The following is a 116,033-nucleotide window of genomic DNA, read 5'->3' as shown; positions in this document are numbered from 1 at the left end:
TTTCTCCATCTCCACCAATCCGACGCGAAAATCACCAAATCCGACGCTATCCTCATCAAATCCGACGCCGACCTCGACACCTCCGACGCCCACCACCAACTCCGACGCCGACCCCGACCTCCATCAACCTCCATAGCTACCTCAAAATGACAAAAAAGGTATGTTTTTTAATGGTTTTTTTAATGGTTTTTCATGGTTTCTTAGTGTACCATAGATAAGAAATAAGATTAGAGTGGTTTCATAGTGATTTTTTTTTTTTTTTAAAATCTGGAAATGTTTGGATTTTTTTTTTTTTTTTTAAATCCTGATGGAGACGGTCGGATCCCGTCAGATCCCATCGGAATCGGTCGGATTCCGACCGAATCCGATGGGATCCGACGGGATCCGACCGTCTCCGACTTCAAAGTTATTTTTTTTTTTTAAATTTCGTCGGATCCCGTCGGATCCCATCGGATTCCGACCGATTCCGATGGGATCCGACGGGATCCATCAGGATTTAAAAAAAAAAAAAATCCAAACATTGAATCCCGTCGGCTTCAAAGTGAATTTTTTTTGTTTTTTTTTTCTAACGAGAGATGGGTTTAGATTTGAATGATATGTAATTGTGTTTTTAGTTGTGTTTTGAATGATATTTAATTTTAGTTGTGTTTTGAATGATATTTGTTTTGTTTTAAAATTTATTAGTGATTGAACTTGTTATAACTCGTGTTTTAGGAGAATGTAACGTGGTTGCTATGTGATTAAACTTGTTACAATTTTTTTTTTTTTTTTTTTTTTCAGATTTTAGTTGTGTTTATTGTTGGATTGTTTTGAATGATATGTAATTGTGTTTTTAGTTGTGTTTTGAATGATATTTAGTTTTAGTTGTGTTTTGAATGATATTTGTTTTGTTTTAAAATTTATTAGTGATTAAACTTGTTATAACTCGTGTTTTAGGAGAATGTAACGTGGTTGCTATGTGATTAAACTTGTTATAATTTTTTTTTTTTTTTCAGATTTTAGTTGTGTTTATTGTTGGATTGTTTTGAATGATATGTAATTGTGTTTTTAGTTGTGTTTTGAATGATATTTAGTTTTAGTTGTGTTTTGAATGATATTTGTTTTGTTTTAAAATTTATTAGTGATTAAACTTGTTATAACTCGTGTTTTAGGAGAATGTAACGTGGTTGCTATGTGATTAAACTTGTTATAATTTTTTATTTTTTTTTTCAGATTTTAGTTGTGTTTATTGTTGGATTGTTTTGAATGATATTTAGTTGTGTTTGTAGTTGTGTTTTGAATGATATGTAATTGTGTTTTTAGTTGTGTTTTGAATGATATTTAATTTTAGTTGTGTTTTGAATGATATTTATAATTTATTAGTGATTAAACTTGTTATAACTCGTGTTGTAGGAGAATTTGACGTTGCTATGTGAGAGTAATTTTCCGGGTCGAATCACGTATAGTGGTTCGGGAATGTTGAAGCTTGTGAAAGAAAAATTCACAGCTCTGGATCTACTTCATAGGATAGCAGAGACTCCGTTCGCTCAATTCTTCGAGGCGACGACGTTAAATTTCTCTTCAGTACTTTTACACTCTCTGCTTCTTCGAAAGGTGGAGTCCACGAAAAGGGGTGAGATTCACTTCGGTATCGGAAATAAACGCGTGAGATTCGGTAAACTCGAATACGCGTTGATCACCGGATTCAGTATGGAAGACGGTCCGACGGCGGAGGAGCAGAACGAGCGAAGAAGTAATAGGTTCGTGACCGATCACTTAAACGGCGTGCGAAACGCCAAGTTCGAAGTCTTGACGAACGCGTTCAAGACATGTCAAGATCCGGAGGACGCGTACAAGCTCGGATTGTGCGTGTTTGTCATTGGGTATCTCCTCGGAGTAGAACACAACCGAGTCATTAACGACAAGTATCTCTACATGGTTGAGGACTTGCCATTCTTCTTTTCTCTGCCGTGGGGGAACATCACGTGGACAGAGACGTTCTCCGCCCTCTCTGTGGACATGAAACGCTACTGTCTAAAACAAAAGGACAAATCCGCCAACGAGAACATTCTTCAGAAGGAGGCAAAGTATTCCTTACCGGGGAATTTGCACGCCGTGCAATATTGGGCGTTCGAGGCTATTCCGGAGATTGGTCAGCAGTTCGGGAATAATATCGGTGTTCGAGTACCGAGGATGCTTTCGTGGTCAAGCGTTCGAGTGGTGACACGCAAGGACGTCGAGAAGGTTTTCCTTAAAAAAACGGTAATTTATAATTTATATCTTTTATACATAATTTATACACTTATCTAGATGTTAAGTACTTACATTTTTTTTTCCTCTTGTAGCTCGGTGTTCTTCAGATGTTGAGACCAAGGACCGGTGAGCGCGAGTTCTTTCAGCAACTAGAAACGCAACTCAGTCAATCGCTCTATCCGACTGAAGACGAAAACGTGGTTGAGCCACGTAATATCGAGGAAGAGATTGATTTAGTACAATCAATCGCGAAAGAAGCCGACGGACTCAGAGAAGCGGAAAAGGACGAAGAGGAGAACTTGTGGAGTGATGAAGACGATGATGATGATCATGTTTCAGATACACCGCGAGAACCTCGTCAGGTAAATTTTATTTAGTAATTACTAGTTTTAGAGTAGTTATTAGTTTCAATCATGTGAAGTAGTTATTAGTTTCAATCATTTCAGCCCACACTTCGCGCACCTCTCAGTCGTCCCGATCATCCCGCTCGTCCCGATCGTCCCGGTCGTCCCGATCATCCGGCTCGTCCCGATCATCTCCCTATGTGGTCTTTGACGGAGGATATGTGGAATAATATGATCGAGACTCAAATCAACTTCTAAAATCTAATAATGAACTTCGAAAATCTCAGAGTCAGTTGGTACGATCTCAGGCAACCGTCTTGAAGGCTCTAAGTACAAACGGTCGGAGGCTAGAGAGAATGAGGCGATCTCAGGTTAGTTTTTTTTATTTTTTTAAATAAATTAGTCATTTCTATAAAAATTTAGTTTCTTATTCAGTATTTTGTGTCATCAACTTTCAGCTTGACATGTTCGAGAAGATAAACTACATTTTCTCGGACGTGACGGGTTTATGTCCCGGGCCGTTACCAACTACACAAGCATGTAAACCTCGTCCACCTCAACCTAGTCCTCCGGCCCCTCCTAATCCTCCGGCCCCTCCTAGTCCTCCTGCCCCTCCTAGTCCTCGTTCACATGCGGCGTCACAGCCGTCGTCTTCGCATCCTTCGTGTACGACGAGGAAGCCGGTTTCACCTAGTAAAAAACGTCTCCGGCGGAACGATGCATCAGATAAGACGCTCCCGTTGTCCACCCTAGCACAGAAGAAGGCGAAAGAGAAGGTACGAACACCATCTCAAAAGCGTATTCGAAAAGATACTTTCTCCGCCGATTTCACGGATCCGACGCGGCCGAAGTATGGAACAAATAAGCGGGTGTCGCCGTTCAAACCGTTGAAGGAGCCAATACTTAAAGATTGGGAAGCCGTCGTGAAGTGGAGTAAAACGCGAAAACTTGATGGTCATTTTATGCCGAGGATTTATGTGAAGATTGCTAGCGTGGAAGAAAAATTTTTCAAGCTCCTTCTCGAGAACGGAAAATGGCTAGACGACACGGTATGTATAACTACTTTACGTTTAATATGTTTTTTCATCTAAAAGTTAATTATTATGACTTAAATATATTTGTTAATCCAAATACGTTGACAGCATATTGATGCTATTATACATATGCTACGGAGACGCCAACGATCGTCAAGACGTCTGCATCATGGATACCCAATGGGTCCAACATGTATATGGGCGTTATACGAAAGAACAAGAGTTCAAGAAGATTGCCGACGAAACAGGCAATGAGGCGGAGATCGTAGACTGGGATCAACGACTCGTGTTTGATCCTATGACTGGATATAGGAACTCTCAAGTCTTGCCGTGGAATTGTGCCGTGGAGATTTTTTTCGTCGTGAACTTCAAACAGATGCATTGGTTCACGTTCCGAGTCGACCTCAAAGAGCTGACCATAACCGTCTTGGACTGCCAAAATGATATTGTGAAGATGAGAGAACATGCCAACAACTTCAGAACGATGATGGATGTTAGTAAACTTTAAAGTTTATAGTAAATCATATATTTATTTTCTTACATTCTCATGTTAACGTAGGATTGGTGTCAAGCGATATCGAAGGTTATGGCAATGTCGAGATTATTCAACGAGCATCCGAAGGCGGAGCGAGAGCTAGATGGCGGGGAAATTCGACTTCCACCGTTCGGATGGGTAGTTGACGATACCATCCCACAATGTGTGACAAGGTATGTAAAAAAAATTATGAAGTTTTATTTAAGAGTTATGTTATTTGTGTATAACATTTTTTGATATTGTCTTTCAGTGGTGATTGTGGGATGTTCGCAATCAAATACATGGAGCATATCCTTGTCAACGCCAGTTTTGATACACTACGAAGCGAGAACATGAAGACGTTCAGGAGAAATGGTCTACGGACCTATTTTTCCAATTAGAAGAGCGATGATATTTATTAATTATTAGGATATCTCTATTTTTATTTCATTAAATATTTTTGATATTTCTACTTTGATGACATTAAATATATTGGATATCTTTAGTTTCATTTTATGTTATAGTTTCATGTCATTAAAATTATATTTAATTATTTTAAAGTAATAAATAAAAATATAAACATAAACATAAACATAACCACAAACATGTTCAACTCAAACTTAAACGTCAATTTTTCAACAAAATAAGTTTAAAAAAAAAAATAATGATCAACTTAATGAAAATAAACAAGTTTTCACTCTCTCCATGTGCATGTCTTCCTATTATGTCCCATACCACCACATTTACCACATTTCCGATGGATAACAAATTTTTCTCCTTGAGATGGGTATCGATTGACTCTTCGCCTTCCTTGTTTACTTTTCTTCGGCCGACCGGCTTGTTTCTTTTCAACTGGTGCCAACACCTTCATGTTTTTTATGTCATCCGGAACGTTCCACTGTTCTTCATTCCCAACAGGATATATAGACTCCTTGTACATCTCAATCCATATCTCTTTCGAATAGAAAGGACTGCACAACGAATAAATGTCCACACTCCTGTGTTGTGCGGATGCGATGGCATGCTCGCACGGGATTCCAAGTAGTTGTGGTAGTCCACAAGTGCATGTGTTATTCATCAAATGCACATCAAAGTCACCTCTCTCGTCTCTAACATTACATTCAAACATCCCGAGTCCGTAGGTATTCACGTATTGTGCTTTGCCGTTCAGATGTTCGAGATTATCTTGAAACTTCGGGGACAGTCTTGTATCACATTTTCTAGCAATTTCTTCTCGATTAAAAAACCATGTTTGAAGTGTGAATCTAATGAACTCAAGCAAAGTGGTGATGGGAAACGTTCTAGCATTCCTCGTCTTATTGTTGAAGCTTTCTACATTATTGCTTGTCATTATATCATACCTATAGAAACAGTTACATATTAGCGACGTTTTGGTTAAAACACTTGTAATGATAAAGGGAAAGGTTTTAGTCTTACCGTTTTCCAGGAAAAAATGCTCTTGCCCACCGATCAAAACCGACTTCCTCGAGATACTTAGCCATCTCGACATCTTTTCTCCTCAACTGCTGAAAATGAGCTTCGAAAGCCCGCTTATTGAAGGCATAAGCGGCATCATACAGTTCATTTCCACAATGATCAGTCTTGAATTTGTGTTGGACATTTAGTTTGAGATGATGGAAGCATGCTCCATGAGAGATACCGGGAAACACCACTTCGACGCCATGTATGATGCTAACATGTCGATCGGATATGAACACCAACTCTTCAACGTCTTCACCGATAGCTTCTCTCAACTTTCTCAAAAACCAAATCCACGAAGCGTGACACTCGCTATCTACTACCCCGAATGCAAGTGGATACAACTGAGAATTAGCATCCATCGCAATTGCGCATAGCAACAGTCCACCGTATTTTGTCTTCAAAAATGCACCGTCTAATGATATGACGGGTCGACAAGACTTGAACCCTCTACGACACACCCCAATAGAAAAGAACGCGTATATGAATCTATCGCCATCTTTCACAAACGCCGTAAGAGTCCCTGGATTCTTTTGCTCCAACATGTATAACCAAGATGGTAACTTCTGATAAGATTCTTCTGGCGTACCCCTTACGTAAGAAATTGCTTTCTCCCTTGTTCTCCACGCTTTCAAGTACGATATGCCAACACCCCATCTTGTCTTGACTTCCTCTCTTACGTTATGCGCTGAATATTCAGCCATAGAGCTAATGTTGTACTTATCTTTGAAGACGTGCCCAATAACCCAAGGTGCAGCTCCTCTATGACCTTCTGTTCGAACAACACGCGCGCAAGAATGTCTACTCTCATACGACGTTATCTGCCACATGTCAGACCACTGCACAACACCCCTCAGCTTCCAAGTGCACATCTCATTTTTGCATATGACATACCATCTCTTTTTCGAAGACGATTTCACTCTAAACTCAAAATTATTTTTTAGAGCAAAAACATGAATCTGTTGCTTCATCTGTTTCTTTGACTCAAACTCTTTCCCAAGGTATATATATTCTGTGCTACCTATTGCATGTAATCAATGGTTATAAAATATATAACATAACATTTTCCATATATAAGTAGATATCATTGTTTTTATTACCTGTGGAAGAATGTGACAATAGAGTTGGACCTTCATTACGTTCTTCTTTGACAACATCAGCCGCTGTGAAGTCAGGGGCTTCCCATGAATAACGCACAAAATCCGTTTGTGAAACATCTTTACGAGGGTCACGTGACGGTTCACCTTGTTTTGATTGTTCACCGTGTCCTGATGGTACTGCAAAATGTTTAACAAAATCTTTATATTCTTCATGATTTACAAACTCTTCGAATTCTGTTTCTTTGTCACTGTTGAGTCCATCTTCTCCCTTGTCACTTTTATCTTCGTCAACTTTGTTATTTTGTTCTTCATCATCTTCTTCCTCGTTGTTGTGATAATTATCTCTATCATGCACGTATACTTCATCATCTCGATCGGTGATTATCAAATTCTTTCGTCTCTTGTTGAGTTCAACACGAGGCAACTCTTCATTGATAACATTTTTTCCTTTATCTACTTTGTTTGCACTGAACGCTGTGATTTCTTTCGATATCAAAGTTACACAAAGTGCATATTTTCTACGACTTTTGCACTTCGTGTAATACTTAACATCAATATCGTCCTTCAACAAAGCAGGCTCAATCGGCATATTACCCGCTTCATATGGAACTTCTAACTTTAAGTCATACTTTGATCTGTCTATATCGACTCTATTGTACACCTTGTCGACTAACCCCGTGTATGTCGTCTCTTTCGAAACTTCAAGCGGAAATGTTCTTGCATTTTTGAACACGTATAAGTGTCCATTTCTCTCCCATATGCCGTTAACCATCAACAAAACTGCAACAAATATAACATAAAATACATTAAATAAAAAAAAACAAAGTTTTTTTTTATTATTTTTTCTACATACACTACCGGATCTGGCCGGATCCGGTCGGATCCTGCCAGATCCGGTCGGATCCTGACCATGCCAGATCTGGTCGGATCTTGCCAGATCCGGTCGGATCTTGCCAGATCCGGTCCGAATTTTATCTTAAATTTCATCGGAAATCGTACTTAAATTTCATCATAAATTATCGGATTTCATCGGAAATAACGTTAAATTCCCGGATATTTGACCTAAATCTACTAACTTCTTTTTTTCTACACAAACTATATCAACATAACTATAAAAGATGAATGAATGAGCATACTAACCCATTTCGACGGGATTGATTGAAGTGGATACTCAAAAATGATGAAACGAGAGGAATTGAGAGAGGATGAGAGATGAAAAGAAGTATAGAATGAAGTGAAGATGGTTATATTACCTTGAAATGGTATTTTTGTCCGAAATTGGTACAAAAGTCTAATTTTAGATATTTATGAACTAATGAGTCTAACTGAGATATTTTCATAACTTCGAGGTCTAGAAAATGAAATTTCTCATAGAGAACTACTCACGATAAATAAAAGAAAACAAAAATAGAAGAATAAAACAGGCTCAGAATCACCAAGACCAGTCCGTGACACGATTTCACGAGCGACGTCATGACAGAATTTACTACACATTACATATTAATTCAACAAAGCATACAAATATTGAGAGAACCAAGTAGCAGATAGAGCCTAGAGGACGTGAATCATTAATAACTCGTCAACTTTTTATGGCATATATAGATTTTTGACCTCGTTGAAAATGATGGCTCAGTTATGGTAAGTGACTTTCTCTTTTTTTCTTCTTTTTTTTTTACTGATTGTTTCAGCAAAACGACCGCGTTTTCTTTCTTTGACGACGTAGACTTTATGAACATTATTCTGATGCTTAATTTGTCGTACTCTGTTTTTCTTCAAGACTTGTCGTTTTTCCCATCTTCTTTCTCTGCTCTTTATTCTTTCAATATTCCTATTGAATATGAAATCAAACGTCATTTTCCTTTGCCCGGGATTTCAATTCAATAAGCTATGAACTGTCGCTGTTTTGCTTATACGTATAATTCTAATTGCAAAACTTTTATTTATTGAAGAATTAAAGATTATTCTTCCGAGCCATTATAATTATTCAGCTATATATTTAGAATAGTGTAATGTCCTCTAACCAAAATGAAAAGTGTGTGGACGACGACTAACCTTTGATTTTAATTGGGTATAAAAAAATCCTTTTTTTTACAAGCTTAAATGCAGATTTAAATGTTATAATTACAAAAATTAATGTTAGAATAATTTTTTTAATAGAAACTTGAAGTTAGTATATTTTCATGTTAAGAATATACTGCTTTTTCCTTTATGATCAGCATAGTTTCAGGTTATCCAATAACGTTTTATGAATATTCCTTGCTTATCCTTGCCTGTATATGTTCTTTGAGTTATTGATACAAGAATCAACCCATGATGTGAACTTGGAATAAAGACACATTTTAATGCAAAACACTTCCATAAAGAGAAAGATCTGGATATATGAGAAGAAAAAAATTGTTTATATTTTTTCTCATAAAGGGAGAAATAAATTTTCGATGTACTTGTTGATTCTAATAAACGTAATTCAAATATAAAAAAAATTGTTTATATTTTTTCTCATAAAGGGAGAAATAAATTTTCGATGTACTTGTTGATTCTAATAAACGTAATTCAAATATATTAGTCACAGTTCTCATATATATAGACACACTTACATGCATATTATTATTATTACTATATATAGACACACTTACATGCATATTATTATATATTATTGAAATTATTATTATTATTCTTTTTTTTTCTGTGTTACATGATATATTCATGATAAAAAGGAAATTAGTGATAGAATCTTAGATCTAGATCTAGAGAGTAAAAGAATGATGAGAGAAACAAAAGAATATTCTCATTACTGAATTCGATGATTACATCAGGTATTTATATGCTCAAGTAAGCGTAACTAACTTCATAACAAACTGACAGAAGGTGCCACATGGCATCACACGACTGGAGACCTAGAGCAACTAATGTAGGCCTTAGTACACGTCAGTGAGTTGCAAACACTCTGCAGTACTCTGCAGTAGCTCTGCCTTGCGCTACACGGCATTCACATCGCTGCCTTGTTACACACGTACTCTATCACTCCCCTTCAATTTGAGCGCGGTCAAATCTTCCACACGAAGCTTGTCGCGCCAAGTGAGGAAATGGCTGCTGGCAACTGGTTTCGTGAGCACATCAGCGACCTGAGCCGTGGCAGGGATGTGACGCACGTCAATTTCCCGGCGAGCAACTTTTTCGCGTACAAAGAAGAGATCCAGCTCAATATGCTTTGTCCGAGCATGAAGAACTGGGTTTGCCGAGAGTAAGACAGTGCTCAGGTTATCACACCAGACGACGGGAGCCTGGGGTTGAGGAACCTGAAGTTCAGATAGGAGAGACTTGAGCCACGTAAGTTCAGCAACCACACAAGCTAGGCTGCGATACTCTGCCTCAGCACTTGACCTTGACACAGTTTGTTGTTTCTTGGACTGCCAAGTAATCAGATTGTTCCCCAGATACACACAAAGTCCAGAGGTAGATCGGCGATCATCAGGATCTGACGCCCAGTCAGCATCACAGAAGGCTGTCAAGGCAAGGTTGTTGCTTCTACGAAGATGAAGACCAAACCTTGATGTGCCCTTGAGATATCTGAGAATCCGTTTCACTGCCTTCCAGTGCACGTCAGTTGGAGCTTGCATGAACTGACAGACTTTGTTGACTGAGTAAGCTAGGTCAGGGCGTGTAATGGTGACATATTGGAGTGCTCCCACAACACTTCTGTAGAAGCTAGGATCCTCAATAGGTTGACCACCAAATTTAGACAGTTTCTGACCACTGACCATAGGAGTGTGCATACCCTTTGCAGGTGTCATATTTGTCTTGCGAAGAAGATCATGAATGTACTTTGTCTGTGTGAGTAAGAGCCCATCAGATGTCTTGGTGACTTGAATGCCAAGGAAGAAATCAAGCTCACCAAGGTCTTTAAGTGCAAACATAGCATTCAGTTTGCCAATAATGGACTTCACTTGTGCAGGTTTAGTCCCAGTTATGAGTATATCATCCACGTACACCAGGATATACATTGTGTCTTGGCCATGTCTCCAGATGAACAGAGACTTATCTGACTTGGAGCTGTGGAAGCCAAATGAGTGCAGAGCTGAGTGGAGGGTATCAAACCAGGCCCGTGGAGCTTGCTTGAGACCATAAATAGCCTTATGAAGCCTGCACACCTTGTGACCTGAACCAGCAGCTTCAAAGCCTTGTGGTTGCATCATGTAAACTTCCTCAGTCAACTCACCATTAAGGAATGCATTGTTCACATCCAGTTGAGCAACAGGCCAGCCATGAGAGAGAGCAAGAGTGAGGATGACACGGACAGTGGCTGGTTTCACAACAGGACTGAACGTCTCCGAGAAATCAAATCCAGGGGTTTGGTGAAAACCCTTAGCTACTAGTCTTGCCTTGAGCTTGTTTAGAGTACCATCAGCATTTTCTTTGACACGAAAGACCCACTTGCACCCTATTGCACGTCTGTCAGGTGGAAGATCAACCAGGGACCACGTTCCATTCTTCATCAGGGCTCCATATTCAGCCTCCATGGCCTTAGTCCAGTCAGGGTCAGCAAGAGCATCAGTTACAGACTGAGGCTCGTCCATGGTAACTAGGAATGCCTTTGGCTTGTGAATGCCAGCTTTTGACCTCGTGCACATAGGATGGGCATTGGAAAGGAGTGTAGGCTGTTGGTGATGAGTAGGCTGTTGGTCATGAGTAGGGACAGGCTGAGGAGGTTGAGTTGGATGGTTGATATGGTGTGATTCTGAGCTGGGAGTGGGAATGGGATGTGATAAAGTCAAGGAAGGCAGGTGTGTGGAAGGAGGGTGAGGAGAGGTAGGCATATCAGGTGGTGGAGCTGGTGTGAGAGATTTGTGGTTTACTGGCTTGATGTGTGGTATGGAAGCTGAAGGATTGTGCAGTAAGATATGATCTGGGGAGGAGGGTGTTGTGAAAATAGATTGGTAAGGGTATGTGGATTCATCAAACAGGACATTTCTGGATATGATAATCTTGCCTTCAGGGTCAAGGCACTTATAGCCTTTGTGATTTATGCTGTAGCCGAGAAAGACACATAACTTGGATCTGAAGTCAAGCTTGTACCTGTTGAATGGTCTCAAATTTGGGAAGCAAGCACAGCCAAAACACCTTAGAGTAGTGTAGTCTGGTTTGGCATTGTAAATGACCTGGAGTGGACATTTGTTGTTGAGGACAGGTGTAGGCAACCTGTTGATAAGGTACACAGCTGTTCTGAAAGCTTCATCCCATAGAGTAAGTGGCATAGACGCCCGGGCAAGTAACGTTAGTCCTGTCTCCACAATGTGTCTGTGCTTACGTTCAGCCAAGCCATTCTGCTGATGGGCGTGGGGACACGACACTCTGTGCTCTATGCCATGGTCAGTCAGATAGTTTGTGAAAGCTCTGAACTCACCACCCCAATCAGACTGGAGAGCCTTAATCTTGCAGCCAGTTTGCAGCTCTACTCTTGTCTTAAAATTCACAAAGGTTTGAAAGGCTTGAGACTTGTTGTGAAGTAGGTAGATCCATGTAAACCGAGAGTGGTGATCTACAAAGTGGATATAGTATCTATAGCCACTCATTGATTCAGAGGGTGATGGTCCCCAAAGATCAGAGTGTATAAGCTCAAGAGGATTAGCATAAGTGGTTGTAGAGTTAGGGTAAGGCAAATTGTGAATTTTGCCCTGACAACAAGCTTTGCAAACAGATAAGTCATCTTTATTCATGCTCTCAGTAAATTTGTTACAGCTTTTCAATACAGATTTGACAATAGGAAGAGCAGGATGCCCTAGTCTATTGTGCCACAACGACAAAGTGGTCTTCACAGCATTGTTTTGCTGAAAATCTGTAGAAGTAGTTGACATAGCTGAACCTTGGTTTCCACAACGAGCAGTATAGACGACTGACTGAGGTAGCTGTGACTTCCCAAAACCACTAGTAGGAAGAGTATACAATCCATTCCTGAGCTGGCCTTCAAGTAGAACCTGGTTGGTTACTTGGTCCTTCACATAGCATTTATCAGAGTGAAACTCAAAAATCACAGAATTGTCATTTGTGAAACGAGAAACACTGAGCAGATTCTTCTTAATGAGAGGCACATGTAAGATATCATCTAGTCTCAGCTTTTTATCTGGTTTTAGTGATTGTAATTGAGAGTTTCCAGTAACAGATATAGAGAGAGCAGTACCATTACCAACAATGACTTTGTCCTTGCCTGTGTAGGTGGTGTGAGTGCTGAGATTCGATGCATCAGGAGTGATATGCGCAGTAGCACCTGAGTCAGGGTACCACAGCGGATCATAGATCATCTCCGGAGTAGCAAGGTATGACTGATGATAGTTTGACGAAGTTACAGCATCACCAGGTGCAGCTGAGGGTTGAACTTGACCATAGTACGCCTGAGGAGTGTGGCTTGGTCCGCTGAAGGATTGAGTTTGGCCATAGTAGGCTTGAGACGGTATACCTCGACCAGCAGATGTTGGAGCACCAGGTGTTTGTGGAAAGGACTGTGAGACACCTGAGAACGCCTGATCAAATCGATGCCAGCACTGAGGTGCCAGATGACCAAGTTTGCCACAGAGTTGGCATTGAGGACGATTGCTGGAGTTCCAGCCACGACCACGACCACGTCCATTGCGTCCTCGACCTCTAGTAGAGCCTGAGAAGTTTTGCTGAGGAGTGTTTGGCCGCGGATTGTGTGAGTTGTGAGCCGAGTTGCCAGTGGAGGTGAGATTTGCCATTTGATTGATAGTTGAGTCAAGTTGACTGTGGTGTTTGGCTATCCGTCGCTCTTGACTGAGAAGTAAGGACTCAACCTCAGCAACATTATACAGTTCTTTTCTGGTCTCCATCGATGTCACGAACGAGTCATAATCAGGTCCTAGACCTTCAAAAATGGCATCAACATGGTTATCCTCTTTGATCTCTTCACCAATTGAAGCGAGAAGATCAATTGTCGTCTTGATCTGGAGAAGATAGTCATTCATTGACTTAGATCCTTTCTTAATTGCAGCAAGATCACCTCGGAGTTGCTTGACTCGCGCTTTTGTTGTTACAGTGAAGTATTGCTCCAATTTTGACCAGATCTTGTGTGATTCATTGCATCCAATCATTCTCGTAAGAAGATTCTCAGACATCGATGAAAGAAGCCATGACAATAGTAATTGGTCTTGTTGTTCATAATCCAAATACTCAGGATTCATAATTCCATTCTGCTTATCAGCATCAGACAAATACTGCAACGGTTTCACAGAACTTTTGATGAAATGAAGAAGTTTGTGACCTTTTATGGCAGCAAGAACTTGATGACTCCATAGCAGAAAATTGTCTTGATTCAGCTTGATTGATAGCGCGTGTGTGAACGACACTGGTCCTGATCTCGTTGATGAAGATCCGATCGTTGCCGACGAGGAATTTTCCATAGTCGGTTCAGAAAGCTCTGATACCATGATAGAATCTTAGATCTAGATCTAGAGAGTAAAAGAATGATGAGAGAAACAAAAGAATATTCTCATTACTGAATTCGATGATTACATCAGGTATTTATATGCTCAAGTAAGCGTAACTAACTTCATAACAAACTGACAGAAGGTGCCACATGGCATCACACGACTGGAGACCTAGAGCAACTAATGTATGCCTTAGTACACGTCAGTGAGTTGCAAACACTCTGCAGTACTCTGCAGTAGCTCTGCCTTGCGCTACACGGCATTCACATCGCTGCCTTGTTACACACGTACTCTATCAATTAGAAAAGAAAAGAAATTTGACGAATATGTGTAATATATGGGTGGAAGTTGTACACTAGATAGATTCCGTTGTTCTTTACATAAAATAGCAGCAAAAGAAAATAGTAAGTGAAACATAAAGAATCTCGAATGAGAGGTCTATATCATCTTTTCAAATTTTTGCTTCTGAATATTCATTGACAAAACCTAACTTACACATTCGACTTTTATGGACCTATGGTCATGAGTCTCATGACTATGAGTGTCTACCACTTATTAATTATAAACTTCACCCGGGAAATACTTTATTTGAAGTTATACATGTTGTATATGCATATTTGAATTTTATATGTTTAATACGTATTTAAATGTCACCATATATGATATGTACTATACACAATGGAATATTAAATAAAAAAGGGGTTGGTAAGTGATTAGTTTATTTCCAAAGATATAATTAAAATTATAGTAAAATTATCATATAATGAAAAAAAAATATCAATCAGTCTTTCTATTGTCGAAGATTCAAAATCGTAGAATGTTATAATCTTGGAGTGGTCTCTTTGCTCCATAAATTTGATATCAGAGGATTCGAATTCTAATATTTTTTTTGTTGTTTATATCTTTTTTTAGTGATATTTAGGGGAGGTTCTCTAGGTTTATGACTTAATTCTCTCAATTTCTACACCTCTTGTTGTTCCATTGTTAATCTTTGGTTTTTCATTATTTATCAATTACTTTGAAGAACACGCCTTTTATGGATGAGTTTATATTATATAATCAAATTCAGAATCAACCAGCTTCATGTGTTTTTTTTTTTTTTTTTTTTTTTTTTAATTTTATTTTACGAACAGTAAATATTATTAACCTTTTTATACATACACAATAAGTATTTATTAACCATATAAGTTTAAGTAATTATTCGTGGCTATTAACATCAATTGTTGGAAGCGGGAATGTCGATTGTCGGAGGCGAGAACATCCGTCGTTTCATGAGATTCAGACGATGACGGATTGACTGTGGACATTTCGAGCAAATTAAAGAGCTTTTATAGATGGAATTTTTTTTTTTTTTTTTAGCTGTTTGGATATTTGATGCTAGAGTATTGTAAAACTATTGACATATTTTATTTTAAATTGCCTATTTTTTTTTTTTTTTAATAAAACGGAGTTTCCATTAAAATTGGGTAAAAAAACCCATAAATACAGGATAAAGACACCTTAGCTCATGGATCACCAAGACCTAAGTCGAAGTGGATCTAACACTAAGTTCCGGTAAAAGCACGTATGTGCAAACTTCCGACAACAGGAAGGATTACAAGCACGAATAGAGCACATAAGAGGCTCGTTCAAAAACCCAAGGATTGGCGATGGAAAAATCCAACCAACCTCGGTCCGATAGCCACGAACAAGATGGCTCTTCAACCTGCATAAATCAAAACCTAACAGGAAATCCACTACGGGAAAAAAAGATGCGGCTACCCCGACTCCAAAGCAAAACATAACATAACAATACCAATTAAACTTCCTACAAGCAAAGAAAGGATAAGCAAGACAATGGAAAAGCAAATAACAAAAACAAACGCTTAAACCGAGGAAGCCATCCACAAAAAAGACCCAACTCAGATCTGCTGGATCTGCCACCACACGCAATCCAGGCTCCCCGCAAAGCCTCAGAAGGCGAGGACCACCCGAGAGAGAGAACCAACGCCGGTGGAAACAGCCAGGCGCCAAGAGCCGCCGCTTCCGTGAGCCCGACGCAGTCAGCGGTCGCAGAGCAGGAGCCCGCCGCCGCGCAGCGTCGACGAGATGGCAGAGACGTCCTGAGACCCGGCGAGAGACGCTCGTTGTGACGAATCCGAGGATGAAGAATCTCGACTTCCTCGTCGGAGCGGATAACCTCCGGATCTTGGTCCTTCGCGGCTGCGGTGACGTGCTCGAGAACATCGACACCGTGGCTGAGCTCGACTCGTTGATCGTTCTAGAAGTCTCCGGAGCGACGCGCCTGAGAAGATTCCCCGTCGGTTTTTTCGAGAAGACGACTCGGATCCGGAGCCTGAACCTCGCCGGGTCTCGGGTTGAGTGGCTTCCTTCCCTGTCGTTCGAGAAGCTGATCTTGCGGGGCGAGAGCCGGGGTCGAGAAACGAGGCGGCGTGAGGACTCACCGGCGGATCTGGAACGGTGGAGGCGTGTGAGCTCGGCGGGCTGAGAAACCAGAGAGATGGAGATACACGAGAGCAACGCCAACTCCCGTGAGGAATCGCCCTCCCCCCCGGACCGGAGCCGTGACAGTGACGGCGTCCGAAATCCAGAGGGGCGGCGGCAAGGAGAAGCTAGGGTTTTCAGAAGAAAAACTTTTCGGGAGGAGAGAGGCAAATTGTCTATTTTATTAAATAAATAGATAATTAGGCTAAAATTCGAAAGAAGAATTATTTGACCTGCCTGTATACTTAATCCCTGCAATAAAAAACTAATGATGAAGCAATATATATATATTTTATCCGCAAAATGATGAAGCAAGTTTATTAAATAATAATGCGTGAAATACAGAGAGTTCAACAATTGCTGGAACGTTACAGTGGTTAGGTTGACTAAGAGGACTCAGACATCTGACCACCATTAAAACCCAATTTAATGAGTCACTCTAGTTTTGCACCTCTCAGCTCTGACTAAATAAATTCATTGTTACTTCACTTGTGTGGTAACTTCAAGAGTGAAAGATAGTTTGTTTAAAAAAAAAAAAGGGGGTAAAGAATGGTAACAAATATGATATATGAAATTATTAATTAATAAGCATACAACTAATGCACACACGATTCAAGGAATTTACGGTTTGAATTTTTTTAGGCTCACTTTTGATCCAAAACGCGCTGAAATGATATTTTTATTCGATTTTAGGTAAAAAAAAATTCAATTTTAGATATTTTGTAATTATGAAGGCTAAGTTTGATATTTTTCTAATTATGAAGCCCAAATAAAATTTATCTAGCTAAATTACCTTAAAGTAAACAGGTATTGGTTCGAAATTTGAGGAAGGCTCGAGAAATAAAATAAGCAACGAACTTTTATTAGCTAAATTACCTTAGTAAACAGGTATTGGTTCGAAATTTGAGGAAGGCTCGAGAAATAAAATAAGCAACGAACCTTTATTATCGCAATCACGCTTTGGAATATACAATTCTGATCAAGCGACAAAATAGGCAAAGAGCTAAAGCCCCTCCTGAACTGATAAAAGCTAATAAAGAAAGATATCAATTTTGTAAAGTAAATAAAAGTTAAAAACACCCTCTTAACCCTCTCTTACCTTACCTCAACTCTTTGTCTCTCTGTTTTTTCTTCCGTTCTCTAGAGAGACTTCGTTATCCGAGTTTACTTTATATTTACCAAAACGCCATTCACTCACTAGAAGAAATTCAAAAGTAGACAAAATTAAATTAGAAAACCTTACATTTTTTTTTTTTTTTTTATAAATATTCATTTAATTTTTCACTTTGAATCCCCACCCCACTGTGTAGCCTCTGTAGTCTCTGTACCTTCCTACTCAACTTTATTGAATTAAATCAAAATTAATTAACCCGTGTTTCTCTCTCTATCTCCTCTCTCTTCTTTGCCATCCCAGACCATTTCTTTTTAAATTGGCTCTAAACCCACGCTCGTTACAAACACCAAGAAAAGAAAGAACAAAAAAAAAAGACACGAGTGAGTGAGAGAGAAAACAGTTCTAAAAAGCAAAACAAACCCTCTCTCTTTGAGTTGTTCAGCAAGTTCAGTCTCGTTTCCAATTCTCCAATGGAAGTAAGTCCTAGCTTGATCAATATCTCACTTCTCAGTTTCTTCTTCTTATATATATTATTAATTTATTTTTGGTGTTTGTTTGAAATATAATGAAGGATTATAGAAGAGGTCATCATCAAGTACCGGCGTTTGGGAGCTGGGATTGGAACGACGACGTTCCGTTCACAGAATGCTTTGAGACAGCGAGGCAAGTTGGGCTTCTTCGCTACAGTTACTCTGAAGAACGTGACTTGTATGTCACCGGTGATTTATATGAAAATAATGTCGTCACACCTGCCATGATTGTCGTTCCTCGCAGAAGAGTAAGCCTCTAAATCTAATATTTCAACTCAATTTTATTACCCGTCATATATATATATATATATATATATATATATATATATATATATAGCACTAATTTAATCAGCTCGTCGTCTCAATAATTAAGATAATTGCTAGTGATGGAATCCGGATATGAGACTGAAAAAACTAATGATATTTATTTTTATTTTTGCACCGAAGAAAAAAGATCCATCGAGAAATGGAAAAGTGCTTTTTTTTCCTTTTTGTTTTTGTTTTATGAATCCAGTGCGTTTTTTTAGCTTAATGGCTGGATAATGGTAATATATATTCAATTGCACATGTTTACGTAGATCTCCTTGTCGTATGGTTAAGCTTTTTTTATTTATTTATTTAAGAAATTGAAAATAATAATATTCATTTCATTTTTAGCGATTGCTTGGCCAGTGAGTCAAACAGTGTAAAAAGCAGAGGAAAGAAAGAAGAGTAAAAGAAAAAGGAAAACAAAAGAAAAGGCTACCCTAAAAATAGTGAAGAAAGCCAGGAAGAGGAAAGGGTAAAAGCAGAAATAGGGAAAGTGACCTAATAAGTATGCCTTAGTTTTTTAAGAGTTTTTGTTTTTGTTTTCACGTGACTGGAAATTTTGAAGAGAAGCTTATAGGATTGATTGAGATGAATATTTGTTTTAGCTGAGGATCATATATAATTGATGGTGTATATATATATATACAGACAAAAGTGCGTGACGAGTGTGATAATGGGAAGGAAGGTAAACATCATCAAAACTGGGTCACGGAATTGAAGGAACCTTCTTCAATGCATAGACCGACACCAAAACCTGTTGATGAAGATCTCTACAAGATCTCTCCTGAGCTTCTCTTTGTCAAACACAAAAAGGTACGTTTAGATTTTCGTTTATAAAAAAAAAAATATTAAGTATCAACAAAACAAATACGATTTAATGAAATCTGTAACGCTGACTTTGACCTAATGGAGGTCACATGTTCAAGTCGAAATACGTGCATGTTTGTCTCGTAACGGTTTAATTGACTGGTTTTTGCCTAGATTTCATCACTGTTTTAAAAAGTATCAAGCAATTAAGGATTATTTATTAAGCGCTTACTATTAAATATTAAGAAAAAATTTGTAAAAATGTTTGTGATTTGACGCGTGTAATCATTAGTCATTATTTTTTTTTTGTTTTGTTTGGACAGAAGAGAGGGCTGAACTTCTTTTCAAGCTGCTTGTCGCCAACTTGTATCGCGTGATGAAGATTATTATTATATGATTACTACAAGTTAATGTAGTAATATCATTTATAGGGGGCTACGTAAGTACATAAGTATAATAAAGAGTATATTTATATTACATGTGATGTTTTTAATGTGTATGAATGAAATATGCGCTCCATGCGGCTTGGTGGTCCCCCAAAAAAAAAAAAAAACTTGAAATAGTTCTTCTATCTCACGTCAATTTTATTATATATCGAGTTTTTGGTTTATTGAGTGAGAGGTGAGAATAGATAGAGGGTCTGACAAGTTTAGTCAAGCTTTTGTACTCGGAGCATATATGATAAATCTGTGTTTCTATTGGTTTGGTGGTTTTGGTGTATTGTGTCCTTAAGATCTTTTCATGCGACAATGGAGTAGAGAGACAGTGCTTTGATGTAAAAGTCTTTAGTGATAAAATATATATATTTATATATAAAAGGAAAGGGTTCTTTTCCTTTGAATTCCAATTACATGTCTTGTGCCCAAAAAAAAAATATTACATGCATGTTGATGGTTTCGTTTGAATATTCTTTTCTTTTTCAATTCCTAAAGAAAAAAAATGCACTGATAAAAAAAAAAAAAATTGGTTGGAAATTAACTGTGGTTAAGAACTTTTGAGTTTTAGGCAAGATTATTTATTTATTTATTTATATAAGGAGTTATGTTTGGATTGTAAATTAAAGAACTTGAGTAGCCAATCATAAACTTAATTTTAGCACTTTAGAATTATTTTTTGAAATAGTCAATAAATTACATTAATCCACCTGATCAGACTATTATACTTTTCATTAAATAGACAAGATATTGAATTAAATAAACGAAAAAATTTAAAATCAACCAGCTTTCGCATACCCATATATACACGGCAAGTCTATTCAATGTGAAATCAAATGGAAAAAAAAAGAAAAAAAAAATTACCTTTGAATTCTTCAAACCTTGTTCAGAAAAAAAAAAAATTATATGTAAACTTGTTAGATGACACACATAAAAACTTCATATATATTGATATAAACATAAATACACCGACCGAATTAATACTGAATGAAGTAACACTAATTAACAAATTAACACTGAACGTCCTACCACGGATTAACACGAATTTCTCCTCCTCTTCATCCGTTTCGGAGGCTGAAATCGCACCATTATCTCAACGAAGTTCGTCCCCCTTCCTTGCGGCTCTTAGTTACGCCGCCCGCTTGAGTGCTCGCCCGATCAATGGCAGATATGATCACACTACTTCGGGTGAATGTTTAACGATCAAGCTCTTCCAAGATGAACGACAACGCGCCTCTGAAGAGAATCACGATTCTCTCTCCTGATGTGGTGCGCCTCTCATCCGCCGTGTGTCTCTTGATGGTTCTCTCTTCACGAGTGGTGGATCAGGTAAGTCGTCATAGCGATCCTCGCAGCCTTGCCGGTGCTTTGGATTAGCTCTATTCACTACCAATTCTCTCAGTCAATCGGCGGTCCTACCCGCCGTCACAACCTCGCTGCTGGTCGTGGATCTCTCTCCATTGACCGAAGCTCCTCCACCACTCTTCTCCGACTCTTCCATCGAACAAGGAATTTGATTTGAGATATGAAATCATGTGTGTGCGAGAGAGAGAGAGAGAGAGAGAGAGAGAGAGAGAGAGAGAGAGAGAGAGAGAGAGAGAGAGAGAGAGAGAGAGGGCGTGTATATAGAGATTTGATTTTTCATTAATTAATTTTGTATTTCGAGAATAGAAATAAAAGGGAAAAATCGGAAGTAAATATTTGATTTAATTGCCACATCATCATAATTGGTTATTTAAATAAAAAATATTGAAACGTTAGTTATTTAGCAATTTTAACGTTTTAAATGGGTTAGAGTATTTTTTTATTTAAGTCGTGTGAAAAAAAATTATAAATATAGAAAAAGGAAGAGGGTTTTCCTTTAAATTCTAATGACGTGTTGTTATGTGGATATGCCCATGTAGTTTCATTTTGAATATTCTTTTTCTTTTTTTAATATTCTTTTCCAGTAAAAAAAAAAAAAAAAAAAGTCATACAGAAAATAGACACGCACGCAATATATGAAAAATTGGTTGGAAATGGGTTAAGTACTTTAAGTTTTAGGTCAGGTTGATTTAATTTATTTAAGGAGTTATGCTTGTGTTGTACATTACAATGAATAAGGTGGGTGGGTCTAAGAACAACTTTTTTTGTAATTTGCAAGTCCTTTGCATAAAGTGAAAGTGGGTGGGTCTAATGAGTGTAGTAGCGATGGGAATAAATTTTCTTCCACCAAACAAGAAAAAAAAAACGACAAAAGAAGATATACGAAAGAGAATAAAAAGGAAGTAATAACTTTGCTTCTTTACCTATTTTTAAATCAAATAATAACACAATTCAGTCTCATTTACAGCATCACAATAAATAGTATTGCAAGAATGGTGGATATTTTTTTTTTAAGGAAAAAATACATTTTGCCCCCTTGAATTGGGGTGGTCACGAGAATACACTACTCGTACTATAAAATCGATTATTTATCTTTTAATATCAATTTTTATAACATTTTGGCCCTTTCGTATATTTTGAGTATGAATCCTAGTTGAATATGACATACTCGTGATAAGTAAAGAGAGGAAATTTCGTAAATGTCCTTACCATTTTTTTGTTTTATTGATTTTAAAATGTTTAAATTTACAAATAAAAATTTGAAAAAAGCTCTCTCTCTCTCTCTCTCTTTTTGCAACTTGTCTGAAAACTATATGGAACACCGAAAAATATGGTGACCGTTCGGAGTCGTTCAAAAACCAGAAAAAAATATCTTATACATCAAAGCATTCTAAACAATTTTAGAGAATATATTTTTTTTCAAAATTAAATATAAAAAACAACGAAATCAAGAAATGAAAAAGCTGGATATAAAAACTTCTAATTGAACTGGTCTAGTAAAAACTCATAATCGATCTAAGTTCGCCTTGTTCGCGTTGGTCTTCTTTGCGTTTCGGTGAGATTTGAAACCCTTGTAAAAAACAACGAAATCAAGAAATGAAAAAGCTGGATATAAAAACTTCTAATTGAACTGGTCTAGTAAAAACTCATAATCGATCTAAGTTCGCCTTGTTCGCGTTGGTCTTCTTTGCGTTTCGGTGAGATTTGAAACCCTTGTAAAAAACAACGAAATCAAGAAATGAAAAAGCTGGATATAAAAACTTCTAATTGAACTGGTTTAGTAAAAACTCATAATCGATCTAAGTTCGCCTTGTTCGCGTTGGTCTTCTTTGCGTTTCGGTGAGATTTGAAACCCTTGTTGTCATCTCCATGACTTTCTTTACTCGCGGCTGCCTCACCGTCGCCCGATGTTGTTGCGTGAAATTTTCATTTGAGATAGAGTTTCATTTTTCGCTAGTCATTGAACCCAATCTCGCCCAGTTTGATTATTAGGAGAGAGAGGGGACACTATAGACATTCTCGACGAGGTGGCGGCTAGTCCTCTATCGGCAGCATAGCGGGCTCCTCGGCTGTTTTGGAGAAGGCTGAGATTTCTAATTCGAAGACGAATTTGAAGAAGAATATGAGATTTGTGTGTGCTATTGGAATTGGTTCTTCTTCTTCCTTGATCTGTCTCTGTTTCGGTCAATGTTCACTGCGGTGCTGACGGTGGTCGATGATGCCATGAAATCTCTCTCTCCCTCAATTTGATTCTCAGATGAACATAAACAAAGTTGAATTTGTAGAGATAAAGAGAGGAAACTGGATAAACGTGACATAGTTTTGTCGAGTTTGTTTTGGTGGTGAAGGGAGGGGGATTAATCTGATAGTTTGTTTTTTTTTTGTTGGAAAGATAATATTGGATTTAATCAAAATACCCTTATTTTGAGTGTCACATGAGAGCCACGTGGTTATTTAACTGGCGTTTTTTCAAAAAAATTAACGGAAAGACTAAACTGAAAAAAAAAACTTTAAAGTACGAGGAGTGAATTCTCATGACCGCCACAATTCAGGGGGCAAAGATGTCTTTTTACCTTTTTTTTAATGGAGCTACAAATGTAAATGAGTTACGAGTAATGAGTAATATACAAAAAGAAAAGTAATAAAAGGCTACGAATGAAGCAAGGGATAAAATGTCTCGTAAAGCACTCACTTTTTTTTTTTTTTTTTTTTTTTGCGAGCTATTTATAAGTCATTTTTTTTGTTTAATTTTGTTGTCGAATAAAATTTGGCAAGTATTGTTTCGGAGTTGGATGAAATCCGATAAAATTTAGGTGCACAATTTGAAAACTGAGGGTTTATGAAGTTTAGCCAAATCAAAGCAGTCTCTTACTCAAGTTACTAAAAGAGCTCTCTAGATATATAACCATATGAAAACTCAAATTTTGCCATGTAGCCACAATATTTTATTAATAAAACCAAAAATACATTAATAATTGTAAATATTCGTTAATAATTGTAAATAACCACCAGACTTTAAAGACATAAATGGATGCTAAAAACGTCCAAACAATATCACATCATCATAATGGTTATCTAATTAAAATTTACAAAAGATGTTATTTAACAGATCTTTAAATTTTTGTGGCTTAGTTACTCAATTAATTGTTATTGAAAAGCGTACCAATTATCTCTCGTGGAGCTTACTTGCCTTGTCCGAGACTTAGGCATCATGCATACTATTGTTGACATTCAAAGGGTTAGACTATATTTATGACATTCGTATAAAATTTTTTTTTATTGCATTTATAGTATATTACAATCGAGGAGCCAAAGCGCTTCACAATGATTTCCTTTAATGAGGAATCAAAATGATGTCGAGGAAGCTCTTTGGATAGTCCATCTTCTTGGAGACGGCAACGAGGCCTCTTGTTCAGAAGGAATAAGGCTTTGAATTCACTAGATTATGAATATTGATATAATTATTGAATACGTAAAACGGATTAATGGGCTTTGACAACAAATTGATAAGAGCTTAAGCGGTATCAGGTCTCCAAGTGGATCTTGTGCCCCTGCACTACTAGATTTTTATTTTTTTTTATTTTATAATACTGCACTACTAGAAATTAATCATGACGTGATACTAGTAAGTTGATTTTAGTTCAAGATTAAAATATCATAAAAGAACCTAAATCTAAACATAGTGAAACTAAGTTGTAAAAGGTTGCTTATATTCACCTCATGGATTTATATAATAAAATTAATATATCTAGCTAGGAAATGAATCTTGTAGATCTAATCGTTACAACCAGGACAATTAAAACTCAATAATACGCTTAGATATATTGATGTTTTGGGAATTAAAAAATATGATTTGTGCGGAAAAGGGACTCACAAATACGAAATCCAACTCTTGATAGAGAGTCAATTTTTCACCTTAGAGTTTAATTGATAATCAATTGTTACATAGGACTTATATGTAACTCAAATGGTATAAATGTGATATACACTCTTCTCGTCAAGAACGCGAGTAAATATAATTATGATAATATCGAGAGTTTCGTTATGGGGTTTTAATAACAATCTAACTAATTAATTTATCTAATTGAAACAAAATGCTTACATATCTATTTAAAAAAATATTTTAAATTTTTATGTGCATAGTTTCTAGGTAGGTTGTGAAAAGGCGGACTAATAAACATCCTAATAATACTGATTTAGCTACGATCTCACTTTATAAAATTTTGATTGCAACGTGTTTTTTGATTCATAAAAAGAGTTTTGACAAATAAAGATTAAATGTTAACATAATTATGTAAATTTAATTAGGCTTGATATAGAACACTTAAATTAATCCACAGAGCGTGTGAAAGGAGCTATCAAAAGTGACAGAATAAAACATACCCAATCGAAGCTGTTTTCATTCGTTTAGGAGCTAGAAAAAAAATATAATCAACATTGAGTATATTGTTTCTTGCGAGAACTTATCAATTTTTCCTGACAAAAACGCTCTACGACTTTCAAAACTACATAGTACATACTAAACCACAGGATTTTATGCGAGGAAGAGTGGTAGCAGTTTTTTTTTTTTTTTTTTTTTTTTTTTTTTTTTTTTTTTTTTTTTTAAAGAGTGGTAGATTTGCGTGAATGTACCTTTTTTTCTTTTATTATGATTTTCAATTAAGTTTTCTCACTAGTCAACTGATAACATATATAGAAAATGACCAATATATTAAGTCGTATTAATTGTTCTAGGAATTTTGATTTTATTTTTGTCCATTTTTGCCTTCGGTATTATATCCATTTTTTACCAATATATCTTTCTGTTTTTTTTCTAACTTACACCTGATTTTTTTTTCTTTCAAATTTGTCCATCCTGTTTAGCTTTTGTCACTAGAGATTAATCCAGAACCGGCTTAACGTAGTGCCAGAGGTCTTAGTCAGACGAAATTTGTAATAAGTGATATTTAGTTTTGTAATAAGAATAAAAAATAAATTTTTATATAAATTTCAGATATAAATACCAGTTTAAAAAAAATAGGATCTTAACCATCTTACATCTTGACCGTGGTAATCAGTTGTGGTCGTAGAAATAGTAAATGACTTAATTAATTATATCACAATTAATAATACTTCTGTATCATTTGACCCGCTACCTCTCACATGCGATGCGACTCGCTATATAAGCAGTTTGTGATTCTTTTTCGTTTTGCTTTATAAAATTAAAAAGCATTTTCCAAATGATTACAAGTGTTGCGTCCCAAGGCGTTGCATGCACGTACGTGGTGCGTTTTAACACGCCCGAACTTCACTCTCTTTTTTTTTTTTTTTACTTTTTTCCTAGTCAGTTTGTGACGCCTAATAATATTAGAAATTCATCTCATTTAAGTTTAACAAACATAGAAAATATCTCCTCTAATCAAATCACTGACCGATTTGTTTGTCTGTCTTAATATATAATACTCTCTCTCCGTCTCTCTCACACGCACAAACAAACACATCACATCTTCGTAATATAGTTCATATTCTGTTCTATAGTTTATATTTCTGTTTTGTCAGTTCTGATGAAGAGAGTGTACATCTTCCAGAATCAATAGCTTATCTATACATAGTTCGTTTCCTAATCCTCTAAATATTTAATTCTATTTACACAGATCCTGTAAATTCCGAAAAACCCGAATCTGAAATCCACTCGAAGAATGATTTTTCCGGAGATAAAGAACCTTCACAAGAGTGACTTCTTACGGTAAAGACTGAATATTCTGAATTTGATTTTTTAATATTATCGGACTTGAAGATCGATGAACAACATATGTTCTCGAAGAGATAATTAATAATAATAATTATTATTTTCAGCTCCTGCTGATTTCTAGCCTTATATATATACAATACATGTATACAGGCATGAAGAGAAGCACAAGGCAAGCAAAGAAGGAGACGCATCGACGAGGTCAATAATACAGAACAAGATCGCAAGGAAAGCACTGGAAAAAAGCACCAACAAAGAAGAAAGTTCATCAAAAAGCGACAACAACAATAATACTAAAAAAGCATGCCTATGCTCTCCGACAACACACGTTGGGTCGTTCAGATGTAGATTTCACCGAACGAGCTCTTCACAAAAGCGGCCATCGTTTTCACTCGGAAATCACGAGCAGGGAAAAGACGACAATAATAAGAGCATGGATTGTGAGAGTGTCCGTACAGTGTCTTCTGGGAGCCTCGGCGTTATTTCTAGGTTTGGAAAGACCGCTTGTGACAACAAAGTACCGCTCACAATGGCCTCATCCAAGTTTGAGCAAGTCAAGTGATAATCATAATCACTTTTTTTTTTTTTTTTTTTTTTTTTTTTTAAATTAGGGGGTTTACATTTGTGAATACAAATAAGTCTTTCTTAATTCCGTGTTTTTTTTTTGGTAGAAGCATCTTATATTCGGTGCAATAATATCAAGTTCTGTTTTATGCAACAAAATACAAATCATCCAATACGCTACCTATCATTGACTAGCCCGGCTTGATCTTTTTCCCACTATGTATACTAACAGTCAAAGCACATACTTTTCTTTTTTACTTGGCATTCATTACATTAAATTTCTTGTCAACATTTCGTTTTTCTAAAGTTATTATCACAACATAATCAATCGACGTTGATAGTTTATCTAGAATGCATAGATACATATACACACGCTGAGGGTTAATAAGCAGACAAGTTGTCTTTCTTCTTTTTTTTTTCTTCCCTTTTTTTGGCTTTACATAATGAAATGGTTCAGCAAAATAAATAAAAAATAAAAATAAAAATAAAAAATAGACGGTCGTATAGTTTAGGAAACTTGCATCGCTCTGACTCTCGCAGTTAGCTCTCTGACTTGACTTCTCAGCCGTTCCGGATTGCAAAAGAAATCTACGAAAACCCGTCGCTGAAGCGAGACTTCTTGAGAATGGTGTTTTACGATCTGCACCAGAAGGGACAAAAAAATGATTATCTCGGTGCAATATAATGTTCTATTCTTTGTTTGTAAGAGTAATTATACCACGTGGCCTAAAAGATGTAATGAACGCGATGGATTTTATTACCTCGTTCTTCTTGCAGTGCTCAAGTGTCACCTCTTCGACCGCCGCGGAGAGTTTTGCGTTTATCTTTTCCATTTCGTCCAGTTCTTTCATCAATGGCTATGGAGAATCAGTAAACAAATATCGTATCAAAATGAGGACAACATTGGTTTGGCGCTGATTAAATGGCCTTAATGATCCAGTATACTAATACGCTGAACCATCTCCACAGTTATTTGAACAATTTTCTGTGCATTTTAGACAAGTAAAATAATAAAATGAAATAAAAAAAATCCAAGGTGTTAATTGAATAATGTTTATACCCGAGGCGTCAGGATCGGCTGCGCGGTGGTTGAAGAAGCAAAAAGTAATTGCTGCAAACTTTGAATTAAAATGCACCTGAGAAAACAAAGCCAGTTTTAAAATAATTTCCGAAACACGATTATTACCACGCTATTGTTTACGGGTCAGATAACTTACAGCTCGTTAATGCATCTACTTCTATCCTCAGGAAGAGAATTCTCGAGGTCAGATTGAAGGGTCATTAAATCAGACTGCAGACTGGAAATCTGCTGAACAATTCCTGGAGCCGAGACGTATGTTGATAATCCAGCTTGAACATCTAGGAAAAAAAATGGTTTAAAATAATTGAAATCTAGATTTTTATTGCGGATTTGGTTTAAAATAATGGTAATTGACGCTGGTACTACGTACTTGAATGTAAGCTTAGGAGATCTCGAACACCATGCATAAAGTGGTCTTGATCGTCAACTCCGCCTTGTTCTTGACCATCAGATGCAGCTTGTATAAGTGCCATGCAACGACCCTATAAGATTTTTACAACGTCCTCGCATATAAATACAAATAAATAAAGAAAATTTCGAAATAAGAATATGCTTTGGAGAGAAACATCGACAGAAAGAAATACAAAATACAGCAGAAGATAAATGAAGATTAATCATGAATAGACACAGTTACAAAGCAAACAAGACAGAGTAACAAAGAAAGACTGCATGAAAATGAATTACCACGCGGCCTTTCGTAGCCGACAGATAGGATTGAAGCTCCGACTCGATAACCTTAAGCAAAGAATACGCTCCAAGCATGCTCTTCTTCTCCAACTGGCAAGCTATCTTTAAGAACTGATGTCTTGCAAGCTGATTGACAAGATGGTTTATGAACTGACAAAAAGGATAAAAGGTGTCACGCTTTAGACGGAAATTAGTAAGAATGGTAAGGTAAACATGAACCCTTAATCAAATTAATAGAGATAATAGGATAGTAATAAAAAGGCAACAATCTGTTCAACAAATAGTACCGCTTTCTGCCGGTTGATATAGTACTCTTGGCGCATAACCTTCAAGTCATAATCACCTAAACATGTATTTAGTTTGTAAATATGTAGTTAGCCAAATTGAAATCATAGTGCTATTCTGTAAAGAGAAAGCTATTAAACAACAATACCTTGTAAGATGTAAGTGTCTTGGAGTTGAGCTAGCTCCCAACAAAGATCCGGAATAGTCTTCAAAAAGTATATCAATTAGGACAAACATATATGGTAACATTAATAGGATACAGATAAATAAAATTCTTCCTGCCCATGAAGAACAATAAAATCATACTATAGAAAAGCGAGCAAAAGGAAAAGAAAGAAGAAAGTAGGTTGAATCAAGGCAAAAAAATTAGCTAAGATTGGGTTACAGACACTAAAGATTACGTATTGCAAAATAATAATTACTAGAAACTTACAAAAAAAAAAAAACATAATCCTAGTTATCTCTTAAGATGGATAATGCTCATGAAGTAGTACAAAAATGCTCAAGCTACAGTTATCGAAACACAGAGGGTAACCAAAAAACTGATTTAGCTTCTTCATATAATTAGAGTTGATTAGCTTTATCCAACCATATCAAGACAAAAAAACACATAAGTTAGTCAAATCCAGGCAAACGCTCACTGGCTGTAATGAAAGGATTTGCTAGAAGTACAAACCTCAGACAGTAATTTCTGTTCCTTGTGATAAAAATTTGATAATTCTCCTACCAACTCTGAGTGTTTTCTCCTGCACAAACGCACACAATTTAATACAGATAGTAATGTGCAATAACGTTGAACTGAAAGAAAGGGTAGAACAGGCATTGTCTACCGAACAGGGCTACCTGTACTACCAAACAATGCTATGTTAGCGTTAAGATATCCATTCTAGCATCCTCACACTTCATTTTGAACACAACTTATCTGAAAACAGCCTGGCATTTTTTTTCATGCATTTTATCTTTTGGATTGGAAGATGATAGGGGTTGGTACCATCTATCTGATGAAGATATGATGAAAGATTTTATGAAGATGTGTTTTTTTTTTCTCAGTAAAATATGAAGCTTGTACCTGAGAGTATGAAGATCAAGGTGAATGTGTGCTTCATCTGAAGTTACTTGAGACTTGAGTGCCATTAAAGTAGCTTGTTGTTTAGCATTCTCAACTTGGGCTTCAACCCATTGTCTCTCACTTGTGCCGAAGCTTCATTCATGTAAAATTAATTATTTGCTAAACCAATAACACATAATCTTTTTTTTCTTTATATTACAAAAGCATGCACCATTCACAAGAAAAGAAAAGAAAAATGCACATGGCACCTTTCTTCAATTCGAGTTTCTATAATAAATATAAATTCTATATTACGAGACACTCAAAGATTAAGTCAGTTAGCTCAAACTAACATCATGAAGTGCCAAAAAGTTGGAAAAAAAAATCAAATAGGACCCGGGATAATTGTTGTGATGTTCAAGAACAGCACCTGTCTTACTGCTAAAACGAATTACTCATATCACAAACAATAATGACAAATCTATTGACTTATGTTTATACTACAGCATGATTAGTTAATTGAAATTATTAACTTATCATTTCCTAATTCTACAAGGAATCTAATACCCATTCTAATCCTACAAGGTGTCTAAAATTACTCCCCTCTCGAAACTACACCTTGTTCACGAGGTGCATAAACAAAACAAAATACATATAAAAAAAGTGCAATTGAAGATGCTTTGATGCGGTGTCGCACACAAATAGCCCTGTTGCTTAGTTGAGGTAGTGTCGGTCTTCATTCCCGACCTCAACCCAAAAAAAAAAAAAAAAAAATCCATGCCGCTCCAATGTGCCATATAGTGGTAAATAACTTCACACACGCAAGTAGTAAATTCAACAGGACAGGAAAACATACATTGATCGAAGGCGTTGCAGTTCCGATACACGTTGATGATGGGATGTTTCTAGATCTGCTGAAAAAAAACAGACCAATTGGGGAAGGAAAGTAAGTGGGATAGACCCAACAAATAGAAGGTACAAATTTGCAGCATGTGATTGTTTTCCCAACAATTTCTGGAATAAAAGCATTCCAAAATAAAAATAAAGCGTAAAGATGTTATGCAACAGAGAGAAGCAGAAAAAAAAATGTTCGTCAAGAGACAGATAGAGGAATAAGCTACAAAAGAAGTGCAAAGATGTTTATTTATACATGCTTACACAAGTTTGTAGAATGGAATTTGTAGGACAATCAAATCCATGGATAAGGAACAAAAAACACAATACCAATGAGCTTGTAGAAAGAGAAAGGGGAGAAGGGGTTGAAAAAATCACCTCGTATAATGATATTTGAGATATCATCAAGATTAACCCATGAACATTTAGATTTTCCCTCCTCAGCAACTAGCCGGAATGGACCCTGATAATAAATATATTTAAGAAAACACAAATTTAGCACTTCGATGAAGTCAAGAAAACAAACACGTTCATTACTCGGAGTATTGAAATTTGATTTCATGCTTGCATACCGTGTCCAACTGCTTAGAGAACCACTGATTTAGATCCTTGATACACATTGAATCTCCGACCAAGTAATGATGAAAGTCGGAGTAAGCTAAGTAGATGTCATCTTCTGAAAAGTTAAATAATAAAAATTTCAACAAGCATCATTCCACTGTAGCATAGTAAGAAGCTAGTCAATCTAATATTATGAATGCTTTTTTAGCTTTTAAATAAATAAATAAAAGTACCATCCCCTGAATGATAGTGAGCCAACTCTTGTGATGTAGACGCAATCTTCCCAAGAACCGTGTTCATCTACATCACAACAAAACAAACATAGAAAAACTTAGATATCATCTATCTAGAAAAAAATGGAAACAAGTAAACCTATCTACTGGCTAAAAGAACCAAAATCCTTTCGGGACAATGGACTGTTTTCACTCAAAGACACCTGTAAATTTCTAGCAGAGAGGCTATCGTCAACAGCGGTGAGGTGGCCGCTGACAGTCGACGTGGCCGCGACCCTCGCTCGCCTTCCTTGAATCAAAGTCGATGCCTGACCAGACAGCATGTCGAACTGAGACTGAAGCTTCCTGAGCTGTCTCTGAAGCTCTGAAGCTTCGGCTCTGTACGCCGAAGTCGCATCTCTGAATTTCCAAACAACAAACAAAGGACAAAATCTCTGAAAATTCCCTTTTAACCATACAACTTCTTCACCAATGCGATAATGCACTTTGAGACAAGTGTAGTTGAGAGATTACCGAATGTCTTTCAGGCTTTCTTCGGCGCCGAAAACTGCCTCCTGGTTGTCTCTCCGGGAGGCAAACGCCGAAATGCTGTCGTAAGCGAAGTCCAAATCTTCTCCCTGATAAAAAAAAAAAAAAAAAAAATGTATTCAACTTGCGTACCAAAAGATCGGAGACCGAACTTTGAGATTATTGTTTCGGTTTACCTCAAGAAGCTTTCCATCTTGGAGGAATTGCTCGTACCTAACGACACAAACACTCGAGAATCACCGTCCGTTCGAATTTCGAAAGAAAACACACACACATTACACATATATACATATATATATAGAGAGAGAGAGAGAGAGAGTAACTGAGAGAGGTCGGAGAGAGACAGGACGTTGGAGGGACGTAGGCTCGAGCAGATCCAATCGAGGATGGGACGAGCGTCGTCGTACTGGAAAGGCCATTCGAAGCTGTCAGGGTCCAGTGAATCCGCGCCTTCGTACCCTAGCTCCGACACGACCGAGCACAGTCTCGCTCCGCTCATATTTTTTTTTCCCGATCTGAGCAATTCCTCTTCGTTTTCTTCTTTGGATTCAAAATATTCTACCGGGATTGTTTGGGCGTCTTTTGGCGCCGGCTGGGCAAACAAAAAAAAAAAAAAAAAGAGGGACAAAGTATATAATTTTTTAATAAAAGACAGAATTGCCCCATAAACTACGGTGGTGACGAGAATACACTACCTGTAATATAAAATCGACTGTGTTACTCCTCAATATCACAGTTTGTAATAGTTTTGGGTCTTCCGTGTATTTTAACTCCCAAACTTCAGTCAAGTCATCACGTTTTGATCACGTGATATTCATTTTACGTTTTTACCCTTATTTTAGTCTAATACTCGTGTGAATGTCGAAATTGGTTTGAAAATAGGGATAAGAAAATTCTAAGAATATCGTTCGTCATTCCTAAATCGTTTTCAGAACTCTAGGGTTTGGTTTGAATCGATTACCCAGAGAGCTGTCCGATCGATCCTCCGCTCGAAATAGCTTTGCCTTTGAATCGATTACCCAAATCGTGTCTTAGTGTCCGACTCGTGATGGATACTCACAGCAGCAGCCCAAGTCGCAAAAAATCACCTGTCAATGATGACATGCGACAGCGAAGATGTTTTTGTGGTCGGAGTAGTGTCGAATGGACGTCGTGGACAAAAGATAATCCCGGACGGCGATTTTTTGGATGTCCTCTGTATAAGGTTTGTGATTGTGGATTTTTATCTGCCATTAAGGTTGTTAATTTCTTTCTAAATCGTTGGTTTATTGTTTTTGCAGAATAAGAACCTGAAATGTGTGTTTTTTGAATGGTTGGATCCTCCAATGTGTTCACGATCGAAGCAAATCATCCCTGTGTTGTTGAAGAAAATCAACAGACTTGAAAACGATACCGAGTCTTTGTCGATTGAAGGCTCTGAAGATTATGGAGAAAATGGTCAATATTCAGATGTTGAGACTAGTGTTGTAATAAAATTGATAGCTAATGAATGTAAAAAATTGAAGTTGTTACTTGTTCTCATCGTTTTGCTTGTGGTAGTGATTTTGTTCAAGTAAATTGATAGCTACTGAGTGTAAATTGAAGTCCTGTTGTGTCTTTTTTGGAGTCTGTTTTAGTATGGCTAATTTCCTTGTTTTGTAACAACTTATTTTGAATTCTGTAATGTTGCACTGGCAGATTGAGTAAGTAATCAAGTTACCATGTTTCCATGTTTCATGAAGGACTTTATTTCTATACAAAAAAAGTTGCACAAAGCTGTAATAATTAATAAAAGAATTCAAAGCATAAAAGTGTAGATAGAAGATTGATAAAGCATAAGAGACTTCTATTAACAACTTCAAAATACAGGCCAAAACAGCCTTGAAACATGTTTAAAATGCAGGTGAAAATGCTTCCCAAAATTAGTTGCACATTACAAAGTACACATAAAGACAATACACCTACATAAATTCAGAACAAAGTTTATAGGATTACACTTGTGCTTAAATAACCCTAACCAAAAAGACTACAAAATAACACGTCGTTCTAATCCCTGAATAAACCGCGGGGCTCCATTTGTCCTCCTTTAATGCAGGTGTGAAGTCGGAATCGAGGGCTTCGCTGTAAATAATGTATAAAACACATGAATCAGATACATGTAAGAAAATGAAAAGAGATGATCATTGGTTCTTTACCCTAAGCATCGGTTGTTGAACTTGACTCGTCTGAGTAGACTGTGTCGGTTCTGTGGCTCCTTGACCTCGACTCGTCTGAGTAGACTGTGTCGGTTCTTTGGCTCCTTGACCTTGACTCGTCTGAGTTGACTGCGTCGGTTGTGTAGCTCCTTGCCTTGTACGTCTTGTGTTTGCTCTTTCATGTCTCTGTAAGAGTTACAATTTCAAAACCTATGAAGATAAATAACTTCATATTATTTGGTACAATTTAAAAACCTATGAAAATAAATAACTTCATGAAAATAAACCTTTTGTTCTTGCTCTCTTCTAAAGCATGTTGTCTTGTTGTGTCCCTGTTTACCACAGTTTGAGCATGTTGTGGTAACATACTTCCGAGTCAATTTTGTGCCTCTAAGAGGAACGACCTCGTCGTGTTCAACACGTCTTAATTTCTTGGGTCTGCCAGGCTTAGATCTATTTGGTGGCATTGACATAGGATTGAATCCTGTTTTTGGCCATTGATCTACATGATTGATTGGATTGATCTTGTTCATGTATGTCTTCTTGTAGCAGTCTTTTTTATACCAATCTGATGTGTAGTTAAGTGGTTCTTGATGTTGCTGCCATATGCAACTAATGGCGTGCGAACAAGGAATACCTGCCATAATTGATAAATTACACATTTAAGTAAAGAATTCTTAAGTAAATACGCTATTAAGGTACCTGTCACAATTAAGCAGTTACCTGATACGTCCCAACGACGACATGAACATGTTCGTTCTGCCAGATTGACCCTGTAGAAGGAACCATACATGTTTGACACTTGAAACTCAGAATCGCCAGCCCAATAGGCTATATTCTCTGCACTGAGGACCTTATTCGTCTCAAGAATTTTGTGAATGCGTGGTCCAAGTTCACCGGACCATTTTTGAGCAGCAAGACGTTGTTTTGTGAAGCGCTGCAGTAGATACATTCGTATACGCTCAAGCATTGACATGATTGGCTTTTGTCTTGCCATTAGTATTGCTCGTGTACCATTGAAGCTTTCGCAGAGGTTGTTCAAAAGTATCTCACATTTAGGACCAGTCCTAAAATGACATCTAGCCCAGTTTTGAAGGCCTTTGCTAACTAGCCAGCCATAGGCATCCTGGTTTTCACTTTTAATACTATCCATCTATGCTTCAAACCTAGAGCTCGAGTAAGCCATCGCAGCCGCCATCATCCTGGTTTTCAGCGACTGTCCTTTGAAAACCTGAAACCATCAAGACAATTCTCAATGAGTATCTACTAAAAACAGAAGTGAAATTTCAATAACTCGATGACAATTCTCTCTCTCTCTCTCTCTCTCTCTGGATAAGGAATGGTCAAGTTTTTTTTTATCTTATTTGCACAAAAACAAATCTGAATTATTCTCTCTTGTATCTCTCAATATTACATGTTTTTGGATTTGAGTCAAAGTACATGAAAAATAGTTATGATTTGAGTCAATATTACATGCATTGGATACCTTTCATTATTTCTTATCTTTAACTTCAAATAAGTCTGTGTACCTTAGTGAAATTGCCTTGAAGATGTCTAGCATTGGTCTATGTTCTGCTTGAACTGATCCTTCCTCCCACATTTCTGTCAATGCCTCTTGAAGACCTTTTTGTTTATCAGATATGAAAGTCCAGTGATGACCATTGACAATACTAATATCTTCTTTCAACAAATTTAGAAACCACGTCCATGAAGACTTGCATTCGGACTCAACGACTGCATAGGCTATCGGAAAAATGCCATTATTCCCATCGATACCTACTGCAGTTAATAGCTGACCGGTGTGGTGACCTTTAATGTGGCAACCATCAAGGCCAACCACAGGTCTACAATGTCTAACTCCATATTTGTAACCTTGGAAACAGACATACATTCTTTTGAATATTGGATTACCACTTAAGTCTGGCTCGGTTTCAAACTGAATAGTGGAACCTGGATTAGAGCGTTTCAATTCAGCACCGTAGTCCCAAAGCGTAGAATATTGTTCTTTATAAGAACCCTCAATAACTTCTGCAGCAAGTTTCTTAGCTCGATAAGCCTTCACACGTGAACACTCGAGCACAAAGTCTTTTTGGACCTGATTCATAAAATCAGCTGCCGACCACGATTCACTGTCCTCGAACTACTGCATATACGTCTTAGATAGCCACTTTGACGTGGCAAACCTGTTGCGGTTAACCCTGGCGCAAGTATGTTCAGGTCGCTACGTTTTAATAATGAACGTACCAGTGTTGCCCAATAATGACGCGAAACATGTCCATTTGCAAGTAGGATCTTTGCATTATGCGCGAACACGTTGTGGATCATTTTTTTTGAAGTGGATATCTTTACCGGCTCTGATTGCGTACTCTCTGATGGCATCTTTGAATAGTTTTGCGCTCCTGAAAACCAGTCCCAACTTCAAGCTTGGATTCTTCATGTCTGCATCTTTAAACTCCGTGAAGTTTGGGAGTTTTTTCTTCAGGTCTCTAAATTTATTTGGACTTGAAGTTTCCCCAATATCTGCATCTTCTTCTTCTGATGACTCATATCCCACACCCATGTCTGCATCGATGTCATAGTCACTGTATGTGTCGCTCAAAATACATTTCCTTTTATCACGCAATCCCGACAGACCAATATCAACAGCGTCTCCGTCAACTTGCACGCCATCGTCGCTGAACTCAAACCCTATGTCTTGCTGCACTTCTTCATGCTCAACTTCCTTTTCTTTTTCAATGTCTTCGTCTTTTAAGTCAGAGTGCTCTTCGGGTTGCTCTTCTACTTTAGCTTGCTCTCCAGGTTTCTCTTCAACATCAGCTTGCTCTTCGGGTTGCTCTTCTACTTCAGCTTGCTCTTCATGTTTCTCTTCAACATCAACTTGGTCTGTCGGGATCAACTTGCACTTGCTCTTCAGCTTGCAGTTCTGGATCAGGTATGTTTTGTATGCCTTGTATGTCTTGTGTGTCTTGTGTTTGGTCTCCCATGTTTTGAGGGTGATCTTCGACGTCAACTTCATCTGCAACATTCGTTGGAACCACGACAATCTGCCTCTCGTTATCAATGAGCACATCAGGCCATACATTCATAGGGTGATCGCAGAATATATCCACGTGCCACTTTGTTTTCAGTGTGGCCGCCATATATTCAAGCAAATCCTCGTCGTCTTCAACATACACCAACTTCTTACTCGTTGGATCTCTCATGTAATATAATGGGACTTGAAGATAGCCTAGCCTCTGCTTCACAATAGCATTCAGTACAACAAGTGATATCCTGTCCAAATCCACACACTCCAGATGTGCTGCACTACCACCGATGTACTTGCACCCACCAGACTCAAAAACCATCGACCCTCCATAGTAAATATTGAGTACAAAGTTGTTGACCAAAGCATCTGCAGAAATAAACAAAGAATGGAATATGAAATATATTATTATCACTCCACAACCAACCAACCCCAAAGCAGGTGAATAATATTATGGACATTATAATATTAAACAAACTGATATTAAACAAACTGGACCCACAGTTCTTCAAAATTTCCGACAACAAATAAGCAACAAAACAAATAAGGGGACAAAAATAAAGGAAAGAAACAAAACCAAGAATCTTTAATGTGTGGTCCCCAAAATCAAACCCTATTTAGACTTTAATGTTTGTATTGACATACCAAAAACTTCTTCTGTATGAGGCTGCGTAAAACCCTTTTTTGGAGTCGATTTTTTCTTCTTCGTCAACTGTCTAGTCTCTGGGGATTTTCTCTTCGCCGGGGATTTCGAGGTGGCCGGCGATTTCGACGGAGTCTTTGCCGGGGATGACGATGTTGCAGCAGAAGTTGTCTTCGTCAGTCGTGGCGATGACCGCGTCGGAGACTCCACCGGGAACTTTCGAGGGGATTTACTCTTGGCCGGCGATTTCAAGGGAGTCTTTGTCGATGTTGAAGCAGAAGTTTTCATCTTCAGTCGTTGAGACGACCGCTTCTCTGGGGATTTTCTCTTCCCAGGGGATTTCGCCATTTCTACTCGTTTAGGTTTTTTCAAAATTCTTTTATTTTTCCCTTCTTTATTTGGAATGATATAAAAATTAAAATTAATAAAAAGAAGAATTCCAAAAAGAATGAAGAGAAAGAAATTGAAATTACACATAACACCCTGGACTGGTTTGATTTAACTGACGTCCGGACTACATAATAGACGGAAGGACATTAGTGATACCAACACAAAGACTGAGGAGAAAACATCGAGTTTTAAAACTTTGAGGGGTTTATTTCGATAACCACCATAGTTTAGGGGGCAATTATGTCTTTTATCCATAATTTTTTTGACGATTGTATCCTTCGTTTTTTTTTTTTTTTTTTTTTTTGTAGAAAATCAAAATTAGTAAAAGTATCTATATTTTGAATAGCTTAAATATTTAAGCCAATTCGAAATGGTAAAAATTGTTTTGAAACTTCATGGCTACCTCTACCAAATGTGAAATGGGGTAGCTCAACGCTGAGCACTTCTACTCATCCTAAGATGCGAATTTGAGATCGTAGTTTCGGGTAATAACTGGATATGATCACAAATGTAAAATCGTGAATTGTATGTACGCTATGTGTAAGCATTTTGTAGAAATAGTATGTGAACCGTCTTGACATAATTCAAAAGATGTGCAATATAAGAAATTGTTATAACACATATGGAAGTCACTATGGTATGGTAGTCATATAAGATGAGATGTGATCTTAATCCTAATTTCTGCTGGTTAATCAATTGTATGTAGGACTTGGTAAAATATATCAATAGACTCTTAAACAGAGTAAATTATTGTAGTAAATCAAGAGCTCGGGTTTTTAGTGAAAAAAGAACAAGTTTAATAAAACATTTAAAAAATAAAGGTCATACAATTAAATGCCACAGCCCACAAGCTAAAATTTGGAAGGGGAAAAAAATTAAAAAAGCGCATTCCTCTATATAATAATGACAAAAGTGACATTGGAGTCGGGGACAATGAGATATATATATTTTTTTTCCTTCTATTTATTTCAAGTCTCAAGTCTCAACTAGAAATACAAGCAATTACCTGAACCTCTTTGAAAAAAAACCAAATACCTGGCCGCTAAACCTATCCACTCTTAAGTGATCAAACAACCACTATAATCTAACCAGGCAAGGCAATACAACTACAACCGAAAACAGGAGAAGAACAGCGATGAAACTCCGCGGTAGCTTCTGAAAGAACCTGCTACACCGGGGAAACCCGTAATTCACGCACAACATCGAAGGTTCTGATTTGATCTTGTTTAATCACGGGGAAAGTATCGCTCGACATCAAACTGCTGGTATTGATCCTGCTGATTACGATTCTGCTGCTGGTTATGATACGAGCCCCGAGCGGCCGAAGCAGGTCCTCCTCCGTGCATGGGCGCGAAAGCTGAGGCACAATAATTTTACTTTTTTAATTAATCGAAATTGTTAATGGCGACATTCCCAATAGCATTTTCGATACAAGCTGTGTTCTTGATTGCTAATCAAGATTTTTTTTTTTTTTTTACTTTGACTAACCTATTTCCCTCATTCTTTTCTCCCTGTCAAACTCAAATTTATCTCGTATCGGATTGGGCTGTTGCCAGGTGTCACCTTGCTGGGGCATGAAACTCTGGTTCTGCAGTTGAATACAAGTTATACGAGGTTTAAGCCTGATAGAGAAATTTGTCACATAGCACAAAGAGAAACCAACCATCCAGAAGGCAAGCAAGTGAAGGTTCATATATTATTTAAGCTACGTTTGGCCTACGAAGTAAAAATTAAAAGGAGGGCTCAAAACTTCCATTTAGAAATCATTATAGCGAACTTTGATCCCTCGTAGTTACACATTCAAAGAAATCGATGAACGTTTCCAGGCATGTAATTTTTTACACATTAAAGCATATACACCAACATAAACTTAAAATCAATAATATCACTAGTAATTTTGGCTATATAAATAAGAACAAATTCAGTACAAAACAGAGTTTATAAACACCTGCATTTCAGTAGAACACACGTGGTATACGTATGATATTTTAATGTGTATTCAATTTTCATAGTTTTCCTTTCCTTAACATAGAGTCACAGACCCAACAAAGCCTGATGAACAAAGAAGCGTTCATATATCGCAGTTGAATCGAAATTTGTACCTGGTACGGCGGTCGTTCTGGATTCGCTGGCCTACCTCTGAAACTCATGAACAAAAAAATTCAGACACAAGTAATTCCATGTAACCAATGCTAAAATATATTATATAATATGATGTTTCAAACCTATATGGGGAAAAATCTCGATCATCATCCTCGGCGGAGTCGTAATTCGCGTGATCTTGAGCAATTTTTTTGGAGAAGCCCTCGTCCCAGTATAGCCTCTCCCAATTCTCTCTAAGCTCTCGATAGAGCTCCAAGTAGTGATTGCACCAAGGCTCATGTTCCTTGAATAAGTGAAGTAATATGATAAACGCAATCACCACTAGTACCATTAGAAGATCATCAATTACCGAAAATACGATTAGTCCGTACTCGTCAATTTTGAAAACAAACCTAAATCAATTTCCCGACACACACTCATCAGCCAAACGAAGATGACGATGATAAAACCCTAGAGATGAGGACTGACCGTTTCCTTGAGGACGAGGCGGGTCCGTCGCATGAACTGCTCGCGGAGCTTCTTCCGGCGCCTGTTAGGAAGGTTCTTGCTGGGAATAAGGAAGCGCTCACGCGGAGGCACGTTCTCGCCGATCTCGTGCATTTCTCCGTCGACGATCCACCACTCCGACTTATCCTCCGCCGACTTGCCTGGAGCCGGCCGGGTCTTCGGTCGGCGATATCTCTGCGGTCCGGCTCCGGCGTCCGTTCGGAACCATCGGACGCATTGGGGGGATGAACGGAGGTGTTTGGCGACGGAGGAGAGCATCGAGTCCGGTCAGGGTTTTAGCCAAAACTGCTTTGGGTTTTTGCAGACGAGCCTTGTGGAAACGACAACAAGAGAGGGCTTTTGTTTGTAATAAACACCCAAGAAAAAAATCAGAATTCAATTTAATCTATAGCCTAATCAATCTAGAAACAAAAAATTCAACGTCACATAAAAACATTGGTCTAATTAACTGATATGTTTTAATTTTCATTTCTCTTAATGTCGATTATTGGTTATTTAACCGAATTTATTATATAATTAAAAATACTACATATTTCTAATTTTATTCATGTTGTTTGTTCAAAACTATAAACATACATCAAACACTTACACACCAACTTATATATCTATACAATGTTTGATTAATTGTATAGCGTGTCTTTGTAGATTTATTAATTGTACATTGTTTGGAATGATGATTGTTCATTGAATCCGAGTTTGAAGAAAGAATATAGCCAAATTTCTAAATTTGGATCCATGATTTTAAATAATCGAATGATTGAATTTTCAGTTTTGAACTAAATTGATTAGACGATTGGTTCAAGTTTTTTAAACAGTAAAAAATTAAATTTTTTGATCCAAATACTCCAGACAATAAAAACTATTCGAAACAAATAAGTTTATTTGATTGCATGAGTGGTCTCAGTCAATGGCGTGTCCTCAACACCTAGGATTTGAGCTTGAGTGTACCTTCCAAACTTAGGGTTGAACCAACCTTTGGGGGTTGGTTACAGCGCATAGATCGGACTATCAGTAATTTTTTTTTTTACCGAGCCAAGCAAGAAGCTAGGAAAGACTAAGTACATTGGCCTCGAGGGTCATGTTAAGCGCTTGGGAGGGATTCTCATGCGCGCTTGGGAGGGTGCTCGACCCAGTGATGTCGAGATGGGCCAAGTGATGACTTCGCCCTGCTATATCTTTGAAACTTGGGCATAAGGTTTGAATGCGGTCTTGAGCTTGGATTAATATGCAGGCTCGAACGTGGGGCTCGTGCGTTCTAGCGGACTTCGTTTAACATCCTAGGCTTGCTTGCTTGTTAGTCACGTCAGTTGTGAGAAAATATATTTAAATGATTTTTTTTATATAATTCAATTTTACACTATACATCATGTCATCGATTACATTTAATAATTAAACACAAATTATAAAATATAATCCTCAAACGTCAATGTTGCGTTTCATAGGGATTGAACCACCGCACCCTCGAAGAAGTCACCTCACAGACATGAGGTCTTACCACATAAGCTAAGTCATTGGGGTTCATTTAAATTAGTTTATATGTGCAAAATTGAAATTAAATGCATTTTTGTTACCAAACTATTTTTAAAACTGAAATTGTCTCATTGAACCACACAGCATGGGACGATACTAAACAACATCCTTGATAGAAATGTTAAACCAGGTACGTCCGATATTGTGCAATACCATCGAGATTTTCTTCTAACACTATATTTTAAGAATAATTTGCTCATATAATTTTAGTATTTAGGTAAATATTAGACATAACAACCAAATTTAACCTATTTAGGTATAAAATTGATTTCCTAAAAAAATAGGTATGAAATTGATATTTCTCAATACAAACGACAACGCACCGAGTACTCGAATCTCAAGAGTAGTGGAATTCAACGGTTGAGATCACGTCTATGACCTCCCGCCTTTATTCTGGACTAGGAAACAGTGAGAACCAGAATCACAACACAGAGAACGAGAGAGTGAGAGAGAGAGAGAGAGATGTGTGGAAGAGCTCGATGTTCGCTCAGAGCCGACGATATCCCCCGAGCTTGTCGTCGCAACCACGGATCCGTCCGTACGGTTCACATGGACAGGTAATCTCTCTCTCTCTCTCCCGTTTTTGGTCATTTCTTCGGTTCGTTTCAAACTTATTTCCGCCCTTTTCATTTAACACACCCAAAGACGTCGGTTACCAGTGATGTGACTGTTTTGATTCGATAATAATACGACATCAGGTATAGTCCTTCGTACAACGTCGCGCCGGGCTCGAACGTGCCCGTCGTTCGCAGAGATGACGGAGCGGAAGACGGAGGAGTGATTCTCGAGTGTATGAAATGGGGATTGATTCCCAGCTTCACCAAGAAATCAGAGAAACCCGATCACTATAGGATGGTATAGAGTCAAAACAATAATGGATATTGGACACTTTGTGTCGTGTCACTCTCATGTGTGTATGAATTGTAATGCTCGTTGATGATTTCAGTTTAATGCTCGGTCCGAGTCGATCAGAGAAAAGGCTTCTTTTCGTCGCCTGGTTCCGAAAAACCGTTGCCTCGTTGCGATAGAAGGGTATGACTCTTGCTATACAATAATTGTATCAGCATTTTTTGTTGGCTTCTGTGTTCTCATTTAATTTTTCATGTTTTACCTTTTTTGATAAATCAGTATCAGCTTGGTTATTTCAGATTCTACGAGTGGAAAAAGGATGGGTCGAAAAAGCAGCCTTACTACATTCACTTCAAGGATGGCCGTCCTCTTGTGCTCGCTGCTCTTTATGATTCCTGGGAAAACTCTGATGGTTGTTATTTATTTTAGAATTTTTTTACACGTATTTCTTTAAGATATCGAGATAGTTAATTATACAAATCGTAATCCGAGAAATTCTGTATTCTGTCATCCAGGTGAGATACTTCACACCTTCACCGTCATCACAACTTCTTCATCTTCGGCTTTAGAGTGGTTGCATGGTAAGTTTCTATTAGCTTAATCTTAAATTTTTGGGTGTCCCATAGTCTTTCTTTACCAGCTCTCTGTGATTTATTGGTTCCCAAGAAAAGAGTTGAGTATATGTTATAACGACTCGCTTGGGCCACTAGGCCGACACAGCATAATTTCCTCATTAACCCGTGAAAACAAATGAGATATTGATTGTATATTGTATTTGTGGCGAGTCATTTCCAAGAAACACGTAGTGACTTGCTTTTAAATTTTGGGTCTTCTTTATATTTTCGGAAGAAACTTATGAACTGGGAATGAGGTTCATTTTTGGTTTCTCTCCTTTTGATCCGTACGTTTGGCGGCGTGGTTCAACCTAAGATTTAATGTGATTGATCTTTGTTCTGGTGGGTTTTGTTGTGTGGTCAGACTTTTCTTTAGGGATCGGCTAATGCTTTCAATGGGTATGTAGAAAGGAGAGCCATTTTTGATATATGATACATACTAAGTTTCTTTTTAAAAATAAATCTTAGTTCTAGTGGAACTTTCTCATCATCTTTTGTCCACACCATTCCTACTACTTGTATTGCAGACCGAATGCCTGTTATTTTTGGCCACAGCGAGTCAAGCGAAGCATGGCTAAATTGTTCATCTTCCAAAGTTGATACGCTGCTTAAACCATTCGAGGATCCAGACTTGGTAAGAGTTACTAGGGGATTGGTTAAATCAGCAGACCAATTACTCTACTTTAACGCACACAAATTTATGAATATATATATGTATGTATCTTTCAATGGTTATAATGATGCCTTGTGCTTTTGTGTCTAGGTTTGGTACCCGGTGACACCTGAAATGGGCAAGCCATCTTTTAACGGGCCAGAGTGTATTGCCGAGGTATTGTCAAAGTTACACTTTTTATGATGTGTGTGATAACCTTTTTAAAAAAGATTTTTTTTACATGCTTCATAATTGGATTCTCAAAAGAGTTGTTTTATTGCTGTTATCGCACAATTATGTGTGTGTCTAGATAAAGCTGAAAACGGATGGGAATACCCCGATATCAAAGTTTTTCACGGCAAAGAGGCCACCAAAACAAGAAGCCGAATTGAACCCCGACGAGAAATTACCCAAGGTCGACGAGTCGGAGACTGTGAAAGACCAACCCAAATCAAAGTCGATTGTAGAACAATCCTTTCCGACTGAAGAAAATGAAGACGGGTCGAAACTGAGTGTACCTTCACTTCCTCATGGATGCCAACTGAAGCGGGAATTCGATGAGCTTTCTGCGGATTCAAAGCCGGTTTCAGCGAAAGGCAGTGGCAAGAAAGTGAAACTGAAGAGCCCTGGCGATCAGAAACAGCTCTCGGTACTGGCTTACTTTGGTAAAAAGTAATCGCTTTTTAATGTTGGTGATTAAGTTTTTGGTATGTATATAGAACTTGACTCGTTCTTGTCTTGGGAACGAAGCCACCTTTAACGATATGCTTTATTTATCGGGATCATCTTCTCGTTTTTTTTTTTTTGGTGCAGCAGTAATTACACAAGAAAACAACCTATGTATGTATTCCAAATAAAACGACTCTCTTGAGAATCATCCTTATTACAGCTCGAATGACGAAATAGAAAACACCAAAAAAAAAAAAAAAAACCGAGGAGAAAAAAAAAAGATATAAACTTTAATCAACACAAGGGAAATACTTGGGGGCGAAGAAACGGCAAAGACCAATACACGCCATCGATGAACTGAGTGTTTGGAACCATATCGATTATCATTTTTCGAAGCGCCCGGATCGGAATGACCATGAAGCCACACTGCACCACGTGGCGGGTCCCGAGTGAGAATCCCCGGCGCCGGTTCCCGAGCCTCAGCGTCGCTCCTCTCCGCCGCCTCAGCCGCCGTTTCGGGCGGCAAAACCCCGTCACCGAGTTCGCCCACAGAGTAGAAGAGCTTGCCATAGAGCTTCTTATAACAAAGACTTTGTGTGTTTGTTTGTGTGAGCTTTGTTGAGTCTTCTTTCGAATGCGAGTTCGTTATATATGGATGTGTCAAAGATGGAGCAAATGATGCCAATTATGAAGGCCATAATGGGCAGACAATTATAACAATGATGAGGGTTTGAGGCCAGATCAAATTGGGAAGTAAAGTTGGGACCTACTTAATGAAAGGGAATAATTTCTATTTTTATTAAAAAAAAAAAAAGTTAGGTTTGTGGTAGTCATCATTAAGAACGGCTTATCCTGGAATGGAATCAACGACGGTTTAAGAAAACTTGTTTGGGTTGGTATGTACAGTGTACTTACTTATCACGTCTAATTATATGTTCCAATGGACAAATATACATACTCACCTAAAATTCATTCATTCATTAAGGAAAACAAAACGTAAGATCTAATTACAGGGATTTTATATGCTACTCTTATTGTGAGTGATGAGATCTTTGGAAATAGTACATGATCTTTGGAATAAATCAAGTGGAGAAATTGCATGTGGCTAATCAGGGGAAGGAACGTGTTAACAATTTTTTTATCCCGAAAATAATTTTTTCAAGTTGTAATTACTTATTTTTCTTGTTTACAATTTTTTTAAATTAAAAAAATATATATATTAGACTTTATTTAATTTTGTTTACTATCTATGGTTTCACTAATAAAGAATTATTGAAAAAGAGTTATTTTTTGAAATTTCCCCATGAACCAATAGTCTCCCTAATTCTAAGTTTTTGGCGTAGCAAACACTAAACCTTCATGTGGTAAAAGAGGAGGAAATATAAGGGATGAAAACAAGTATGTGAAGAAAGAGGGAATGGAATATAAAATAAAAAGTGGATAGTAGTTTTTGCTTATTACAAAGTTGATTAGTATTAACCGTAGTGAAAATATAATGATTTCTTCTCTTTTGGAATTGTTGAAAAAGAGAACAGATTAGTTTTATTACGACAAAATTATACTTTCATCTCATCTACATAAAAGTGAAATTCGAGTAATGGAATTTCACTACAAACCACATTATCCTACTATACTAAAACGGAACCCCATATCACTGTAGACTCTACAGTAATCAGTCTCTTATATAAACTTTTCCACTTTAAATCACCTAACTAAGATTATTATATCTCTAATTTTAATATAACTCATGTGTATTCGACACCTGTGCAATACATGCAAAAAAAATCCAAAAAAAAAACTAACAAAAACTAAAGTTATTGAGAATCGAGATCAATGCGCCACCTATTTTTTTTTTTTTTTTTTTTTTTCAGTTCAGTCTCTTATATAAACTTTTCCACTTTAAATCACCTAACTAAGATTATTATATCTCTAATTTTAATATAACTCATGTGTATTCGACACCTGTGCAATACATGCAAAAAAAATCCAAAAAAAAAACTAACAAAAACTAAAGTTATTGAGAATCGAGATCAATGCGCCACCTATTATTATTATTTTTTTTTTTTTTTTCCAGTATGAGTTGCACATGAAAAAACATAACGTTATTGAAATCAATGGGCCACTTATTTTTCTTATTCAATTTGACTATAAACTAATGTCATTATTAGTCTAAGGTTTATACGTAATATAATTACTACATCCCCTGTTGTTATTTTATTGTCTCATTTTTTTTTCCTTTGCACATATTTATTTGAATGACACGTTGCATTGCATGCATTTGGAGATTACTTTTGCCGACTAAAAAAATCATGTAATACACACGTATTATTTCTTTAACCAACACACATGTATACAGCATGCGAAGCACACGTCTCTTTAGTTTCACTTATATATACTTCAGTTTGTGCAAATATATTTGTAGCAACTAGCATAAAAAAAAATTATCAGGTAACAATATCCCGTAAATTATTTAATAGACGTTTATCTCACATATTTATCTCCCTCTTTTTATTGAAGGAACATATCCGGAGAAACTCCATTTACTTCTATAATCTTTGCACTGTGCTCTTTCTAATAACAAGAGTCATCAGGTCCAATTTTGTTTCATGTACTTTCTATCTACACGTTGATATTGTGACGCATATTAATTTTGCTGAAATATTTTCTCTTATCATTGCAGGTAGCCTAACAAACAATACAAATCACGTAAGTTATTTTATATGCATTTCAATAATATTTCAGTCTTTTTTTTTTTTAACTTCAACATTTTAATGGGTACAAAATTCCTATACCCGCTTTTCTTATTAGCTTATTCAACCAATTGTTTGTTTCTTATAAAATTCAGCGACTAGATTTCGTGTTTTTATACATATTTTATTTTTTATGACTTAGAAAATTTTACACGTGTTTTCTTGAATTAAATGGTATAATAAACACAGCAACTGACATAAAATATGCGCCATTTACTTAGTGGACGATTGTGTAATTTAGTTTTAAAAAAATAATACCTACTCAAGTAACGTATTTAGTAACCATTACTTCGTACAAAATATTTATTAAACAAGTTTATTATATGGTAAGAGATTACAGGTTCTTTATTCACTAGGAAAACGCTGGTTTAATATTTTAGTTCTAGCTTTTTTTTCCCCTGATGGTCAACAAGTTTATTATATGCTAAGAGATTACAGGTTCTTTATTCACTAGGAAAACACTGGTTTAATATTTTAGTTCTAGCTTTCTTTTACCTGATGGTCATTCGAGCTTAATCTTGAGTTTTCTATCTATACACTATCTCTGCCACAAATATTAATTTGTTAAAATATTTACTTTTATTGTTGCAGGTCCAACAACCAAGATAAATCAAGTAAGTTTTTTTTAATGCATATAATTGGCATATTCTAATGGGTACAAAACATCTTCAGTGTTTTTTTAATTGGCCACATTTTAATGGGTACACAATATCTTCTGTAACTGCTACTTTAAATTTCGTTATATGCTTTACTTTGTACGTCATTCAACCAATTGTTTCTTCCTTATAAAATATAGTGGGCTGACTTTGGATATATATATATATATATATATATATATATATATATATCTGTTTTTTTGTTATAAGTTAGAAAATTTATCAATTGCTTTCTTGAATGAAAGGATATTATAAACACAACCATTAGCGTTACATACACGCTAGGTACTTAGAGAACGACTATGTATTTTTTTTGTAAAGAGACTAATAATATGTACTCGGATAACTTATTGGTAGCCATTACTTCGTGAAAAATATTTGACAAACGAATTTATTAAAAGTAAATTCAAAGGTCGGAAATTAAAGGTTCTTTATTCAATAGTGGAACGTATACTAATTTTTTTTCCCCAGTATTGTAACTACCTTAATTTAATCCTTACAACAGTATACGATTGGATACAACCACGTTGTAGTCTCTGTTACTGCAATTTTTTTTATATTCTTCAAATATTTCTTTTAAATATGTATCCTTTGATTATTAGACGCTTAATTTGTTGTAATATCTTGCTGCATTCTTTTTAAATATACCCTTTAGTTATTTTTTGTAATTATGTATATCTTTAATCATCAGATGGGGAAGAGAAGAACAAATGAGCGGCAATATAACTCGGCTCATTTAAACAAAAAACGGAGGAATACTTCCAGCACATCAAATACTGAATTCATTGACAATGACGATCAGCATTTTAATGACATATTTCCATCACCATCCCGGTATAGTTTAAATAGAATCTCTAATATTTGTAATTCACAAAGAGAGATGCCAACTACAAGTAATACATCATCCAATGAATTATATTTGGATTTGGGAGACTGTAAATATATATGTGAATATTGTACGGCAGCATTTTGGTTCAACGAAAGATCTAAAGATACTACTCCATTGAAGTATAATTTATGCTGCAAAAATGGAAAAATTAAATTACCTTTGCTGAAAGAAACTCCTCTGACATTAGATAAATTATTAGACTGTGATGATGGACCTGAAAGTACATATTACAGAAATAATATACGAACTATAAATTCGATGTTGGCTTTTACATCATTTGGAGCGAAAATCGATTCAAGTATAAATGACGGTCATGGCCCTCAAATTTTCAAAATAAGTGGTCAAGTACATCATTTGATGGGTTCTTTATTACCGGATGATAATAATCCTCCAAGATTTGCACAACTATACATATATGATACAGAAAATGAGATACAAAATAGAATGTCAACACTTATATTTGATGAGACTTCTAAAACGATGACAAAATTCATACTTGAAAAATTAATTGTTATGTTAGATGAAACAAATGAATTGGTAAAACTTTTTCGTACTGCAAGAGATAAATATGAAGATCTAAACGTACCTTCAATAAGACTTAGACTTTTAGGACAACGAAGCACTGATAATAAACAATATGATCTTCCAACAACAAATGATATCGGCGCTTTGATAGTAGGCGATATCGGTGAATATGAAAAAGGGCGAGATATTATAGTTGAGCATAAATCAAAGCTTTTACAACGTATAACGAAATTACACCCATCTTATATGTCATTACAATATCCTTTACTATTTCCTTATGGAGAAGATGGATACAAAACAAATTTTAAATTGAGCGTTGAACATTTAGAAAAACAACCATTGAGAAATAGAATACCTATGCGAGCATTTTATTGTTACCAATTACAACAACGTCAAAATCAAGGAAACACTTTATTTAGAAGCGGCAGATTATTTCAACAATATTTAGTTGATGCGTACTCATCTGTAGAAGAGGATCGATTAGATTATATTCGAAAAAATCAAAAAACATTACGATCTGAAATCTATCAAGGAATCCAAGATGCCATAAGAAGGGGAGACACTGACGCAAATTCTATAGGTAAAAGAACCATTCTTCCATCATCTCATACGGGAAGTCCAAGATATATGATACAAAATTATCAAGATGCAATGGCGATTTGTAGACAATATGGAAATCCAGATTTATTTGTAACATTCACATGTAATCCAAAATGGCCTGAAATTACAAGAGCACTTTCTCGAATTCCAGGCCAGAAACCAGAAGATAGACCAGATTTGATTAGTAGAATTTTCAAAATGAAATTAGATCAACTCACAGCTACTATTAAATCTGGTACAATATTTGGAACAGTAATCGCAGATTTGTATGTTGTTGAATTTCAAAAACGAGGCCTACCACATTGTCATCTTCTATTTTGGTTACATACTAATGACAAAATACATGAGCCATCACAAATAGATAGACTAATTTCTGCTGAAATTCCAAATCCAGAGGACGATCCATTAGGATATAAAATAGTTGCTGAATTCATGATGCACGGACCATGTGGCTTGGCAAAAGTTCATGCACCATGCATGAAAAATTCAATCTGTTCGAAAAGATTTCCAAGACAAATTAGAAATGAAACAACAATTGATGAAAATGGAGTAATTAATTATAGACGTAGAGATACACATTTTTATGTAGAAAAAGGGAAAATGAAATTAGACAATAGATTTGTAGTTCCTTATAATAAAGAATTATGCCTTAAATTTCTAGCACACATAAATACTGAAATATGTTCACAATCTATGTTAATAAAATATTTATTTAAATATTTAACAAAAGGACCGGACAGAATACGAGCTGTCCTTGAAGAGAATATTTGTGCAGAAACTTCAGGACAAATACATAATGAAGAAATTGATGAAATTAAAAACTATATTAACTGTCGATATATAACACCATATGAAGCTGCATGGAGATTATATGAATATCCATTACACCACAGAAATCCAAGTGTTCAAAGGTTATCAATTCATTTACCATATATGCAAAATGTGACATTCAATTCTAATCAAAATCTTGAAAATGTTATGAGACAACCTGGAATTCAGAAAACAACCTTAACTGAATGGATGGAAACAAATAAATTAAATAATGAAGCTAGAGATCTGACATACACACAGTTTCCGAAAAAATGGGTATGGAATAACAAAGACAAAATATGGAGTCTCCGAAAAAGTGGTCACACAATTGGAAGAACTTATTATATTCATCCGAATGCAGGAGAGTTATACTACTTAAGATTATTATTAAATCATAAAAAAGGAGCTACAAATTTCAAAGATTTATTAACGATTGATAATATAACATATCCAACCTATCAATCAACATGTCATGCATTAGGATTACTTGGAGATGATAAAGAATGGAATGATTCATTATTAGAAGCTTCATTATGGTCAACATCATACCAATTGAGACAATTATTAGTAATAATTCTTCTATTTTGTAACGTAAATGACCCATTAAAACTGCTGAACCAACATTGGAACCTTATGACAGAAGATATTATATATAAAGTTCGAAGACTATTCAATAATCAAGAATTTCAAATACCTCAAAATGAACTACATAACTATGTATTATATGAATTGGAAAAACTATTGAATCTGAATTCATCAAGTTTAAAGAATTTTAATTTACCTTTACCAACTGGATCATTAATTGACGATTTAAACAATAAATTGTTAAGAGAAGAATTAAATTATGACGTGAACCAGTCAAAAGAAGAAAACTTGAAACTTACTCAGAATTTAAACAAGGAACAAAAAATTGTATATGAAAAAATTATAAGTTCCATTGGAAGTCAAAGTCAAAACTTATTCTTTGTTTACGGGCATGGAGGTACTGGAAAAACTTATCTATGGAATGCTATTATTAATAAAATAAGATCAAATAATGAAATTGTTTTAGCCGTTGCGTCATCTGGAATAGCATCATTATTATTACCCAAAGGGAGAACGGCTCATTCAAGATTTCATATACCACTATCAATAGATAAATTTTCTACATGTCATATTAAAAAACAAACACAACTTGCGAAATTAATTGAAAAAACATCATTAATACTATGGGATGAAGCTCCAATGAATAATAAATTTTGTTTTGAAGCCCTGGATAAATCACTACAAGATTTAAGAGACAATTACGATCAACCATTTGGAGGAATGACTATTGTTTTAGGTGGAGATTTTCGACAGATCTTACCAGTAATAACATCTGGAACCAAAGAACAAATCATAGATGCTACAATTACGAATTCTTATCTTTGGCCACACTTCCAAATATTAACTCTAACGACAAATATGCGAGTAAAACGTCAAAATATCTCAGAACAACAGAAAAAAGAAGTTAAGTTATTTTCAAATTGGATATTAGACATTGGAAATGGAAACATAGAAGGAATAAAGGACCCAGAGAATGAAGACGCAACATGGATAAAAATACCCGAAATGTTTTTATTACACTACCATAACAATTCTATACAGACAATTACAGATTCAATATACAATGATTTTATACATAATTTCAATAATGTTGATTATTTAAAAGAGCGTGCAATTGTAGCACCTAAAAATAAAACGGTTGATGAGATTAATGATTATATTTTATCCTTGGTACCTTCAGATTCAAAAACTTATTACAGTTATGATACAATACTTCCTTCTTCGGGTAATATTGATGAATTAAGTCTTCTGTATCCAGAAGAATTTTTACATACATTGAAATTTAATGGATTACCTCCACATGAATTAAATCTTAAAATTGGAATTCCAATAATGCTATTAAGAAATTTAAATCAATCAATAGGATTATGTAATGGAACTAGATTAATAATAACTCAATTAACAAATAAAATTATAGAGGGCCGAATTATAAATTCAAATCATATAGATGAAAAAGTTTATATTCCAAGAATAGAAATGACTGTACATGAATCTAAATGGCCATTCACTTTAAAAAGAAGACAATTTCCTGTGAAAACTTCATATGCGATGACAATCAACAAGAGCCAAGGACAATCTCTTGAAAAAATTGGTCTATATATGGAAAATGAGATTTTTACTCATGGTCAATTATATGTTGCTCTATCAAGAGTAAAATCACCAAATGGATTGCATATATTAATTCATGATTCCATCAATACATACCCAAATCATATAAAAAACATTGTTTATAAAGAAGTCTTACATAATGTCACAAACAAGAAAAATAAATAATACTACATGTGCAAGAAAATGTGTGATCATATCATTAGAATAGTATACATTTTTACACAATAATATCATTATTTTACATGTAAATAGAAAATGACAGTAATAATCCAATCAACGACATGACATCAATAATACAAATAATTATTGCAATTTCAAGAGTTTAATTAATCATGACTTGAGCCACGACAATATCGTGATTAAATGTTAATAGATAAATAACTAACAAATAATTATGCTACTAAATATTAAGTCTAAATAATTTTGTGCTATTATTATTAAATATGAAAATAATATATAATTTTAATTCCTAATTAACAACATGAGATGATAAATGCAAAAGTAAAATCACAAGAGGTATAGAAGCCCCCCCGGTAAGTCTATATATTAACATGCAATCTATATTTTTATTAGTTATATTTCTTATTTGGATTAATACTTTGATTTTTTTTTCTTTGGATTGATTACTTATGTCTTACGTCTACCAGAAATTCTCAGTGCATTGACATGCGTACAACAACTAGAGAAATAATACATCAATAGTAAAACGACATCAAGAAAGGCTATATAGTACTTCAAACCACCAGGTAAATATTCCTTTTCCTTTTTCATGTTTACCAGAAGCATAACTATTACGACTGCAAAAAGTATTCTATGACATATTCATTTAAAAATAAATTCTTGACTATACAGAAAGTTTATGAGTAATATTATGTGAAATGGTGGCGGAAGAGAGAGTCTAATACAAGGACAACTTTTATAACTTTGCAGCAACCCGTGACCTAATATTTAGGTGAATTTTTTTCAAATCTTAATACTTTGTCAATTTAGATCATAGAAAATTCTTATATTAATATAAAACTATAAATTTATATTGTTGTGTAGGAAGTCCATATGACGCACTTACTCCGTAGTTGATATTTTTTAGACTTAAATTGACCTTACACACAAACGTTAAAATAAGGTAATTTCTGCTTAATAAAAATATATTTATTTCAATATTTAGAATTGTGTTCTAACAATCTTCCCAAATCATAAGCTTGCAGATCAAGTAAAATAGATTGAACGCATTCTCTAACTACACCAAAAGCAAGTTGAATCTCTTAAGGTGCAGCTTCAAACATTTTAAAGATCTAGATCGAGTAAGTACAAACCAGTATGAATGGTAATTCATATACATACTGTTAGTTCTTCTTTTGCTTTACCTTCTCTCTCTAATCCTTAGTCAAATGAAGTGGATCATTCTTTGTTAAAAATAAATACCCAACACTAATTTTTTTTTTTTTGGTTCTCATGGTTGCAGCTCACAAAAAGAAGAAAACACGAAGAAAAAATATATACATAGTTCTAATATCTATAAATACATGTATATTTGTATGTGTGCATTTATATATATATATATATATACACTAATGATTTATATGTTTGATCTTTGTAATATAATATTTTAGATATGTATGAAATGATACAGACTTTTTGTTTATACGTTACATGATGCAATAATGTTTGTTACATACACAAATAAACTATTTTTGATTGGTATACAATGCCAAAATTTAAGTATGTCTCACCTTTAACTAAAAAAAAAATCACCCAAACAGACGTACCACATATCAACACAATTATAAATTATGTTTGTATCAAGTGTAAAGTATTCTCATATTAAAAAAATAATACAAAAAATTAAGTACCCCGCAGCGAAGCGCGGGCACTAAACTTGTGATAATAAAACTTAGCCTTGCGCCATAAGGCCTTATATTATATATATATATATATATATATATATATATATATATATATATATATATATATTAAGATAAAGGTGATTGGAATAATGAGAAATTGCTTCCGGTAGCGGTTGTTTGTATTTTATTACAAGAATAACTGTTGTAATCATTTTTTTATTATACAAAATCACGTTATTGTGTAGTGAAGTGACATTTATACCCCTAGATAACTGTAAAATTGTATAAGAATACATGTTTGAATATTTATACTAATTGCAGGTGTACTGGAAACTTTATACTGATTACAAGTTTAAAAATAATGTATACTGATTGTAGGTAAACTATATCATGTATACTAAAAACTGTATAATAAAAATAGGAGGTACATTTTTAAAAATTTGAAAAACAACATTCTCGATATGTTTTAAAATCACAATTATTTGGAAAAGTAATCCTCCAAAAAAACGTTATTGTTTTAATTCTCTCGTAATAAAACTTAAACTCCATAAGACTTTATAAAAAAAATTAAGAAAAAGGTAATTGGAGTAACGGGCTAAGATACTTGTTTATTTAAGCTGGGGCTCAATTATTATTTTTTGTTGGACTTTATTTCTGAAAGCTAAATCTCCTGGGATTTGATTACGGGGTGCAGGATCGAAGGAGAAGTAGCTTGGGAAGTTCAATTATTGCTCCTTAGCCAAAATTAATTCAATAAACAAAACGAATGCTCTTTGTTTTGCTTGATTTAATATTAGTTTCAGGTTAATTATTGATTTTGTTTGGATTTTGCGTTTCTTGGCTTAGGCATCTTTTGTTTGGTGGCTTATCAACTTATTTGTAAAAAATAAAGATATATCATGAATTTGTGATCTTCTTGGCCTCAAACTATTAATTAGACATTTTTTTATAGTGGCCATGAGGCCATCCAAAGGATAACTTTTTTTTTTCTTTTAAGTTTTGCAAGCTTCTGATAACGCTTTATTTTTTTTTTTTTTTTTTATTTTGAACGGAAATGCTTTTTATTTGTTTAAATGTTTAATAAAGAAAAGTTAAAGAGTGGCGTAACCTTTATTAATACAAATAAAAATTTCCATCTAGCAAACTTTTAAAAGTGCAATAATGAATTAAACGTTCATCATCCAACAGCAACAACAATCATCCTTTCCAAGAGTCTTTTTGTAGTAATACTTTGCTCTATTTTAATTAGCACTTTTTGTACTTCCGATTATTTGTATTGATAGTGAATTTTTACTTTTACTGCTCACCACTCAACAGTGTCTAAGGCAAGGTCGACGACAACCATAGAATTCATCACAATACAGATATTTTATTACTAATTGAAACTGTGAATTATAAATGTTTAGCAAGAAGAGAAATTAGACTTTTTTGTTGACTAGATATAAAGATAGAGTTGTTAGTCTATTGAGTCACTTCCTATGTTTGTGTTTAGTCTGTTTTGTTGACTTGTACTCTATTTTATCAAGCCTTGAGGCTAATTCAATGATAGAAAAGATTATTCATCAAACTTACAAAATCATAAAATTTTATACTCAAATTATATATATATATACATATTGATAAAATTTCGGTATGAAATTTTAATTCAAAAGCTCAAAGAGGAATTTGTCCCCACTATATATACTCCCTTGGTCCTTAACTTACTTCATCAGTTGTTAGGATTCGACAATGCAAATTTGACTTAAAATCATAAAACGAAATCGCAAAGAATAAAAATTAGGACACAAAGATTTATAATGATTCACTTTCAATGAAAGCTACGTCCACTTTGTCGTTGCAGATTTCTCACTAAAATCCAAATCGGAAGAAAAGTTTTTACAACTCTCTTGCGCTCTCCTAAAACATCGACGCATAGAGTATTTATAGGAAACACATTAGGGTTAACAGACAGGTCTGAAATTCCTAAAGTACCCTCATCTTATAATCTTTACAATATAATTTTCGCTCAGGAAGGTCGATCCGGAAATTATCGTCGTAACGTCTTCAGTCGTCACATCGGCATCGATTAGGCTCCACGCCTCTAACATCTAACATCAATGTGGGTAGTGATGGAACTAGAATTTCATTTCAGGAGGCGTAAATGATGATGATTTTTTAAAGGGGATATTTATGAAAAAAATATATATAATTTATGGATAAATTTAGGGGTGAAATCGGTTCGGTTCGGTTCGGTTTTTGACCAATTTGAAAACCGAAACCGAATTTTCGGTTTTGAAAACTTTGGACCAATGACCGAACCGAATTGGTCCAAAACCGAAAATCGGTTAACCGAAAATTCGGTTAACCGGTTTTGTAAAACCGATAACCGATTTTATAATCGTTTTAAAACTGGTTAACCAGTTTTAAAGATGTTACAATTATCCAAATCGGTTATCCGGTTTCAAAACTGGATAAAAAAAATCGGTTAAATAATCGATAACCGAATTTTTGGATTTTCAAAACCGATAATCGAACCGATTCTTAAATTCGGTTTCGGTTAACCGAACCGAATTTTCGGTTTGATGACATGGCACCGAATTTTGGTTTCGGATTAGTTCGGTTATCGGTTTAACCAATTTTCGGTCAATTTTTGTACACCCCTAGATAAATTTATTATTTTAAAAAGTTGAGGGGACATGTGCCATGTGGCTCTACCATTGAGTGTGAGTTTCGTGTTTATGGTGGAAGAGAGAAATATAGAGGGTTGAATTGCCAAAAACACAATGCTTGATGTAAAGTTATATGTGCTATAAAAACAAAACAATGGTCTAATTGGAATAAAATTAGGAGGAAATTGCAGCTTAGATACCCAATGCTAATGTTTGACCATTTTCATACTTATATATCAATTCATTTTTAACGAAAAAAGTATCTGATGTTAATAATCTATAGCATGGTAAATACTTCCGTCGTTAGTCTCAAACAGAAGTACACGTTAACCGCAATACATGAAGTAAAAGTTGTGAAATACTATTTTTAATATACTAGTAATTACAACAATATATTTTTGAACGAAAAAAAAATATGATGTTAATATTCTATAGTATGGTAAATACTTCCGTCGTAAGTCAAATGGAAGTACACGTTAACCGCAATACATGAAGTACAAGTTGTAAAATATTGTATTTATTATATTAGTAATCACAGCAAGATATTTTTTGATACTTAAAGTTTGAAGAAGATGTTGAATCGTAACCATCCATTTTGAAACTAAAAGGAAGAAGTAGTCACGCTGCAACAGTAATAAAATTATATATTTTTGTTGCCTATAAAAAGAATAAGTATAAAAGTTGGAAAACTAGTAAAATATTAGGTATTTATGCCACAATTTCCTCTAAATATAAATAGGAATAAGAATTCTATAAACATGTTTCATTTGAAAATTTCTTAAGACATTTCTTGATGAAAATAAACTTGTGGCAAACTCATCGAACAAATTCGAGATTACAATCATTTATAGCGAAGAAGACAGAGTTAGAGAGCGAGATAGAGAGAGATAGAGAGTATAGAGAGAAAGGTGTTTGGTTGTTATGTTCAATAAACTTCTTTAACAAATTCAATGAGTCTAGCTATATCATAATGCAAACAACATTATTACAAGTTAATTAACCACTGAATTGATAAATAACAACTTTGTACAATTGGAGTACACATCAGCTGACATGCCACGTAAACTCAGCTTCTATATCTTCATATGCTCCTTTGAACTTGACAATCATCTTGCAGTCCAAATTTGTTGCAAAGCAAGGTGAAATGATTCTCAAATAACAATTTTATTAGAAGTCTTCAATAGGAATGTACTAGACTTCAAGAGCTTTGTTCGAGATAAATTCTCGGATAAAATGAATATCCACCTCTGTGATAGCATGAAACACACGATTAAAGGTCAGAGATCTAGCACCTTGATTATCACACTAGAAAACCGAGGCAACAAGGGGGACTTATAGTTCATTCAACAAGGAGTTGAGCCACTGAATATCTAGTGCAGTTTGAGCTATAGTCTAGTGCCATATACCATTTTGCATTTTTTATATTAGTTAATGATATTTAGTAATATTAACCAAAGTTCTTCTGATAATTTTACAAATCCTAAGTTTACAAATAGTCAATCTTGCAAATAATACTCTGGCTACTCATATTGCTCATTTAAAAAATGTAGGTGACATGTGATAATATGAATAACTTAGTAGTATAGTGACCATAGATTTCTCTTTCTCGGAGTCTTTTCATTAAACTCCTACAATGAAAATTCCAACTTTTGAATTCCGGTGGTTGAGCGACACATATGTATTGGATACGTCCAAGGGCAAGAACAAATGATTATCCCATGTACCAAAAATCACCCTTTTCCCCTCCATAATCTGGAGAGTCCATGTTGTGGAAGAGGGTATTTTCGTCATTCTAGAGACGGCCAAAGATTCGAACAGTCCCCACGGGTTAGCCACAAACAAACTGACGTCGAATAGAACCTTGTAGGTCTCACTGCACATATTGCCAGTCTTTTTATTTTGTACAATATATTTGTAATACAAAAAACTCTCTCTCTCTATCTATCTTTTTGCTTTTGAGGTCACTATATGACCACAACTACAGCAACAATCAGAACCAAACTACATCAAGAAAACTTCTCTCTCTCTCTCTCTCTCTCTCTCTCTCTCTCGTTATATTCTCTTATCCTCTCCCTTTTATATACTGAACCCACATTTTCAAATTGTCTCAACTCCACAATACTTATTTCCCTTGCACCAAAAGAAACATGGCCAAATCTAAGCCGAAATTATCACTTTCAATGCCCTTATTATTTATCGCCTTCATCTTCGCAGCATATATTATACAAGGTCTTAGTCTCATCATTAACATCGGGGTCTTAGTTTTGTTTTGTTTTGTTATTTATTATATATCTTTTAGTACTTCATGCTTTGTAATCGATATACGCACTTGCGAGCATATCATTCAATGCCATTGCCAAGGGCTTGTGTACGGATTTTGTTCGTGGAATCCTTTAAATCTTTTTGAAGTCTTGATAGTGAAATAAGAAAAAATGTTTGTTTCTCTTGGAAATTAAATCATTGGTTCATTTTGAAACTAAAATATATTTCGTTCTCTGGAAATTTTTATTATTTCACCAAACATATAGGCAATGGAATTAAGATATATGTATAGTCTATAACTTTATATCCTTTGTATATAATTTTGAGTGCAGAATCCAGAAGTGAAGTAGTACCGACTTACCAAGTAATTAACGACACTGAAGATTACTCTTCAATTCAGAAAGAAGTGCTTATTCAGGTTAGTTGTTTAGTTTCCACCAAATTTTGAAATGAACTATCTTAGTTAATTTTTTTTCATTAAATTAATTTAAATTAGGCCCTCATAAGAAGAAAAAAATACTCACTAGCCCCCCCTAAAGAATTAATAATGCACTCTAGCTCCATACCCGTATGTGGGGTCTTTGAAGGTGTAAGTTCATATTTCACAAACATAAATATTTTTTATATTGTGAAATTTAGATGATATATTTGTAATTTGGTACTTTAATGTTCAATATATTTGATTGTTGGTTGTGTGTGTGTGTGTGTGTATATATATATATATATATATATATATATATATATATATATATATATATATATGCTACATGACATATTAGTAAAAATGAAATACTAGATAACACAAAATAAAAATATAAACATTTTTTAGCATGTGTACATTCCTATATATTTCAATTTACTCTTAATAAATTGTGCTACTAAAAAGTAAAAAGTAATGAATTGATGTTATGAAGGAAATTAAGAATCCATAAGAAAGAAATTAAGAAATTGTACATTAACTTCATCAAATATGTATCCTAAATGATTATTTGTGAATTTTTTATGATGTTCAAAAATTTATTTAGGGTAATAGAGTAAAAGAGGCAACGAAGAGCGCACGGAGATTGATGATCGGATCAACGGCACCAAGATGCACATACAACGAGTGTAGAGGATGCAGATACAAGTGCAGGGCTGAGCAAGTCCCTGTTGAAGGAAATGACCCTATCAATAGTGCATACCACTATAGATGTGTTTGTCATAGGTAATCAATCACCAATTTGTATATGGATGATAATCATAACAATAATATTTTCATATTATTTTTTGTAATGATTTGTTGCTATATGAGGTTGAGATTTGAAGTTGTACGTAGTATGCCTTAAAAAAAAGCCCCAATATATATTTGATTTTTTTTTAAGTACTACGTTTAGTTTAAGGATCCAATGGATATATAATCACATGAAACGTTGAAAATTGTCATATAACCAATATTTCGTAATTTTTTTGACAAATAGTCACCAATAATTATTTATTCCGCTGAAAATACGTAAATACCCACCTAAACTTCCCGCTTCAAATATTAATAATTACAAAGTATTTACGTATTTTCAGCGGTGTAAATTATTGCTAGTGGTTAGCTATTTACCAAAAAATTACGAAATGTTGGCTAATTAGCAATTTTTCTACTTTTGGTGGCTTAGTTAGCTAATTATTTATTATTTTAATTTATGCATAGTTAATTAGTGTATTTAATAGTATTGTAAATTTTTAATTTTTAAAAGTTTAGGAGGCATTGCCATATATATTGAGATGAGAATTGACATCGAAAACATATATATTGAGACCTAATAAGACATAGACAATGGCGGAGTCACGCTATACCCTCCCGGAGAAGAGCAACACAACTGAAATGAAATTCTAATTATATTAATAATATAATCAGACCCTCCCGCAATGTCATGAATGATACATAATATAATATTATGCATCATTCATGACATTGTGAGCTCAACTTAATTATTGTACGAACGAAAGATAGGTTTTTGTCCTGATATCCTATATTATTCTGCATCTGCTGCCAGTGATTTTGGTTAAGTAATATATTATGCAAAATAATTAATCATTTTTATGCATCTGATCATAGAGGAGTATGAAATACTTCTCAATTTGTAATTTGTTGTTGTATGGGTGTGTGAGTCGAGCTCCCCAATTTGTATTTAGCCATAATTAATTACACGCTAATCAATAGACTAAATACATTGGTATCATGAGGATGAGACAAAGACATTTTTAAATAAAGAAAAATTGTAAGCTGTGAAACTACTTTACTTTCCGTAATTTCACTACAAGAAGTAGTATCATGCGTGCATTTACTTACCGTAATTTCACTACAAGAGCTGGTACCATGTATATGTTGGGATGCAAACCAAAGTCCCACGTCGGAAGTGAATGCAAATAATGCATTGGATATAAGAGACCCACACAACTACACTAGTATGAGGCCTTTTGGGAAGGAAACCCAAAAACAAATCCGTGCGGGCTTGGGCCCAAAGCGGACAATATTATACTAAGGTGGGTGTCAGCCCAACACGGTGGAGGAACTCGGCCCTTACAAATGGTATCAGAGCTATGATTCAGGAGACTGAGAGTTTGGGTTGGGCTTGCGATGTGAAAGGGGAATCCCTCTGTGTGGTGACCTCGCGATGGTGTGCCTTGTGTCAAAAGTCTTCCTGACAATGATGCCGGGCAGGCGGCGGGTCCCGTTAGCGTCCAAACGGCGGTACAAGATGATTTCGCTTGATAGAAAGGACATGTGTATGTGGTCCTTGGTTTGAGGGAAGGATTGTTGGGATGCAAACCAAAGTCCCACATCGGAAGTGGAATGCGGGCTTGGGCCCAAAACGGACAATATCATACTAAGGTGGAGGAAACTCAGCCTTACAGTATATATATAAATATGTGTGTATGTATATATATATATATATATATATATATATATATATATATATAAATAAAGAACATTTTCTTTTTGGCGCGACATGTTCTTTAAAATACAAGAAACTTCGACAAAAGCTTGCCATACAAAACCGGTACTTAGAATGATATCCAATGCCCCTTTTCTTACAAGATTTTTTTTTTTCCTGTGATATAATGACAAACAAATGTACACGTATTTACCATCTCTCACACACACACAAAAAGAGTTTAATCTTCAGCAAGAGGAATAAACTATCTTATTTTTCATACTAGTCAAACTAGACTCTTCGAAAAGTCTATTTTTTATTATTTTTCATGAATTAAGGTCTATCAGTTTACTCAGTCTTACTGTTACCCAGCTTTATTTATGCCACAAGAATTTACTGGCACATACACAAGTTGAATGTGGAATATATGTACAATATATATATATCATGCATGGAATATATATATAAGCAGTGGGGAGAGCTTAGAAAGTGGCACGCCTACAAAAGTTTTCTGCAAATTTTGTTGCTTAGGGATTGTATATATATGCCGAATTTTAAGTGAAAAAAAATGAAAATGTTAAATTAAAAATTTAAAACAGATACCACAAGCTAGCAGGACTAGAGCGTGGTTTTACTTTTACTTTCCTGAAAACAGACACATGTAAGTGGTCCAAGAAATTGGACATAAGACCCAAAGGTTCACATGGGAGAACTGATTAATTGAATTCATTGATCTTTTTCCTTCGCAAAATGGCAAAACTGTACAAAAGTCCAGAACCAGTTCTCTTGTGCATGGAAGAGGAGGACCCAATTATTTCAGAGCGTGCAACAAGACCCACCATCATTAAAGGCTTCCATACACACATACATATACATACAAAAATATGTATATATAATGTATTTGTTATGCACATATATGTATGTATATATTGCATGCAATTTCACAACTCTTCAAGGGAATATTCTAGCACGCTTTCACTTTTACATGATGAGTTTGGTTTATACTAGTGTCTCTATAATAGAATGGTCCCACTATAGTATTGTATAATATTACTATTAAAAAAAAAAAAAAAAAATTGCTCCGTGTATAGGAACATTGGAAAATGGGTTTGGTTTTATTATGGGTTTTTGTATATATATTGCGGTGCTAGAAGAAGAAACGAAAAGCATTATTCCAAAATATTATGGGATTGTAGTACGTAGCAAGTTGACAGAAATTTTGTTTCTTTTATTCTCTCACGCGAATCTAAATATCTCAAAATGATGTCATAGAATTCGGAAAAACCATTGTGCAAACTAAATGGCTTCACCACGACAAAGTATTCAAATATGTGTATTAAATTTATGGGAAAATAACACATTTATACCCTGTGTTTTAGTGAAATGTCGAGTTTAACCTTCGGTTTTCAAAAATGTCGAGTTCATACCCTCTGTTTAACTAAAATGACGAAATTATACCCTCTGTTTAACTAAGATTACGAAATTATACCCTGAAATAGACAACAGTGTCACAAATATTCTTTTTATTGATTTTTCATTGACGTTGACTATAATATTTATATATAAACACCAATTATCTTTAATCATTCGCGCCATATATGTAATTTATTTAAAAACTAAAAAATAAACAACAATCTCTTAATCGTGAAGAACACAGAAAGAGGCAAATGGGTAAACATCGATAGTTGATAGTCATCAAAATCGCATATTCGAACAGAGAATCCAGGATTTAAAGTTACAATTCGAACGCGGAATGAAGTCATTTCTTAGGAGGTACGAGTTTTATTATTTAATTTCAATTTAAGGCTATTTTTATTTCAAAATTGAGAATTTGGAAGTTAGAGCACTGATTTAGATTTGATTTGGTTTTTCTTATATAAGAGTTAATATCAATGAAAAGGAGATTTGTGACGCTGTTATTCATTTCAGGGTATAATTTCGTCATTTTAGTTAAACAGATGGTATAATTTCGTGATTTTAGTTAAACAGAGGGTATGAACTCGACATTTTTGAAAATCGAGGGTTAAACTCGACATTTCACTAAAACACAGGGTATAAATGTGTTATTTTCCCTAAATTTATCTTGCACAACATGGCTACGGAAAAGCTTCGCACAACAGTTAAAAATCGTTGTGCAAGCTAGTTTTTGTTCTAGTTTTATTGTGATTATCAAAAGAGTTATTTATGGTAGGAAAAGCTAGCATGGTAATCATATAATTAACGACGATTAGGGTATACTTGCACTAACGGAGTTTACACACTGGTCGTCTTTGAAAACCGTTGTTTACGTACCAATTTTTTAGTTTCCACAACAATTTTTGAAAACCGTTGTGAGCCACTTTTTGTACTAGTGAGACACTCATAAAATGACTTATTTACTGGACACTCATTTATCAAGCAATTTTTTTTCTAATATAAAGGTAACTCAAAGCTTTGTAAGAGGTAATGACTATGAAACGAGTACAAACATTTTACATATATTTTAACAAGATAAAATGAGATATTAAAACAACAATGATTCAAATTTAGAGTCGGATGAAAGCTTATTGTGGGAGTGGATATCGCCCCCTTCCACTAGGCGAGTTGGACCAACTAAGCTCAAGGCAAGTTCGGCCCAAAGGGGCTGAAGATAATCGTTAGGTCGGCCCAAAGCCCAGTTCGGCCTAAAAATCCCAGGCGAAGGCGAGATCAGCCCAAGACAATAGTAAGGAATACTTCATCAAAGATCGAATCCTAACTCGACCCGGGCCCATAAATGCTCCTAGACGTTCCCGTCAATTAATCCGAATGATTGGTCTCCTAAGAAACGGTCAAATCGCCTAAAGATCGGGATGTATGCGAGATTGGAGGATCGAAGGCCGGCTCTGCACGTACACGTGTATCGATCTGAAGAGGCAGGAGAATCAACGAGCTAGCTATAAAAGCTCGTTCCATCTTCATTTTATGACTACTGAATATTTTTGAAAGATCGCCGTATATTTTCTGAATTCACTATTTTATTTAGAGTTTTCCTGTTCATTCTCTTTCGGATTTTCTATTCTTGTAAGGTTTACATTCAATAATTAATAAAGGGAATTTCCTTTCGCTCTTTCTATATCCAAATTCGTGTTATCCATTAATTTCTTTCGAATTTTGATTTAATCTTCATAATCGGATTCTGAGACCCTTCTTTCATATAAATAAATATACGAGATAATTTAAATAAATCTGGTATAGATTGTTGGGACGAGAAATCGGCTCAACACTTATTGTGTGAGAACTTTTGATGAACATAATATAAAGCACACTAAAATTCGAATAACTCATTAGCTCTTTCAAAAATACCATCAAAGTTAATATATGGATCAAAGTTCTCGAGGACTATCAGCCGTTCAGAAAAGTTTTTGAGTGTTTTGTTCTAGGTATTCATTAAGAAAGCAAGTTAAGTATAGACAAATTTCAATATTTATTCGTGTTTATTGAAGTTTGAGTTCTCGAATCCATAAGCTCGGCCTGACCCAACTCTCTTATGGTGAATTAAGATCCTCTCTACTAGCTTCTTTAGCCTTCGGTCTTCTATTCAGCTATATACACATCAATTGAAGACCCTTGAAGTAGGAATAAAATCATATGTACAAATGAATGAGATTGATGCAAAATAATGATTAAAATGAGAAAACCATAAGAAGTGTGGACGGAAAATTTGAATATTTTAGCCTTTTTTTTAATTACCGATAGAAATTGAATGTCGTTAGAGGCATTAGATGAGGATTGAGGACTCCATTGAATTGGAAACAAATTATTTATAAAATAAAAAAAATTCTTCATCGCCTCAATTCATTTCTCCTCTCTAGCTATTTAAAAAAAGCAATAAAATAATAGAAAATTAGAAAAACAACCAACTTAAACGTCTGACATTGCTAAATAACCAAATTTGATAAATCTTAGATAAATAGCGCCACTTTCAGACATAAATTTTAAGTAAATAACAAACGTTTGCTATATGAAAGTGATTATTTATCTAAGATTTACGTTTGAAAGTGTTTATTTACTTAAGATTTACCAAACGTTGGCTCTTTAGCATTGTCAAACGTTTAAGTTGGTTATTTTCTTAATGGACCCATAAAATAAAGCATAATTACATTACTAAAATAAATAGGTCAATTCATGTCTCTTCTTCCACTTCTAAAACCCCCGAGCTTTGATGAGCTCATCATGAAGTCCAAAAGATCACGAACATTTTATCAAACACATGGTTGTGGGCATAGAGCAACGAAGTAATGGAATAATCACGCCTTTTGAAAGTGATATCATTGAAGTCTAAAAGAACATTATCTTCTCTAAACCCATTAATCTTAGTTTTCTTTGTCACTTTTGAATCAAAGAAGCACCAAAACCCCAAAACACATAAGAAGAACACACACTTTGAGAGCATAAAAAAAACCAACACCTTAAAGAACATCGTCAGGTCAATCAACGTATTACTGAAACAAGAAAGCTCGTGAAAACACTCGAGATTAAAAAGAAGCAATTATTCTTTGTGATTGTTCTCTCTTTCGCTCTAAACAATCTCAAGAACAAGGACAACAAAAGTACTAACCTGAGTAGCGAAAACTCGCCTGATTTTCCTTTACAGAGAATACTCCAAATTTCTCTGCATCACCCCACCCGGTTCAGGTGCGCGAAAGAGCAGGTGAAACCGGGAAGGTTAGAGCTCAACACCAACCCCCAAAAATTATACAAATACCTCGTTTGAATAAATTACTTCCTTAAATACCTCATATTTTTTAACATTTATATATACCTCTTTTATTTAATTTTCAAACAATTTTGTAGATACTTTTAATGCAAATATAAACTCATAAAATATAATTGAAACTGGAATAAATAAAAAGATAAGTCTAATAAAATTATAAACATCAAGAAAAAAACTATAAAAAATAACTCTTTTTATAATAAAATGAAGTATTCTCAAAATAAAAACTAAGAAAGAGGTATTTTAGGAAATAGCTTAAAACAATGTGGCTCAAGTAATTTCCCCACCACTTGAAGACATGGGCATCAGACGCAGCCCAAGAAGCTGTCTTCAGTTTAAAAGTCCCGCCCAGCAGTACGGAAGTGGGCCCAGGAAAATAATTTGTAAGGAGCAATTTTGTGCCCAAAGACTACACGCGCATGAAGAGCGAGGTTAAACAAATTTTTTTTTTTTTTTCACCATATCTTCCTTTCTCGGGATCTATTACAAGGATGACTATTTTATCCTTAATTCATGCATTGGCTCGTTACGTAACTTATATATTCGTGTAATATTTACTCGGTAATCGAATAATAGAGCTTATGATTAGTAAGGGTCGAAGCATGAGTTACAAAATTATCATTCCATACCAAATTTCAAACAGGGGAAATGACAAAAATAACTGATTTTATTTGCTATTTTACGAAAATTGTGACCTTTTTAAAACCCTTGCGAAAATGACGGATATTACTTTTTTGGGAAAATGGTGATAAAAATAATTAATGCTTAGACAAAACACTATTTATATACTTATTCTTTATTTTTTTCTTTGACAAAAATATTCAGGTTGTGTTTGGTAGTTAACTCAAAAAGTTTTTGTTTTCTATTTTCTAATTTTTGTAGTTGTATTGAAAAATTATTTTGCAGTTGTTTTCAAAAAGCTGTTTGGTACAATTTTCATTTTTGTTTTTGAGAAAGTGAGAAAACTGAAAAAAGTGTTTGGTATAGTTTTCATTTTTGTTTTTGAAAGAATGAAAAGAGAAGATGAGGAGAAGGAGAAGAGAAGAGAAGAATTTTTTTTTTTTTTCCAAAAACACCTTTTTATCTGTTTTCAGTTTTCTTTACTTTTTTACAAAACAACTTCAAAATTTTTTGAAATTTTTTTCCGGAAAATTAAACCAAACACATTTTCGTTTTTTGTTTTCAAATTTTTCAACTCAAAAACAGTTTTTGAGAGGAGAACCAAACATGCCCTCAAAGTTTCAAATTTAGTTACATGTAAATATTTTGCCGTTAAAATTTTTATTTGAGCTTAACGGTTCGAGTAGTAATGGACCAATTATAACGTAACATATGGTATTTAGGCCAAAGAAAAAAAAACTTTGAGTATATAAATAGTATTTTGACCAAATATTGAGTATCATTGCCACCATTTCCTCTACTTTTTTAGGATCAAAATGCATTTATTCAACGCGCTCAATATATTAATCAAATTTACGAGATGTAAAAATGTGCTGAACTCTGCGCCGCCACGTCGGAGCTCGAACGCCAGTGGGAGTCGTCTCAGTCGTCGTCGTGGCTCCGACACTCCTTTTCGTCCTCGCCGATCGATTCCAACGCTCCGGCAGATTCGACATGTGATATCAGTATATTGTATATAAACCAGATGTCCGAGATGCAAAAGCGCGTCAAGCTTCACACCGCCACGTTGTAGCTCAAACGCTCGTGGGAAGCCGAATCCACCGTCGGCGTGACTTCGACGCTCTTCTTTGACGCTAACAGTATACAATAATCACATTACGAGTATATTGGCGGCATAAATACCTTAACTTTTCGATTTGATACACTTTTATACAACTTTTATTCGGCGGTAAAAATACTTGACGTTAATGTTCAACAATATCGTTATTTTTAAACCGTTAAATGTCACGTGGACTCTCATAATCGAATAAATTGAGTAAAAATATTTAAATAAAAAGAAAAAAAATTAAGTTATAAAATCATAAAAAAAAATCAAAAGTAAAAATACAAACGGAGCAGGATTGTTCTTCGGCATGCAAACGTGAAGTCGAGGAGGATCATGGTCTAATAAGATAACTCAAATAGTTATATCTTTTGAAACACAGCCACAATTACACAAAATGAAAATACAAGTAACGAGATTAAGCCTTACTTCTTCTTTCTTATCTTACTCTTCTGCTTCTCCTCATCAGTATCAACTCTCTCTTTTTACTTTGCATCCCCATCGTTCTCATATTTATCCTGCCCTTCACTATAAATTTATAAAAAACAACCAATCAATTACTACTTTACATCAGTTTAAAAAATAACTTATGAGTTTAAAAAAATAAGTCAACCAAGGCCAACACATAATATTTTTCTTTATGATAATAATATTCAGTTCCGAATGGCAAACAACACAAACAAATTAAAAACATCGAAATGTGAAAGTACCATGGGATTCCATCTCAAAACCAATTGGTAACGAGAGGAGTAACTCATGACCTTTATAAGTTTTTGTTAGTTCTCATTCACTTTCGATGTGAGATTCCTAACACGCCCCCTCAAGATGGTGGCTCTTTGCGTTCGCTCATATTGGGCCGAATCCCAACGATTGGATCGGATACCCGTTTGGGCTTAATGGGCTCCGATACCATGTGAAAGTATCATGGGGTTCCATCTCAAAACCAATTAGTAACGAGAGGAGTAACCCATGACCTTTATAAGCTTTTGTTAGTTCTCATTCACTTTCGATGTGGGATTCCTAACACGACCCCTCAAGATGGCGACTCTTTGCGTTCGCTCATCTTGGGCCGAATTCCAACGATTGGATCGGATACCCGTTTGGGCTTAATGGGCTCCGATACCATCTCAAAACCAATTGGTAACGAGAGGAGTAATCCATGACCTTTATAAGCTCTTGTTAGTTCCCATTCACTTTCGATGTTAGATTCCTAACACGAAACACTTCATGTTTCATAATCGAGCCTGATGAAACACCGAAATCTTTCAATGAAACACTAACCCAAAAAAACTGGAAATCGCGCCGCCACGTGTGGCTTCCGAGCTCTGAGCGGCGAAGGAGTGTTTGATGGACTTCAGAGAGATCGGCCAAGCGTTGGAGGAGCGAGGATCGTACGATGGAGAAGGTGGAGAGGCTCGTCGGAAGCTAGCCAGAGCTGGTGGTAGTGTGTATTGACCGCCTTGTACACGATGTTATGACTGCTCGCTCCGATCACATACAAATAAGCTTTCAGAAGCCTCTCCAGCTCCAGCTTCAGTTACTCTCCGCCCACTTTCACCTCCGTCCCCTTCTCCAACGACATAACTCCACCGCCGCCATGAGCTTCAGTGAATAAGAATGAAGGAGAAGATGAATAGACTGCATAATGGAGCCGAGCATCATCTTTTTTTTTTCTTTCGTGGTCCATGTTCTTGCTTTTTTTTTAGAGAAGGTGTGTGAGAGAGATGAAACAGAATTGAAGAGAGATTGTTGAGGGGTTTGAGAAAAAAATTCGAAGAAAATAAGAACGAGGTAAAAAAAAAAATTGAAGTAAAAGGTAAAACGTAATTGTGCATTGGACGATTCATATAAATGTCCAAAACTATGTTTTAAGTTGATTTGTCAAAAGTATTGAAATCACTAATAATTGTGGACTTCAGGATTGACCATTCCCCTGCATTAATTCTTAGCATTTAGGAAAGGAAAAAAAAAACGAGAATAAACAATTTAAAACAAACAACCGGCTATGACCCGTTGCTCTCTCTCTCTCTCTCTCTCTCTAAATCCCGGGAAATAGTGATTGCAATATTGCAGTTCCTTTTAGACGTATAAATCTAGTCTTTCACATCTTTAAAAAGAAAAAAAAAATCCAGTCTTTCATAAATCACAATATCACTTGTAAAGAGAAAACAGACAGGCAAATTTCGGGTTTGAGAAATAAAACCGAAGGAAGAGAGAGATTTAGGGTTTAAACATGAGCGGGGTTTCGGAAGAAGAAGTTGTGAGCCTTGAGCTTCTGACGAAGAAAATGGCTGACTTTGCCAAAGAAAGAGACTGGGACCAATATCACAGTCCCAGAAACCTCCTCTTGGCTCTGGTATGTATCATATGAATCATTTTCTGAAAATTCTTATTTTGATTGTGTCGTTTTTTACTCTTTTCTTATGATCTAATCATTGTATATGGCGGTATTTTTGTCTTTTTTTCATGAATCATGAAGTTGAAAGAGATTTTTTTTTTTGAAGGAAAAGTTGAAAGAGATCCTTAATTCCTTATGGTCTTGATATTTACTATTTAGTGTTGACTTTCTTTCACGGATATTGCTAGAGAATCTCAGTGCTTTTATGGCTGAACAAAATCAATTTCCTTAACTCTGGTCATTTTCTTTTATTTCAATATCACGTATACTGGTTATAATTAACTTTTCATGGGTTTAATTCTTTCCATTTTTTCATGTGATTACTATCGACTTAAAATTTACCACTTAGAATCTGTATATGTGATATTAATATACTTTACTTTGTGAAAAATAAAAATAAAAAACAAAATGACAAGAGTTAATGAAATTGATTTTGGTAAGCCATAAAAGCACTATGATTACCGTTGACAACAGAAAGAAAAATAAAGTCTCTGTTTTTATAATGTTAATAAATAATTCTTACAAGGAAACTTCCTCAATCCCCTGATGTCCTCTAACGTTATTTTAATTTAGGATAAATTATACAAAAAACCATTTAAAACTAATTGATTAAAAAAGTAGTCAAAGTTTCAAATTTTTAACAAATTAGTCAAAACTACATTGTTAAAAAAAAATTTACACAAAAATTAAAATTTTTTACGATTATTTTTAAACAATTTATTACTTTCAACGAAATTAATCTTGATATCAAAAGTATTTATGAAATTTGATTATTGCATAATTTGATTATTTTATTAATTTTAAATAAATTTTTGATTATTTTGCAAATTCATTGTTTTAAATAGACTGTTTAGCTAAATTATCATTTAATTTAAACTAAAATAAAGTTAGGTATGCGTAATAATGTAGAATGTAAAATGCTGTTATAATTTCGATCAACCCACAGATAACTTTTTCCTCTCACTCATTGCCAGGAAGTGGAACCCATATCTATCTTTTTCACGTTCTGTCACGCTTTCATGTCTCTTTTTTCATTTTTTTTTTTAAAAAGCATATATTCTCTCACATAAAATTCGAATTTAAGAAATCTTTGTAAAAAAAAAATTAATGACATAAATACCCCCTGAACTACAACACTTGTTACAACTTGCCCCTTATAATATAAAATCGACTTATTTGCCCCTTAATATTATGTTTAGTGTCATTATAGTCCTTCCCCTAACGGATTCTCACTGACCGTCAGTTAAGTAACACGTGGTTGTCACGTGATGGTCAAAACAAGAGCTTTAGTTTTGTAATTCCAAATTCATATCTGATTACTTTTAATAAATAAAAAACTAAAATAAAATGAAAGAATTAAAAAAAAAATAAAGAAAACAAATCAAGAATTATTCACCATCTTCTTCTTGAATTCTCCCTCGATCAACTTTCCCTGGTACAAAATTCTCGTAAATCTCCCCAACATCTCCGTTCTCCTTGATCAACCCTAAATTTCCACTGTACATAGTTTACACGCAGTCGAAACTCAAACTTATAGTAGGGTTTCGAATCCATACCCAACAAACTATTGGTAACAACAGAGCCAATATGTTCATTATCTTCATCACCGCCACCACCATCATCAGCGGCTAAGCTCGAGTCCTTCATTCAACGACGATCTCCTGCGCCACGGCGTGGAATATGCATTCGAGAGTTGAGTACGAGTGAGCAGAGCCTGAGCCGATGGGAAATGGTGAAGCACAAACCCGTTTCTCTGCCGGCGAATCGTCGTTTCGTTTGAAGCCACAACGAAGCATCTCCTCTCGAAAATCGAAAACAAAATCAGGTCCTTGTGATTTCCTGAGTTTACACGAATTTGAAATCGAAATTGGGGTATTCGGTGGGCGATTAGAGATTCCGGGTTCAAGTTCAATGACAATTGGGTTTCATTATTTTTTGTTTTTTTTGTTTTTTGCTGATAAATTAATTGAGTGTGTAGTTGTTCATTTCACTTCCGATGAAGAAGAATAAGAGAAATAGGGTAGGCAAAAAACGCTGTTGTGAATATTGATTAAATCAAGTCTGGTACACACAGACAACACCCGAAATGGCAATCTTGCTCTTAATACCAAATAGCCGAACAATACTAGTCTTTACAAATTGGCTCATCGCTCTTATCCATTGAAATGATTTTATCAGTAAACGCTTCAAGCAAAGCAGAGAGAGAGAGAGAGAGTGAAAAGTATTTAACATTTGTTTTTTTTATTATTCACAAGGGCATTTTGATAATTTTGTGTGTTTAAAATCTCACGTGCTAAGCACATATCAATTTAACTGACAAATTGGGCGTATAATACACAAATTGGGCTGTAGCAAAGGCTGTAGTTCAAGGGGCATTTATGTCATTAATCCAAAAAAAAACTTAATAAATAGAGATCAAGTCAATACAGGCATAGGCACAATCAAGTAAGTCAATTATGATGACAATATTATGATTCTATAAAAATATAGGTTGGTGAAGTGGGAGAGCTATCAGAGATATTCCAATGGAAAGGAGAGGTGGGTAAGGGACTTCCGGGTTGGAAAGAGGAAGAGAAAGTCCACGTCGGCGAAGAGCTCTCTGATGTTTTGCTTTATCTCGTCAGACTCTCTGACATCTGTGGCGTCGATCTTGGCAAAGCTGCTCTACGCAAGATTGGCCTCAACGCCATTAAATACCCTCTCAATCCTGATTCACCCCAACCCTAATTAATTAAGAACTGATATATTTATATAATGCTAGCTTGCGTTTCGCCTTATCTAGAACAAGTGTATGTTGGAGTTTGGAATATTATTATATGATATTATGGTCATTGCTATTGCATACTATTGATTAGTTTTTCTTTTACGGTCTAATGTTTTGCATTTGGGGAGTGTTGGGTAGTAATGCTAGGCATTAATTACGGAACAGAACCGAAACTTTGATATACGGTTCTAAATAGCTGACGGAATTCTTGGTTTTGCAATTGGAATGGATATCAAAAGTTCTGTTAAACATTTTTTTTTTTATGAGCTTTTGGATTTCTATGCATCAGGCTGGAAAATAGAGTAATTTCATTCCAAATTTTACAAAAAAAAATATAATATTAACTTTTTTACACTCAATATTTTTTTTCCTTACCCCTCCCCTTCTTTACGTATCAACTCCAATAACCTCTTCAATCTCTTCCAAATCATCTCCTTTCTCAAAATAATAATTTTATGTTTATTAAAGAGTTACAAATATAAATTTTAGTATTTGTTCATCATTTTATCATTACAAAAGAATGGGGTGATAAAGCAAGTCTGAAAAAACGAGAATTTGGAAGCCAACATCAAAACTGAATTCAAATCGGGTTATATATATTTAGTAAGAGCTCGTTTGGAGTCAACGCCCACCATATATGTTTTATTTTTCAATAGAAATATTGATACATGCAATTAAAACGAAGCCAATAATTTAGATTAGAGGTTAATATGCAAAAAAAAAAAAAAAAAAAAAGTAACAAGGGAACCAATTTATAAAATTTTAAGATAAAAAATTTATAAAAAATGAGAGACTGGCTGTGGCTCTTCGTCCTTGGATCATACATATATACATTTTTAAGACCTACCTACTTTGCTGATGCTACTTATTGCATGTACATGTATTTTCATAATAAAAAAAATACGAAAAATAAATTAATAAAGTATACTTTAAATTTAATGCTGCGATGGAACCTGGCATTCGGCGCGAATGAAGATGGAAGGAAGTGCTTCCGCATGTGCCAAACTACCTCACGGAATGAATAAATTTTGTATGCCTTAGAAACATCACAAATATTTTTTACACAACTCGAAAGTGGCAGTGGCAGTGGCAGGCGGCTGACAAGTATTTCCATTAGTCCGTTGCAAAAAATACGGACGTTGGATGAGTTGTACAATGTGTGTAACGGCTGTTTTTATTTTTTATTTTATTTTTTTAACTCTTTCTTTTATTTTTCCTATAAATATATCTCATTTCTTATTGTTTTAATAACAAATCAAATATTCATCTCTCTCGAATTCTCTCAAATTCTCCACAAATATTTCTTTACAACAATCTCTAGATATATATTATATAGTTTAGTTTATGAATTTTTTTTATTATATACTTAAGTTGATATTCTATTTTTTTATATAGTTTAGTTTATGTAATTTGTATTATATCGTTAAGTATATAAAGTTTTTATTATATAATGACGTTTATATAATTTAGATTACATAATTTATATTATGTTGATAAAAATTATATTATATAGTTTGAAGTCATACATACACATATATATATATATATATATTATAGTTTTAATTAATAAAGATGAAATTCATTTTATATATTAGTACATTCTTTTAAAATCTTAACATATAAGTCATTTTCATTTACTATTTAAATTTGATTTTTTTAATTACTTAATGGAAATTAACGAAAATGTTACTTTTCATTAAGCCTAACGGAAATTTCACTTCCGTTAAGCAATGGAAGACACCAAATTGTCTAACGTAAGTGCCACTTTCAATAAGTCTAACGGAAATTTCACTTTCGTTAAGCAATGGAAGACACCAAATTGTCTAACGGAAGTGTCACTTTCAATAAGCATTTGTAAGGTACTTTATTGAAAGTGGCACTTTCATTTCCTTCCAATAGCCACCATGAAATTGTCTTGCGATGTAATTGTCAAAAAATAACATTAACGGTAGATGTGCAATATTTTAAAATATGAGGGTCACTGTTGGAAATAATCTTAGTTGCATTGAGGAATTTGTTTGTTTGTTTGTTTGTTATTTTGATACAACTCCTGATGGAAGATTTTTTTCACCACAATAAGAATATATGACATATGGCTCTTGAAAACTGATAGTATTTTATATCCCTGACGACTTTTTGTCTAATTTTCTAATATCTAATTCTTAGGTGATTATATAAAGGATAGCATATAATAAATTTGAAAGTAACACTTTAACTAAATAATCGATATATTTTAATAACTATTAAATTCTAACCACCATGCAAACTTCCTTTAGCACTCAAATTTAAATAAAATTAAAAGGAAATAATATATCCTGCTCATCCATAGATTTTATTATGAATTAAACGTCTAACTTTGAAATTTGAATATCAATCCAAAAGGCAGGATAAAACAGCAGAAATAGCAACCTTCAAATAATTTTTTTGGAAATTTACACAAATATTATTTATAAAATGCAACGTTTCTAAAACATAGAATAATTATTTCAAATCATTTAGAAAAAAAAATATTTATTCAAATTAAATAGAGCTCAAATCCAATCAATCAACATTAAAAAAATTATTATTCACAACTAAAAAAATACTACTCTCGTGATAAAAAAATTTAGATACGTTATTTTTGTAATCAGTTTTAAAAAATGATTAATAATTTATTAGACAAAAAAAAATGCCCAATGGCAATTAACCGAAATTTTAAAAATCCGTTGGCACTTGAATACCCAACTTTTGAAGAATACCAAACCTTTTTCCCTCGCACACCTCTTTTGTTTAGCGTCTCTGCCTCCTCTCCAATATTTCCTTTACCAAATCACATCCAAGAAACAATCCTTTTCCCTTATCCTTCACTCACTTGAGAAATCGGTTTCCTTCACAAGCAAGGAATCCCTTTAAAACCTACTTGTACATAAATAGCCCCCAAAAATTCCAACAACAAAACAACAACAACTTTCACAAACACTTTACAAAAACAAATAAAGCAATAAATCCATCATCATGGCTGAGCAAAAACCCGCCTCGATGCACTCCAAGTTCTCGAGCCGTGTTGTGGTCTTGAAAACTGTGCTCGAATCCGAGGAGTGGGTTGGACGAAGAGTTTTGGTCGGCGGATGGGTCAAGTCTTCGAAGGAAGTGATCAAGAAAGATCCGGAAGCCCTTGCACTGGAACCACCCACGACCACAATCGCGGAAGATGTTCAAACCGCTTCTGCAGAGCCAATGGCAACGAGGGACGTTTCTTGTTCGGAGATTCTTCAGACGAAAATCCCATTTATAAGATCCATAATAAAGATTTTCGGAGGCAACACTTACTCCGCTCGGGATAGGTTGGACGGGACGACGGCTTCCACGAAGCCTCAAGCCCCTTCTACCATTTTTTTGCAAATCGGCGACGGTTCTTGCGTTTCAAGCCTCTTGGTGATTTTGTCTACCTAATTGAATCCGTTTCTAATACATATTTATGAAACTTGAAAAATATAAAAACGATGAACAATTGATCATACTTACAAACTATTAATAAGCATGGAGATGGTACAAGGAAACAAGATAATCAGAAATGTAGCTCATATTATTATTATTATTTAATTTAACAATTTTGAGTGAGATTTGAAATGTGTGAAGGTTGTTGTGGAGTCCTCATTAGCACCCCCAAGCCTATTGCTGCCATTTGGGACTTGCATTGTGGCAGAAGGTGAACTGAAACACTCAACATTTGACGCTAAACATGCAATTGAGCTTAGAGTTGAAAAAATACATCACATCGGAACAGTCGAGTCCGAAAAATACCCGCTGTCTAAAAAGCGCCTACCTCTCAATTCCCTGAGGGAATTTCCTCATCTTCGACCCCGCACCACAACGGTATTTTTCTTCATTTCATTTTCGTGTAATTTTGTTTTTTTCTTTCTATAACCTTTCATGTGTTTTTTGATGCATGATCTTTCTATTTAATTATGCGTAAATAACGTAAATTGGATCAAGAATAATAAATAACTTTTCTTGGAATCAAATTTCATTTTTTTTCCCTTCTTCTATAGGTGGCAACTATAATGAGAATAAGAAGTGCTCTGAATTTGGGAGCTCACACATTCCCTCAAAACAAAGGCTTTCTATGCGTACAACTTCCGATAATCATATCTGCGGACTCTCAACCCGAGAAGTTCCATGTCATAACCACCTCTCTCAATACCAAGAGAGAAGACCAGTCAACGAAGCCGAGGCCCGAGGGAGTGAGCCTCGAGGCGGTCAAAGCCGCGGCGAGAGAGAAGAGCAAGATCATCGAGGACCTGAAGAGGACCGAGAGCAACAAAGAGGCTCTCGCGGCCGCGACTGAGGACTTGAGAAAGACGCTCGAACTCGCATCTCGATTGGAGGCCATGAAAGAGAAGAGCCGCGACGAGAACGCGTCTCACTCGGCTATCTCGGCTCGGTTACACTTGGAAAGCTACGCTTGTTGCTTGAGAAACGTGTACGAATTCGGACCGAGGTTTAGGCCTTCCAAGGCCGAGTCTCCGAAACAAGTGGCCGAGATGTGGACCGTTGAGATGGAAATGGCCTTCTCCGAGTTGGAGGTAGTTTTACGCTCAATGTTTTATCTCAAAATCAATTAGCTACGATATTTTAGCGTAAAAACATATGATTGTTTCATATATGCTCATTGAATAATTTTTTCCCCTTGCACTTTCCTTACAAAATTTAGAATTTTTTATTACTATTATCAAATCTGCTGCCCTGAGTGCAAATCCTGGCTCTAAAAGAAGTAGTTCACAATCTAATTTAATTATTTTTATTCCTTTTTCTTAGGACGCGATGAATTGTGCCGAGGACTTTTTCAAATGTCTCTGTAGATGGGTTTTGGAGAAGTGTTCGGACGATATGAAGTTCGTGTTGAAGCGAATGGACCGAACGAGTGTTGACCGTCTTCACTCGGTCATATCGTCTTCGTTCGAAAGAATAACCTATACCGAGGCATTAAATGTTTTGAAGAAGGTGAAAATAAAATATATATAACAAAAACATTAATAATCAACAAAAACAGCATCATTATCTTTGAAATTCATGTATATGTTTGATTGCCAGGTAAGGGATACTAAGAAAGTGGAAACGAAGCTTGAGTGGGGTTTGGCTTTGACAACAGAACAATTGAGGTATCTTTTAATTTATTAGGCCAATAAAGATAATAAACTTGTAATCATACATTGTATTAATCTCAATCCCGTTGCAGTTTTTTAGCAGAGGAGGTGTATAAAAGCCCTGTAATCATATACAATTATCCGAAACAAGTTAAGCCGTTTTACGCGCGTCTTAACAGTGACAAACGGACCGTTGCTGCTTTTGACATCATCGTGCCCAAGGTGATAAACGCTGCGTTTGACTGTTTTTTTTATATTTTTTTTACTTTTTTATAATAGTTTTGAGCAACGTGTTTGCTAAAATTCTTTTTTAAAAAACTAAAAATATAATTTTTCATTTTGAACTTAAAAACTAAAAGCATGTATTTTGGTGCTTTTAGAAACGTAATTTTTATGTTTATTTTTTTTTACATATTCTCTTACCCCACCGCTCTTTCTTTGTATCATTCAATTTCTAATGCCAACTATTTCTATATTCTTTTATCAAATAATTTTTCATAAATCATTTTTTACAATTGGTAAACACTCTTTTTGATAGACCTAAAAATATCTTTAAATTATTTATCATAAAGAATATGTCAATGTTTTAATTTTTATTAATTTTATCAAATACCGAATCTAATTATACTAAAACACTGCAACATTTTTTGACAACATATTTTTTTTTTTTTTTTTTTTAATCATAGCAATATCAAACTAGCCTTTCGTATAAAGTGTAACAACACTAAATATATAATCAAATTGTTGTGTAGATTGGGACACTGGTTTCTGGGAGCCAAAATGAAGAGCGTTTAAGTGTACTTAATTCAAGGTAGTGCTATCATTATTAATTTATTATCTTGAATGTTAAATTATGCCACATGAAATTAAGAGCTTAGCTCTTTTTTTTTATAAATGTATAATTTGTTGCAGGCTTAAGGAATTGGGACTGGTCGGAGAAGAGTACGAGCGCTATTTGGATCTCCGACGCCACGGGACTGTGAACCACTCTGGCTTCAGTTTTGCCTTCGATCTCATGGTCCTATTCGCCACCGGCCTCGTTGATGTCAGAGACGTCATTCCCTTTCCAATAACTCATGGAAAACTCTCCAATTAAAAAAAATAAGTCATCGTATATTATGTTTGGAGGAAAAGATTTGTGTAAATACATGTATATTAAAAAAAGGATTGGTTATTAGTAGTTACACAGTGGGACACGGATCCAGGAGACAAAATGATATATGGTAACTACAAATACAAAATACATCAATAAAAATATTTTATTATGATTATTTTACTTCTCTGAACTCAATAGTTAGATTTATGAACCATAAATGAGCAATTTATCGATACTATTTTCAGATTGTTTTTTTAGCGCAAACAACTGTTATGCGACTACGCGGGAGATTTGCTGATTTTTCTTCCGAGTTGTCGTTTGCTGCCAGTTTCTGATCACCCAAAGCCGTATTTTCCGTTTCGTTTTAATTTTTTTTTTTCTATTTGTTTCCTGTAATACCCATGAAAATTGACGAAAAAGGCCAAAAATTCTAAATTTTGGTGATTCGTTTCATAACAAATAATTCGGTAAAATTTTCTCATGAAAAAATAAATAATATTGCCATTTGAAAGTAATTATTTAATAAAAAGTTAAATTTTTTAATTTTTTATTAAAATAGTTATAATTACATTTTTTTTTTAAAAATCAGTTAGACATTTAGTCAATAAAAATATCGACTCTTTATATATAAGCTATTCACCCATCTCAAACAAAATTATCGACCGCGTTAAATTATGGATAAATTACAGTATTGCCCCCTCAACTCTATGGTGATTAACGATTGACCACCTGATAAATGAAAACGTACATCAGTGGACTTCAAATCCTACAATGTAACCATTAGCTCCTTCTGTTAACTCTTATCGACGGAAATCGTTACTTTTCTCGTGTTTTAAGCACGTGATGTGTGAATTTATTAGAATACCCTTATTCGAATGATTTATATAAAATTGGGGAAACAAAATTAGGGAAAGAACAGACAAAACAAATTCGCGTGCTAGGGTTCCCAAAATCAATCAAGAGGCGCGATTTCAATCGAGGAAAATGGATGGGAGTCAGTCTTGGAGCAGCGAAACGTTGAATCGTTCTCAGCCCGGTACAAACGATGAAGCTCAGTCCTCTGGCGAAGATCGTCGACGACCTAGTTGTCCGTGCGGACTGCCAAGCATCCAACGCACTTCGTGGACCGATGAGAATCCCGGGCGTCGATTTTTTGGGTGTTCTCGATATAAGGTATGTTATTTATGTTGAATGAATGTGTTGATCTTCTCTATTCATGGATTGGTTTGTGTTTATCTTCTCAATTCATGGAGTTTTAAATTTCGCAGAAAGGGATATGTAATGGGTGTGGGTTTTTAGAGTGGATCGATCCCCGGATGTGTAAGAGATCAGTTCAAGTGATTCCCGGATTACTGAGGAAGAGAAACAAATTAGAGCAGGAACTCGGGAATGGGAAAGAATTTGATGTTGCTGATGGACTTAACAATGTGGGGGAATCAATGGCGAATTGGGGCAAAATAGAAGCCGAAATCAAGAAGATGAAAGTTATGTTACTCATCATAGTTGCACTACTGGTGTATGGCATTCTGTTTAAGTAAGGCTATGTTGCCCCTAGGAATTGTACAACTGTTTTATATTGTATGGTTTTTTTTTTGTTTTTGGTGCTGAATGAAACAGAAATGGAAATTTGAAGCAGATATGTTTACATACGTAATAGGTTTGTTTGTTGAAGTGTAATATACTGAAATGGCAAGTAAGATATCGGTCACTCAATTTGAAACGGGAAGTACAAGATCAAATTAGAGAAAACATTGACATTAAGTGTACCTAATTAAATCAACATAATAGCCTTTCACACATATTCAAAAGGTCTATTAAGTATCAAAATATACCATACATAAAATAGTCATCAAGACCACAAAATAGTCATCAAGACCACAAAATAGTCATCAAAAGTTTACTAGACCACAAAATCTGCACACCAAAACAGACTTTTAGAATAAGACTCTTGGCAGCACTCCTGATCCTTGTCTTGGCCCCATTGTCGTGCGAATTCTCGGGCTCCTCTGCACAAACATAATGTATACAAATCACCACATAATAACATGGTCCAGAAACATTTAATGTTAACTTACCCTAAGGGTTTGGGAGGGCTGACTCGGTTGACTTGGAGCCTGTGTGGGTTGACCCTGACTTGAAGCCTGTGTGGGTTGACTCTGACTTTGGCTAGGGTGGTGTGGTTGACTCTGACTTTGGCTTGGGTTGTTTGATTGACTCTTTTGACGTCTCTGTGAAAACATGTAATAAACATTTGGATTAGGGACCATTTATTAAACAACTTAAGGTATAAATCTCACCAGTTCTTCCTGTTTTCTTCTGAAACAAGTTAAGGTGTTATGCCCCCCCTTGCCGCACTGTGAACATGAAATTGTCACGTATTTTCTGGAAACTCTAGTTGCACCACGTGGGATAACCTCATCATGTTCCACACGCCTCAACTTTTTTGGCCTTCCTGGCTCGGCTCTGTCAGGTGGTCTTGACAAGGGTGTTTTACATGTCTTTGGCCATTGCTCTATTGGATTCATTGGACATATTTGGTACTTGTAGGTGGCCAGAAATGTCTCCTTCTTGTAACATTCTGCGACATAGTCGACATGGTAATAAATTCAAGGTATAAAATTCAACCTTACCTTGTCCCATTGAAACATTCACACATGTTATTCAGTAACATGTCACATTTCAGTGTGGTTCTGAACCCGCTTCTGGCCCAGTGACTTGTACCTTTATCAACCAGCCACTCAAACGCCTCCATAGCCGCTGCCATCATCTTTGTCTTCAAATACTGACCCTTGAACACCTATGACAAATAGAATGTACAACCGGCATTTTAGTATCACATAAGCACAATATAAAGTCTTTAAATCAGATGAAATTATTAAGTATACCTTGGTGAAGTTACTTTGGAGATGTCTGGCACAATGTCGATGTTCTGCCATTACTGAACCTTCTTCCCATATTCCAGTCAAAGCCTCTTTTAGACCTTTCTGCTTGTCGGTAATAAAAGTCCAGTGGTACCCATTTTCTATGCTCAGGTCAATCTGTAGCCACTTTAAAAACCAAGTCCATGTTGCCTTCCCTTCGGATTCCACAACTGCGAATGCAATTGGGAACATGCCATTATTAGCATCAACCCCTACTGCACTAAGTAGTTGGCCTGTATGATGCCCTTTGATGTGGCACCCATCCAGACCAATGATAGGTCTACACGATCTGAAACCAGCTTTGCACGCCTCATAGCATATATACAATCTCTTGAACAAGAATTTACCTTCAGAGTCAACTTCTGTCTCAAATTCAACTGTGGATCCGGGGTTTGACCTCTTAATCTCTGCACCATAATCCCACAAAACCGCGTATTGCTGCTCATAAGTCCCTTGAATAGCTAGCTCAGCAGCTTTTCTTGTTCTATACGCCTTCATTCTCGAGCACTCCAATACAAAATCTTTTTGTACGCGACTCATGAAATTAGCGGCGGACCAAGTCTCATTATCTTGAAACTCTTGACAGTATGTCTTCGCCAACCAAGCCGATGTTGCAAACCTGTTCTTATTTGTCCGGGCACATGTGTGCTCACCACAGTATGTCTTGATCATCCATGTTGATGACTTCCCTACCACAGATGCAAAACAGACCCACTTACATTTAGGGTCCCTACACTCTACACGTACTCTGTTAGGGTCATTCTTTTTGAAGAACACTTCTTTCCCACTCCTAATTGAGTACTCTTTAATTGCTTCCTTAAATACCTTACCATTCGGGAACAATAAACCAAGCTTGAATTCTGGTTTTTGCATGTCAGTGTCGGGTCTGAATTCAGGAAATTTTGGCAACTTCTTCTTCACAAAGTCACGTGGCATCTTTTGCTCGTCGTCCTCACTGGATGAAACGTTACCCCCACCAAACTCGTCTTCATACTCACTTTCTTCATCGTCCCCAACTTCTGTAGCTTTCCCTTTATTCGGCGTCAATACATCAAGGCCAAGGTCAATAGCATCTACAACAACATCATCGTCACTCCGTTCGTATCCACTTTCTTGCTCACGGCCTTCATCATCATCAACCTGGTCTTCATCGTCTTCTTGAGAATCAATTTGCTCTTCATCAACCTGCTCTTCATCGTCTTCTTGAGCATGGACCTGCTCTTCACGATCTTCTTGAGCATGGGCCTGCTCTTGACGGGCTTCTTCAGCATGGGCCTGCTCTTCACGGGCTTCTTGAGCATGGACCTGCTCTTCACGGGCTTCTTGAGCATGGACCTGCTCTTCACGGGCTATTTCAGCATGGGCCTGCTCTTCACGGGCTTCTTCAGCATGGGCCTGCTCATTTTCTGTAGGATTTGGTACCGGGTGCTCGCAGTAGAGGTCAATTACTCTTGTTGTCTCCATTAACACCCCAATACTTCTAAGCAAATCATCATCTGTGTCAACGTACTCCATCTTTTTTTCACCTTCTGCAGGTAAGAAATAAAATGCTCCAGTATCGTATCCTAAGTATTTCTTCAACATACCATTTATTATCACAATTGACATCCTATCCAAGTCACAGTAGTCAAAGTATGAGACTTCCCCATCAACATATACCATCTCTGAATCCATAGTGCCACTGTGATGAACTTTAAAAGTAAATAGGGTCGACGAAGGATCTGAAAGACAAAGATTCCAAGAATCATTTAAGAACAACCATTTAATAGTCTCGAGAATAATAATTTAATGTTCCATTCAGAGATTGATTACGACCGGGGACCACTACCACCACAAAAAAAAAACCCTAACTCGGGACCACAACCACCACATAACCCAGACAAAACCTAGACAAAACCCAAAGTTTGGGACCACCAACAACTATTATAAAATACAAAATCGGCAAAAGCAATAACCATGGGACCACCATTACATATAAAACCTTACCATAATCGACTCTTCTCCTTTCATTCTCTTCAGTCGACGCGTTCTCCACTTTTTTCTTCACCGCCGTTTTAAGCTTCGTTTTCGCCTTGGATTTCGGGGCTCGGGTTTTCTTCTTCGCCGGGGATTTCATCTCCACGATTTGAATTTTTGTTCTGATAAAATGAAGAAGTTTTCGGGGGTTTTTTTTCATTCATTATTATATCCTTAATTACTCATTATTCAGTAAAATTACAAAACTACCCATGACATATTTTTCAAGAGACGAGTTCCGTCGATAAGTGTTAACAGAAGGAGCTAATGGTTACATTGTAGGATTTGAAGTCCACTGATGTACGTTTTCATTTATCAGGGGGCAAATCGTTAATCACCATAGAGTTGAGGGGGCAATACTGTAATTTATCCTTAAATTAATTTAACTCCTGATACTTACATATTTTTTAGAGAGGGTATCCTTTATTATTAAATATTATTTTACTCATGCGTCTCTCTTTGCATTTGCATTTGTATTATGTGCCATGTGTCTTGTTTTAGTTTTGACTAATTATTCTTAAAAGTTTCCTTCTAAATGAATTAAAAGCGACATGTCGCGCGATAATTTTAGAGATGACATGTTGTACCGCTTCTTGCCATTTTAATTTTTGATAACATACTTTCAGAATCATAAATTAAGCGTCCTTAGAAGACTGTCTTTACAATACCGTGATACAAACTTATTTTTCAACATCCATTCAAAGTTTCTTCAACAAAACCAAAACGCAGCCATTTTCATTTTTCGCCCACAATAACAACAATAATTCGACTTCATCCACGCACAACGGTGATTCCATGGCGACCCTCGTCGCCGGTCCGGTCGGTGACGGCGGCGGCGGCGAGAGGAAAGAAAAATGGGTAGAGCTCGTACCTGAGGTAGCAACTACTGTACAAAACCCGACACCCTTTCCGATCCCCACAGAACTTCGGAAGATTCCCGACGGCGATCGCCAAACACTGCGCGCAGTCCACCGGAGCCAAGTCGCCGGTGCACTGCCCGAGTCCGTACAGCGTCAAGAACTCCGACACCGCCACGTCACCCTTCCCGAGCCCTCCGCCGCCGGGCGCCACCGCATCCCGCCGGACCCGGCCCATCAGCGCCCCGAGCTTGGCGTTGAAGCTCTCCGCATCCGTCACGTTCTCCACGTTGAAGTAGTAGAGCGCGTACGATGACGTGTCGACTTTTCCGACGAAGTCGCCGGTCCTGTCGTGCCTGATGAAGCAGTAGTCGTACCAGATCCTCGCGTCGGCTTCGTTGGGGCACCGGACTCGGATCTCCGACGCGGCGGCGTTGAGGCAGTCCGAGCAGTCCTCGCGGCTGACGTCGCCGCGGCACTGGGCTAGGCCGTACGCTCTGTCTTTTTCTTGGCCGGAGGATGAGACGGCGTAGCCGGATTTCGAGGCTTCCCGGACGAGCTCGGGAAGTAAGGCTTTGATGTTTTGGGCGAGTTTTGTTTTGGCGCCGATTTCGGTGGCTTTGTTGCAGAAGTTTCCGAGAGGATCGGCACAGTTTGCGACACAGATCAATAGAGATAGAAAGACCGCAGCTTTGCTTGATAACATTTTAGACTTCATTTTTCTTTTTTTTTTACTATACTTTTAATTTCTTTTGTGCATGAGATGAGATGGGAAAGCTTTATATATATAATATATCCTATCATGCATGGTTATGCTGCTTTTTTTTTCTTTCTTTCTTTTTTTTTTTTCTTTTTTTTTTTATTAATGTCATGCAATATTGGATAATAGTGGGAATGCTAGTTGCGGATATTTTTGACCTTTTTTTTTTTTTTTTTTTTTTTGTATTTTCTTGTCACATGACCACATTGATCAGTCATACATACAGATGGGAAGAGTTGAATAGAATTTTCTACAATCAAAATTTCTCGAGTCAAATATAATCTTCAATCTTAAGAACAGTGGTGGTGCTTTAAATTAGAGCATAATCTACTACAAACTTGTATCCGCATTATTGGTGAATGATGGACAAACAAACAACCATTCAAATGTGTTAACTTACGGCATATCTTGCATGGAATTTTTTTTATAAAATATTTTGTCCGGGGTTTTAATTCTCCCTTTACACAAACGAATCAAACGACGATGAATGGATGTCGAAAGCGGTCATTTTTCTTTGTAACAATATTTCACTACTTTTGGTAGTTTTTTTACATGGAAAAAGGAAAAATCTCACGGACCAAGTCGCTTGAAATGCTGCATTTACAATCTAATCAATATTTTAAATATGTTTATAATTTAATCACATATGGTGACATAGCTTCTTTAATCATATAGTATTTTACATAATTGTCTCTAGTACTGTATACGTTCATTTTACTAAATTATGGTAAATGACTAATTTACTAAAATAAAAACCAAACATCGGTTAGTTTCTTAAAATGAAAATTTGAAATTAGCTAAATAATTACGGTGCTCTAAAAAAAGTCTAGTGAAACTCGAAAGTTTGGGCAATAACTTTTTTAAATAACAAAATTATACAGAAATGCCGACAAAAATTGATAAAAATGTGAAAATTCAAGAAAACTTAAAATTACATATTATTTTTTTGATAAACCAATACAATTTGCAGTCGATATTTTAATTTTTTTTTTCTAAATTTTAAACGGAAATACAACTCCCGTTGGAGTTTCCAGAAAATATTGCAATCAACAGCTAATCATCGGAAAAATCCGCACTTTCAATCTTTTTTTTACAGCATATATAAGAGGTTTGAATGAATAAAATCTAGACATAAAAGAAAATTGGGTCTATAATAATTGGCAGAGAGTTATCAGAGTATGCGGCGGTGGATGATTTAGAAAGCTCGGAATATAATTGGTTGACTTTGACAGTTTTGTTGCTTGCTTTGTATTTTTGTTCTTGACTTGGAGTCAATTCCACGTAGCTCCATAAGAAGAAAATATAGGGGCCAAAAATTTGAATTATGGCTCTTGTAATGACCTATCAAAGGGTACATATACTTGTATGTATTTGTTTGTATTATTAATTCATTTGCTTATTCCTACTCCTACACCACTAAACAAAATTGGGGACAAAACGTTGTGGGTTGATGGGTTTTCTTATGGTCCAAGGACACTTTTCTGTTTTGCAATTTGAGACGTGGTAAGAAATTTTGGTCATACATGTATGTTATGCCTAACGACGGAGTTATGTTTAATGATGATGGAATATGTCGAAAAATTCCTACTTCTTCGTCTTCAAACGACGGTTGGATTAGCTTCTTTTAACGTTATTGGATGGTTTGGAGCTCTTGACAAAGTTTGATTAACTTCAATGGCTTTTTTATGTGTGATTTTTCTTTTAAATACGTAAATAAAATTTTATAAATCTACGTTTCATCAAGTTTAATTTCGTTAAATATTAGTTTAAATTAAATTTTAATGGATTAATTCGATTCGATAAATATTTTTATTTTTTTAACCAAATTAATCATAAAGTTTTGGTCAACATTAACCAAAATTAAATGTTCAGTTAATTTTAACTTTAACCAATTAATTTTGCTACGAAAAAGAAATAAAAATAAAATAATGTAAAACCAAATAGGGAAAATAACACATTTATACCCTGTGTTTTAGTGAAATGTCGAGTTTAACCCTCGGTTTTCAAAAATGTCGAGTTCATACCCTCTGTTTAACTAAAATGACGAAATTATACCCTGAAATGAATAACATCGTCACAAATCTCCCTTTCATTGATATTATCTCGTATATAAGAAAAACCAAATCAAATCTAAATCAGTGCCCTAACTTACAAATTCTCAATTTTGAAATAAAAATAGCCTTAAATTGAAATTAAATAATAAAACCCATACCTCCTAAGAAATGACTTCATTCCGTGTTCGAATTGAAACTCTAAATCCTGGATTCTCTGTTCGAATATGCGATTTTGATGACTATCAACTATCGATGTTTACCTATTTGCCTCTTTCTGTGTTCTTCACGATTAAGAGACTGTTGTTTATTTTTTAGTTTTTAAATAAATTACATATATGGCGCGAATGAATACAGATAATTGGTGTTTATATATAAATATTATAGTCAACGTCAATGAAAAGTCAATAAAAAGAATAATCGTGACACTGTTGTCTATTTCAGGGTATAATTTCGTCATTTTAATTAAACAGAAGGTATAATTTCGTCATTTTAGTTAAACAGAGGGTATGAACTCGACATTTTTGAAAACCGAGGGTTAAACTCGACATTTCACTAAAACACAGGGTATAAATGTGTTATTTTCCCAACCAAATATGCATCTTCTGAGGCCGGGACCGTAACCGTACAGACCCGGATCCCGTGGTATTGGTGGGACCCGTATTTAAACCTCTGAATTAGCTATTTAACAAGATCTGTCTTATTAATGGTGTTTGTTAAAGACTCATTTCTCATTCCTTTATTTCTTTTCTCCACAAACTAGTAAAAGAAACGAAGAAAAAAAGACACCTCTCTCACCCTTTTGTCAACAAGCTGGTCAGTATCCAATTTAAGAAGAAAAAAAAAAGGATTATATAATAATAATAATCACGTTCACATACGCAAAACCCCGCCAATTACGCAGCGGTGAGCTTGTATTACAAATATAGACATAAACGTGATATTTAGGGAATAGAATCAAAAGATGGGGCGAGGAGGGGAAGAAGAGTCGTCGGAGCAAGAGGAGTACTTGTTCAAGATCGTGCTGATCGGCGACTCGGCGGTTGGGAAGTCGAACCTGCTGTCGAGGTTCGCGCGGAACGAGTTCGACCCCAACGCCAAGGCCACGATCGGCGTCGAGTTCCAGACTCAGGCGGTGGAGATCGACGGCAGAGAGGTCAAGGCTCAGATCTGGGACACCGCCGGCCAGGAGCGATTCCGCGCCGTCACCTCCGCCTACTACCGCGGCGCCGTCGCCGCCCTCCTCGTCTACGACATCACTCGCCGCGCCACCTTCGACTCCGTCCTTCGCTGGCTCGACGAGCTCACCAGTAAATCCATTCATTACCTTAAACTCTCTTCTTTTTTTTTTAACTACAGATAGTATTTATCTTTTTTTTTTTGCGAAAATTTGAGACTTGCATTTTCACGATCCCATTTCTTTTGGCTGTGTGGTCTGTCTTCGCGTCACGTGAAGCTGAGATTTTGGGCTCTTCTCTCTCAATCACATTTCACTTTCAAACATAGTAGAGTTTAGCTCCTAGGGCAGAAAATCGAGACTTGCTTTTTCAGGATTCAATTTACTTTGTATATGTGTATGAACACGTCTCTGCATTCAAACTAGTTGACAACTTGAAAATGAGAGTAGTTTTAGTTGAGGGCTTACTATCATTTCATATGGGTGGTGGTGAGAAATTGAGATTTCGCAACTCTATTTGGGTTCCGAAAATTCTGAACTTGTTTTTGCCTGGATTCCATTTTGTTTGTTTTATTTCTCAATCACAATTAGCTTCAATGAAACTTTCGAGGTGAATGTGTTTGTTTTTTACTGGTACATTGTTGCTCGATTTCGTGGCAGCTCATTGCGATACAACGGTGGCGAGGATGTTGGTGGGGAACAAGTGCGACTTGGAAGACATAAGAGAAGTAAGCATCGAAGAAGGAAAAAGCTTTGCAGAGGAACACAAACTGTTCTTCATGGAGACTTCGGCGCTCGAGTCCACAAACGTCCAAACCGCTTTCGAGATGGTCGTCAGAGAGGTTTACTCGAACATAGGAAGGAAAGTCCTCAACTCCGATTCTTACAAGGCCGAGCTGTCCGTCAACCGAGTGACTCTAGTCAAGGACGGCTCGTCCGACAAGAAGAGTATGATCTCTTGCTGTTCGTCGTGATCAGATTTGTAATTTACGAAAACGGAAGGAAAAAAAACCTCGACTCGTTTTGTTCTATTTATTTTCGTCTCATACACAATACAATGAAAGCAGAAGAAAAAAAACACTTGCTAGCATTATTCTACAATTGAAAAACTAAAAAGTAATTTTTTTTTTTCTATTTGGGAGAAAATTGCTGTGCTAGTGATAATTTACATGAATGGAAGGAATGAATAATGAGTGGTCACCTTTTGGGTACACCAATAATGTCTGATTGTAAAGATATATGTGAGTGAGTAAGCAAAAATGAAAAAGGGTTTCAGGGCTTCCTTAGAGCCGAAGCCGCTCCCATGACGACGGCTAACATGAGGCCAACGCCAGCCCCGAGAGAAGCACCCACCGCTGCCGACGTCAACGAATTCGCTTTCTCTTTGGAATCCCGTCCCGCTTTCATCGCTCCTTTTCCTCGTTCTCGCCCCAACTCGACCAACAGTCTCTCTCGGCGGAGTTCCTATACCCCCCAAAAAAAAAGGTGGTACTTGAAGTTCAGCAAACAATTTAGAAATCTTTACAATGTGCTTGATGAATTTGGGTCTGTGTCGAGAATTGAATCCTCGCCCAATCACCGACAAAAATCCTAGAATTTCCCCAAATTAAGACATTTTGTACAAATCGAACAAGTTTGCGAAACGGGTATTTACCTCGAAAGACGCTTCCTCGTGGGTCCTCAGCACACGGTGGACTAGGTTGCAGAGAGAGCTAATACCGTCGACTGGAAGGACGGTCTCTTTCCTCTGGAAAGGCTTCTGCACGAATTTGATTGGGGCGTATAAGAGCCTTTGAGCTCCCACCAGACCGTCGGGGCTCGGGTCCAAAGACAGAGATGCCGTGGCAGCGCTGTGTATGACGTACGGGCAGGAATTGATGAGCCCCGTCGTGCTCGGAGATGCCTGGTAGGTCTCGATCACCGCGTCAATCGCTGCTTTCTGTTGGTGAGCGCTGACCGAGAACTTGTTGGTCACCGCGAGGATCCAAGGGATTCCCAGTGATTTGGCCTCGTCAAGAAGAAGGCTCAGAGCTGGCTTCTGATGGGAAGCGTTTGAGTAGCGAGGTATTCTGTGTGATAGGTTGTGCACGAGGATGATCAAATCTGTCTTACGGTTGAGGTCACGAATTCCTTGCCATAGTTCGCCTTTGAAATGAGAGGCCTCTGTACTCAGTTCCTGCATTTCAGAATCAAAGACATTACATTGCAGATACTCTCTCTTTCTTCTCTCAAAAAAAAAAAAAAATACATAAAAGTAAACATTATATAAAGATCATAAATGCAACAGGTGAAATCGGTTTTCATAAATTGACACGAAAAAATTACATCAGCTTTTCAATTGTTTGACTTCAATTGGAAAACCAGAGCCAGTAAGCCAAGAAAAAGAGTCCATTGAAGAAGATTCCATGGGAGAAAAGTTAAAAGTACCTGCAAATTCACTCCAGCTGAATCACAGTAGTGCAAACCCCCGGAAATGCACTCGTGTATGTCTACCTCAGGAAGCAGGTTTTCAATATTGGACAACGCAGCTCTTCTTCCCCGAGCCAGTATCGCCTTCAAGAGACTAGTTTTACCAGCACCCTGGAAAGCCCGTCACTCAAATGAATCACCAATGAAAAAAAAAAAAAAACATAAGACGACGTAGTAGCACCAATGACTGAAGAATTTAGAAAGTCTTACGTCGAGACCAAGTAACCGCACTCTGCGAGTCCGTACGTGGACCTCCCTGGAGACCGTCGTGAAATCACTGGTGCAGAACACGATAAAGTCGTTTAACCCTTCTGGTCGGAGAGACTTTTCCATCTGAGACGAGCCTGAGTCGCTGTCACTGTTGAGATTCGACGGTTCGGGGTCGATCGATGGAAACACGTGCATAAATGCATCGGTCGACATTTGCTGCATCGGTGGGTGTTTTAGCGGAGCTCCGATCACGACTCGTATTTTTTGTAATTCAGGCTGCAACCCGGAAATCGGTGTCGAAGGGAATGACTCGACGGAAGTTGCACACCTGAAATGAGAAAATAATTATTTACAAATCGAAAGTCACTAGACTTAGACTACTACCCAATAAATTCGATTTTTTTTAAATAGATAATGTACTAGTTGTGTCAAATAATATATTAGTATATTGTATTTTGGCAAGCTTTTACTAGTCTGAAGCCAGAACATAATGCAGCAAAAAATTACTTCTGCCTAACTGGCTTTAAGTCACTTAAACATACTTTACACCTGTGTCGTGTGATGAACAAATATGTGAACCGAATAAATATCTTATGAATAAGAAGATAGGGAATGAAACAGAGTGACAAAGGACAATACCATTTACCATTCACTTGAGCGTTAACGATGTTGCATAGATGCAATCCGTACCCAGTTACATCAACCTTTAGTGGTTCGACATTCTTCTGATCAGGAACGCCGGTCCAGCCGAGAGGGGCGATTGAAGTGGCTGTACGAATCACTGGAGACTCAACAATATCCCCAAGCTCGACAGTGCCAGAAACTGCTAAGCCAAGCCACTGCTGTAGGTGAGGAAACTGTTGCCATTGCTCCATTCCTATGAAAGACGAGGAATCATCTTTCATGCACATATCGTAAATCCTGAAAGAATCGGGGTCACAAGTTAATCACGTTTTCAAATCTACACCTGCCAAGTTCTTCTCAAGTCTTCTTCTTTTGTGAAAATCCAGACAGTTCTCTTCCTTACTGGAAGTAACTAAGACTAAAAGCTCAAAAGTTTTTTCATATACAATTAACAGGCGCCACAAGGGACGATAAATATCAAGAGTGTGCAATCAGTTAGCATCGAGTTTTTTCATCGCAAAATGTGAGTTACGAAGTAGCTTCTTGTTACCTCTGGAAACGAGACCTATACGACCTCATCGAATGAGATTGAAAACGTTCCTTCAGTTCCACAATCATAGATCTGACCTGAACATATCTTTGCCAGAATAAAGCAGATAAAATGAGAAATTATACAAGCTCTAGCACTGGAGCCAAGTCATCAACATGAACAAAACCGCACGCATTTTAAATCTTCTTTTGCATGCATAAAGGATAAGTGCTTACCGAAGTCAATTTTGAGTACTCTGCATCTGATAGAGATTGCACCGATGAATTTTCCAGGAGATAAAGCTAGTTTAAATACAGAAAAAGAAAAAAAAAATGATATAATTAGTCGAAAAAACAGAAAATAGTGAACTATTGAAAGAATATTTGTCTTCCAGCTACTCTTAATTTTTTATACATACCTCGCCAAATGGTACATATGAAGGTAGGTAAGGCACTCCACCCCATTTCCTACCATCTCCGCCCTTGGCGGTGCTGCTCTTTTGTTCAGACTTTCCACCCATGGAAAGATCTTGTAACCCTTTACCGGTTTCAGATATCGGCTTTAGAGATATTCCATCGGAACCTTCTTGTATTTCAAGAGACTGAGGTTCCCCTTCTTCGTCCTCAATTAAAGACGCTGCCGCTGAGTCCGACGAAGAGATGGCCTCAACAGAGCCACCGTTTCTTTCTCTGAATTTGCTCAAGTGTCTTCTTACACTATCCAATGGAACAAGCCTAGAAAGTCTCCAAAAGGAGGTCTGTACGGGTCCTAGGCCAATAACCAACCGTTCACCTTTGCTGTCTTTTGATTTATCTGAGTCCTCGCGTTTTGAGGTGGATAAATCATTCGTTCCGGTTACTGGAAGCACAGATGGAGGCTGTGCGTTGTAATGGTGAAAATAAGCCGGGGAAAGAATTCGGGGAACTAAATCTTCTGGAATACAGTATGTTTTGAAATAATGTTGCCAGCCTTCTCTATGGACATAACTGCATCGAAAACAAACATCCTACTAAGAGAAGAGAGACCAAACACACAAACACCCAAAAAAAAAAAAAAAAAAAAAAATAAGACGAGGACACATACTCTCTTAAAGCATCGTTCCCGACAGGAGGCTGGGAAAAAGTTATACATTTGACTTGTACACGTTCGTTCTCTTTTGAGGACGAAGAAGCGGCAATGACCCTCAATATAGCAAGTGTAGCTAATGCAGCAACCTTTATATATAAACGGGAAAATATATAATAAAAAAAAAATTAGTTACTACTTAAACCCGAGCATTTGAATAATAGCTAACTTACCGCACCACCAAGTGAATGACCACATAACACAAGTCTTCTCTTCTTCTTCTGGGCAAGCCTGTACAGCTCCAGAGCAGGAATTCCTTTAGCACGAGCGAGAAATCCCTGAGAATAATAATATAGAGGCAAAAAAAAAAAACGTCAGAATAAATTTCGTTATTAACATTGATTGAAAGCACAGAAAAGTTTGTGTTAGAACTTTAAAATCATTGCATATGTAAATAGAACAAGTAACAGTTGAATATAATGTAAATATATATATCAATGTGTGTGTATACAAGATCCACTATCTTACCCGATGAGCAGCTGGTTTAGGTTTAGACTTGTCGTTTAAATCCTTAGACTTTGACTTCAAAGGATTCCACACCTTTTCCACATTTCCTTTTTGAGATTCACTAGGATCAGGTTTGTTATTTTCGGTGCTAACATGTTCAAGGTCATCCTCATGGTCATGGAATATAGCACCTTGCAGTATATTGGCGTCAACCATAAAGTCCCTATGTTTTATACAAATAAGTAAATCGTGTTATTAAGAAAAAAGATAAAGGTAAGGGTTTCAGAAGTTAATCTATCTTACTCACTTGTACTGCTTAGTTCCAACAAAGGAAGCAAACAATGTATCACCAGACTCAGCTAACAAATATCTGCAATTGATGCAATCGAAAGTACGAGAACAGTCAGATTACAGTATTGTAATAAGCACGAAATTTTCACAATTTGTCATAAGATGATAAGATTACCAATACCAAATTTCCAAAGATTCAACACAAACAATCAAGCTGCTCCAAATTTCCCAAAGGCCAAAGGTAATTACTTTCTTGGACATTGTAAAGCAGTAAAAAATTTCATAAGTGTGCAGTAAAAAAGAATTACATTTAGGTTATCACAAACCCCAGGATGTAATCTTTTCTCAAATTAACAGCAATATTCAACTAGGAAATTTCAAAAACACTTAATTTTCTCATTAAAATATGTAATACAGTAAGTTTCAATGTAAAAACAAAAGTGAAGATCTTCTAAAACCTGAGGGATATATGAAACACTGGTGCAGAAGTGACCATGGTTTTTTTTTTCCTACAATATGACACACACGTGAATTCTAGCTTTCTAACATTAACCCAATTAACAATGTTTTTCAAAATATCATTGCAAAGAGTGAAACTTTCAAGATCGACACATGAAAATTCTAGCTCATAGGACTTGACATCTTTAGGCAACCATTTCAAAGAGTTCAACTTTAGGCAACCCAGCGCAGCGCGATAACAATGCATTCAACACTGAAACATGAAATAATCTAGCTATCATTGCAAAGAGAGAAACTTTACATGAAACTGACACTGAAATGTGAAAGGTCTAGAAGTAGGCCAAGCCTATTAACAGCCATTGCAAAGATAGAATACTTTGCACATGGAAGAAATGAAGATTCAAGTAACAAGGTTATAAACCAAAGATGCCTCTCCAAAAAACTATCGCAAGGCCTCGAAATTCAAACAGCTAGGGCACTAAACCACCATCAAACCTAAGCAAGAGTTCTCAAAGAAACCCTAAAAAGCGACGAACCTGTGAGGGACGTGATCGGAAGAAGGCTGAACGCGGTCGAGAGAAACAACCTGGCCGCCGAAGTCCGCCTTGAATTTATTCACGGAGCGAACAAGCTCCGTAGAAGGCCTCTGCGAAACGAGAACAAGAACAATCAAGAAACCGTTTCCAATCGAAAGAAATCGAATACACTCTTTCTCTGTTTATCTAACGAACCTTGTAGACGCACTCGGAGAGGACCATGGAGCAGAGGAGGTCTTGGAGGTCGGAGAGCGACTCGGCTTTGAGGGAGAGGCAGAGATCGGCGAGCTGGACGCGGCGGCGATCTTGGAGGCGCTTCCGTTGCTCTCTGTCGCCGGCGTCCCACGGCGGCCACTTCATTCGCCACTGCAGTGGGCCCCACGAGACCTTCATCATCTTCGCGCCCTGCGCCCGGACCCACGCCTCCACTCGGCTCTGTATCGCCTCCATTTTCGCCGGAGATCACCGAGCCCCGACCACACCACGATTTTCTTTCTTTTAATTTATAATTCAATGCAGAATCCTTTTTTCTCTAAATTACGAATGTTTTGTCATAGACGAGACAGTTTCTTTTTTCTTGCTTGTTTTAGTTCGATTTTATTTTCTTTTTCTTTTCTTTTTTGGAGTAACTAGTTCGATATATAATCCCGATTATAGATTGAAAATAATATTATATTGGTAAAAGTGATGAGTTTTATTTATTATTGTTTAATTTTATTATTTTTACGTGTATTTTTTTTAAATATGGGTATATACTTTACAGAGACAGATATTATATTTAAGGAAAAATGGCATGAACTAGCCGCATGACACTCTATATTTAAACGGTATAGAGTGTAGTTTGTGTGTGTAGGGTATTTCCGTGTGGCAAAAAGAGAAGCATATGCCACGGAATCATAAAACGATTTATTATAACCTTCGAATAAATGCGCATAATTTTTATTAGAATTTGGTAGAAGTATAACACTTGTAATCGCATATTTAAAAAAAAAATTGGAAACTGAAAAATAAAAATAAAACTACAATAAAACTCAAGAGAATAAATGACATTTAACCAGGAAAAGCGTCACTTTTCTATTCAATACTTTCATTAAATATATTTTTAATTAAGAAAATCTCTAGAGTCGAATCTCTTCATGCAACAAATGGCAACAAAATACGAGCAAGACTATCTGCGTCAGTAAATATGCTAACAATTGAATTTATCTACTATGTATTCTCTCTTCATTGATATAATCAATAATACATTTTTTGTTCTAAAACAAAATATACTAAAATTAATATTGTTTTCGAACAAAACAATCACGAAAAATAAAAATAAAAGATTATTTGAGCGTTTATTCCGATCAAATTTATTTGTGTATCTCATAAAAGCTTAGTATAAAAAACAAGTATGAAAGATATAATAATTAATATAGGAAAGAGCGTAAAAGTAATAAAAAAATTAAAAAAATAATTTCGATTACACTGGTCAAGCTCATTCAAATAAGAACACAGATGACGAGCTAGAAAAATGGAGGTATATATATATATATATATATATATATATATAGAGAGAGAGAGAGAGAGAGAGAGAAAGAGTTTTCGATAATAATAAAATAACGTGCAAATTCTCTCTTAATGAAGAAATTTATATTATGACGAGATGTGAAATCCTCGGAGATACGTATTAACGACCTCATCCTTCATTGTCTCGTCTGCTGCCACGTCACATTCTCGTTTGAACGAGCTTGGAAGAAATCGTCAACTCTCCGAATTTATAGGCGAGATTGCTTCTCCCACATTGACTCCGACTTTGTCAAGATTTGTTATGGAGGTGAGTCGAGCTCGTCGGATCATTTGGGTCGGGCCCAAATGATTTTTTTTTTACTCGGTAATAATTAAATAAATTTGATAATTAAATATCGAAAATCAATTATTTAATTTATTTTCTATTGAATGAGCCATTCTGATATCGGATTAGGCGACCCAACATCCGATTTGTATTTGGACCGAATTCTACCCCTACATCTAACAGTTTAGATCTGATTTTCCTTTTTTTTCAATGTAAACAAGTAAACTATAAATTTCATCCATTGATCTCTAGTCCAATTTTGTAGGCAAGTGTTCACAATTATTATAGTTGAAATCACTCCTTCCAGGATAGTTGTAGCAACTGGTAAAAATAATGTCAATGTAACAAGTCGATAAACTAAAGTATATCAATTTGTTTCCGTGTTTCTGCCATTTTCACTCAAAATTATCCATTTATTTTTATAATGTAGATCGTCTCATTCTAACAAACGTTAATGAAGGACATTTTATTTTTTTAAAAAAATCAATATCCTTAGGAAATATCAAAAGAAATCTTACTTCCGCCGCACCCCATCAAAAGTCGTCGAAATCTGCACGCTTTTACAATTCGTTGAGCCAAAACGACAACGACGACTTGGAGCGATTCTCGTTGGCATAGGTGTGGTCCACGTCGTCTCTCTCCCTCTCCGATTTTCGGATTTTTTTTTCTTCTCGAATAAAAAAAAACTTTGTAGGTTTATAACACAGACTTGAACTACTAGCAGCGTATGTCGTTATGTCAAATAACATGTCGTTGTCCGTGAAAGTTGACGACATCAAACAGTAAAAACGACAATATTGTCTTCGTCAGCCGCAGAGCCACCAACAACGATTTTACCGGCGACTTTCGCCGATTTCTTACGACATTTGGAACCTTGAAGAGAATGACGGTAACATATGTTAAAGCAACATTTTCCGCGCAAGACAATTTTTCATTGGCACATTGCAACATCAATGTTGGAGAGCACTACAAACCCACTATAATTATAGTTTTTAGCTTTAGTATTAACAATTAATCTAGCTGATCTTTCAATTTATGATATACCAATATTTTTAAAATAGTATAATGTGACTTCTAATTTATTAATTAAAACTGAGTCTCAATATGCTTTGAATTAGGTTTTATGACTTTCAGTATTTATTAAAACTTAAAAGAATCGCTTCACAATAAGCTTCTAACAGTGTTGGAGGGAGACCCATGTGGAGACCTGACACCGTTTAACATCTTGTCCTTCTCTTAAGAAAGCTTATTGATCCATTCTACTTATTTTTTAAAGTCTATCTTAATCAGATTATATTGTTTTAAATGAATAATAAACCTTGATTAATACTATTAATGCTATATGTTTCTAGAATCAAATGTTAGGTTCTATAAAAACAGTGAATTGGAAATAAGTGTAGTTCTATAGATTAAGTAGCATTTAATTCCGTGTAAGGAACCCCCAAAATAATTTATAAGAAATAATATAAACAAGGCAATCAATGAAAATTGATAAAATATGAATATTTCATAATCCAAACTTAATGAGAATTGTGATGATTCTAAAACTATGATCATTTATTTTATTTTATTTTTTACCCAAATCTATTAATTGCTTATAATTATAAAATTATGACGAAGTTTGCAAAAAACACAATTATTTACTGTCATGTTTGTCAATAAACATAATTAGTTATTGACAAGTTTATTAATAAATAGTCATATTTTGAAATTAAAAGCAATTAATAATGTTTTCATAAAAAAAAAGTTTGTGATTATTCATAAATTATGACCTCCTCAATACTTTTGAACCAAAATACAATATGTCAAAATTAAACAAAAGTATGGCTATCTTATATTTGTTGGTACAAAACTACCCTCAATGAAATACCATTTTCTTTTATATTTCGTCTCTCTAGTTTACACATGATCGTCAATAATCTACATTATTTATTGACATTGTCGACATTACGATTATTTTTGGAAACCTAGAAAATCTGGAGGAAAAAAAATATTCAAGCAAGCCAAACGAAAATTAACAACTACACATCCGAAATCAATCTCGTTTCGAGCATCTTTTCGTTCACCGGCGATGATTTAAATTTATATGTCATGTCTTTAACTTTAGGGTTTGAGTTTTGGTGTTTCATTGTCATTTTGGGTGAATAAGAAGAAGAAGAAATCACGACGGAGAAGAAGATGAATTGACGTGGAGGCGAAGAGAGAGAGAGAGAGAGAGAGAGAGAGAGAGAGAGAGAGAGAGAGAGAGATTTATGTCCATATCAACGTGTTTCATGATTCCACTCACTCTAAAACCTTGTATATACCAAATAATTAGGGAAATATGAAAAAAAATGGTTTTAAGAATTTGGAAATACATTTGAAGATTTATTGACATTTTGTCTTTTTATATTGACATCAATCGTTTGAAGATTTATTGACATCGATGTCAATAAATTTTTTGGATGTCAATAAATCTTCAAATAATTTGGTCTGTTGAATATTTATTGACATGCATCAAGTTTATTGACATGCGCATCAAATTATTTGAAGATTTATTGACATTCCTGTCAATAAAAAGAAAAAATGTCCATAAATATTCAAATGAATTTCCAAATTTTTCAAACCAATTTTTTTTTTCCTTCATATTTTCAAATTTTCCAAGTTATTTTTAAAAAAAAATCACATATCAAACGAAAAACGATGTCTAACTTTGCTTTTGTGACCATAAGTAAATAACAAAACTAAATACAAAAGAAAATAAAAGGATACTTCATTAACGGTATTTTTGTACTTACACATATATGGAATTCATTTTTTTTTTTTATTAATTTTGACTTATTGGATTTTGGTCCTAAAGTATATTGAAGATGCCACAGCTTATGAATAATCCCAAAAAGTTTTAAATGGTCCTAGTTATCCCATCAACATTTTATAGAATTATAGCCCAATCACAATTGACAGTTAAATTACCTGGAATACCTTTTCTCCAAACTTAATACTTGAATAGAATATTTTTTTTATTTTATTCCATAAATAATTTCATTTATTTTTTCGAACTTGCACCTTTAATTGCTCCTGATTTGCTTAAAGCCAACTGAATATTTGGATTAAAGCTGGAACAACGTTCATAATATGTTTTTCTACACCTAGCTAATTGAAAGGTTTGTCTTCCTTTCTTTTAGGAATATTGTTATGATGAACCGTCAACGTACTCAATAGCAATAATGCAAATTTCTATTTGGCCTCGAGAACATACCACGATGGCTGTCTAAGTCCTAAACCAAATTATTACATACTAATAAACCTTTTCTTTCACCTTTCTCTTTAGGAGTGGTCATGATCAACCGTCAATGTACCCGATTAGCAACAATGCAAAAGTCTATTTAGCCCCGAGACATTTCATAATTGGGTTCTAAGCCCTAAACCAAATTTGTCTATAGACTCTATTACTAATATACATTTTCATTTATCTTTCTCTTTAGGAACATTGTTATGATCAACCGTCAACATACTCAATTAGCAATAATGCGAAAGTCTATTTAGCCTATAAAACATCTCATAATGGCTGTCTAAGCCCTAATCCAAATTTGTTTATACTTATAGACCCTTTTTTGAATGATTCTTACGAATAATGCAATTTAAAAAAAAATGAATAATGCAATTTTTTCATGAAAGAATGATGTCCCACAAAAAAAAGTGAAGCATCACAATGAATGCACACGACAACCTTATGACCAAAAAACAAAGGGGAATTGACACAGATAATACCATATGAATGTCCCTTACCAAATATAGCCCAAAATGAAAAATTTGACGGTGAAAGAAATTAATTTTTCCCCATCTACCCTCAATCCTACCCTCCTTCTACTTACGTTTTTTTTTTCTTCTGAGAACCTATTGTGGCCGATTTTTTTTTTATTTTCTTCTCCCTCGTTTGGGTCTGAGCTGGAGAAGTTGATGAAGCTTGCTTGACGAGACAGCCGAAATCTTGGGTCGCCGGAATCTTGGTCGTCGACGGTAAGTTTCCTAGACCCATTTTAAACCCATTTTGCAATAATAGTAAACCCATTTTGCAATAATGCTAAACTCATCTTAAACCCATTTTGCAATAATGTTTGAAGAAGTTTCCTGCAAATCCTAGGTTGTTCATCAAAACTTCAAGATCCAAGGTTCTTCTTCTTGCAAATCCAAGATCCAAAACTTCTACAAATATAAGTTGGTAAGTTCATCCTATTTTTAACATATAAGAACATGTTTAATTGTTTTGATTCATGTTTAAATAGGTTTCATTGTGTTTGAGTGTGATTTGTTTGTCAAAATGGTGTTTTTTGTTGAAATCCCGATTTTTCCAGGGTGTCATGAAGTGAATCATGTTCGTGACACAGTGTCACGAAGTGGATCCATTTTGTGACACTTCCCGATTTTTCCAGTGTGTCACGAAGTGGATTCACTTCGTGACACTAGTGTCACGAACTGGATGCACTTCGTGACACTAGTGTCACGAACTGGATTCACTTCGTGACACTAGTGTCACGAACTGGATGTTTTTCCATGTTAATAACCATCTTTTAATACTCATATCTAATACTGAGTGAACGTATACAGGTATGGCGGAAATATGTTTATATGCTAAGCATAGCGGGAAGTGGGTAAAAGCGGGCGTATATCAAGAGGGTGGTACTCTTACGCTTTTACTTCCTACCAAATTGAATTACCAAAGTTTGATGCAAACATTGTATGCTCGGTTGAACGTGACCCCTGCAACGCATTCAATCAACGTCAAACATGAAGCTGATGGGCTCGTACCGCCAACCATAGACGACGACGAAAGTTTGCGATGTTATTTGTACTTGAGGAAGAACGAACCGAACCGGAAGAAGTTGAATCTTGTACTTGAGATTAGTCCGGAGGCATTTCAGGATAAAAAAGCGGATGACGCGTCTTCTCCACGGGTTGGATCCACTCCAACACCAAACACAAGCGAGAGTGGATTTGGTTGCAATCGAAGCAAGATCATTCCAAACATGCCGAGTCCTATATTCGAGACACGTGAATGGGACGTACCAAGTCCGGAGGCTTTCGACAATGATACTGTTGGGTTGGATGACATGAATACTGTTAGCCAGGCAACACCCCAACCCAGAAGGTCTCCACCACCAGTTATTTTGTCGATAGAGGCTCCACCACAGACTCAACACCAGGAAGAGTCTCCTCTTCCACCACAGCCGCCAACTCGATCACAAAGAAAAGAGAATGTATCGAGCCAAGAGAAATGGGGGTGTTCGGTTACGGCTCCCGAATCAAATACATGTGTCGAGAGTAACGATATTGAGGTGTTGGACATTTTATCTCCGGTAAGTGTAAAAAAAAAGGATTATATGCAAACAAAGCAGCGTTGTTGAAGCATTTGCGGATGAATGCAATCAATAATCATTATCGGTTCAAAACGAAAAACTCATCTCCGCTCAAACTTCATGTCATTTGTGCGGGTAAAAATTGTGATTGGGCGGTCCGGGCAGTGAAGCTAAAGAACACGGATTGTTTTGAAATTAGAAGGTAAAATTTCACAACCTAAAAACTGATTTTATTTGAAATTTCATTTCTCTTCATAGATGAATCAGTCCGTGACAGATCTATCACGAAGTGAATCCACTCCTGACACGAGTGGATGTACTTCGTGACAAATATGTCAGGAAATGTATGCCCTTTTATTTTTAAAATGTTTTTGATCGTGTGTATGTGTTTATGGTTCAAGATATGATCCAAAGCATACTTGTTCTGTGGAGGAAAGACAAAAAGGGCAACCGCAAGCTACTGCAGAGTTGGTTGGAGAGAGGGTGAAACACAAATTTATTGATCCAATACATAGTTGTACCCCAAAGGAGATTCAGAGTTACATGCGAACAGAGGTTGGAGTCAATATTTCATACAGAAAAGCATGGAGGGCAAAAGAATGTGCAATACAATCCTTGTATGGGACTGATGATGAGTCATATGCCTCTCTTGCAAAATACAAGTACATGTTAGAGCAAAAGAATCCAGGTTCTCTCATGACCTAAAAACTGACCGTCATAAATATTTCATGTACTTTTTCGTTTCTTTGGCTCCGTTCAGAGAGGGATGGAAGGCCTGTTGTAATTGTTGATGCAACCTTCTTGACAAACTATCACAAGGGCAGCATGTTTACGGCTTCCGCGATGGACGCAAATGAGCAAATATTCCCGCTTGCCTATGGTATTGGTGAGTCCGAAACTTCCAAGTCCTGGTTTTATTTCTTCAACAAACTTAAGGAAGCATTGGGGGAGAGGGATAACATGGTCATCGTATCCGACCGAAACACCGGAATCATTAACGCCGCGAAGAAAGTTTTTCCAAGAGCAGAACATGGTTTTTGCGCATACCACGTGAAGAATAACGTCAAGGCAAAATTCAAAAAACTTGGCAAGGAATTCAATTGGAAGTTCTACGGTGCAGCAAAAGCGTATACTATATTTGAATATCAAAAGTTTATACGCATGTTGGACAAGGAAGACCCGTTGATACGTCCGTACCTTGTCAACGAAGTAGGAAATGAGAAGTGGGCACGTTGTTTTTTCAAGACATCAAGGTATACGATCATAACTTCAAACAACGCAGAATCTTTGAATGCGTTAACTGTTAAAGCAAGATCATTTCCAATAGTGAAGTGCCTTGATTGGTTGAGGGAGAGAATGCAAGTTTGGTTCTACCAACGACGAGAAAAGGCGGCATCAACTCAGAGTGTGTTGTCAATGGAATATCATACCAAAATGTTAAAAAAACTTGATGTCTCGGCAAATATAGGTTATAGTGTGTTTTTAATTTTTAAATTCAGTCACTTCAGTCCGTGACACATGTATCACGGAGTGAATCCACTTCATGACACAAGTGTCACGGACTCGGGTCATTTCGTGACACATGTGTCACAGACTGAGTGGTTATGTTTAAACTTTTTTTTGCTTATGTTTTAGGTCCGGCCTTCTGCAGTATACGAATTCGAGGTTTTAGACACAGAAGGAACACCATGGCATTGAACTTGATTGATAAGACGTGCTCGTGTCGAGAATTTCAAACTGATCTATTTGTATGTGTCCATGCCATTGCGGCTTGTCGCTTACGCAACCTACCAGTTGAGAGCTATTGTGCAGAGTACTACACGACCGAGTATTGGAAATTGGCGTATGCATGGGTTATTCATCCTCAAGGAAGTGAATCGTTATGGACTTTTCCCGACGAAATCAAGCAGATCAAAGTAAATCCGCCTAACTTCTTAGGTCGTCCGGCGGGTAGACCTAAGAAGAGAAGGATTCCCTCTCTTGGAGAATCTGATGCCCCGCTTCGTAAATGTTCCCGTTGTTGAGGTGTAGGTCACAATAGAGCTACGTGTCGCAACCCAATTCCACCGGAAATGAGGGCTCCGGGGATGAGACATTGGTTTGGTTTGTAATTCGACACGTTTTATCATTGAATATCTAGAACTTCCTTGGTATTTTGCTATGTATTACATTTTGAATGTTTTGAACTTTATTGGTATTGAGTTTATTGTTAAGAATAGTTTATAAAACAATCTTATTGTTAAGACGTGAACACAGTCCGTGACACATGTGTCACGAAGTGATCTCAGTCCGTGACACATCTGTCACGAAATGAGGTCAGTTTGTGATACATAAATTGATTTCGAAACAATACATACACTTTTAAACTAAGAAATTGATGTCAAGACAATATATAAAGTTCTAAGAATACATATATAAAGTTATAAACACATGCGTACAATCATAAACACATAATTTCAAGTTGTCTCAACATTGACATTTCCACGCGTGTGTAGTTTTAGCGCTCCGTGTCGGTATAATTCGGTGGTCATTTTCTGTCGATACATGATCATGTCCTCCTGTTTCAAATCAGACAATGGAAGGTCGTGCGCCAAAAACTCGGCAGTCTTGATCATAAACATGCCACACACTAGTACAAAAAACAGCATTGGGTGCGACTTTTTTCGCACCTAAAGGTCGAAAGTCGCACCCAATGATACCTTTAGGTGCGACTTTAGGTGCGACAAAGTCGCACCCGAAAGTTCGCACCTAAAGGTCATGGGTGCGACTAGTCGCACCCGATGGTCATGACTTTTAGGTGCGACTTTTAGGTGCGGATATTCGCACCCATATTCGCACCCATAAGTCAGAAAAGATGTGCGAAAAAGTCCGCGGGAAGGCCATTAGGTGCGACTAGTCGCACCCGTTGGTCTACCCGCCAAGTTTTTGGGTGCGACTAGTCGCACCCAATGGCCTTCGCGCCAAGTCTTTGGGTGCGACTAGTCGCACCCAATAATTTTTTTAAGACTTTTTTTTTATTTTTTATTCATATGAATTCTATAATTGTAAACAAATAACTAAATAGTTTATTTTTTAAGACTTTTTTTTTTATTCATATGAATTCTATGATTGGAAACCCGAAACTCGAAGCTAACCCGAAGCTAACCCGAGACACTCGACGTGAATCCCGAAACTACATAACTTGTTTAACTTTATACAATTACATTTTTTTTCAACTAATTATACATGATTATAGTTAGACTCTAGCTAACGGTCCTAGCCTCGAGGACTCGCTGCCTCAAGTCTACGCCACGCCGAGGCTTCGCAGCTCTAAACCTCGTCGTTACTGCACACTTTCGCAGCCTCTCGGTGCCTTGTCGAGCCGCTGCCCACGTCACCAAAGTTGGGCATAGCTCCATCGTACCTCCCTGCTCTTCGGCGACCTCCTGGACAAGTCTCGTCGTCGCCTCGTACCTGCGTTTCAACCTCGGAAACACGACAAACAACCACAAGAGTCGTGTTCAGGTTACCTCGCGCTAAAGTTACTTATTTTCTCGACTCTTATCTCATCCTAGAACGTCCTAGGACACATCTATTCTGCTAAGTTATTCACATCCAAAACTAACTCAAACTCAGATTCAAAACAAGGCCAAGAAGTCAAAACACTCATCACATATCATAATTCTAACTTCACGGACCCAAAGCAACCCGAACTATAATCAACATGAATTCTTAAGCTAAACATTTAAATCTCCAATTCAGCAAATAAAATACAAAACCCGAACAGAGATTTAAGCTTCTCATGAAAACCCCAAATTGCATTTTCCAATTTTTTGGCCAAACTAAGAAAAATTAGAAATCAAAACTCTTAATCACACGAAACCAAAGGCAAAACAAGCAAACACGAGTTCAATCCTAAGCATAATCCACAGAATCACAAAAATAAACACACATACACATAAACACACATACACGCACACGGTCAGGCATACACATAAACACACATACACGCACACGGTCAGGCATACACATAAAAATTACAAACTAATACACGCACACGGTCAGGCATACACATAAACACACATACACGCACACGGTCAGGCATACACATAAAAATTACAAACTAATACACGCACACGGTCAGGCATACACATAAACACACATACACGGACACACACACGCAAAAATTCCAAAAGCCCCAAAACCAACCCTAGTTCATGAGATTTTCGGCCAAAACACTACCAAACCAAGGAAATTCGAGTTCAATCCACAAATTCGAGCTATAAACATCAACAATCGAGTCCAAACAACATATAATACTAACCAATTTCACTGAATTCAACTAGGATTCAAAACCCCCAAAAATTAAAACCAAGAACCCTAGATCTCAAAATCCATTTCGGGTTTGATTTTCTTACCGAGATTCTCGTGAATTTTGGACTCCTCGGCGTGTTATCTCTCCTTCCCGGCGTCTCTTTCTCGGGCGGTGGTCACGGCGAGCTCGCGGAGGTGTTGCTTCCTCGACTGGAGCGCACGCGATGGTGGAGGGGTTCGGCCAACAGCTCGCGAGGTAGAAGAGAGGAAGAAGGAGGAGAGAAGAGTGTGGCGGTCGGAGTGGTGGCGGCGACGGGGGTGGGAGCAAATGCAGGAGAGAAATCGGAGAGAGAAATCGCAGGAGTTTTTTTTGGGTCTTTGGCGAGAGAATGAAGCTGCTGCTTAATTTATACAGATTTTTGACTTTGGGTGCGACAAAAGTCGCACCCAATGACCTGTGTTAGTGATTTCAGGTGCGACAAAGTCGCACCCAATGACATTTGTAAAAAAAAAAGGGGGAAGTTTTGGCCGCCGAAATTTTTTGGGCATTTAGGTGCGACTACTTTGGAGAAAGTATTGGGTGCGACTAGTCGCACCCAATAGTCTTAACACACTTTTGGGTGCGACTAGTCGCACTCAAATTCAAAAAAATTCGCGAAAATTTTCCAGCGCTTAATTGAGTTTTGGGTCCGACTAGTCGCACCTAAAAGTCTTTTTGGTGCGAATAGTCGCACCCAAAAGTGATCCGCACCGGAAAACTGTATTTGTAGTAGTGACAATCATTTCTGAAGGAACAAAAAACGCATGCTTTAATTGATATGTGTCATTAAGAATGTAAAATTAAGAATTAAAATATTTACCCATTGTCTTGTTGTGGCATTTGATCGTAGTGGACGACCTTGAATATTTCTTCATTGGAGAGTAGAACGCCGGCGACATGCAGAACATATGGCAAAATGGTGGCCAAGTTTCTCGCTTCAGTGTCCACGAGCGTTTGGTGTCCACCGGTGGAACTCATGGAGTCGTACACCGTTATACACCTTGAACGCACGTTGACAACAAGAAGATACCAGTGTCTGCCATCTATTACAGGGATGAAGAAATCATCGACCCCGTCCCATGGGTCCACCAGTTGCTCCGCTCCAGACTTTCCGGTAATGTGGTCGACGACACATTTTTTCAGTTTCTTCTTTAAGAATACACCCGGATCTTGACTAGCATTGAACTGAGTGTAACTATCTCGGAGATACTTAAAGAAGACCGTGGACATGATGGTGAAGGAGTGACGTAACAAACCCGCCTTTTTCTTCTTCCGGAGGTAGTACATCGCGACGTCCACATGCTGCACGACAAAAGATAAACATAAGCACTAAATACCTCAGTCCGTGACACATGTGTCACGGAGTCAATTCACTTCGTCACACATGTGTCACAGAGTCAATTCAGTCTGTGACACATGTGTCATAGACTAAGTACACTTCGTGACACATGTGTCACAGAGTGAATTGACTCCGTGACAGTGGATGTCGAGCTCATGAGGCCGAGTGGAGGTCGAGCTCATGAGGCCGAGTGGAGGTCGAGCTCATGAGGTCGAGTGGAGGTCGACCTCATGAGGCCGAGTGGAAGTCGAGCTCTTTAGGCCGAGTAGAGGTCGGGCTCATGAGGCCGAGTGGAGGCCGAGCTCATGAGGCCGACTGGAAGTCGAGCTCTTGAGGCCGAGTACAGGTCGGGCTCATGAGGCCGAGTGGAGGCCGAGCTCATGAGCTCGACCTCCACTCGGCCTCATATGTCACGAAGTGAATTGACTCCGTGACACATCTGTCACGCAGTGAATCGACTCCGTGACACATCTGCCACGAAGTGAGCTGCAAAACAAGACATATTTTAAAAATTACTAACACACATTAATACCTGATCAGACAACCAACCGTCCTCGTGCCACATGTTGTAGAAGAAGGTCTTCTGGTTGATAGCCATCTGTCCAAGTTCCATAGAAGGCGCTATGGTTTCTTCCTCCGGCTTATATTTTGGTTTGCCCTGAGATATGTTCTTGTGGCCCATCTTCAAGCCGACTTGGAACCACAACTTCATGACGTCAACGTCATCCTGGTCCGGTCGTTTGGTTACCTCCGACAGCAGCAGTTCATCAAGAAGCACGTCCGGAGCATTCATGAACCTCAGAGGCAACGCCTTTTTGGAAGGAGTAAACCTATCGGGGTTGCGTCGTTGCCGGGTCAAATGTTTCTTGATAGGTGAGTCTTCAATCAGGATATGGGGATTCGGTGTGTTCAAGTCATATATCTATCCAACAAGAGAAATAGAGTTCAAGTTTATTGTTGAGTTCAACCATAAAATAATATTTCATAACAATTATATGCTTATTTGAGTTCAAGTTTATTGTTGAGTTCAACCGTAAAAGATAACAATTCATATGGTTATAAAGTCATGCTTCTAAACAAGTGAAGAATTAAGTTCAACCATCAAATTAATGGAGGTACCTCTTGAACCCCCTGTGTCCCTAACAACTCATACTCTTCCATAGCCTCTGCATTCATTTGGGCTTCTAGACTGAGAAGCGAATCTTCATCACCCCAAGATTGTTCACCTTATGTGTTTTCCACATCACTTTCGTCCTCCTGACCATTCAAAATCATTTAGTTCAACATGAGTGTAATCAAAATAACGAAATTCAGCGACTCCGTGACACTGTGTCACGGACTGAGTGGTACACTCCGTGACACATCTGTCACAGAGTGAATCCACTCATCTCCGCATTTAAGATTTTAAACAACAAAATAATATGTCTATTGCATATCTTGTACCTCTTGTTAACTGGTTTGCTTCTTTTTCCCTTTCTCGACTTCGTTTTTCTTCTTCTTTTGGTTGCCATCCTTCTTCTTCTCCTCCGGTTTCTTGCTCTTCTTGGCGCCATCGTCCTACTTCTTCTTGTCGTCTTTGTCCTGCTTATTTTTCTTGTCCACGTCATCGTCCTTTTTCTTCTTGTCCTCGTTGTCTTTCTTCTTCTTCTTCTCGTCTTCGTCGTCTTTCTTCATCTTCTCTTCTTCGTCTTTCTTCTTCTTCTCCTCGTCTTCCTCTTTCTTATTATTCTCTTCTTCTTCTCTCTGCTTCTTCTCTTCTTCTTCCTGCATTTTCTTCTCTTCTTCCTGCATTTTCTTCTCTTCTTCCTGCATTTTCTTCAGCTTCTCAACATATTCTTCTTCCTTTTTTTTCTTTTCTTTTTCCGCTTTCTTCTTCGCCATCTCTTCTTCCCACTTCTTCAATTTGGCCGCTTTATCTTCGGCATTCTTCCGACGCTTCTTTTCTAACTGCAACGCGTTTCTCCAGTTGTAGTACTGATCTAGTTCATCAAGAGCCACTCTGTAGCTCTTCACCGCGTCCAAAATATCTTTTTTGAACTTCCTGTAGTCGTCTTGCATATAGCGGAAACGCTCATGGAGATTTCCAACAGAATTTTCGAGAGAGTCGAGCCGGGACTATCCATGACCAGAAAAACAAAGTAAGCTGGTTGACGAATGAATCCACTCCGTGACACATCTGTCACGGAGTGAATCCACTCCATGACACATCTGTCACGGAGTATGGTTATTTAAATTAAAATAGAAACCCAAAATTGTGTTACCTCAACTGTCTGCTCTTGTGAATGAGACGTTTGTTGTGGTGGTTGTGGTGGTGGTGCTTCTGGTTGTGGGGCGTCTTTTTTGGGTTTCTTCTCCGGGCGTTTGTTATCCCCCGCTAGCGTCGTAGAATGGGTTGCAACGCTTGAAGAAGTGTCACCGATTCCGTGAAATTCAACCTATACGTGGGACAAGTTAACAAATGAGTGTGATCAATATTAAGTATAAATTAACCTACAAATTTATTACCTCATTGAAGTTGATTCCTCTCATGGCGGCATCCTGAACAAGTCCGATAGACTTCCACCGATGCATTATTGGCCGAGCTGTGGTGGAGCCTTTCTCACAAACCCCCATGTTCGTCAGGAAAGGAAGACACTCGTACCCCCAAACCTGAAGCGGCTCGACGAATCCGGGGAGATGGAGCTTCCTTTTTTTTACCTTGCTCCATTGGCTCGCCACCCTTCTCCACAAACTTTCGGATTTCGCCAAGAAGGTAGTTCCACACCACATTGCCCCATGGATGGCGACCGAATGTGTCCGTGTCCTCCACCGCCTTAATGAGCTCTAAGCACGGTGTCATGTTCTTCGCATCGTCCGCCAGGAGGACATTCAAGACGAAGTAAATTTTCAGGTAATTTACCTGAACTTCTGTCGGCCAATCTACGCTCGCCTCCAAGAATTGGTTGACCAAGTTCCGACTCAAATACTTCCCCGGGAAGAATTTTTTGAAGAGGCTGTCATTAGAAACAACCCCCTCGAACTTGAATTCCTCGTAGTCATCGACGACTTTGAGGAATGTGATCTCCTGGAAGTCTCTCTTCGTGAACTCCCGGACTTGGTCTCCAATCTCAATTAGAAGCCCGTCAGTGGTTTCTCCGTCGAAGCTCCCGGTCCTCAACACCAAGTGGCTTATAATCGCCGATGACCGCATTATTTTGGGTTGCCCCACGAACTGCCCAAAACATGATTGGGCAAACCAGCTTGCGTTTCGGCGCTGCGGCCGAGTAAAAGAGCCAGGAAATTTTCCAATCCCCCGTGGAAGTTAAAGGAAAATCCTTCAACGTTGGACTCCGGTATAAACCGTCTCCACTCCTACACATATGAGTCAATGACATTATTAGTGAAACCATTATGCTTGAGTTCGCGACAGATGTGTCACGGACTCACCCACTTCGTGACAGATGTGTCACGGACTCGCTGACTTCGTGACACATCTGTCACGAAGTCATCGAGTCCGTGACACATCTGTCACGAACCAGGATCAAAATGAGTTTCTGACACTCACCTTTCGGGAAATAACAGTGGTAGGACTCTCCAAGGCGGTCGCAACGCCCGAGGACTCAGCCTTGTTTTTTGGCTATATCAAACACAAAACAAAATCAAATAACCATACATTGCTCTAATTAAGTCACTTCATTTTTATTCAATACCTTCTTTATCTTTGTTGGTGCGACGATGAACGCGTCGTCATCGTTGGAACGCTTGGACGGCGAAATTATTTTCCTTTTCGAAGCCGTCCTAGGACTTCTTCGAACGTTTGAGGCCTCCTCGACCTTGGTTCCTTTAGACTTCGTCATTGAATATAAAACCTAAAACAAATCAAGTCACCAATTTTCAACAACAATCGCAATACCAGTTAACCATAACAACAATCTCACAAAAAATCGCAATACCAGTTAACCATAACAACAATCTCAAAAAAATCGCAACATTCATTATCAGATAACAACAATCTACACAATCATCTTAAATAAATCAACCATAACAACAATCTCAATGGAAAAAAGGAAAAAGAGACTTACCTTGAGCGAGAAACCCTAAATCGCGATCGGGGGAGAGAGAGCGAGAAACTGAGATCTTGGGTTGAGCGAAATCGTGGGTTTGGTTGAGCGAAATCGTGGGCTGGGTTGAGCGTGGAGGTTGAGCGACCGAGTGAGAAGAAGAAGATGAAGATGAAGAGGTGTGTGCCTTGAGCGAGAAACCCTAAATCGCGATCGGGGGAGAGAGAACGAGAAACTGAGATCTTGGGTTGAGCGAAATCGTGGGTTTGGTTGAGCGAAATCGTGGGTGGGGTTGAGCGTAGAGGTTGAGCGACCGAGTGAGAAGAAGAAGATGAAGATGAAGAGGTGTGCAAGAGATAGAGCGAGGAGAGGCGCGACAGAGAGAGAGAGAGAGAGAGCGCGAAGATGGGTTGGGTTAAGCGAAATCGTGGGTTTGGTTGAGGGAAATCGTGGGTTGGGTTGAGCGACCGAGTGAGAAGAAGAAGAAGAAGATGAAGAGGTGTGTGTGGAAAGTTTTGAGAAAAAAAGAGGGAATTGGCTTTGGAATTTTTTTTTTGTTTAAATGAGTTTTAAAGGTATAATAATCTTTACTCAGTGGTCTAGGTACTACATGTGTCAAATTTTTCATTTTGGGCTATATTTGGTAAGGGACATTCATATAGTATTATTTGTGTCAATCCCCCGAAAACAAATGTTCCATTGTAAAAGCAACGAAAAGTGCAAGATTAGGGAAAGTAAAAGCAGGGTTCCCTCAAAAAAATAAAAAGGGAAAGTAAAAGCAGGGATAAAAAGGGAAATCAAGGAAAA

The 116,033-nt window shown here is 36.4% G+C and overlaps 15 protein-coding genes and 1 long non-coding RNA gene across 17 annotated transcripts; 9 read left to right on the top strand and 7 right to left on the bottom strand.

Moving 5' to 3' along the window:
* Window positions 1-5,557: 5,557 nt before the first annotated feature.
* LOC149387855 (uncharacterized) lies at window positions 5,558-7,292 on the bottom strand. The gene is made up of 3 exons (XM_089622264.1): window positions 7,161-7,292; window positions 6,704-7,103; window positions 5,558-6,624 (listed from the first exon to the last, which is right to left on the bottom strand). Exons 1-3 carry the CDS (start codon window positions 7,290-7,292, stop codon window positions 5,558-5,560), a joined length of 1,599 nt encoding a protein of 532 aa, XP_089478390.1.
* A 10,738-nt stretch (window positions 7,293-18,030) lies between these two features.
* LOC149387854 (pathogenic type III effector avirulence factor Avr AvrRpt-cleavage: cleavage site protein) lies at window positions 18,031-20,233 on the top strand. The gene is made up of 4 exons (XM_089624780.1): window positions 18,031-18,213; window positions 18,309-18,515; window positions 19,225-19,389; window positions 19,707-20,233. The coding sequence occupies exons 1-4, from the start codon at window positions 18,208-18,210 to the stop codon at window positions 19,758-19,760; spliced, it is 432 nt and encodes a 143-aa protein (XP_089480906.1). The 5' UTR covers window positions 18,031-18,207; the 3' UTR covers window positions 19,761-20,233.
* Window positions 20,234-27,742: 7,509 nt separating this feature from the next.
* On the bottom strand, window positions 27,743-33,411 carry AUG3 (HAUS augmin-like complex subunit). 2 transcript variants are annotated; one of them, XM_089623915.1, is made up of 18 exons: window positions 33,115-33,411; window positions 32,968-33,004; window positions 32,777-32,880; window positions 32,467-32,662; window positions 32,264-32,330; window positions 32,042-32,145; window positions 31,848-31,932; window positions 31,432-31,489; window positions 30,597-30,728; window positions 30,204-30,273; window positions 29,676-29,733; window positions 29,530-29,585; window positions 29,240-29,392; window positions 28,926-29,037; window positions 28,692-28,833; window positions 28,535-28,610; window positions 28,236-28,331; window positions 27,743-28,114 (listed from the first exon to the last, which is right to left on the bottom strand). In XM_089623915.1, exons 1-18 carry the CDS (start codon window positions 33,288-33,290, stop codon window positions 27,983-27,985), a joined length of 1,854 nt encoding a protein of 617 aa, XP_089480041.1. In that variant the 5' UTR covers window positions 33,291-33,411; the 3' UTR covers window positions 27,743-27,982. The 2 variants fall into 2 exon arrangements, with proteins under 2 accessions (XP_089480041.1, XP_089480042.1); XM_089623916.1 differs by having other exon boundaries at window positions 31,432-31,486.
* A 6,487-nt stretch (window positions 33,412-39,898) lies between these two features.
* LOC149387852 (uncharacterized) lies at window positions 39,899-41,977 on the bottom strand. Its single transcript, XM_089621822.1, has 5 exons — window positions 41,595-41,977; window positions 41,249-41,409; window positions 41,126-41,162; window positions 40,512-40,611; window positions 39,899-40,380 (listed from the first exon to the last, which is right to left on the bottom strand). Exons 1-5 carry the CDS (start codon window positions 41,889-41,891, stop codon window positions 40,250-40,252), a joined length of 726 nt encoding a protein of 241 aa, XP_089477948.1. The 5' UTR covers window positions 41,892-41,977; the 3' UTR covers window positions 39,899-40,249.
* A 1,480-nt stretch (window positions 41,978-43,457) lies between these two features.
* Window positions 43,458-46,079, top strand: LOC149387851 (embryonic stem cell-specific 5-hydroxymethylcytosine-binding protein). Its single transcript, XM_089623532.1, has 8 exons — window positions 43,458-43,720; window positions 43,862-44,018; window positions 44,110-44,195; window positions 44,312-44,424; window positions 44,528-44,593; window positions 45,154-45,260; window positions 45,390-45,455; window positions 45,589-46,079. Exons 1-8 carry the CDS (start codon window positions 43,626-43,628, stop codon window positions 45,952-45,954), a joined length of 1,056 nt encoding a protein of 351 aa, XP_089479658.1. The 5' UTR covers window positions 43,458-43,625; the 3' UTR covers window positions 45,955-46,079.
* Window positions 46,080-46,202: 123 nt separating this feature from the next.
* Window positions 46,203-46,643, bottom strand: LOC149387850 (uncharacterized). Its single transcript, XM_089623533.1, has one exon. It carries the CDS (start codon window positions 46,515-46,517, stop codon window positions 46,242-46,244), a length of 276 nt encoding a protein of 91 aa, XP_089479659.1. The 5' UTR covers window positions 46,518-46,643; the 3' UTR covers window positions 46,203-46,241.
* Window positions 46,644-48,402: 1,759 nt separating this feature from the next.
* Window positions 48,403-51,776, top strand: LOC149387849 (uncharacterized). The gene is made up of 5 exons (XM_089622263.1): window positions 48,403-48,538; window positions 48,628-48,653; window positions 49,289-49,311; window positions 50,045-51,619; window positions 51,762-51,776. The coding sequence occupies exons 4-5, from the start codon at window positions 50,045-50,047 to the stop codon at window positions 51,774-51,776; spliced, it is 1,590 nt and encodes a 529-aa protein (XP_089478389.1). The 5' UTR covers window positions 48,403-48,538; window positions 48,628-48,653; window positions 49,289-49,311.
* Window positions 51,777-52,449: 673 nt separating this feature from the next.
* On the top strand, window positions 52,450-54,535 carry LOC149387848 (uncharacterized). Its single transcript, XM_089622262.1, has 2 exons — window positions 52,450-52,453; window positions 53,943-54,535. Exons 1-2 carry the CDS (start codon window positions 52,450-52,452, stop codon window positions 54,533-54,535), a joined length of 597 nt encoding a protein of 198 aa, XP_089478388.1.
* Window positions 54,536-60,793: 6,258 nt separating this feature from the next.
* On the top strand, window positions 60,794-62,456 carry STOMAGEN (stomagen). The gene is made up of 3 exons (XM_089624265.1): window positions 60,794-61,091; window positions 61,457-61,542; window positions 62,150-62,456. The coding sequence occupies exons 1-3, from the start codon at window positions 61,010-61,012 to the stop codon at window positions 62,330-62,332; spliced, it is 351 nt and encodes a 116-aa protein (XP_089480391.1). The 5' UTR covers window positions 60,794-61,009; the 3' UTR covers window positions 62,333-62,456.
* Window positions 62,457-72,516: 10,060 nt separating this feature from the next.
* LOC149387846 (dCTP pyrophosphatase-like protein) lies at window positions 72,517-75,723 on the top strand. The gene is made up of 2 exons (XM_089621936.1): window positions 72,517-72,844; window positions 75,377-75,723. Exons 1-2 carry the CDS (start codon window positions 72,722-72,724, stop codon window positions 75,611-75,613), a joined length of 360 nt encoding a protein of 119 aa, XP_089478062.1. The 5' UTR covers window positions 72,517-72,721; the 3' UTR covers window positions 75,614-75,723.
* Window positions 75,724-78,589: 2,866 nt separating this feature from the next.
* Window positions 78,590-82,052, top strand: NS2 (asparaginyl-tRNA synthetase 2). The gene is made up of 8 exons (XM_089621933.1): window positions 78,590-79,064; window positions 79,269-79,505; window positions 79,682-80,215; window positions 80,448-80,633; window positions 80,724-80,791; window positions 80,869-80,998; window positions 81,529-81,587; window positions 81,689-82,052. The coding sequence occupies exons 1-8, from the start codon at window positions 78,645-78,647 to the stop codon at window positions 81,870-81,872; spliced, it is 1,818 nt and encodes a 605-aa protein (XP_089478059.1). The 5' UTR covers window positions 78,590-78,644; the 3' UTR covers window positions 81,873-82,052.
* Window positions 82,053-82,783: 731 nt separating this feature from the next.
* LOC149387844 (uncharacterized) lies at window positions 82,784-83,521 on the top strand. The gene is made up of 2 exons (XM_089624450.1): window positions 82,784-83,045; window positions 83,141-83,521. The coding sequence occupies exons 1-2, from the start codon at window positions 82,857-82,859 to the stop codon at window positions 83,408-83,410; spliced, it is 459 nt and encodes a 152-aa protein (XP_089480576.1). The 5' UTR covers window positions 82,784-82,856; the 3' UTR covers window positions 83,411-83,521.
* Window positions 83,522-83,821: 300 nt separating this feature from the next.
* On the bottom strand, window positions 83,822-84,237 carry LOC149387843 (uncharacterized). Its single transcript, XR_016300599.1, has 3 exons — window positions 84,170-84,237; window positions 83,948-84,100; window positions 83,822-83,878 (listed from the first exon to the last, which is right to left on the bottom strand). It is a non-coding gene; the product is annotated as an uncharacterized LOC149387843 (long non-coding RNA).
* Window positions 84,238-87,502: 3,265 nt separating this feature from the next.
* Window positions 87,503-88,416, bottom strand: LOC149387842 (receptor-like protein kinase-related family protein). Its single transcript, XM_089621934.1, has one exon. The coding sequence runs from the start codon at window positions 88,382-88,384 to the stop codon at window positions 87,581-87,583; it is 804 nt and encodes a 267-aa protein (XP_089478060.1). The 5' UTR covers window positions 88,385-88,416; the 3' UTR covers window positions 87,503-87,580.
* A 2,813-nt stretch (window positions 88,417-91,229) lies between these two features.
* Window positions 91,230-92,785, top strand: RABA5B (RAB GTPase homolog A5B). The gene is made up of 2 exons (XM_089621935.1): window positions 91,230-91,787; window positions 92,315-92,785. The coding sequence occupies exons 1-2, from the start codon at window positions 91,442-91,444 to the stop codon at window positions 92,626-92,628; spliced, it is 660 nt and encodes a 219-aa protein (XP_089478061.1). The 5' UTR covers window positions 91,230-91,441; the 3' UTR covers window positions 92,629-92,785.
* Window positions 92,756-98,979, bottom strand: LOC149387840 (lipase class 3 family protein). Its single transcript, XM_089621932.1, has 14 exons — window positions 98,540-98,979; window positions 98,345-98,454; window positions 97,366-97,428; window positions 97,080-97,281; window positions 96,785-96,889; window positions 96,570-96,700; window positions 95,905-96,472; window positions 95,723-95,788; window positions 95,508-95,584; window positions 94,973-95,254; window positions 94,334-94,661; window positions 94,082-94,234; window positions 93,309-93,830; window positions 92,756-93,118 (listed from the first exon to the last, which is right to left on the bottom strand). The coding sequence occupies exons 1-14, from the start codon at window positions 98,792-98,794 to the stop codon at window positions 92,927-92,929; spliced, it is 3,054 nt and encodes a 1,017-aa protein (XP_089478058.1). The 5' UTR covers window positions 98,795-98,979; the 3' UTR covers window positions 92,756-92,926.
* Window positions 98,980-116,033: the final 17,054 nt, after the last annotated feature.

Source organism: Urtica dioica, chromosome 8 (assembly GCF_054948205.1).
Source record: "Urtica dioica subsp. dioica isolate 48M chromosome 8, U.dioica_male_clone48M_v1_H2, whole genome shotgun sequence".
NCBI classification, from domain to species: Eukaryota; Viridiplantae; Streptophyta; class Magnoliopsida; order Rosales; family Urticaceae; genus Urtica; species Urtica dioica.
This window is presented reverse-complemented; position numbering and strand designations above follow the sequence as displayed.

Coding starts and splice junctions, on each gene's coding strand:
- LOC149387855 (XM_089622264.1), bottom strand. CDS start 7,292: ATGCCGATTGAGCCTGCTTTGTTGAAGGACGATATTGATGTTAAGTAT. Junction 7,104..7,160: donor CAGCGTTCAGTGCAAACAAA/GTAGATAAAGGA, acceptor GAACTCAACAAG/AGACGAAAGAATTTGATAAT. Junction 6,625..6,703: donor ATTGTCACATTCTTCCACAG/GTAATAAAAACA, acceptor TACATGCAATAG/GTAGCACAGAATATATATAC.
- LOC149387854 (XM_089624780.1), top strand. Junction 18,516..19,224: donor TTGTCGTTCCTCGCAGAAGA/GTAAGCCTCTAA, acceptor ATATATATACAG/ACAAAAGTGCGTGACGAGTG. Junction 19,390..19,706: donor TCTTTGTCAAACACAAAAAG/GTACGTTTAGAT, acceptor TTGTTTGGACAG/AAGAGAGGGCTGAACTTCTT.
- AUG3 (XM_089623915.1), bottom strand. CDS start 33,290: ATGAGCGGAGCGAGACTGTGCTCGGTCGTGTCGGAGCTAGGGTACGAA. Junction 32,663..32,776: donor GAAAGCCTGAAAGACATTCG/GTAATCTCTCAA, acceptor TTGGAAATTCAG/AGATGCGACTTCGGCGTACA. Junction 32,146..32,263: donor TCACTATCATTCAGGGGATG/GTACTTTTATTT, acceptor TTAACTTTTCAG/AAGATGACATCTACTTAGCT.
- LOC149387852 (XM_089621822.1), bottom strand. CDS start 41,891: ATGCTCTCCTCCGTCGCCAAACACCTCCGTTCATCCCCCCAATGCGTC. Junction 41,410..41,594: donor GCCTCGTCCTCAAGGAAACG/GTCAGTCCTCAT, acceptor CACTTATTCAAG/GAACATGAGCCTTGGTGCAA. Junction 41,163..41,248: donor CGAGATTTTTCCCCATATAG/GTTTGAAACATC, acceptor CATGAGTTTCAG/AGGTAGGCCAGCGAATCCAG.
- LOC149387851 (XM_089623532.1), top strand. CDS start 43,626: ATGTGTGGAAGAGCTCGATGTTCGCTCAGAGCCGACGATATCCCCCGA. Junction 44,425..44,527: donor TTCCTGGGAAAACTCTGATG/GTTGTTATTTAT, acceptor TCTGTCATCCAG/GTGAGATACTTCACACCTTC. Junction 45,456..45,588: donor GGCCAGAGTGTATTGCCGAG/GTATTGTCAAAG, acceptor GTGTGTGTCTAG/ATAAAGCTGAAAACGGATGG.
- LOC149387850 (XM_089623533.1), bottom strand. CDS start 46,517: ATGGCAAGCTCTTCTACTCTGTGGGCGAACTCGGTGACGGGGTTTTGC.
- LOC149387849 (XM_089622263.1), top strand. CDS start 50,045: ATGGGGAAGAGAAGAACAAATGAGCGGCAATATAACTCGGCTCATTTA.
- STOMAGEN (XM_089624265.1), top strand. CDS start 61,010: ATGGCCAAATCTAAGCCGAAATTATCACTTTCAATGCCCTTATTATTT. Junction 61,092..61,456: donor CGCAGCATATATTATACAAG/GTCTTAGTCTCA, acceptor TTTTGAGTGCAG/AATCCAGAAGTGAAGTAGTA. Junction 61,543..62,149: donor AGAAAGAAGTGCTTATTCAG/GTTAGTTGTTTA, acceptor AAATTTATTTAG/GGTAATAGAGTAAAAGAGGC.
- LOC149387846 (XM_089621936.1), top strand. CDS start 72,722: ATGAGCGGGGTTTCGGAAGAAGAAGTTGTGAGCCTTGAGCTTCTGACG. Junction 72,845..75,376: donor GAAACCTCCTCTTGGCTCTG/GTATGTATCATA, acceptor ATAAAAATATAG/GTTGGTGAAGTGGGAGAGCT.
- NS2 (XM_089621933.1), top strand. CDS start 78,645: ATGGCTGAGCAAAAACCCGCCTCGATGCACTCCAAGTTCTCGAGCCGT. Junction 80,216..80,447: donor TGGCCTTCTCCGAGTTGGAG/GTAGTTTTACGC, acceptor CCTTTTTCTTAG/GACGCGATGAATTGTGCCGA. Junction 81,588..81,688: donor TTAAGTGTACTTAATTCAAG/GTAGTGCTATCA, acceptor AATTTGTTGCAG/GCTTAAGGAATTGGGACTGG.
- LOC149387844 (XM_089624450.1), top strand. CDS start 82,857: ATGGATGGGAGTCAGTCTTGGAGCAGCGAAACGTTGAATCGTTCTCAG. Junction 83,046..83,140: donor TTGGGTGTTCTCGATATAAG/GTATGTTATTTA, acceptor TAAATTTCGCAG/AAAGGGATATGTAATGGGTG.
- LOC149387842 (XM_089621934.1), bottom strand. CDS start 88,384: ATGAAGTCTAAAATGTTATCAAGCAAAGCTGCGGTCTTTCTATCTCTA.
- RABA5B (XM_089621935.1), top strand. CDS start 91,442: ATGGGGCGAGGAGGGGAAGAAGAGTCGTCGGAGCAAGAGGAGTACTTG. Junction 91,788..92,314: donor CTGGCTCGACGAGCTCACCA/GTAAATCCATTC, acceptor ATTTCGTGGCAG/CTCATTGCGATACAACGGTG.
- LOC149387840 (XM_089621932.1), bottom strand. CDS start 98,794: ATGGAGGCGATACAGAGCCGAGTGGAGGCGTGGGTCCGGGCGCAGGGC. Junction 97,429..98,344: donor TCCGATCACGTCCCTCACAG/GTTCGTCGCTTT, acceptor CATCAATTGCAG/ATATTTGTTAGCTGAGTCTG. Junction 97,282..97,365: donor GTTGGAACTAAGCAGTACAA/GTGAGTAAGATA, acceptor TATAAAACATAG/GGACTTTATGGTTGACGCCA.